The sequence below is a fragment of the Bactrocera dorsalis genome, chromosome 5 (assembly GCF_023373825.1).
Source record: "Bactrocera dorsalis isolate Fly_Bdor chromosome 5, ASM2337382v1, whole genome shotgun sequence".
In the NCBI taxonomy this organism is placed as follows: Eukaryota; Metazoa; Arthropoda; class Insecta; order Diptera; family Tephritidae; genus Bactrocera; species Bactrocera dorsalis.
The window spans coordinates 594,399-738,577 of NC_064307.1; the positions used below are offsets into that span (position 1 = coordinate 594,399).

Consider the following 144,179-nt stretch of genomic DNA (forward strand, 5'->3'; position numbering starts at 1 on the left):
AGATGATCTTTTCTTCCAATAGATTAGGTTATGTTAAATGATCGATGCTAATGGGGATTCCATTTAGACAGCTTAGAACGCCAGTCCATTGTGATGCCTAAAACTTCTATCGATCAAAAAGACCTTCATACCTTCATTAGCAGAGCGCTTTGAGTCGACCACAAATTTTTTGAGACAGCCAATGTCAGGTTCGGTTATGCCTCCTGGTTCGCCGAAGGTATAACTGCCGAGATGCTTCAGCCTCAGTCTTTCAAAGTGGGGACAATGGAGGAGAAGGTGCTTGGTTGTATCTATCTGACATAATTCCTACGACTGCGGCAGGATGCATTTTGCTAATGACAAGCAGTTAAGTAGATCTCCTACTCTTGACCAGAAGGATCTCGCAGTCGACACAGGAACACCTATAAGTTTTTATAAGAATTTTGATTAGGTAAATAATATGGCATATCTTAAGGCGTTGCGACGTGTGTCAGTTACAAAGTCTTGGATGACATGGGGAAAATATTACAATATAGTTTCAAAAATTTATGAAAACTTGTCTCTCATTAATATTTTTTTAATTCCAGACTTATTAATCTGTACTCACACATATTACGTAATTGTACGTATAAACCGAAAAGTTAATACATACGAAGACATACAAATATATTTTTGTTAAATACACTTGCGTAAGTTAGCGAATTCCAAATCTTCCTCTGAATGCATACATATGTACATATAACCCAACCATATAAGGTGCTCCAAGCCAAAGAGCGTGAAACTTCTAAAATTCAGCATTCGCAATTTCGTGCGGCTCGCTGTCGGTCGGCTGCCATTACCAGAAACCATTGACACGAAACTACAACAAAAACCGTCGTGCACATTAAGTTTTGAGATCATTGCCTAGTGGTTGAAGAGCCTACAATACGCCCTCCACCAACCTCGCACCACTAAACATGCGTGCGCCTATTGTATTTGGATTGGTGTGCGTAACAATTTTCACTTCAATATAAAATGCAATACAATATTCGATGGGTTTGCATATGCATAAGCACACATACATCCATACTAATAAAATTCTAGCTGTATTGTAGAATGCTACGCACTTTTGGCAGAAGTATTGGTAAATATATGCAACCCGCTTCATCTACGCTCCCCGCATACTTATTTGCTTTTATGCACATACATATATGTATGTGTGTGTGTGTGTGCGTTCGCATTGGGTCGCATTGGATGCATTCGACTGTCAAAGAGAAATTGGGTGCGAGCGCAAATGCGTTCGTTGAATTTTCTATTGCCGCATTTTCTGTTTCTACAACAACAACAAGCACGCACACACACACCTACTAGAAGACCCACAGAAAAGCACAAAAACTTCAAATGCACCAACCGCTCCGACAGCCGACTGCTAAAGTTCAGGACATCAGTTCAAGCCAACGGCCGAACACAATTTTCGAGTTTGCCACTCGCCCAAGTTTGGGGGGTATGCGGTGTCCGATTCGTTGCTGTAGGCGCCTTATGGGCATCGCATTGCCGGTACGGTGCCGGCCTCTTCGTAATGTTTGTTGTGCATGTGGATGGCGTATAGGTGGCGGCACTGGACATGGCGGTGCCGTTGGAGCTAAAGGAGCTCCCCTCAACTGTTCGCTGGTGGCAGTCTACGTTTCAACGATGGGGTTGTGCGGCCAGTATACCTGATTATAGGCGCACAACAACTCGCCGACTCCACCACCCTTTATTGTGGGCAACGTTTTGTGATTTATTTTTAATTGAAATTCTAGAATGCGTGCAAAATTGCATGGAAAGTGTCTGCCTAGTCGGTTCTGTAGTACACCAGCCCGGATCCCAGCCCCGGCCATCGTACGCTACAGAGGTCCTGTAGTTCGCACAACGTCGTGCATGCGCTCGCTCGCTGGACCACTCGGTTTCACGACACAAACACTTACTTACACGAACAACGGGAGTGCACTCAAAAATAGGCCTGCGAGGCTTCTGGGCTCAAATTGCGTATTCGCCGCACTGCAAAGTTGTGTGCCTATGCGTGTGTGTGTGCGTGTGTGGGTGCGAGTAGGCGCGTATTTGTTGCCTAGTACGCACTTGGAAACGTGATAAGTTCACAGCAACATTCATGCTTCTTATAGTAGTTGCTGTTCAACTTGTTAGTATTGTTGTTGTTGTTACCATTGCATATTTTCCATCTCTGTGCGTAAAGAACGATTTCCATACACCAATTTCTAAATTTCTACATATGTTTATGCGTTTTATTTGTGTGTGTTTGTGTATGCGCATGTGTGGGGCCACCGACAACGGCCGTTCCGCTGGTAGTTGCAACAACAACATTAACGAGGCAAAAGTGGAATTAATTTTGTTTTCGAAATGTTTGCTTGCAGGCGAAAATGCTGCATATTTGCAGATAATAATTAAGTACGTCAGCGAGACGAACGAATGGTGTTCGCGCAGCAGCTCAGCCACCAAAGCGGAACACCATCCTTTCACCGTCGCCCAATATTGCCTGCAAAAACCCACACACATGTACACGCACGATACATAGTTTGTAGTTGCATTAAGTTTTCGTATACAAATACAAAAACCCATTTAGCTGACGCCGAGCTGTGGCGAGGGGCCGTGTTGCAATCCTGGTTTTTGTTGCAGATTTTGCGTTTGTTAAGTTTTTGTTTTGCTGCTTTGGCAAATTTGTAGAATTTTCCAATCGCGCCGTCTTTTTAATTCGACTTTCATTTCAAATGTTTTCGAGTTTGCTCTTCGTTTATTGTTTGCACTTAAACACGTTTCGAGCACAATACTGTCCCCATCTCGGACTTCTTTCACAAAATGTTTGCAAACCCTTTATTTGGACGGTGTCAATCAGTTTATTTGTCTTATCGTAGAATCTAGCTATTTCGGAACAGACGATGTTTCAATCCCATTTCAATTATATATAGACATTTTAATTTATAGAGCTTACTCACTTGTAAATCTGGGGTTTATTAGATACTCTTGAACTAAGTCAGATGCGGTAACTGATCCGTGTGAAAAGATCTCAGGATCACAGCTATTGATGGAGTCCCTCCGAGAAAATTGGTTTAAGGGCTCAATAAAGTCATAGCGTCTGTGTTGGAGTAATCGCCAGATGGCGTTGTGCCGCTTGATTTAGAGCCTACCACGTAAAAATGTATCTCCAATAACAGAAATACGAAAGCGAAGCACAGAAAACTCAAAACCAACGAGATCAGAAAATACTTGTAGCATTCAAAAGTACCGGTCTCTGGAAGATCTTTCAAGCTCTATGGTGGCAATGCGCTGGTTAGACTTTGGCGTTCATGTGGAAGATGATACTCCTGAAAAAAGTTCCTTCGATATGGAAGCCCTGCGTGGATAGGGAATTCATTGCATTTAATATGCGAATATATAACTCAAGCATCAATAATCCAATCGAAGCAGAACTTAGCCATTGTGAATCGATCCATTTTTCTAACGTCCCCAATGTACTGCCAAATCCAAATTGTAGCCATAAACAATGTATATTACGAGTATACATACCATATATTTGTTATCATTTTTAGACCGTCGACAGCTGCGTAGAAAAGCTCTTTAGTATGTTAAATGATAAAGTTCGATTATCCTAAGAATTATATTGGAATTTTTCCATTACCAATACATACTGATACATATGGAAGATGGAGACTTCATTGACCTATTTTGTATTTCTTTATATTTGGGAAATCCAATTTTAGCAGTAATACAAATTGAATAATCAAAATCAAGTCCTTGTGTGGAAACCTTTTTTATTTAAGTCAGAAAAAAATTCGTCGCAAGACCATTTGTTCTGCGCAACAGGGGTCGAACATTTACCTGAAAATTAGAAAAATATCGTGAAAACTAAAGCAAATATATATGGATATCATATCTTCAAGCACCACTGCACTCTATCCAATCACTTGCTATTTATGTAAGTACTGAATTGACTGATTTGCTTAGACGAGATATATATATTACATTGCCCCAACACCGTTACATTCATAGATAAATGAATTCAAAGCAAAATCTGAACGAGTAGTTTATGATGAAATTGTGTAGAAAATATGGAGAAGAAGAGAAAATAAAACTTAAATTTATGGAGTAAATTGCCCATTTTATGCGCTTTGTTGTTTGTTCTTCTCGCACATTTGAACTTGCATGATTTATTGATAAAGTGATTGAAGTGGCTAAATCGAATAAATTTGTTCAGAAGAAGAAGAACAGAAGAAAAAAAGTAAATAAGCAATTAAGATGTTCCTTGTGTATAATTTTTCTTATAAAAAAATCGAAGTTATTTCTCTTTTTCTCCTTTTGCCTTGAGCAGAGAATATTTAGAATGCCGCGAGGTTCTTAACACGGAGACCCTATGAAGTGTATACATGTATAAATGGTCAGCATGAGGAGCTGAGTCGATTTAGCCATGTCCGTCTATACATACGCGAACTAGTTCCTCAATTTTTGAGTAACCCATTTGAAAAATTTACAACGCCATTTATGCGCTGAACGGGTGCGATGGAAGGCAAAGACTTATGTATACGAGTAGGTCGAACTTGGCGTCTTTAACGCCAGGATGGACAAAAAAAGTATCTTTGGCACAAGGGTCGATAAATTCAGCATTCATGATGAAATAAATGGCCAATGGCTTTAGTCTGATCGATTTTGCCAGGGACCGAAATATGGTCGTCTGTAGTACTAGATTCCAGTATTGGAAAATTCATCAAGCTACCTGGCTGCCTCCGCATCGAAATGTCACCAACCAGATCGATAATGTTGTGATAGTCGGAGAATGGAGTCATGTGTAGAAGTTCACGCAAGTGAGGAAAGTTCTCTGATTGCCATTCACTTGGGAGTGGCCAGAAACGATTCTTTTACATATGACTCAAGCAGCTCACGACTTCCGGTCTTTGACCAAGTATCCTCTGGGTAGCCTAAGAACATCCGTTTGAAGGCAAGCTAAAGTTAGAAGGCGAAACATCCCCTGCATAGGGTTGTGCGCTGGGTTTGGGACCCGCCACCTAAAAAACACCCCCAATGAAAAGGAAAAAACAGTCTCGGATGAGAGACCCCCCTTTTGATGACGACCGTGGCAAACGAAATAAGGACTATGATTTGAGGGCATGCACCAGGAATGGCCAGTCCCTTAATTGGGAAGGTGCCGCTGCCCAGCTGGTAGATGTCCTCGTAAAGATAAAGGCTGACATCACCGCCATCCAAGAAATGCGATGGACGGGACAAGGACAGAGACGAGTAAAAAAAAGTCCTTGTGGCATTTACTACAGTGGCCATATAAAGGAGCGCAAGTTTGGTGTTGGATTCGTGGTGGGCGAGAGACTCCGTCGCCGAATACTATCATTCACTCCGGAGAATGAACGTCTAGCCAAAATCCGCATCAAAGCGAGGTTCTTCAACATATCACTGATTTGCGCCAACACCCCGACGGAAGAGAAGGACGATGTGACCAAAGATGCCTTTTATGAGTGCTTGGAGCGCACTTATGAGAGATGCCCCCGCCACGATGTTAAAATCGTGCTTGGCGACTTCAACGCCAGGGTGGGCAAAAAAGGTATCTTTGGCACTACGGTCGGTAAATTCAGCCTCCACGTGGAAACATCCCCAAATGGGTTGAGGCTGATCGACTTCGCCGGGGCCCGAAATATGGTTATCTGTAGTACTAGATTCCAGCATAAGGAGATACAACAAGCTACCTGGCTATCTCCGGATCGAAAAACCACCAACCAGATCGATCATGTTGTGATAGACGGAAGACACGTCTCCAGTGTTTTAGATATGCGTGCGCTCCGAGGTCCTAACCTCGACTCGGACCACTATATTGTTGTAGCCAAAATTCGCACCCCCCTCTGTGCAGCTAAAAACGCACGCCAACAAACTCAACGAAGGTTCGACGTCGAGAAGCTGCAATCACAACAGACAGCCGAAAGAGTTTCCACTCGGCTTGCACTCCTGCTCTCTGAGAGCACTCGTCACAACTCGGTATAAGGCAACTGTGGGACGGCATTTCAAACTCCTTACGTACAGCTGCAACCGAAACCATTGGTTTTCGGAAAGTGCAAAAGAACAGCTGGTGCGACGAGGAGTGCCGTGTCGCAGCGGAGAGAAAACAGGCTGCCTACCTCGCAACGTTACGATCGACCACAACATGTGCGGGATGGGATAGATACCGAGAGTTGAAGAGGGAATCGAGACGCATTTGCAGACAGAAGAAGAAAGAGGCCGAAATGTGTGAGTACGAACAGCTTGATAAGCTGGCCGACAGGGGTAATGCTCGAAAATTCTTCGAAAAAATGCGGCGGCTTACAGAAGGTTTTAAGACCGGAGCATACTCCTGTAAAACCCCCAAAGGTGATCTAGCCACCGATGCCCAGAGCATACTTAGATTATGGAGGGAACACTTCTCCAGCCTGCTGAATGGCTGTGAACACATAACACCAGGAGAAGGCGAACCCGATTCCCCAATCGATGACGTGGAGCAGACGTTCCATTACCCGGCCATGAAGAAGTTCGAATAGCAGTTGCCCGCCTGAAGAACAACAAAGCGGCAGGGGCCGACGGATTACCGGCCGAGATATTCAAACACGGCGGCGAAGAACTGATAAGGAGCATGCATCAGCTTCTTTGCAAAATATGGTCGGATGAAAGCATGCCCAACGATTGGAATTTAAGTGTGCATAAAAAAGGAGACCCCACAATCTGCGCCAACTACCGTGGGATAAGCCTCCTCAACATCGCGTACAACGTTCTATGGAGCGTATTGTGTGAAAGATTAAAGCCCACCGTCAACAAACTGATTGGACCTTATCAGTGTGACTTTAGACTTGGAAAATCAACAACTGACCAGATATTCACCATGCGCCATCTTGGAAAGACCCGTGAAAAGAGAATCGACACTCACCACCTCTTCGTTGAGCAAAGCTGCTTTTGACACCACGAAAAGGAGCTGCCTTTATGCCGCGATGTCTGAATTTGGTATCCTCGCAACTAATGCGGCTGTGTAAACTGGCGTTGAACAAAAGTTAAAGCTCCATCAGGATCAGGACCTCTCCAAACCGATCAATACCAAACGAGGTTTCAGACAAGGCGACTCCCTATCGTGCGACTTTTTCAATCTGCTGCTGGAGAAAATTATTAGAGCTGCAGAACTGAATCGAGCAGGTACAATCTTTTATAAGAGTGTACAGCTGCTGGCGTATGCCGATGATATTATCGGTCTCAACACCCGCGCCATTAGTTCTGCTTTCTCCAGACTGAACAAGGAAGCAACGCAAATGGGTCTGGCAGTGAACGTGGGCAAGACGAAATATCTCCTTTCATCAAACAAACAGTCGTCGCACCTTGGCTCTCACGTCACTGTTGACAGTCATAACTTTGAAGTGGTAGATAACTTCGTCTATCTTGGAACCAGCGTAAACACCACCAACAATGTCAGCCTGGAAATCCAACGCAGGATTACTCTTGCCAACAGGTGCTACTTCGGACTGAGTAGGCAATTGAAAAGTAAAGTCCTCTCTCGACGAACAAAAACCAAACTCTATAAGTCGCTCATAATTCCCGTCCTGCTATATAGTGCAGAGGATTGGACGATGACAACAACCGATGAGTCGACGTTGCGAGTTTTTGAGAGAAAGGTTCTGCGAAAGATTTATGGTCTTTTGCACGGCGAATATCGCATTGGATGGAACGATGAGCTGTACGAGATATACGACAACATTGACATAATTCAGCGAATTAAAAGACAGCGCTACGCTGGCTAGGTCATGACGTCCGAATAACTGAAAACACTCCAGCTCTGAAAGCATTCGACACAGTAGTAGGAGCAAGTGGAGAAAGACCTGGCCTCGCTTGGAATATCCAAGTGGCGCCACGTAGCGAAGAGAAGAAACGACTGGCGCGCTGTTGTTGACTCGGCTATAATCGCGTAGGCGGTGTCTACGCCAGTAAAGAAGAAAGAAGAAGAATTCGGAAGACACGTCTCCAGTATTTTAGACGGCATTTCAAACTCCTTGCGTATTGGTGCAAACTAAAGCATTGGTTTTCTAAAAAGGGAAAAGAACAGCTTAAACGATGAGGAGTGCCGTGTTGCTGTACAAAGAAAACAGACTGCCTACCTCGCAACGTTACAATCGACCACAACACATGCGGGATGGGCTAGATACCGAGAGTTGAAGAGGGAAACGAAACGCATTTGCAGACCCAAAAATGATGAACCCGATAACCCAATCGAGGCCGATGAAGTAGACGTTCCATTGGCCGACTATGAAGAAGTTCGAATATCCTGAAGAACAACAAAGCAACGGAGGCGTATGACTTGCCTACCGAGGTATTCACGTATGGCGAAGAATTGATAGAGCTTGTATCAGCTTCTTTATAGAATATAGTCACACGATAGCATGACCCACGATTGGAGTTTAAGTGTGACCTGCCCAATCCACAAAAAGTGAGAGCTCATAATCAGTACCAACTGCCGTGGAATAAGTCTCCTCAACGTCGCATATTAGGTTCTATCAAGCGTACTGTGTGAAGGATTAAAGCCCACCGTCAATGAACTGATTGACCCTGTCAGTGGGGCCTTAGGCCTGATCAGCAAGTGTTTTTGACAGCACAAGAAAGTGCTGGCTTTATGTCGCTATGTCGGAGATCTGGAAAACCCTCTACGAGCCGTTTGATACCAAATAAGGTTTCAGACAAAGCGACTACCTACCTTGTGCCTTCTTCTACCCATAACCTTCATCTATAAGAGTGTACAACTGCTGGCGTGGTTGGACAAAGAAACGAAGTAAGGTGCTACTTCGTACTGAGTAAGCAATTGAGAGTCCTCGCTCGAAGACCAAATTCTACAAGTCTCTTATCATCCCCGTCCTGCTATATGATGCAGAGGCATGGACGAAGACAACACCTAACGAGTCGGCGCTACGAGTTTTCGAGAGAAAAGTTCTGTGAAAGGTTTGTGGTCCTTTGAGCATTGGCAACGGCAAATACTTCCGACGATGGAATGAGGTTTACGAGATACTTATATGAAGGATGGCCATAGTTCAGCGAATTAAGAGGCAGCGGCAGCACATTTTCGGGATCCGCCGATATCGAACCACTATAAGATATTCTTTTATTTGAAAAGGTATCTTTACGAAATTTAATAAAGATTCCTTTTCAAAGCAATGGCATAATATCAGAAAGAAATTGCTTCAAAAAAATGCTAATTATACTTGCTTATATACAGTCTTACTTCCATTCCTGATTTTTAATGAATGGTCTGAGAACAGATTACTCGAGCTTTCTCAAGAAGATTTAATATGTATAATGTTGAAACACTCTGCGCAGAGATTTTAGACCACTTCTTAGTACGGTCGGAGTCTTTTGGGAGCTTCTGGAATCGAATCCACTAAAATGAGAGTAAGGATTGAGATTGAGGCTAAGGACCAATTTTCTCTTTCCTAATTTACAAATTCATATTCCTTACTTGAAAAAGAAAATTAATAATTGTCACAAATATTATAGAAACCACAACCTTTAATATATGAATTGCAACAACATATGCTTAAAGACGTACATATTATAACATTTATGTAGATACTTTGCAGCAAAACAATTTTCTATTTTTTGCTCAACAATGTCCTCTCTGTCGCCCGCAGCTCCCGCTGTATTGCATCATTCTCGACGGACCAATCCGGCAACGAAAGGCTGCCCACGACGTGTCTTTGCATTTTTTTCGCAGCAAATCACATTTTCCGGATAAAAACAATCACACATACACATACGTGCACTTCTATATGTATATTTGTAGAATAAATACATCCTTTCAATTTTTTTCGCCACGTCAAATACATGTCCTACTCTGAAGGATACGCTGGTTCGGGTTGTTGTAAAGCTGGAAATATCGCCAAATCTCAGCACAGAATTCTAAACGGAATACAAAATATAGAAACAACAGTTTTTCTGCAACAACATCGAGACCATAAACTCGTTCAAGCTCATAGTTTTTCATTGATTTTCTTTTGATTTTTCCGCATCAAAGTATCAAATATTTTTTCCCAGCACATATCACGTATTTTGCTGCCGCCTGCCGCCGAGCCATTTTCTTGTCTCTGACGTTTGACATTTTACCGTTTTTTTTCTTGTTTGCAGTTAGAATTTTTCAATATGCCTACAAAGGAGCGTACGAAAATTAGTGCCGCTTAAGTGGTGAATAAAGATATGAGAATGAAAATTTAACTATCCACTATATCACAAAGCTGCAGCCCCCCATTAGCGCCTAAGCCGTTTTCCTCAGTATGAACATTATAGCTGGCATGCTTACCTCTCTACAAAAAAGTATCCGTCGAACGGTGAATTGATGTGTGAAATGCTTTCCTTTGACATTACATAAACTCATTCCTTCGAGCTTTTAACTAGTTATATCCATACGCGACGAACATATTTTCCTTTCGGCAGTTAGTTTTCTTTTGCGCTGGAGTTTATGGACCGTTAATTCTACGGTGTGGGCGAGCTCTTTTACTTCTCAGGTGCCACGATGGGCACCTGTATCAATCTTGTTCCTTTTTTCTACTTTAGCGCTTTTTTAACATTGCCGAACAAAATGGCTTTTATGCCATGCAATGACAGATAACGGCAACACGCTTCACTTGCTAATAGAAATACAGTACCGTAAAAGTGATTGGTAAGAGTGCGCTTTTAAGCACAAAAGCGTTATTATTTGATTTTGACGTGTAAGTAACAAGTAGTTAAAGACTTCTATCACACAACATTCGCGGCTCCAACGCCGTTTTGAGCCGATATTGAACGGCTAGATCATTTGAAGCACCATTGTTAATAGATGGTATGCTGAATTCAATCGGGGTCGTGGATCACTCCAAGAGGGATTTCGTGAAGGTCGCCCAAATTCAATTGTTGTCCCGGAAATTATGGACGCTGTCCGTAAACTGATATTGCAAAATCGTAGCATGACTTATGATGAGATTACATTACAATAGATTCAATATTGCATGAGCCCTATAAACTATGTATATAACTATAAAAAGATTATTATATAAATATTAAAAAAAAAAAAAAAAACAGATAAGGAAGGGCTAAGTTCGAGTGTAACCTAAGATTTTATATAGTTGAAACTTGCAAGAACCAAAGCCAAGGAAATACCTAATGATTAACCAGAGGATAAGAATCCAGGCAACTTTAAATATTCATACACAGACCGACATATTCAGCATAAGGTTTGTTGGAAAAACGAAAATCATTATACATATGTATTACATGAAAGTTGGGGTAGGATCGGCCCGTTTTTTCTACTAACTATTATCATGCTTCCTGGGTTTCATTAAGTACCTCACATACAATTACCAATCACATGGAGTAAAGTCAGCCCGACATTCGAAAACCCTGATATTAGTTATATATGAGGTAGGTCTAGTTTCCGCCTAATTTAACTACTATTAGGCACAAAGATACATTGTTATGAATAAAACAAGCTCTCTAATTTTTTTGGGATAACACAAATATGTATTACTGATATATGCGGTACAAAGTCACCTGAAAGTTTGAAAATCTGTCCATTAGGTATATGAGAGCTAAGGGAAGTATTGACCCGATTCAAGACATTTTGATACACAGGGTAATTATTGACGTCCATCTACGAACTCGTAAGAACCCACATACCAAGTTTCATCAACATATTTTGACACAGGTTACAGCTTACACGAACGAACTTACGAAAACAGACCACGACAATGACATCAACAATGACATCGACCTTTTGAGTCGTATGGTCCTAACTTGGTAAATTCTTTTTATTCCGTACTTAAAGAACCAACTTAGAGGTTAACGTTTTTTGACACCTGAAGAGGCAGTGTATGCTTTGAAGAGGAAGGCGATACCTATAAGACACTCGTACAAGCAACCCTCGCATATGTATAAAATATTGGGTGAAGACAAGCAAGCATATAAGGAGCAGCTGGTATATGCAGCTTGGAGCTTTTACGGCCCACATTAATGTTAGCATCTAGCAGCAAAAACAGTTTTTATTATGAGAGAGTAATCCGTATTAGGATTATAAAGATTATTTTAAGGTAAACAGTAAGTTCTCGTATCTACCCAATACTGCAGTCTTCTGAAATTGTATCGAATTAAACTCAAAATGTGCCGACAATAAGACATATACATATTTACATTTACAGATAGCCTGGCGGCTTTGTAATCACTAAAGTTTTTTAGGATCTCATCAAAAATAGTGAAAAATAGTGACATAAACTCTCATCACCACTGTGATGAGCAGGCACCCACCAAAACAAGTAATATATGTGTATACCCCTAGCCACTTGTAGATATTTAATGTATAAACATATTATAAATATAGCTGATTCTGGGAGGAATTGTTCCTTGAGTTGCTCAACAAACAGACAAACGTGGTATGGATAGAATATGGGCCGTACATGCCTATTAAAATTTAAATAAGAAATGATATAAAATCTCTAGACGGAGTCCTACAAGTCAGGTGTCTGGTTGAAAAACATGACTATTGTCGAAGCAATCAGAAGATAGATGAAGACGAAATTATAAAACATCTTCTATGCGAATGCAAAGCTTTATAAATGAAAATAATTGAAAGAAGTGGCCGAGGATTTCTTGGTAATGTCTCAGAAATAAAACTTTTCCTACTGATGAACTTCAACAGGAGCTCAGGCTGGTTCATAGAGTAGATTTTAGTCCTCGTGGTTTCACAATGGTCTCCAAAAGGCCTAGGGCCGCCGTCAGACACCCACTTTACCTATATACCTATCTCATCCCTATTGAATTTGGAAACACTCTCGCTACCACAAACTAAGTGCTTACATTTGAACCACTCGCGTAAAATATGAGACGTGCGGCCTATTGCTGAACGAACGAACGGTTTACGTAGTTGTCTCGTATGCAAAAGGTGTCGCAAACTAAAATTTAATTAGAAATGCAACCATGACAAAACTTTATTGCCAACGGTGCCAGCTACAGAAAGTACAAAATGCAATAAGAGATGCAGCTGCAACAAAATCACCGCCGGGGCGAGGGCCAACGGGGCCAATAGGAGACAGCAATGCACAGGACTTGAATTACCCTTGCCAGTCGCTTGGTTACGAACGTAAAAAGATTTTTCAAATGCAATGACGGGTGGTGATTTCTGGACATGCATGCATATTGAAGTAGGGAACCACACACGAGCACAAGAGCAATCGAGCACACACACGAGCTGACACGAGCCTACCAAAGCAATGCTGTCGATTCGTAGAAATAAAGCAAAACTTATAAATTGCATCACTACAACAACAAGACTCTAGTAATGTGTGTATGTTGTGCGTTAGTGGCAGACTGACGCTGGTGCAACGACGAAAGGTGCAGCTGCAACAAAGGAGTATACAGCTCGGACAAATGGTTGTGGGACGCCAGTTTCTCTACGCACAATGGAGAGCGATAAAATCAGGCGGAAATTTCTAGAGTGGACGTCACATACACACATGCATGTTATTCAACAACGACACCTACACCGACTTGAGCAACGTTGGTGGCCCTTACTATGAAAAACTTCGTCGGCGAACGACGACATTACCGTTGAAATGCTGATATTAGCAACTGACCGCCAAGCTGGCAGTCGCCACAGCAACAAAGGCGCTCCAGCACGTCGGCGGTCGGTGGCGACTAAGCGGAACAATGGCGCCGTCAGGACGGCCGCACAATTCATTGCGATGAGAAATGCATCTTCGAACGATTTGGCGCTGAGATGCAACGTCGAGGCCAACTACCGTTATTTAGATTTTCAACACATGCACACAAAGCCACACGCATGTTGCAGGAAAAGTAGACACGAAGAGCCGGGCAAAAATTTGATTTCCGGCCTAAAACATCGACAGCCATTCACATACTTTTATAGGTTTATATGTGCCAATGTGTGAATGTGTGTGTGTAGTAAGCACGTAAGCTCACGGTGTCCGCCTCGCCGGGTTGCTAGGCGCAGTTTTAGCTGCAAATTCGCCTCTGCTGACCATGCATTTAAGACTGCAACGAAGGACCCTCAACCACAGGCGCAGCAGCAACAATGGCGCTGACATTCGCCACGGGGCGGACGATACCACACAACAACAACAAGTCGAATGCAGTTCTCGTTGGATTTGAAATTTCTGAGAAGAACGCAAAGGTAGAAATAAGCCGGCAGAAAAAAATTATACCGTTGATGAAAGCCACGAAACGCAATTGCAGCTACAGCAAACAATTTATAGGCGAGAAAAGTGATGACAGCAACGAAATAGTAGTGTGCAGCCGAAAAGAGAGTGGCGCAACATTGCTTGCAAGTTCTAGCGAGGCGACGTTGACGAAAGGAGCCAACCAACGAGCAAAAAATTGTAGTTACATCAGTGTATTTTGCTATTGTTGTTGTTGTTGTGCGTTTTTCATTTTTGGAACACCGTGTGCACTATGAATTGCATAGCCAAAGCATTTCTCATCTGCATATAAAGGATAGACATGAACACACACACACACTGGCGACCTCATAGAATTACAGGAGTACTGTACGAAGAATAATTACTCGGTGCGGCGGTTATGCGTACTTCTACTCGTTACCTTGCTACATACATAGATATGTATATGCGTTGCTGGTGCGCCTCAAAATCAGCTTTCGTTTTATTTTCAACTTTTACAACAACAACAGCAAGTCGCAAGGAAATGGCATTCAATAAGCTGGTGTAGCCGTAAAACAATGCACGAGCGAGAATATAATGCCGGTTGTAAAGGCTGAGTGGCATTAGTCGTCTTGTTGCATGGTGGCCAGTGCCAATCTGAAACCCCCCAGCACCTCCTTCGATTGCAACGGCAAGCCAAATATTTCCGATAGTCATTGCGGCGTACAAAGCAAAGCATTTTTTGTGTTGTGTTGGTTCAAACCATACAACAATGGCAACAAATCGAAACTAAGAAACAACTTGACCACATTAATCATCTATGCAACGAGTGAAGAGGTGCATATGTGTGTGTGTGTTGCTGCGTTCGATTCTCATTATTGGGCTCAGTGCAATTGAGTAATGCAGTTTTGTTTTTCCTTTTCTCTGATACATAATAATTTGTAGGTGGAGAGTAATGCAATAAAATGCTCTTCAATCGGGTTTTTACTGTTTCAAGCAAGTTGAATAAGGGACGATCCGACGAAACTGCTCCCTGTGACAGATCTCTGCTGCCGAACACATATAATACTTTTTTCATGCCTTTGATCTTGTCTGGAATAATGATAACAATTGAAGACACAGCTCTTGGTTGGAAAATTCAGCAAAAGAAAAATGTAATTTTACCCATTATTCCATAAATTTTAGTTCGGAAAATAAAAATGTATTCAGCGCCAGCTAGAATAGGGGAGTGACAGCACGATCAAGTTTCTAATTAAGATTATATTATATGTATTTCTTATCTGTGTATGTAGATCTTCATTTAAGTACTCGATTTCAAATTAGCAAAAACCTGGCGTCAATCCTCGCTTGGCTACTATTTGCGCCGGCTCACCACAACCGTTTTCAGTTCACACTGTCGTAAGTGACTCCTTTTTGTTTATCATTAACCATCTGCTTCCGAAATAGATCGATATTCTTGAAACTCAAAAGTGATCTGCCAATTGAAATGCTCTTTATCTGTTCCCAACGTTTGTTTATTTCACATCAAAGTCACCGGAACATATTCGACGTAACCGAAATTGTCCGTGAAATGCTCTCATCGTATCAGGACCATCGTAAGACCTAACAATTCTCAGACAAGCAATCACAAAACTGTCTGAGAGGTTTTTTATGCTAAGTATTGCAACATGTTGCTACAGTGTATAATAGTTTTGTTCACCTAACGGTTTTTTCACCTAAAAATAATCGAGTTAGATATTGGGTTACATTTATATATACTATATAAATGATCAGGATGATGAGACGAATTGAAATTCGAATGACTGTCTGTCTGTACGACTTGGCAAGCGATAAATTAAGGGGTTAGGGGTAATTAGAATTTTCAAAAAATTGTTTGTTTTTATGCATTTTAGTTAAGTGTAATATCTTAAAAATATTCTCTGAAAACTTCACGTTGATCCGATAATTAGTTTTTGAGTTATTCGACAAATATCAAAGAGAGCACGCGCAGTTCAAAGCAAAAAGTCAAACTTTAAACGCGTTTTTCTTAAAACTATGTTTTTTGAACTGGTGACAACTGTAACTCGAAAACCGCTCAGTAGATTTTAATGAAATTTATACAGCTTTTAGAATACGTAATAAACTCTGTCCTGATCGCAGGACTTTTTTTTTCAAAAATTTCGATTTTTTAAGACCAATTAACTGTTGATTTTTCCCAAAAAATTTAGAAAAAAATTTCCTGAGGCCGCCATTTTATTAATTTTTGAAAAAAAAATAAAATCCTTCGATCAGGCCCAGGATTATCTATTTATAAAACTAATTTTTTTTTTCAGATTGATTTTAGATGACTCTCCGAGGAACTGCGTCAACACACACAAATATAACTTTGAAAATTAATTTTTTTTTTTGAAATTTTCGTGACTTTAAGTAAACACTTTCTATAAAAATGCCATACTACATACTACATTTGTAAAATAACATGATTTAATAGAAAAAAAATACTGAAAATTCTAATTTTTTCGTGCCTTTGAAGTGAAACTTGGTTTCTTGGCAAAAGAATGAGGACGAGTCTTAGATAGGCATAATTGGATTACCACGCTCACAGAAAAACCTCATTAAACGATAATCGTCATAATTAATCACTAAATTACCCACAGAGAATCACAGCAGCAAGAGAGACCTGTGGGCTAAAATTGTCGCAAAATTGTGCGTAGACCCAAAAATAAATCCTAAATCCTTTTACACCTAGGAACTACTCGTACTAACGACTGATCAGCAGCCAATGTCGAGTGTACAGTAAATCAGTTCTGTGCCATTATCGCTGTCATGTTATGGGAGTGATACCCACTTCTATAAACGGGGGCAATTTTTATCTGAAAAAAGACTGCAATTCGACGGAAACCGAAAATGTATGTTGTCTCCTCCCTTTGACTCCCGGCAATACACACAATATATATTAATAACAGCCGCTTTCGTCAATATAAATATAAGAATAAAATATAGTTTTATGAAGAGATTACATAATGCAGTCGTTAATTTTCAGTTACAACTCAAAGAAAGCAGTTCTTTGCTTTCTGATCTCCATTTCTCTACCAGTTACGAGCAAAACATTACCAATGTTCGTATTATGCAAGAGCCAATAAATCAAAAACAATATTTTTTACTTCCTGTTGATCAGAGTTCAGTCACTTTTAGCAAACTCTGTTGCAACTGATGAATTTCAACTGCCAAATTACGTACCTTCGGTTAGTCTGTTAACTGCTTTTTACCAATTAATTATATTTTATTATACCAACGACTTGGCGAAACTCTCATTTTTACCAACGAACTTCCGCCTCGGCCAATTATGTGCTTTTTAAAATCAGTGCAATGCATTTCGAATTCGCACCAAGCCGCCGACAACTGGCGAGTGCATGCAGCTTCCCGAGTCCAACTCCGCCTCGAGTTCGAGTGAGATGTGGCATTGCGTTCTTTTTATTATTTCGCTTATTTGATATATCGTGTTATTATGTCTTTTATGTTTTCTTTGTATATTTTTTGTGCCACTTTCACATAAGCAGGTGTGTGTGTGTGTGTATGTGACTCCAATTGCACTTTCGGCGATTTGCTTGCGATTACTTCTTGCCACTGAATACTTTGTGCGGCCGCTTTTCAACCAACTCAAACGCTGTGCTGTTGGCAATGTTGCTGCAACAATTGCTGCTTCATCAATTTGTTGCATTATGACTGTAATTACGAGAAATTTTCTTCATTTATGAGAAAATAAATCGGATTGGAATTATGGCCGCGTTCAGTTTGTATTCTTTCGTTTGAATAGAAAAACCGTAAATGCACAAGTTAGTATGCATTTCGATGTGTATGTATGTATATGTGTATATCCGTGTGTAAATGCAAGAATGCGTTGAAGCTGCTGGCACTTGAATGTGTGGCCAGTTGGTTCGTTGCAAATAAATAAGTTGCGATTTGCGAATTGCCCATAAATGCTTCAACGCAGCTCTCTCATATTCTCCGAAATGTTTATACTTATAAAATTGGTCAATTAATTAAGAACATAAAATTTTGTGTAAGAAATATAATGGTCGGTAATAATGGTGATGCCATGCAATCGGTGAAATTTAATTATCGACGCAATATGGCAACTTATATTTGGTTATTACATATCTTAGAGAAAAGAAAAGAGTGATAGAATTATATTTGTAGAAATTTTAGCGCACTTTTAGGAAGCAGCTTTTCGAATTATACCAGTGCTCCAAGTAAGCTAGCAAAAATTTTCCACATGCCTTTTTCCCACTAAGCTGCTCATTTGTCGAAACCGCAGAAACAGATCTGTCAATCTTATGTTCTTTTATGGAAAACTTTTTAATTTTACATTTCGCTACAATATCCGACCATATTGTTCAAATCGCACCACTATAACTTTTAGCTGATATTCAAAATGATCGATCAAAATTAGAATAAAAAGGGTTTATACCCTTTTATGCCATAGATATATTTAAGCTACGAAGTCAACCGGATGTTTGAAATTTTTATATAATTTTTTAAATTTTCTTACATGAAGTATATGGGGGTTAGGGAATATTCTGATCAGATTTTATACAGTTGTGATATTACGACATATCGTCACCAAAAAAAGAAGCTGTGTGAATTTCATTAAGAATCCTCACAGCTTGTGCAATATTTATATGTATATATAAGGTATAAAGTCAACTCGACCTTTGAAGGTTCGTAAATTAGGTATTTGGGGCCTATCAGAAGTATTGCTATATAGATTATTTCAACCATTTTAAGCCAGAAGCTCAAAAATATTTGTACTGGGTATATTTAAACAAGAGGGTACATTGCTGTAAGCAAAATAATCTCTTCGAATTCCAATATTAATCCTCACAGATTGACCGATATGTTCGTTAAAAAAATCAGCCAAGTGCACTCAGGTCCATATGTTTAAGGTCTGTGTCCTTGAAATATTATAGTCCGAATGCGACACTTTTTGTGCGAAAGAAACACCTAGCTTAAAGTGTAAGGAAAAGACAGAATTTTAATGTTTGTGTTTCAGCACTGGGAGACCTGCGACTTTGACAAACACCGACAATGTGACTCGTGTGCGCAATGCTTTTTAGACCGTCGACTAAGTATTCGCTTAATTGCCCAGATGTTAAATTTATCGCAATATGTCCACGAAGACAGTCCCAAAAGTGCTCACTGACGACCAGAAATTGCGGCGAGTGGAAGTGTGCCAAAAAACATTTTAACAATCGCGCATGTGTCCCCCAATTTTTGAATAACATATTTACAGGTGACAAGTCATGGATCTTTGAGTATAATCCCCAGACAAAGATGCAATATTCCGAGTTTTAAGACGACAGAAGGGATCCCAGCAGCATACATCTCGCCTCTCAAGGCTATTCTGGAGAATGCCTTCGAGACACATTCAATGCTTGGAAATCGCGCTGGCAGCGCTGCATTTAGTAGTTTAGTTTTTAAATAATTGTAACGATTGGTTCAATAAATACATTTTAATCGACTCAGTCCTTTTACTTTCGGGACAAACCTTGTATATGGGAAGTAGGCCTATGCAAGGGTGCCATAAGTTTTCAATTAATATTGTATCATTCGCTTTACAATTTAGTTGTGAATATTTCGAATATATTTTCGTAAACCCTTAGGATACTTATGCCTTTTACGGAAAATACGGAAATTTATTTGTTTTCAAACTTTGGCGAATCGTACAAAGAACTGGCATTGAAAATTCTTATATTGTTTTAGTGACATATATCCGACGCTACAACATTTAAAAAAATAATCAAAATGTAAAGAATATTCTTCTATTCGTTCTCGACATGCTAAGCTCGTCGTGCTAAGCTATTCTGGCGTCATGTTCCTTCTATAGTTAGAACTATTATAAAATCGCTTGCAAGAATCTTTTTAATACTTTTCTTAGTAGTCGAAGTTTATAGCTGATTTGAAATTTTGGAATTCATTAAGCGTGTGATATACAAATCTGTCAGTTAGTTCAGAAAAGGTTTCAAGGAATATATCGATTAACTGCATTTTTTTCTTTTTAGAATTAAAGTTATGTTTAGGAAGATTCCAGAATTTCACGACACTTTATATCAATTTGCAAATAAGATGGCGATAATATGTATTAACAGTTCACCTACACTTTGGTTTGACATTTTCCTAACTAGGCGGCCAACTGTATATAGAACCTTTACCAGCTTATTACAGCAAGCTGTGAAATGTGTCAATTTGGACAGATATAATCAAAGGCTAGGTGAGGATTTTTCATAAATCTATTTGACAAAGCCGTTGAAGCCCGTGTTCGTTGACCCGTTAAACTGCTTCTCTTAAATTCTCTTTTCTTCTGCCTCAGATCAATACATTTGTAAACATGCATGGAAAAAAGGAGTTCCCATGATCAACGGACATAGCTGCGAACTTGTATGTATGAGTGTAAACGTACATTCTGACCAAAGTTTAATTTGCCGTATTATTATGGCTTCTGCGGCTGCCATTGCTCAACATCAGAGGCAATCAATTTACTGCAATCTTTACATTTTTTGCGGCACAACGCCAATTATTCATTTTTTAGCATAATTCTTGGATAATGTATTTTTATTTCGATGATGTAAATGTGATGCACTTAGAAAGCTACCTATACTTACCACACTCCTATACTCAGTTATATATACACAACAACACCAATAAAAGAATTTCGCAAAAGCAATAAAACGGCGAAAAAATCAAGTTATGATGAGGGGTTTGCAAGACTCTCAGGGTTTTTGGCCTGAAAACATTATAATCAACGAATTGCAAGCAAAAGCCGGTGCAGAGCTTCGATAAACCACTCGGCGGCTATATGCAAAACCGATCTGTGCACACCTACATTGGTATGTGTAGGTATCTAATAAACAAATACCAAGGCAAATTTGTAAAACATATTTATAGTGGAAAAATATAAAAAGGTCGCCATACATAAGCACATTTCAAGCCAACTTATGTACTTATGTATGTAATAAGAATATACATAAGCGATCAGTGTGTACATATATCTATGTATTAAAGAATTGCTAAATAAGCAAGTGATGAAAAAGCTGCTACTGACACACGGTAGTTGCTACTGGGCGCTCCTTACCGGCGCAATTGACTGTCATACTTAAATACATACATACACACAAAGAAGCATTTGTTGTAAACTACCACTGTGATCGTTAAGATCACGAAAAACAATTCAAAATTAATGGTAATAAGCAGTTTGTTGAGTACTGCCTACGAAATTACTGCGTACAACAGAAGCCGTCTGTGCAACATGCGCGCAAAAACCCATGCACGTATTCACATATACACATGCCAGTATATAGCTAGGAATGCCTGTAGGAAAATTAAATAATAAGTAAATTTTTCTTGAATGACACCTAAAACTAAAGGAAGGGCTTCAATACAGCTTTTTGCACGGTCCAAAAGCATGTCGAACGAGTGTTTTAGCTTGTTGGCCGATATGGCCGCCAGTATGCCGGCGCAAGCCTTTTGAATGGCCTCTACGTCTGCATAACGCTTTCCTTTCATGGGCACGCTACCATATCAGGTGAATAAGGGGAGTGATTAACGGTTAAAATGTGATTTTTGGTCAAATAATCGTCCTTCGAATGTTGGTTACTGAGCAATTTTTGGTCGTTAGTCAATTTGTGCGGAACAGACCGTGCACACGCCTTTCGTAAGCCCAAATGTTCGGTCAAAATGCGATAAATCGAAATTAAGATATCTCAAATATCTAATCATAAACGGGCTTATATTGCCCTTAAGTTGGTTCATCTTGCGCCCAAAATAAAATGGACCATAGCTCATTATTGAAATACGAAGTCAATACTTTTATAATAAAAATCAGAGCAATACTTCCCTTAGCCCCACAAATATAACCTCTTGCGTAAAGTAGACGAAATCAGGGATTATTTTCTCTAGTTTAATATAATGTTTCGTATCAATTGAAAGAAAGAACTTGCCCGCCTTTATTCTTTTCAAATTGCGAGAGTATAAAAAAAGTTCGGTTGCATCCGGACTTAGACCTTCCTTGTCTTTATATAACAGTTTATATTTTTGTTTGCAAAAACTAATCTTTAAATTTAAACAAGAATTTTGTATTAATATCAATTACAAAATTACTTCACCTTCATTGTTTTAAAACTCTTTCCTACAGGGTATATTATATACACATAACGTTTTAAACACGCATCTTGCCGTGAAATACAACTTATTACGCTTTGCATTACGATCGATGAGCAGGCTGCTTAGTATTATTGTTTTTGCAGTGTGGAATCACTGGTGTGGCCCTGCATGATCGATAGCACGCAGCCATACTCAAACACACAAACACATACATACATACATGTATGTGCGTATATAATGGCACTTGGCATATGCTGCCACTTACTCATCAAACGGTAGTTGCCGGCGCATGCAGCAAGTTGTTGTCAGTTGATGACCTGATCGATCACTCTGCCATGCCACGGCGGGTCCAACAACAGACCAACAGACCATTTATGCATACATACATACAAACAAGCGCTCAACCGCGAGGAATCACTAATTTGCCAAGCTTCATCACCAGCTTTACAAGAAGCTACTGGGTTTTTGTGTTTTACCTTTTGTTTTTGTTTTTGCTCCGGCATTTTTATCCCACCTTCGTGCTGTTGCTCTGCCTCACCTTCGCAATTGAGCCGCGCTTGGAGCTTAACACACAGCCGTCCAAAGTCACATGCCCAACAATCACCGGTGTATGCTCTCTCTCTTTCCAACTTCTTCTACTCGCCGCTTGTGGTCGCGTTTCGCTGCCTTCTACTTATCTTAATGCCAAAGGGTGCCTATTTTTTGAGCTTTTGCTGCACGCCTTGCTGTTTTGTAGCTCTTTGCATGCCTCAATCGCTCAGTCACTTAGTTTTTGTGTGTGTCTTTTGCACTGGGTTTTGTTGTCCGTCTGCCTCAATCATATTTTCAGCAAATTATTATAATATATTATTATTCGTGTTGTTGCTACTACTTTTTGTTGGCGTATATCAATTATTGTTGATGATGGGTATGCTGGCTTTGTCTGTAAGTGTGTAGTATGTACATATGTATGTGTATGGGAGTATGCAAAGTTGTGCTTTGTTTTGCAAACGAAATTCGCAGAATTTTATTATCATTTCTTGACTTTTATTTTCTATGCTATATTTACTTGATCAACTTTATTTTTCCTTTTTTTCTTTCCATCCCCACCAAAAACATCATTTATGAGCTGTTCGCCAATCTTACATACGTAAAAAATTTCTATTCTATTAACTCGAAGTGCAGATGTACAAGGCTTAATATAAAGAGCATTTTATTATTACTATTTTCTTTAACTTCTTACCATCTATATAAATTAAGTATTTCTTGTGTGCGCCAACTATTTATATTTTAATAATATATTTACACAATATTTAACGTAAGTGACATTTCCTCTTATAATTGGTGCGGCTTTGTAAATGCATTCCAAATGCCTTTTTTATAGGTTAAATTGCCAATGAAAACCAAAAAAAATGTTAACTTCGGTTGCGCCAAAGCTACAAGAGCTTGATTTTGATCGGTCAGTTTGTATGACAGCTATACGTTATAGTGATTCGATCTGAAAAATTTGTTCGGAGATGCATCCATTGCCTTAGGCAATAATCCATGCCAAATATCTTGAAGATAACACGTCAAATTAAAAGGTTTTCCACATGTCAAACGAAATGTCACCAACCATTCGAAAAAACTTATACGAACCGTCAGTCAATCTGTTTTCCTTTAGATTCTTTTGAGAATTCACTTTCAAAGAATCAGGATAGTGTGTTCTTTTGAGTTATATATCGTTAGAGAGTGGCATAATAATTCTTCACAAAAGAAAAAAGTGCAAGACCATCTTACATTTGTGAGTGGAATTGTTAGTTCAAGATTGTACCTCTAGAGCTTTCAGCTTATTTGAACCACTGATATAGTTTGCTGAATTCGTTACTATCTAACTTTCGGCGGATCGAAGGCAATTAGTTAAACCGTGGAAGGTCTACTTTATCGCAAACACCAGTATTTGTGTGGCACAAAGGACCTTATCATCGCTTATGGATCAATATATGTTGGTTAATCCTTTCGGTGTGGAGCATGTCAATGCCAGATACATGACAAAATACATTTAAAATCGTGAAAGTGATAGCAAGGTTAGATCATTCTTAACTTCTGGCAATAATGTTTACAGGGTTTGTCCGGACATGCATTAAAGTGACCCCCAATTTTTGAATAACGTAATCACAGACCAACAAAAAAAATTTTGCCAAAGACCTATAAAAAGTGTACTGAAAATTTAGTTAGCCGTTGGTGTGCTGGTATTGACTCAGGATTATATTTTGCGATCGATGATAAAAGTGTTTGTTAAAATTCGTGATCATGTAGTTTGTTCTCAGTCCGGGTCAAATTTCGTCAGTTTTTAGTAAGCATACGTTTTCACAAACGTAGTTGAATAATTTCTACAAATTGTTTTAGAAATGTCAGCCGGTTCGCTATATCCTTCTAGCGTGTGCTGACGTGCAATGGACGTGCAGCGCTGCTGGCACTATTCCGGCTTGGCATGTAAACTAGTTTCTAGAGTAAATCTTGGTCAGGCGTTTGAACAGGACAGAGGTACGTAAACATTTTCCTTTTCCCAATAACTTGCATTGCACACGACACTGAAAGAGAGGATATATCTACTTTTGACATTGCTAATGGGCTCGAAGGGCTTAGTCGGGTCCGACAAGACGTCGCAGCCGCAGGGAACTTTTTTGTTTTCTTGCCTGAAAAAGCCGATGAAAGGCAAGCATTTTGAGGCAACAGAGGGGATCAGCATGCAAATCAGCTCTCAAGACTATTCCGCAGAATGCCTTCCGAGATGCCTTCAATACTTGAAAATCGCGCTGGTGGTGCATCGACGCAGAAGGAGCGTATTTTGAAAGTTTTTAAATAATTGTAACGACTGGTTCAATAATTTTTTTTAAATCGATTCAGTCCTATTACTTTCCGGACAAAACCCTATATTCTGTCGGCGAAAAAGACTAGGTTGTCGGCAAAAATCGGGAAAGGCTTAGCTATAAGTACAACCGGAAGAAGGAGGATGAGGAAAGGTTGGCTAGGGCTATGGAAAAAATGAAGGAAGGCCGAGCGTACCATGCGTCACGGCCACAATTCATATTCACGAATCAGGTAGTCGCAAACGGAATCTAGACAAGAATGACAGCCAGAAACGAAAAAGCGGTGCCGACTGAACGACCGAGGAAAAACTTCTTTGACAGGGTAGTACTTTGTGTGCTAATAACTTATGTAATAATTTACGATGCACACCACGATTTTTTTAACCAAAGTAGCTCATGAATAAATTCTATTCTACAGCATCACATAATTATTTAGAGAAACAGAATAGAAAAGTTTGATATTTAATTACTAATTATCCTAACTTAGATTTCAATACATTTTTCCAACCACCAATTATTTTCTGCAAAATCTACTCTTATAGTTATGGTTTGCAACAGGACAATACACGAGAATGCTTCATTAAGCACAGCACGGTCTAAGAAAAACAAAATAATTTTATTAATTTCTTTGTTTTCGATAAAACACATTCAATTTAGCACACAAATACTGTCGGCTTTCAATTATCAAATGCGCACGCACACATATACACGTACATCGAGTCAATTTACGCTCCTTCTGATACATTTAAAGTATTCATTTTCTATTTTATATGCCACTGCTAAGCTGCATGCAAATACAATATTATTGTGTGCAACAAAACGGTAACAGCAGAAGTAGCAGCTACCTCTAAATGCATAGAATTGAAGAAGAGCCATCATGGCAACTGTAACTACACACTATTTATAAACAACGCTGGCACTGCCATGCATATATAAATGAATACACACACACATATACATGCAAATGAGCACGAAATCGGGCAACGGTGAAGCGAGCATGAAGCGAGGCATGCACCTGATTGCACACCCAGCATATATTTTAATTAAAAATTCAATTTTAATCAATGCATTAGCAAAATGTCTCACTACCTGGTAGCTAGCACCACTACAATCACACACACATATATGTATATCCACATATATTCATATAAATCCATATCGGAGAGCAACTGTACCCACAGCAAGCAAGCACATGAATATAATGTTGTATGTGTGCGTGTATGTGTTCGTACGGTGTGTACTTATTGAATCCTTGAAGCGGCGGCAGCCAAGCGCTTGATAACTGAAATTAGAAATTGAAAAAATAAATAAATTACATACAAGTGAAATAAAATGAAATAACAGAAAAATCCAAAAGAACACTTCAACTCAAGTTTCCAATTGCTCGCCAGCGCCGTGGCCAACCAGCACGCCACCCACCAGTCACCAGCCACCAGCTCATATGCATATGCTTTCATGCAGGAGCGTTTGTGTGTGTGAAGTGGCAGCGCCTGGGTAACGGCAGCGGGAGACAAAGAAAATAGTTGGAGGAAAAAAATGATATTGGAAAATTCTATAGAACTCTGCTGCAGCGTTAGAACGCCAAGCTCAAGTTGGAGTGAGCTTAGACGAGATGGACGCGCCGCATTCGAACTGCAAGTAGAGTATCGATGCGGCCAACGCTGCGTATGAGTGCTCCAATCGAATAATCGCTCGAAGTGTGTGTGGTTGTGGAGTTTTTGAAACACATATATATATAACATAAATACATGTAACACAATGAAGCTCCCATATATACTCCTAGGTGCACGTATAACTTCTGCGTTGCAAATATTACATATATGTGTCTGTGCAAGTGTGTGTTTGCGCTATGTATCCATAAAGTGTGTGTTGCATTTTTATTATAACTGAAAAACGTTGATAACTCCGCCTATTTCTATTCCTATTCCAGCTCCCATTTTCTCTGACGTACCTACTAACCGAAGGGTGCTTCAAGGATACGACTGCGACTACGCCATAGCTGTTGTTTTGCAATTTTCATCTCACATCTGCTTGTTGTTGCTGCTTGCTGGTCTTCGTCGTCTATGCATGCGAAGTTATAGCAGCAACGTTTGCGATTCGATTCAATTTAATATGCATGCATACAATGGCACACAGCACAGCATCGCAGGGCAGAGCTTAGCCCGCACTGCGCTATCGGTAGGGGCCGCTTTGTCGTTGGAGTAATGGCGACTTTCTATGTTGTACTCGTGTGTTGCCAACATTTTTTCCAGCCGCATCGTCAATGGCCTCCATCAACTTTGCCTTTAACTTTGCCTTCGTTTGCGCCAGAAACCGTACGTGGCTCTCGTCAATACGAAAAATATTTATGCGGTTGTGTGTGCAGGTCTGTTATCGGTGCTTGTGTCTGTTTTAGGCCTGGCTGGCTGCAAAGCCGCTTGGTAGCAATCGCAGGGATTTGATATGAGCTTGTAACCCCTTTGGAAACCATCTTCTTTGTGAATAAAGATTATGTAAGTTTTAGTAACAATTTAAGGAATGTAGAAATACATGGCAAAACCGTAAACGCAATATATTGACAATTATGATATAGATAATATATCATATAATATATTTATTTATATTAACTTTTACAATTTATTCGGAAACCCCAACCATGTCTGTACGTAATTTCATATCAAAACAGAGTTTTCCACGCAAGAACTTGATTTGAATCGGTTAGTTCGTATTACAGCCATATGCTATTGACGTCCGATCTGAACAAGTTGTTCGGAGACTCATGAAGATGTGTTATCAATTGATCGATTGAATAGTTTTGATCGATCAGTTTAGGTCCGATATCAGTAATTCCGACAAGTGAGTATCTTCTGGGCGAGAAAAGGACGTGTGCGATATTTCAGTTCAATACTGCGTATATACTGGCGAACGGCCAGCATAATATACTATTATATCTAATTGACAAGAAGACTAAATGAACAATCAATTATGTATTAAGTCACAAAAAAAAAATTTCCGTTTGAAAACTCCAGACTCTCCTAACCTTTTCAGATATTTGTTTCTTACAGGGCATACGAAAATTTATGTGAATCCGCATTTATTAATGTCCTCCTAAATTTGAAATCTGCGTATCCATTTTTCAGTTGGGTTTTGGATCCTACATGTACATATATAATACTTCTATGTAAATATTTTTTGTGGTACGCATACTTACTAACACTCTCTACGAAGACATACGAGTACACATTTCAAAGAGATTTTTCGTGACTCTGTCAATTTCACGATTGATTACATAGAACTGCTTAATGTAAGTCTTTTATTCATGTCATAAATTTACGTAGAAATATCCCTCCATAGACTTTTAAGGTTGAAGACGTTGCAATGTGCATACACTGGCCCACAACTCTCTTAATAGTGCTTCATATTATGTTTGATATCTCTCTAACGAAATTAGTACGACGGTTCAATTGAAAGGCCTTATGCTTATATAGAAAACTTTTGAAGATTCATATGTTAGCTTAATAATCAACTGTCTAAAATATTCATTAGGGTGCAATTCTCAACCCTCAAGCAGCCTTCATAAGGTTTAATCAAAAATTAGTGAGGAAATAGTACTCTAGAAGAAATGACACAGCTGCTGGGACCCGCCGATAACCTATTGGTCCTCGGATCTTTGGTCCATTCCGTTCAAACTGTAGTCAGAGGAACTTTGAAGCAGTGAAATCGAATGCAAAAAAGAGAGAGTTAAGTTGAAATTGTCCTCTGAACAAATTGTACTCGAACTGGTCCAGATAGACTGTGTCGATAACAATAAACACATATTTATAGATTGGCATAACCTTTTTATGTTCAAGTTCGGTAGAAAATTTTCAATCAGGGTCGCGAATCAATGAAAATTGTGAAGATGTGTTTGGAAGAGTTCAAAATATTTGACTCTCGGGAACGGTTTCTGTTCCAGCATTTTCCGTATTTAAGTAAACTTCAAGGGTGATAAATATTCGCCCCCAAAAAGAGGGAAATTCCTTTATATCCACTTCTTCCAATAATCAATAACTGTCAAACTTCTCTTTCTGAAGGTTAGGGCTTACTAAAAATCATATGAATTTAATTCTATATGTCAGCCCCCTTTTCAAATCACCTGTTACTCGTCGTAAGTTTTCGACTCAAATCTCTTCAATAAAATATTTAAAATTATGGCAACCTCATTTTTCCAACATCAGATATCCATGATCACGTGTTGGATATAATTCGGTGATTTTGCATAAGAAATCATATTCGATCCGAAGAGTAGGTAGTTATAAGTAATCTAAACATACAGAGTTTTTAAAGGCGCTTAAGACTATTCCGCGAAAACTACACCAAAAAAGCCACGAAATTATGCTTTTATATTATATGTATATGTATCTATGGTAAATACAATTACACATTTAAATATAACATATCCGAAACAAGATCAACTTTTCCGCCAAACATCTGCTTCTATCACTACGCTCAGCGAACACAAAATCCTCACACACACATACCCATTTTAGCGGGATACACAAATATGCTTGCACATTGACGTAGACAAAAATACCTTCTTAGTATACCATAAGTGTGTCACAAAATCATAACAACCTCAAACAACCTTGAGGAATTCCCTACGACGCAACACAAGCACACACCCACAATGCAAGCAACAGTCAAACACTTGGATATTTGCCACCCGGGCGTATGAGTAACACATTCGACAGGGCAAGCAGACACGCTCACACATTCAAAGCCTTAAGTGTTCGCACTGTTCTTGCTATTTTTGTTGTGCTACTGTAGAGTGCTGAAGGTTAGTGTGAGCCCGTCTGGCCAACTGTCTGCTGCCAAGACTTGCCATTGTTGGCACATTTAACTTCATTTCCTAGCCTTAACTAAGTATGCCATTGCTGCTGAGTCAGCCATCGCCCAAACAGCTGCTTCATCTTGCCTTTGCTTTTCTTATGCTGTTGCATGTGCGCGTGTGTGTGCGAATGCTGTCTGCCTCAGCAGACGCCGAAGCTCTTGGCTTTTGCCAAATGTGGCATGAATGAATGACAGCATGAATGGAGCATGCTCGCATTGCCTAGTCAAGCCAAGCAACCGACTAACTAACGCACACATCAGTCCATAAGCAGAAGCATGTGTACATATGTATGTGCAACAAACAACTGCTGCAACAACAAGTACGGCAAACGTCTGCTAAAGCCAACGATGTTTAGGAAACCCCAGTCATAGCACTCAAGAAAATGCTACCAGCACAACTACAACTACAGCACACATATGTATGTATACGCATATATATGTAGTATGTGCGTAAATAGAGTTTACTGGCTTCGTGCTGGAGTTCATATGAGGAATTCTCCCATTTCTGGGTGACCGTAATGCTATTTCTTATGAGGGTACGAAGTGGGTAGTTTTCTGAACGAGTGTGTGTGTATGCACACACAAATTTTGCAGACGACTTATTGTGTTAACACAAATCGTAACAATAACAACAAGAACAAAAACTTAAATGTATGAAAATTGCAATAAATACCTTGCAACTGCTTGCAGCATAAGTACTTATGTTAGCAGTATTTGCACAACTCACACACACACACATGAATATTTGTCTGTATGTAAGCGCATGTGTTTGGTGCACAAAAGCCACTTGAAATTTCTCACTTTCACTTTTCATACCACGTTCCATATTTTACAAATTATCTCTGGTAATTTCTCAGCACTGAAGATGCAGCAACAACAATAAGAACAAGAATAGCAGCAGCGGCAGCAGACAGCCAACAGACAAGCTCTGTGGCCAGACAATTGTAAGTGCTATTCTTATGTGCACATGTGCCAGCTTATACACTTGTACGTTTACTCATATGTTGTAGTTGTTCTTGCTGTATGTGTAAGTGTGTGCATTCAACTTGCAATTCTCGACATTCTTCTCATATCCTTGCCCTCAAGCTGCCGAAAAAGGGCAGTGCACAGCTCACCCATGCCCACACGAAGCCTTAGACGACTTCGCCTGAGAAGTTCAATAAGTCAAGTGGAGAATTGTTTGTGTGTTAGTCATATATGTGTGTGTGTGTCAGTAATAGGAATAACTGCAGGTAGTTGGAGTGCGTTGTTTAGTCGGTTTGATGTGTTTGTGAACTTGCATCACCACAACGGTGAAGAAGTCTTGTGTGCACTGGTTATTTCTCTCGCATTCATCCATGGAAATTATTTGCTTATTTTTGTGTCCAGAAATTAAATGAAATGCATGATGTTTATCATGGGAAATCACACAGATTGTAGAAATAGTTTGTTTTTTATAGTCTTCAAAAAAGTGATGTTACAGAACCTTTTTTCTAAAATATTTATCTTAAAATAGTTATTTATAAAATTTTGTGTCTAAAAAACTTTTCTCTACCCGAAATAAAAATTTGGTTCAAACCACCTCAAGGTGGTTTTCTCCATTTCTCAGCAAACCGATGTCAATCAGTTTATTTCTTAAAGACCTTCCAAGGTGTTAATCAATCAATTACACGATCTCGGAGCCCACGATGACCGATAATGCGCTCACAAAAATTTGTTTCTATAAATTGATTGTTTCGTTGGCTTTATGGCATGTGGCGCCGTCTAGTTGGAACCAAAGGTCCACGAAAGGGTCACTAATTCCGGCTGTTTAGTATTCCCCACTGACTGTAATAATCATATTGGCTGACTGTAGCATAATGATTGGGATTCATAAAAAATAGAACAATGATTCCCTGTGCTCCATTCAATAAACAGTGAGCTTTATCGCTGAACAAATCAAAGCAAAGCTCTAACCCTTCCGGGATCGGTAAATTAAAAACAAAAAATATTTTTTTTTCAAGCTACTTTTTCAAACACGTATTAATTTTTATAAAGTCATGAAAACGAACGAACTACTGTTGTTTGGTTTAAAAAGTATAGGAAAATTTTTTTCTGAAAGAGGGTTATTAGACATCCTGGGAATAATATGTTCTGAATATAGTTTCGATATCGCTGTAATACCCTGAAAAGTATGTAACGGGTGATTTTTTTGAGGTTAGGATTTTCATGCATTAGTATTTGACAGATCACGTGGGATTTCAGACATGGTGTCAAAGAGAAAGATGCTCAGTATGCTTTGACATTTCATCATGAATAGACTTACTAACGAGCAACGCTTGCAAATCATTGAATTTTATTACCAAAATCAGTGTTCGGTTCGAAATGTGTTTCGCGCGCGTGTTTTGTTCAGCGATGAGGCTCATTTCTGGTTGAATGGCTACGTAAATAAGCAAAATTGCCGCATTTGGGGTGAAGAGCAACCAGAAGCCGTTCAAGAACTGCCCATGCATCCCGAAAAATGCACTGTTTGGTGTGGTTTGTACGCTGGTGGAATCATTGGACCGTATTTTTTCAAAGATGCTGTTGGACGCAACGTTACGGTGAATGGCGATCGCTATCGTTCGATGCTAACAAACTTTTTGTTGCCAAAAATGGAAGAACTGAACTTGGTTGACATGTGGTTTCAACAAGATGGCGCTACATGCCACACAGCTCGCGATTCTATGGCCATTTTGAGGGAAAACTTCGGACAACAATTCATCTCAAGAAATGGACCCGTAAGTTGGCCACCAAGATCATGCGATTTAACGCCTTTAGACTATTTTTTGTGGGGCTACGTCAAGTCTAAAGTCTACAGAAATAAGCCAGCAACTATTCCAGCTTTGGAAGACAACATTTCCGAAGAAATTCGGGCTATTCCGGCCGAAATGCTCGAAAAAGTTGCCCAAAATTGGACTTTCCGAATGGACCACCTAAGACGCAGCCGCGGTCAACATTTAAATGAAATTATCTTCAAAAAGTAAATGTCATGAACCAATCTAACGTTTCAAATAAAGAACCGATGAGATTTTGCAAATTTTATGCGTTTTTTTTTTAAAAAAAGTTATCAAGCTCTTAAAAAATCACCCTTTATTAAGTTTGCCAGGAAGTTTGTAGTTAGTGTAGAAAACGTTAGTGGTCAGATGACGAGCTGAGTCAAATTAGCTACTTATGTCTGCCTGTAAGTTTCGCTGTCCATCTGTCCTCTGTCTGTCTCTATATATGCGAACTAGTCGCTCAGTTTTTCAGTCCATTTGTCCGAACCGACTGTATCGAACTTCTATAGCATACAATTGCCATTCAAACTAAAAGATCGGAATCAAGACCTTGAATGGAAAACTTTTTTATTAAGGCCCAAAAGTTTATGAAGTACACCTAAAAAATTGTGGGAAAATTGCGAAATAAGTGATAATCTAGTACTATTTCTTCTCCTTCTTCGTTCTTCTTCAAGCTCTGATCAATACGGAGGTGTTATGATCAATTATCAAACAAGCAATTCAAATGTGATTCTTTCAAAGTTTTTGGTTTTCAGCGAATTTCGATCCCACACCTTGAATCGCTTATAAAATATACATACTAGGATTGTACAGATCATAATCAAAAATAAAATAAGAGAAGAATATTATAAATAATCGTATTTATTCTAAGCTTACAACATTCATCTCAATTTAAAAATTATTACACAAATCTTCCGGCTAGTGTGAAATTTACTCCGTATTTTAGGCCGGCAACACGTACTCACATATTCAGTTAAGCCCTTGGCACATGAGCTCGAGAGCTCAAGTGGTGCATGTCTTTTACGAAATCGTACATATGTGCCCACGTCACCCTTTGTGTGTATGGTTGTGTACTTCGGTGTGCTTCCAGAAATATTTGAGTCCTCCTGTCCGCCCCACTGGGTTGCATTGCTGTCACTGGCTTGTTGCTTGTCTTGCGTCTGCTATATCTTTGTGGTGTTGAGCTGTTAAGTGGCAGTAAGCAATTGTTTTCTTTCAACAATAACAACGCCAACAATAATCTCATGCCATTCTCTGTATGTATGTATGTATATATATACATAAATATATTTTAAACGAGCATGTTTTTCAAAGGAGCCGGCTGGCTATTAAAAAGCCACAATTACAATGCTTTAAACGAATTGCCCAACAAAGTTGTCAGGGCGTTGAGCATGACCTTGAAAACTATTGTAACGGCAAACCCACTCACACAAATGCATTTGTGAATGCCGAACTGCGACGATACGTCTATTTACATATTTGTGCGGTTGTGTGTATGTGTAAGCATCTCATGTCCAGTGTCTTCACATTTCTGTGGCGACTTTGCGATCCGATGTGCAGGCCAACGGTCACAGCAGCAATTATCACACAGTGCTTCGCTTAAACGGTAAAATAATGGTTAGAATACCTACATACAAGTGACCTTGTGTATATGTGAAAGCATTGATTCCCTTTATATAAGCTCCGTTTGTATGTATATCCGTCTTTCACTCATCGCATCTCACTGCACATTCTCGAGACTCGTTGCGCTCTTCTTCTTCTTAATTGGCGTAGACACCGCTTACGCGATTATAGCCGAGTTAACAACCGCGCGCCAGTCGTTTCTTCTTTTCGCTACGTGGCGCCAATTGGATATTCCAAGCGAAGCCAGGTCCTTCTCCACTTGGTCCTTCCAACGGAGTGGAGGTCTTCCTCTTCCTCTGCTTCCCCCGGCGGGTACTGCGTCGAATACTTTCAGAGCTGGAGTGTTTTCATCCATCCGGACAACATGACCTAGCCAGCGTAGCCGCTGTCTTTTAATTCGCTGAACTATGTCAATGTCGTCGTATATCTCGTACAGCTCATCGTTCCATCGAATGCGATATTCGCCGTGGCCAACGCGCAAAGGACCATAAATCTTTCGCAGAATTTTTCTCTCGAAAACTCGCAACGTCGACTCATCCGCTGTTGACATCGTCCAAGCCTCTGCACCATATAGCAGGACGGGGATTATGAGAGACTTATAGAGTTTGGTTTTTGTCTGTCGAGAGAGGACTTTGCTTCTCAATTGCCTACTCAGTCCGAAGTAGCACCTGTTGGCAAGAGTTATCCTGCGTTGGATTTCTAGGCTGACATTGTTGGTGGTGTTTACGCTGGTTCCAAGATAGACGAAATTATCTACAACTTCAAAGTTATGACTGTCAACAGTGACGTGAGTGCCAAGTCGCGAGTGCGACGACTGTTTGTTTGATGACAGGAGATATTTCGCTGCGCTCACACTAATTTATTTGCCGTTAGCAAATTTCGTAAGATTTGCCTTGATTGTTGTTCTTCTTATTATCCTTAGCATCCTCTACCAAGCTTCATGAATTCTCCACTGCCACTATCTTGACGTTTGCAATATGCCACACTCGCCCATTCATTCACTCACGCACACATTTGCATATCCGAACTCTGCTTGTCAGACGTTTGTGGCGACAAACCGATTTAACACCGGACAAGAAGTAGCGTCAAATGAAGTTTACCAAACGGAGAAACCACAATGGAGATTACTCACTCACACGTACGCACATACACACATGCAGTTAGTTTTGTCTCACAATAGACTTGAATAGAAGCAACAAATGGTTGTCCGTATAATTTAACGGGTTCTACGATATGCATAATGCCTTGCTTCGCTTTCGCTTGCTTTCGTCATTATCCGCCGCTACTTCTTTGTTGCCTTGATGCTGTTACGCAAAAGTTGGCTGCCTTCCTTGCTAGTGCTGGCTGGTTAGTGGCGAAAGTCAAGCGGTCTAGTCAACGGTCTCATTCAATTTACACTTGCCACAGCTGCACAATCTCAACTTTGTCTTCACGCAAGGCGCTTTGCCATTGTTTTCACCGCTTGTGCGTTGCATTCTCTGGCAGTTGAATGCCTGCTTGAACTACAGGGCCTCTATTATATAAATGATAAGTGGAGATGTGTATATGTGTACAGGAATTATAAAAAAATGTATTTTGCTTCCTCTGGAAAAAATATGATATCTGTATAATAAGTCATTTACGGTTTAGTATCTTTAAAGTCAGCATTAGTCTCTTCTAATAGTGAACTTTTGGCAGTGGAACCAGACCAAACTGAGAATAAAATCAAGAAAAAAGTTAAATGCGGCTACATCAAAGCTATAATACCATTCATCAATTTTTTATAGTGCAAAAGGGATATTTGTATACCTATATTTGATCTTAATTTTATATTGTCAAATTTTATGGCAGCTATATGTTATAGTGATCCGATACCAGCGGTTCCGAAAAATGAGAAACTTCTTCATACGAAGAGGACAGGTGGATAATTTCAGTTCGATATCTTGAAAACTAATGGATTAATTCGTGTATATGCATACGGAAGGACAAACGGTCATGTAAATTTCGTGATAGATTACGATGTGCCTCTTAAAAAACCGAAGTCTGGTAGGCTAATTAGCAACGCATAGACCAGTTTCACTCTTTAGCGATACTTCTGTGACTTGGCACCCAGTAGAAATTGAGTTGCTTGTTCCTGACAACAGCCTCCATTGCCATATTGCTAGACAAGAATTTTTGATTGATATGCGAAACGATGATTGATTTTTGGCTGTCTATGTGGATGCTTTTTCAAGAGTTACCTTCTTAATTTTTATAGGCTAAGACAGTGCTGATCTTTCATTCTTTATTCCAAAGTAGTTTTCTGTTCAAGACTCCTCCAAGGCGAGAACGAGATGGTGCGAACTTATCTTCCCGTTCAAATCTTTTTTTCAAAAGTGCGGATTAACACAGTTTCTTAATTTGGAAAAATTCTTTAATCTTGTACTCTCAGTATCCAGTCTATTTAACGGATTCTACTGATATTAATTGATTTCGTATAAAAACTTTTTGTACTTCCACCACAGAGAAATAAGTATGATGGAATATAAATATAATGGAATAAATTAATTTTTCATACTTCATATCTATTCGATCGTCAATATTCATTATACCAGATAAGAAGTCCCTAAATCTTCTATATCGGAAGTCTGACTCAGCGCTTTCCGAATTGCTTGAAGATCTTCTGACAGGAGAGTGTTCGTTATTCGCTGATTTTCCTCAATGCAATCAACAAGCAAACATCCTTATCAACAATATCTTTTGTCTTCAGTAAATTAATAACCAAAAAAACATATACTTCCCTCGAGCGTGTCACACCCGTCACATAATATTTGTGTATAAAAATTCTTTCACTAATTTTGGTTAGCCGCAATAAATATGTACACAATTTTCTGCTCAGCCCAAAAATAAATAAATCAGAGCAACTGAACTCTATACCTGTATATGTGTACATACTAGTGACTGATATAAATTTATATTTTCATATGTTTGTATGCAGATATTTGTGCACGAAGCTACAAAGGACTTCAACATTCTGACGGCATGCCGTGGCGTATGAGCAACCTCAGTCAATAGTAAATTGCTGGCATTAAAAGCGCTACCACAAGACAAAGTGGTAAACAAAAGCGAGATAAAAAGCGCACGAACATCAACAGCTTATCGCTGTTGGCAATTGTAACTTATTTTTCCGCCAACTTTGTCGGTTGAACAGTTGAAATGGCAGTGCTTGCCGGCAATGCCAACCATCAACGACGACAGCCCAAAGCACAAAAAAGTTATTGAATACAAGGTGACGGAGACAAGACAGAAACATAAATTGTTTGCGGCACGCCACTTCATATAAGCATATGTTTGTTTTTATGTGTGCAGCGTGTTTAATGGTAAAGCATTGTGTGACAAATTAGCTATCAAATTTGGTAAATGCCGGATTAAGCTTTAGACAAACCATAACCGTGGTTGCAAAAGATATATTGGTGTTTATTATTTCCTTTTTGGTGTAATCGGTATTTTTATTTTTTAAATGGAAGGAAATTCGCCGTGGGTTTTTGCATTACTTAACAGCAGTCGGTTACGTTAGTACTTCAAAAAATACTCGAAATAAATATTTATATCTTACTTACTACTTAAGGGTCAATATGTAGCAGCATCAATGTGTGTGAAGATATTTCAGAACTGAACGCTTGCAGATATGATCATTAATTATAAATATTTTTTGCTTGTTTAGCCCACTAATTAAATAGATCTCACGTAAGAAAGCTTGTGTGAAGGTGAGAGGCTATTCCATGTCGTTATATACTTACCTAAGTGTTTCTAGCTTGGTTTGTTAACTTTGTCTACATTAGGTTAAAGCGGAGCATTGATGACATGCAAGGAAAAAGTTCCCACAATTGTTAAGTCTTTACTGAAATTTAATGGCACACAAAGAATTTATTGTTTTACTATAGGAAATCAAAGATTTCGACGAAGAAAAAGCTTGGCGACTGTTTAAAAGTAAACAGGTATTTTGGCTTGAGAACTTTCATTTATAAAATAGGGGTTGCTTTGTTAAAATAAAGTGGAAAATAAACAGTTCTGTAATTTTAATCTCTCACTTAAATTTTAAGGTTATATTAATAAGTGGTTAATACAAACCTTTTCCATTACCGACAACATTTGTATATAATTGTTTTCCGTAAGACTAGGAACTTTTCGGAGACCATATAAACCGTTTTAACCCTTACAACTCCTCCCATTTCCTTCCTTGACCTTACTTCCGTCCTCAAATCTGATCAAACAGCTGGCAAGCACCTTATTAAAAATTCTGTATACGACTTTAAGGCTTTTTAAAGATTTTTAAAGCTTTTTAGTTGAATGCCCAAACTACTGTTAATATTTAATTTACCAAATTTTTGCGCTTCGAATCTGCAAACATGTGGCAAAAGTTTAAAAGTTTTTTGTTCAGTTTTGTATTCAAGTATCAAACCAAACGGTCCATAAGCTATATTTAGATCGCTTTAGCATTTACTGTGATATAGTTGGTATACTGCAAGCATGTCATTTTGTTGCGCCACCCAAATAAGTTGCAGCCGTTGCTTTTCACCATCGTGGTTAAGTAATATCACTTCAGGATACCAATTTCTGTTGCTTTAAATATACTAGCACACGTCAAATTTGAGCAGAAAAATTACAGAAAGTGCAAACAAATAGAGGGAGAGAGAAAGCGAGAAGAAGGGTGAAAAAGTACAACAAATGGAAGTTTCATATTTTATAATCTTAAACACTTGTATATAATGACAACTCTCTTACTGCTTTCCCAGTGTTTCTGACTAAGGTCAATTACAAATTAACTATACTCACCGCACATACGTGTTTATGTGTATGTATATGATTGGCCAAGTTGAAATAAAACACAAATAATTAATTTATTTTATATTCACGATTAACTAAAAATATTTATTCACGTCATTGCATCAGCGCATGCACGTTTTGTTGACTTATTCCTCCATATCCATCATATTACAGTAATTATTACATGGGATTACACTGTAGCATGTATGTATGATTTTATGTTTGTTGTATATAATTCTACAATACGCATTACAGCTTACTTTATGCCTATATAACTGGTAAATACAATGTAAAGTAGTTACACATATCAAATTCATTATTTATGTATATGTATGTGTGTGTATGTGTTTCTATGTGTACTTAAAGCAAACACAACAATAGCGAAGCAAAAATAAATCTTCATCAAATATTTTTAATTTTTCCATTACACATTTCCTTCTGGAATTTTTATAGTTATCGCATGTGTGGGTATGTATGTGTGTAGGGAAACACAAGCAATTTTTTCTGCAAGTTATGCATGAGTATGCAAAATGCATTTGTGTGTTTGGACTCATAACTACTGAACAGCGCTGCGCTTGCTTGCAAGATTATATCATTTCTTAATTTTATATAATTTATAGTAAATTTACTTTTTAGCTTACTTTTAGTTTATTTTTTACAGTTTATATCTTAATTTGTACATTATTTACAATTAAATAATAATTTTACCAGCAGCCAACTAAGACTTAGCAAACTTGTTTTCATTTTATTTTATTTCAAATTATTTTATTATTAAAAAAAGGCATTTGCAAAATGGAAGTCGGGTAAAATATATTTATAATTTTGTGTAATTTTTTCCGGTTTAATGCAATATTTTTAATATTTTTTTTAAATCAACTTACTTATTTTTCGTAATATTTTTAATATACTTATTTGTTTTTAACATTTTTTATTTTCTTTTCAATTATTTCACTTACTAAATTTATTTTAGTGTCAATTTTTTTTTAATATTTTTAACACATACATACACACTAAATTCTTAGCTATTAAATACATTGCTGACACTTAGACACCTATTCGTACATTTAAAAATGCTCAAGTCTATGATTTGCGAAAACTTTGTTTTATAAATACATACTTTTCCCTTACTATTACTATTTTAATTACATAATAATTTTTATAATTACACAAAATTTTTTAATGCATAATAATTTTTTTTAATTAATTATTTTTATATATTACTGCTTTATTAATACAAAACGCGCATTTGAAGGAGAAATGCGGCCAAGCGAATAAATAAATGTACAACGAGTTTATGTATACATGTGTATTACAACGAGATCCTATGCATGTAAGGAAATAAATCAAACTAAAAATTCAGAAATTAGCATTAGCTAGTCGCTAAGCTGCTACTCTCTATTACTTGCTCATTTTCTTCAAAGTCACTGGAAACTGTTTGTCTCTCTAACCGCAGTCAACATAAAACTTTTAACTACAAATCCTACATATTTTCTTAGCATACTTAGCTGCTTAGCTGCGCTACACACCAACCCGCTCGCTTACAGCTTCAGCACTAGCCTACGACTAAGCGATAACTTAAAATAAGGCTTACTTATTCGCATATAGCAACTACGATATATACTTAGACTTATCTGCAAATTTTTCATGAAATATAGACATGTATACGTGTGTTTGTATCTACGCTTGTATATGTAATTTAGTATACCTAAAACCTACGCACTAACCTATATACGTTGGGGTTAAATAGCAGTCAAAAAATTGTATTCTTAAAGAATTCCTACTTCCTCCAAATGTCCATAAATATTTATATCATATATATGTGTGTGTGTGTGTTTTAGTATGTGCATATACTATATGGCATACAACTACTAAACTATATTATTGCCTTACCCTGCCCTGGGATACTACACAACTGCCCGCTAACGCTTTCACTCTTCGGACGCTTCGACGCATCCGCGCGCTCACTCACACACAGCTCAATCTTCGTGTGGCACTTCGGCGCTCGCTTGATGCTCCAGCTTTATCTTCATAAGCGGCGATTCGCGAGTGGGCGGATAGGCGGCGCCAGCACCAGCAGCACTTTCAGCATTGCCAAAGAATTCACTGGGGAAGAAGTCTTCGAAGCGCGGACTCTTATTCACCGATTTCTGCAGCAAACCATTGGCGATTGCTTCGAAATCGATGCCAGGCGGTAGCGTTTCGGCGAAACGTTTATTGAACGCGTAATTGGTGGCGTGCTCTTTGTTCTTATAGTGTGCGTAAGCTGCCGCCGCCGAATCGGCCGCCGCAGTCGCTGTGGCCGGCATCTTTTGGGTACTGCCGCTGGACGCGCCAATGGAGCCGCGCGATTGATTGCCATATTGGCGCGCTTGCATGGCCTCCTTTAGTTCACGTTCGCGTTCTCTCTCGCGCTCACGTTCGCGCTCACGCTCTCTGGCATAACCGGCGCCGCTCTGATGCATTTGACTGGCGCGCGTTGCTGCTTGCGCTGGCATCACATTCAAACCGGGTATACCCATTAGGCCGCCGAGCGCGCTCAGATCGGGCATGTTGTCGGAGGTGCGTCGTGCGTCGGCGTGTTGTTTGGCATTCGCCGCCGATACTTGATCTTCAATTTCCGAACGTTGTAGATAGGCTGGCGATTTGTACATGTTCATTGTTTGCGAAATGGGCGATTGCTGTTGTTGTGACATAATTTGGCGGCGCAGTGTTTCGGTCATCGTGGAAAGTGGGCTGGGCGAGTCGGGCGGTGCGAGTGCGGCATTCTGTGCGGCCAACTTGGCGGCGTTATGATAACCATTGGCGGCAGCGGCTGCTACTGCTGCATTACCAGCGGCGCCGAAAGGGGAGCCCTGTGAAGTACAGAAAAAAGTAACCGAAAATCAATGATTTAGCTATTTTCTATTTTGGAATTATTTTTATAAAAATATTTACAGTTTTTTTCAAATAACTTAAAACTTACCGCTTGCATTTGTCCATTGGCGTACACATGTGCTAGATCCTCTTTAATTTCACGATAATCTCTGAATACAACCGCTTTGATAACCGAACGTATGAGCTCCTCGGGCCACATGCCGAGCAAGATGCGTTGTGGGCGTCCGCGTGCTTTCGGACGTGGATCGGTGCCGCCATCCAGGGAGGGTCCCAACATATTATGCACGCGATTTGCATATAAAACGAAAGTGGGGTAGGGTATATCATATTTGCGTGCTGCTTGCGATAGCGAGAGACCCTCTTTCAATACGCTGAATATGGCTTCGGCCATTGCCTCAGGGCGCCACGACTTTAGGGGACCGCGTTCACGAAACCGCAATTGTTGCACAAGGTTTTGCTGATTCGTATTCCAACATTTTTGCCACATCGATTGCAACTGATACTGATAGCTGTCTGCTGAGACAATGCAGTGGGAAGGAGAAGAGAAATTCGGAATTTGAAATGTCGAAAAATATGGATTTCTTGTGATAATTGCTACAGTTTGATAACTATTCAAACAGAATTACTTAAAAAAATAAACGAAAATAACTTTATGGTTTTTGTGAATAATTTAAAAGAAAAATCGTATTTAATTTTGGTTCAATTTTTATTAAAAAATATTATCAATGCTTTTAACTAACCGGTTACGGAAGATGTCGACGCTGCGCCCATCCAAGGATGTCCACTTTCAATCATTTTAGCCTGCAAAGAAATGTTAAGATATGTTTAGAATTTTTTGCTTACCAAAGATTTATAATATTGTAGATATATATTTTTTATAGAGAACTATTACAAATATGAAATATTACTTATTTGGTTAAGCATTTTCTTCTCGATTTTAGAATTTTTTGTACGGGGTTAAAAATTTATATAATAGTTTGTCAAAAAAGTCTTGCGGTATTGTTATTGAATTTTCAATTGTTCATAAAATTTGTTACAATAATGCGATTCAAGTCAGGTATGCGCCGTTTTGTTTGATGACGCGTTCCCAACGAGATGCCAACTTCAAAATGCCCCTCTCATAGAAGCTCGCTTCCCTATTGGCAAAAAACTCGGAGAGCCAATTTTCACAGGACTCTCTTGTAGCCAACTTCAGACTACCAAGCGCGTTCGCCATGGATAGAAACAGATGGTAATCACTTGGTGCGAGATCCGGACTATATGGTGGATGCAAAAGAACCTCCCATCCGAGCTCCCGGAGCTTCTGGCGCGTCACTAAAGATGTGTGTGGCCTGGCGTTGTCCTGATGGAAGACAATTCGGCCTCTGTTGATCAAAGGTGGCCTCTTCTGCAGGAGTGCTGCTTTTAAGCGGTCCAGTTGTTGGCAGTACAGGTCCGAATTGAGCATTTGGCCATAGGGGAGCAACTCATCGTGGATTATTCCCTGCCAATCCCACCAAACACACAGAAGAACCTTCCTGGCCGTCAATCCAGGCCGCTTCACCGCTTTTCGACCACGACCGTTTGCGCCTTACGTTATCGTAAGTGACCCACTTTTCATCGCCAGTCACCATACGCTTCAAAAACGGGTCGGTTTTATTGCGATTCAGAGGAGATTCGGATGCGTCGTTACGGTCAAGATGTTTTTTTGCGTCAATTCGTGGCACCCATACATCGAGCTTCTTAGTGACTCCAAGCTTCTTCAAATGGTTTATAACGGTTTGATGACTCATGCCCAGCTCTTGAGCGATGCTACAGCTGCTACTATGCCGGTATATTTCGACCAATTTAGCGATTTTATCGCAATTTGCGACGACACGCCTTCCGGAGCGCGGCGCATCTTCGACCACCTCTACACCATAAAAAAAACGTTGAAACCAATCAAACACGTGTTAGCGTGAAATGAGCTTTCCAAAAAGGTATAGCATGACCCGATGCGACGAATAAAACTAGAACTACGCGCTCTCAGCGCCAACTAGCGAAAATACCGCAAGACTTTTTTGACAACCTATTATTAAATATATATGTATGTAAATGATCTGAATAACGAGCTGAGTACATTAGTCATCACAGTCCATCTGAAAATATAAGGACTAGTCTTTCAGTTTTTGAAATATCAATCTGTAATTATGCAATCTTATTTGTTGGAATCGCCAATATCGGAGCTGCCTGACTGATCAAAATCAAGTTCTTATATGGAAAACTTTTTTTTTTTTTGGCAAGATGTCTCCACGAATTTTCACATGGATTATTGTTCAAGGCTACTGTATAATCTTCGAATAAATATATGGTGAAATTAAATTTTGAAAAATTACAAAATATGTACATCCCTCCAAAATATTGCAAAAATATTGTATGAACCGAAGGTTCATTTTCTCAGGAATCGGTAACTGAGTCGAGTGGCTGCAACATGTCAATTTCAAAATACAAAAGCAGCCAATGACCAGAACCCTTGGTCAACCGAATTGACATCCCAAGAACATTTTCTTTTAAGCTATCCTTTTAACAAAGTTTATCACTCAACCCTGCTGCTCTCGAAGTATTATAGAAGCGAGTCTGCTTAGAAGTATACGTATATTTTAAGATAAATTAACAAAATTTATCTCATTTTTCAAATTTTTAGTCATCGTTTGCTGAGTGCAAAGATACCGTATATTCAAAACAAAATTAAAATTACAATTGCTCCAAACTTTTAGATATGAAAACTGCAAAAAAAAATCAAAAATACAGCTTAAGTAAATAATAAATAAAATTTTAATGCAACTATGGTGCCACATATTAATGAAACAACAACAAAAACAGCAAAATGCTTGTAGAAATGAAACCACAACAACACTTACGCCTGCTGCCTATATTTTTTCAGGCTACCGTGGGAGCGTCATCTTGTTTTGTAAACGGCTGCCATAAAGCAAAGTAGCATGCCCCAACAAAAACACACGAGCCACATATTGACCTTTTCAAACAAAAGGACATGTGTCTACGTGTATGGCAGGCGCTGTACTCAACTAGGCGCAGCGCTCATCTCAGCTGCTCAACGGTGTTCGACCTTTGCTGCCTTCGTAGTTGTAAAGTGTAGTTTGTAGCTTGTTTAGACTCGTTCGCGCGCTTGCCATAAAAATGTTTCCGACTTCTATTTCAATTATTCATATACTTTATGGCTTTTTTACAAAGCGCCAATGGTATGCACGCACACACACGCGCGCGCTCGGCAAGTTTGGCGAGTATGTGTGTTAACATATGCGGCTTGGTGGATTTGAATATGAACAGTTGGCGCTTTGTGGCAAGCAAGGATATTCCAGGGGTTTTATACAAAACATACAAGCGTGTGTGTGTATCTGTGTGTTAGCGTGAGTACTTTTAAGCATGTTTACACGCTGTAAACGAGACGTGCTACAGCTGCTTCCACACGCCTAATTTCAAATATTTAACGCAACATTTCTCAGCCTCCTAGCGAAAAATAAAGATGCATGAAAAATGTTTGCTTATTTGCTTATGTGTGTGCTAACATTTTGCACACTTATGTAGCAATTTCGGCTTAAAAAACGCACATAATTTCTTTTCAATGAAATATGTATGGCAAGCACGTGATCATGTTTATGCTTAAATTAAACAACAACAAAAAAGCGTAAATATTTTCGCTTGTCTATATTTATGCGCTCAGGAACTCAGAGTAGGCAGCAGCGCGCAGGCGAAATTGCTAAAAAAGAACAAAAAAACAAAAACTCTGTTGAAGCATATGCAAAAAGTGAGCGCTCCTCGGTACTAAGCGCGGAATAACGGCTACAAAGTCGAAAGCGGGTTTTGAACTCGAGGCATGCATGAAAAAATGGCCGCCCCATTGGTCAGGCGCGCGAAGGCGTCACTAGCCGGCCATGCAGCGCAGTTTATTGCTTTCCTTTGCAGACATTTCGTTGCATATTTAACGTCGGCACGAAACGAACATCAATTTGTTGCCGCCACAAAAAGCAGTCAACAATGTAATAAAGTAGTAAAGCAACTAAACTATTATACCTATTTGTCTGTATGTGTATGTGTGAACATGCAACACACCAACACCGCCTCACACAGTTTTTATGCGCCACCTGCCACGCTGGAAATCCTTTTTGTATTTTTTGCGCGCCTTCCTCATTTTGCTTTGGCTTATCCTGCGAGAATAGAGATTTATTTAAAGAGGAATTAGTCGATTCCTTGCTAAGCCATTTCCGTTTCTACACTTTAGTATGCACTTTTTTGCTAAATTATAATTCTTTTCGTTTCGTTGCACCGCCTGTATGCAAATGTTGCACGTTTATTAATAAATTTCACAGCAAATAGCATTGCCTCAAATACACGACGCGAAAACACGAAACAATTGAGTCGTGAGCATAACAATGATTCTTGTTAAATTCGCTTCGGCTTTTTTATAATAAAAGCGTATAACAAACGTTCGCTCGCGGCGCTTAACTCGGCTTTCACAACACGCTTAGCATTTAGCCGAACGGAAATGCAGGCTTTTAGGCGCTAACACCGGCTGCGCAAACGGCCCGCATTTGTTGTTGCTTTTCTCCATTTAATCTTTGCTGGTTTCTTGCTTGCCAAGATGGCTGGCTTACATGGGACTTGCGGCAGCGGATGTGAATTTTAATAGCACTTAAAACTTCCGTTATTCACAGAAAATAAAGGAGCCCAACAAAATGGGCTGCAGCCGACATTCGGCTTGGCCGCTATTTTGCAATGCTAAACTGAGCGTGTAGACCAATTGTATTATGTCAGAAAAAAATATATAAGCCACCCTATCTATGTGCTTAAATCTTATACATTATTGTCTTAAGTGTCTATTTATTCATTAATTATAATACAATGTAACCGACACACGCAAATGTAATTTAAGTTTCTTGTTTGCCGTTATGTTTTCCGCAGTCGAAAAAGTTTAGCTTTGTACTTCCAAACCGCTTCGCTGCACTTTTTTCAAGAGAATGTTTGCGTAAGTGATGAAAGCTTTAAGGCTTTAAGCACTTATAGTTCTTGAGCTTTCACGAAGCTTTGCGTAACATGAATTTCCAATAATATTTTTTTGAAACCATTATTAAATGGAATTTGACTTCTGCATTGAATATAGCTTTCACACTATTTTCATTAAAATATATTTGAAGCAGCTTTTTAACATTATGAATTTTTAACAACATTTCCTTGGACACAAATAGATTTCCAAATTTCACTTTTACATATGTGTTGTATGAAGCTTTTGCCCCTTTTTTTATTAAATTATGTACGTACATCATAAAATATTTAGTCACTAATTGAGCTTGCGATTTCACAAAGCTTTGTGTAACTTTTAAATTTGAAGAAAAAGACTCATCGGATAATATTACGTTTAAAAACTTGACTTTTATACAGTATACATTATATGTTGTCGTAAATAATTGAAGATCCACTTAACTCAAATGGAATTAATTTTGTTGCCTTATTTTAGTATTAGCTATCATGCAGTGGTTTCCAAAGCTCTCAACTGAGATTTAAGCAAATTCAATAATTTAACCCTATAATAATAATAATAATAATAATAGTAACCCTTTCTTTGAATAATATTTTAATCCTTAGGAAAAGCCATTCTTCAGCGGTTTCTTCGAAAGCTCTCCGATAAGACTTGAGTAAAACTATTATATTAGCTATTTGAAAGATATGGTTAGCTGGCAGCGCTTTTGACTCATAAAAAGCTCCGGCGGTTTCTTCGAAAGCTCTCAGTAGAGCTTTCAGTAAAATTAATGCGCAATTTTGAAATTTATGATGAGCTGGTAACCCTTTTATTAAATATTTCTTGAAATTTTACAAAAAGCTATTCTTCAGTGATTGCTACGGAAGTACTCAGCTGAGCTTTAGGTAAAATTAAAACTAATTAATAAATTTCAAAATATTAAAGAATCAATTCATGATGATTTTAAGTCCAAAAACAATTACGACTTGTCTCTAAAGCTTATAGAATATCAGTTTACCTAAGCTTCCCTATTGATGGCAACCCCGAAGCTTAAGTAATGAAAGACTCATAACATACTTAAACTTCTGCATCATTATCTTTTTCACGCTACCGACTCACTACCGACTTCTTTTTTACACGCTTACATTTAAAGCATCATAAATAAATATTATATTGCCTTAATTTTGCATTCCGTTATATACACAGTATCACTTTAATTAAATAAAATTAAATTTCATTGAACTTGATCATTCATTTCCGTTATCCATAAGTGCATCAGCCGTTCGATCTGCCAAAAAGTTTCGACAGCGTACCGCGTTCCGTTGCAAATTCTTGCTTGCTACACGCCGCATACCTCTTGAGTCCCATTCGCCTTACTTAGCACACATACACACACACACTTGCATAAAAAGAATATTAATGTATGCAATCTTAATTTATTTCATTGCGAACTATCACTTCCCCTCCCAGCGCCTACATCGTCCACATGAACACCCACAGAACGGCCATGCCGCAAGACTGCAAAGTCTTGGAAACTACAAAAGTTGGGTGCGGCGACGTTTAAATTAATTATTTATTATGCGATACGGTTCTTCTTATAAAATTAATGAATGGAATGAGCTCAACAGCAAACAATATAAAATGACTCTACAATGTTGAAACAGTGAAACGGGAATGACAAAGAAATGGAGCAATGTAGAATGTATGCAAAGAGAGTATGAGAGAGAGAATGAGCTCAAGGTGCATTGATATTCGTGCTGGTAGTTCGACTGTGACCAACTACTCGTGCTTATATAGGCAAGATAACGTTGTTGCTGCGCTGAATGTACTGACGCCATTGAAGAAAATGCCGCTAAAACTATCAGGCGGACATGAAAGTCAGCTAGAATGAAAATCAGCAGAAAAAATGAGTACTATAACCATTGAGGATTGAAATGATTGTACCTACATACGTACATATACATATGTGTATTTATATACCATATATAAATGAATGAAGTATGTAGCCTAAGCGAAAGTTCAAAAACTCGGAGTGAAGGAATAGAAATATATGAAAAATTTGTTGTTTTACGTGAGCGCAAGACTGGGCAGACAGCAAGTAAGGAAAGTGAGCGATGAAGTCGGCGGCGAAAACTCAGATACTACCACAGATACCTAAATGTGGATGGGAATGAAGTTATTTTACAAAGGCACGGTGTCGAATAGGAAGAGGATACTTATTTTCTACACATAAATATGCATACATGCATACTTGTATTTATGCGCATTTCGTATGAGCGCGTACTTAGTTTTGTAATTTTTTATTGGTAACAGTGGGGCGCGCTGGACAGCTCCATGGTGTGGCTATGCTTGCGGTGGCGGAAGGCATAACACGATGTGTGGGCGGTAATAAAATATAGGAATCGAAAATGAATAATAAATAAAGTGTTATATTATATGAGAAATAAAAAACTTACGAGTAAGCCGATGCGCGCTCAAACACACGAACACCTACAAAGAATATATATACATAGGTATGCGAGTGTTTGGACACGTACTCTACATATATATGTATGCGGATATACATATGTATAAAGTGCCACTTGCAAGAAACCCTATTGAAGCCAAAGAAACCACTTCGCAAGATAAGGCATAAGGATAGGCGCCAAGCATACATACAGACATACATTCGCCACTGGATATTGGCTTATGGCAGCAGCACCGCTGGTTACTTATACGCCATGGAGTACGGGAAATGGCATTAAAATTGCATTAGTTTCGAGAAGGCACGCGTAAAATTGTGAATTTATACTTATTTTATTATATTTTATGCGCATTGATATGCACCAATACAATCACACATACTTACATATATTTGTAAATACTTTACTATTAAGGCACATTGTTGCATGTTTTACTACGGTCGCAGACGAAGCAGTGCCAGGCAAGTTATTGCCGTCTGCTCAAGAAAGAATAATCAATATATGTTATGGAAAACTGTGGCAAGCGGCAAAGTTAATTAAATAAAATACTCAGAGGAGGATAGATGAATTTATGTAGCTAGCATTGAAGCACTTGTAATTTATTATTTAAATTACCCTTATTTGTATATGTATTGGAATGATATTACGTAGTATATAAATTTTAAGCCAACAATATATGAATGTAAAAGAGTTGCTGCCGCTACGAAGCTTTGAGAACTAAATTTTGAATTAAGCGATGAAAGAAAGCAAAGATGCATATTTTTCCCTCTGACATCGATTATAAGTCTCTAGAATTAAAGTATATCGCAAATAATTTTCTATGAATTCATGTACATATTTCTGACACCAAATCAACAAAAGTCATGAAAATAAAAATACTTTATGGTTTTGACCCATTATTTTGTGAAACAAAATTGAAGTTTTCTTTTACGGTTCTAGGTTAGAGTTTGTGCTCAAATAACTTTTGACAGAGTTGATTTAGCAAAAAAAATATTATATACGATCTTTTCACAGTATGTAAAGAAAAAAATAAAAGCTATTTTTTACCTACTATAATACTATGTAGAATGAATATATTTAGAGATATTTAAAATTAAGAGACCTTTTTAAATGGGTCGTTATATAATTCAGTTTTGGTTAACTGCGCGTCCAGTGTTCAGATCAAAATACCTAAAGTTGCGGGTAGTACAACTTTTACAATAAAAGAACCATAATAAATAAACCATAAATAATTATTTTCGTAAAAAAACTAAAATATAACTAAACTTGTACCTCAGGCACTTCACGTAAACTTTAGATAAAAATATAGATAAAACAAAATTAGTTCTTCCGTCGAAAAAATAAATACTAAAAATAAACTAAAAATAGTAATATTTCAATTATTTGAACAAATTGTATCACCTTTCTTCAGAATAAGCAGAATTTAAGCAAGAGAGTATTTTATTATATTTCGAAAAGCATTCAACGCTTACCAAATTTTGCAAGGCAAAATCAAATGAACACTGTACAAGTGAGCTAAATGTCCACATTGTACTGTTATATCTGCCGGGCGTCATCTCACATATGCACACAATTGTTTATTTGTACGGACGTACCATTATTTATTTGTGCCACTGTGTTTATTGCCACAATCATATCTGATTAATACATTATATTGGGCAGAATGTTCGCCAGCGTTTTGCCGCAGCTAAGACAGCGCTGCTGCATGCCCCAAGTAAGTAATTAATTCAAAACATAAGCACACTAAGTAGCTAACAACAACAAATACACGCAACACTGCGTACTTTTGTGTGTATGTAAACACTGCGTTTGAGCGCGAATATTCGAGCAATATGCGTATATAAACATCTAAGTATTTTGACAGCGGCCACTGACAGTGTTGCAAGTGGCACATACAGTGGGTCTTCGATGGAAGTTACAATTGTTTTATTGAAAAAGCGCGTGACGAAATTTTTACGGAACTTAAGCAAATGCATATGTGTCTTTTCAATAAAGATTTTTTTGGTTAAAAGAAAAATATTCAATTTCTAGTAGATTCTTTGCTTCAAAGCTGCTTGGTTCGCTTTACATCCTTTAAATTATCAGCACACTCACTCATATACTTACACACACAAGAGTTAATCCTCTGGCCATCTCATTACGCATTGTTATTGTCATATGACAACTAATGCAAGCAATTTGAAGTCTTGTGGGGCTCCTTCGGGTTATTTGACTTTATCAGCTGTGCACACTAGCACATAATATACTTGTATATACTATATACAAAGGTACTCGTACATTCAAGTACATATATACCTAGGTACACAAGCGCATCACTGAAGCAGAGAATTTATTTAGCCAGTTTGGAAATCGTAAGAGCATAAAGTTAGTTGCAATTAGCAAATATGACGTTAAACATACATATATAGTATATATTATTTAACCCAAATTTCGTGAGATTATTTTGTCAAATAAAAAAAATGTCCATACAACAACTTAACTTTTATTGATCAGTTTATATCACAGCTACATGCTATAGTGGCGCGATATCAGCAGTTCCGACAAAGGAGAGGCTTATTGGGTACTCGTAGAATAGAGCGTCTCCAAAATATCTCGAAAATTCGGGGACTAGTTAGCATATCTATAGACGCAGATGGCAGTGCTTAAATCGACTTATCTCGTTACGTTGAGTCTTTATACAGTATATATACTTCGTCGCCGTCGTTTGCTTCTGTTTGCAACGAACTTCGTGGCAAATTTCATATACTCTGTGCGGGCTTGAAACTTATGTCAGGAGTCTAAAAAAGTAGTAAAAATTATAAAGACGGTAGCTTGCACATCATTCAAAAACAAGATGGCGTTCTTCAATAACATCTGCACATCCACAAATGCATAAATATACCAGAAAATTCACCTAATCATAGCATGCACACACAAACATGCATGCATTACTTACTACACACTTCTATATACTTGGTGATCATATTCGCGTTTCCATAATATTGATTTAGTCCGCTATGTCAGGTACTTCGCCGCTCTGTATGTGCGCGTGCATTATGTGTTTGTTTACCTTCCGCTCGAGCTCAAGTTTGTTTCATTAGTATTAATATTGTTGTATACAGGTATGTTTGTATGCAATCGCATAATGATATCAAAATGTAATTTTCCTTCCCTTGAACTCTCCGTCACGCCGCTTTGTTATGGTAGCTGTGTGGACATTGGTCTATAATATTTTGGGTAGACATTTAGCGAAATCCATTTAGGTATGCACACTCACATACACATACACCTCTGCTTTGTGATGTGTGTATTTTGGTGTATCAAAATTCGTAAGCAAATCATCGCGTTCAAAATTATCTATAACCGCCAGTTACGGGTAGCTAAAGCACTACAAATGCAAGTCAATCGTTGAAGGTTTAACATGGCGTATACGTAACACTGCTAGTTGCACAACTGGACGCAACTTTTTAGGCAAAGCAAGCATGTAACATTTCAAACAATGCCAAAGCTTAAGTTAACTTTTGCTGCTCTAATTTATAAATACATTCGAACGATATAAAAATGTCAAGTATATTTCTGAGACATGTTTCCTGTATAATATAAACTCAGCTTTTTTTGATTTAAATAGATATTTGTAAGTAAAAGATGTGTCCTACATAGTACATTAAATTCAGTGCGTACCGTTCCCGATATTTTTCCTCCACACAGGGTATATTTTGCCATACCCTGTAGAGCGCACGGGAATTTCTATAAATTTTATATTATATCAGCACGAACGCAGTCAAAGAACTCGCACCCGAAACAGAAAATTATGTTAAAAAATGGAACAATGTCAAGACTTAATCCAGATGATCACCTTCAGACAATGCCCTTGAGGCAAATGAGGCTCAACAGATGCAAAAGTTATTTTAAGCGTACCAAGTCACGTCTCACCATCCAGTTGCTGTAATGGTTTGATGGGCAGTCTAGTACTATAAAACCATTACCGTTGAAAAAAGGGAAAGGTGTACAAAAGGCTATCTAACAATTTTTTGTTTTGGCTATAGAGCGTTTTTGTTGTAGTTTATCATGTATTATATTTTTTTCAAGTTAGTTAAAGAATAATTTATTTTATTAAAAGTGACATGTGCGTAGAAAATTCTTTATTTCGAAAACTTTCTATCCAAGCTTTAACAAAAAGTTCACGTGTTCAAGCTCTCATTTACCTTTAAGTGTTTATTGATTTTGTTTTTATTCTTTATTTTTTCCATATAAAAATGTTCTGGGGAAGCAAACAGTCTAACCATACTTAAGTACAATTAGCTTAGCATACTTAAAAGTTATAGGTACAAAGCAAACAAAATTAAATAAATAAATTTAAAAAAAAATGTTCTGAAGAAACAATGTTAACTTTTAAAATATATACCATATGTTTGCTTTCGCTAAATATAAACTATGAACAAATGGTGTAGGAGTACGGCCCTAACTGCTGATCTTTCCAACTTTCCAAATATTTATTTATTAGTTCTTAGGAAATTTCAAAATAGTTCTAAGAATATTTTTTTTATATTTTTTTGTTTATAGTTTTCGCCGTGCAACAACACAAAAACTCTTTCTAGATAAATAATTCTTATGACATTCTCTAAGTACGCAAATAAAAAGTTGCCATTACCGAAATAACTCGAAAATTAGCATAACGTAAAGAAATTTGCATAAGTAAGTCACGCTAAAAGTATAAAATATCGAAAAGAACTCAACAACAATTTCCATAAGCTGTGCGCCATTCACTGCGTGCATTCTAAATTGAATGATCAAATTGATATGTGCCACATATTTGCACACTTCATTTTTTTATGGACAAATAATACATAACATATGAAAAAACCTGCGCATGCGTGGCAGCATGTGTGTCTAACTGTATGCAAATGATGTGGGAGTAATGATTTGTGCCAAAAGCAGAAAATCGAAAATAGAAAAAAGTGTCGACTCTAATTCCATCTACGTCATCGGTGTTGAAAATTGCGCTAAAGACTACCCCACGAAGACGAGTGCTAAGTGAAACGATCAGCAGGTTGTCAGATAACCAAAAGTGCCAAGCACAAGTGGCTTTGTTAATGTGATAAGTTAACGATATGTGGCTAAACGCCTTAGCACATGCTATATATCTTTATACATATGTATGTATTATATGTTTATATGTATGCATGTGTGTGTGGCATGCGAAAATACTCGCGCATAAAGAGCGAACTAGTTAATTGGAGCTGTTAAATGCGAAAACCGCGTAAGTTGGTGTTTAATTGCTTGCTATTTATTGCCTAAAATCGATCGAAAATAAACAGTTACACCGCGAGCACAGTAGTCGCAATTGGCGTATGCGTGTGTGCATGTGTATGAGTGTGTTTGCGCAAATTAACTGGCAATAAGTCGATTTGGTCGCAAAATTATGCTCTTGCTGCATATTTAGTCCAACCGCTACAATTTTTTATGGCATTTAAGAGTTATTATGTCGTAAATGCCATAAACAACATACAGGTGTGTATATGAAGTGAAGAAAATTAACTTACGAGCCGGTTCGTTAACTTTAGAGCATATACTTTTGCACGTGTTTTGGCATATTATGTCTGCGCACGAATTAGGCAACATACTTAACTATTCGTGTTTCATAATGTGACTTCAACTTATTCAAGTTATTTGCCGCTTCCCTTATATGGGAACAGCTGTTGTTTCGGGTGAGAGGAGTGCATTTATTTTATAATATCAAAAAAAATCATTAATATAGAATGAAAATGCGGCGTTGTTATAAATTTTATTTTTTAACACTTTGGAAAAAGGTTAAATTATTTTCGAAATTCATAATATATAATTTCGAAAAAAATTTAAAAGTCTTTACTTTATACAATTAAAATGACATATTTTTTGAAACCCACGATAATAAAAAAACCATAAATAATCGATTAAAAAAATTTAATTAAATTCTAATTCTCAAAAATAAATTTTCGAAATATATTTTCGAAAAACTTAATTGTTGAAGAGGTATTTTCTTGTAACCCGTAATTACCAAATATTCAAAAATAAACGATTGATATAAATCGTAGTTATAAAATCTTACTCTATGTATAATAAAGTTCAACATAAGTTTTGAATAAAGTAAAACTAATGCTGAAATTTCCAAAATAGAATTTTGAAAAACTTCATTTTTCTCAAAGTATCCGCATGAGAATGATATTTCTTCAAACTTTATTGATTTAAAATTCAAAAATAAACGATTTGAAATAAGTGAAACTTTTTTCGAAACATCAAAAATGTCGAAAAACATAATTTTGAAAAGTGTCTTGACTGAGACAGCGATATTTTTCTAAAACCGGTATTGAATAAAGATTATAAACAAGCGGTTTAAAAATTATTTTCGAAATTTCAAAAAAAATGTGAAAGTCAGCGGCATTATTTCGGCAAAAGTTCTGGACTGTGAATTTCTGGATATATGACAAAGACTTTAGTTTAATTTTTGAGGTCTAACTATAGTACTTGTCAGAGAAAAATTCTGTGAACCTTCGACGATCTAAGCATGATCAGTTTACACTTGAACTTTTATATTTTTTTGCTGTAAAATCATGTGCAGTAGACTAGGGCTATAAATCGCTAAAATCGGACCACGATCGTAACTCTATTTCGGTATATGTAATTTATTCAACTTGTAACTGTGCATTTGGCCATTAGCTACTTTACACGATTGAAATAAATACTCTAACCACAATCCGATGAATGATTCCACAATTCAGGGTACGCGTACTCAAAGCATGCTCGCGGCTTTGGGGTAACTTTTCGAATGGGCTCTGCGCCAACTGGTTTTATTATATTTCGAACGCTCGACACTAAGGCACTGCATTTAAATCGAATTTATTTATTGACATCAACAAGCCTGAAACACACACACATAAAATTGTAATAGATACAGGTATACTTGTATATACATAACGGCTGTTGCAGAAATGAGAGCACAAGAAAGGAAAATAATCGAAAAAATTTATAGATAATCATATACTAAATATTGCCGCCTTTTAATTAGTGGCTAATTGCTAGTGTTTTCTCCAGTTTTTCTTCGAACAAACCTTATTACTTATTACTTTGTTGTGTTTCGGAATTACAACTGCTGTTTAATTGCAACAAATGACAATTACGGTGTTTAAAAAATTGCAAAAACAACAAAAACAAGTCAGTGACTATAAAATGCAACAACAACAGCAGAGAGATATAATAATAACAAATGCAATTGCAATCGTAATAATATTGCAAGAAAGCACACGCACGCGCACATAGTTATGTATATTAATATATTTATATATATATATATATGTATGTTGATGTGTGTGTGCACGTGCATCGACAAGTAGTAAATTAATGTAGCTTAACATTTTTATAGTTGCATGCGATGAAAGTAATTTTTTCCATTGTTTCTACCGAGCTGGTTGTTTTTTCTGTATTTTTTTGTTTTGTTTTTGTATTTTTTTCGCAAAACACCATAATCAGCGTCTGGCAAGTGCAGCAGTGAGCAGGCCGGCCGCAAATGCTGCCAAGCGCTTGGGTGCGATGGTTCGGGCGGAAGCTAGCGGCCAATGGTTTAATCAGAAACGAAAGCAAAACAACTGCAATAACAACAACAACGAATTGGAATTGTAATGCAATAAATAATTACACTTAAGTATATGTATAGGAAATGCTCTGCACACACACACAAAGACACCTGCACGAACTGTCTATGTTATTATATTATTTCACTTGAATGCATGCAAAACGCTGCAAAATGCATAGAAACACACACATGCATGTATATATGTATGTATGTCTATGCCAAAGTTTTACTTAAACAAAATTAACTTTATAATTTTTGTGGCAATTGCAATGGCAATGGCGGTGAAAGAAGGAAAATTCATCATTGCAAGCAAACGGCAGGCGAAACACAGAAGCAGTTACAAATGCGCACACATACAAGCACATTTCTATATGTATATATAAACTCACATACAATCATATATGGCTATACTATTCTGCTGTAATTTCTCGTGTTCGCCCCTCTTTTGTTGCTTTGCCACAGCAACAACTTGAGTAAGTCATTCAAATTGTTTTTGTTTTGTTGTTGTTGTGCGAGCACTTTTTATTTAACATATCATTTACCGTAGTTTGCTAATTTTAAAATGCATATTTTTTCTTTTTCTCAATATTTCTTGTACTTCCCTGTGCAATTTGTGTTTCTGTATGTTTTGTGGCATGAAAATTAACATTTTAGCGCAATTGCATTTGCATGTTGCAAGGTGAACGGATAATAAGGACTTGTGTGCAGGCAAAATTGCTGCAAAATTTAATGAGAGTGGTGGCAGAAATAATAATTTAGCAAATGTGCTTCTTTCGCTCTTCATTGGGGCTTCTTTCATACAATTTATATCCATAATAATCTATATTTTAAACAATTATTGTCTAATATCATAATCATCATCATTTAAATCATAATAGCAAACCTATATCTAAGAATTACCCTTTATTTGCATTCTTGTTCAATTTTAAGTGGGTTTCGATCCATTGGGTGTGCTTAAATCGAACTACAACTATATCCGAAACACTTTCATGCTAGCTTTGTATACATTTTTTATATTTTATAATTAAATTTAATAAATGCTACTTTTTTGTTCGATTCGCCACTCTCCATCAGCACTTTTATGAAGGATTTTTTTTTTTATTTATATCGTTAACATATGTTCGGATTCGGTTACAAAAGACATTTTTATGAAGACCAAATTTTTTACTTTTTATTAGATATTATAATTGTGTTGAAAATTTTGATAAAAATATACTACCTTCACTTAAATTTTTATTTGTCCATAGAAATTAATCGCAAGATATTGCTTGTAACCGTTACAGCAAGAACTCATCTGTGAGCACATAATATACACAAATATATCTGCATCCTTAATCATCTTAATTAGTAATTTACTAATGGTAATTATATATTGCTAGAATCTCGGTTGATTTCACCGTTTTGACTGCTGTACATAACTGTAAATGATGGGCACAATGCGCCAATTTAGCGAATACACGAATACATACATAAATTGGGACTTAACTGCATGTATAGCGGCTATAGCAATATGTTAGAATACCAAATTAGCTGTAAAGTGCACTAGAGATAACAAAGAGAGTACCATACCACACTTGACAGATGAGATAAGGCCAATTGCAGATAAGAACCCTTGTGAGTGTTAGTAGTATTAATATATAATATATTGCACGATATAACGGCTTTCCCCACAAAATTGATAAATATTTAGTATCTAAGGCGAATTCTTACTACATGATGGACACTTTGGTGACTACTGATTCCAACCTTATTTTCTAATTCTAAGGCCCCGCGAAAAACTGCCAGTTTACTGAAAACAATCTCAGATAAATAACTCAAAAACTGAGTGAAGAGTACGCGCATGTTTAGACAAACAGGCATGCGCATATGGGTAAATCCAATTAGCTCGTCACCAGATCATTTTCTATAAAGTTATATGTGTTTTTTAGGATCTCCGATCTTTCTTGCTGGACTGTGGCAAACTTATTATATCCTGCTCAGGGTCTAAAAGTATAAAGAACCAGCGAAGAAACTATTAACTAATTTTTTCCAAAATTTATTTTTATTGGCGTATAATATCGGCAAATTCGTAATAATAAATACAATATGTATATTTGATCATATGTATATATTATTTTTAAATATCATAGTCATCAAACAAATCAAAATCATAGAATATTTCTCACACTGTTTGGCAAACTTAGATTATATTTTCCATAATTTTACGCAGTTTAGAGAACATATAACTACATATATGCGAAGCTTGTTAGCTGGAGATGCCAAAACTTTGTCTAGCGCTGCACACAAACATAACGATAATAATTTTGCAAACTTCAAATATTTCTCAGTTGCAAATTTTAGCTTGCGCTATTCTATATTTACAAATTTTAATCCACCGAGGTAACTACACTTCCGTGCCAAATGTGTTTGATGAAAAACTGGCATTCAAAGCAATTTCACTTATCAACTCAGCAACCATAAAATCCAATAACACGAGTGAGTGTGTACAAAACATAAACGAAATAAAAATTCTAAAATAAAATATGGCAGAAAGACGCAAGTGCATAGAGCTGCCTGCATTGCTTGAAAGGCGCCACTAGGCGTATACGTTACCTGCAGCGCCAGTGCATTGTCTGTGCGTGTGTGTACAAAAGTAACGAGCCTACCTGACGCGTAGCAATATTTATTTGCCCACATATTTATATACATTGCGTTGTTGCAAATAAATTTCAAATGTCCAAAACTCGCACACACACACAAACGGACACGTAGTTGTGAGTTTGCATAGGCCAGACAGGCATACACACTAATCATCAAAATGAAAATGAAAAACTTATTAAAGGACATGAGTAAAAGACCGAGCAGATAAAATGCCACAACACACACATGCGAACTTATACGAATGAGGATATTTATATGCTATGCGTTTGCATGCGTGTATATGTGTGTGTGACCGTAAAGCAAAGCAACTTAGTTAGTATCAAAACACTTACATGCCACATTTTTTCATGGCTACAAACAAACGTTCGGCTGGTGCCGTTAGCTGCGTACTTGCAACACTGCTCCGGCAGCAGCTTGTGGGGCGCGCAACAAGCTACCCGAGCTCGTACATCACCTGTGCTCCTCATGCTTCTCATATCACTACAAAACTGGCAACTTGCAACTTATGTACAATCGCAAGCCGTTGCAAGCACCCAGTTGCAGTGCATAGTTTTGCAAGTTGCAACAACGCTGTCTCTTCAGCGATTTTATGTGTATGTGTGTTCTGACAAGAGTGGTGCACAATGCGGTGGCAACAACGGCAACGCCAACAAAAACAAAAGTGTATGCACAGCAATGGTGGAGCGCCAACGTCATTGCCTCTACCTGTGTGGGTATGCTTGCATGTACCTCGGTGTATGTGTACTGATGGTGCCCCTCGAAATAATATTTAATATTTAGAGAGAAATAAATATTAAATGAATGTGTTACTTAGAAAATCTAAAGGTATGCATAGAAGCAATCGCAATGCATGCGCCCATGTCTACCTGTACACAGATACACTCACACACTCATGCAAACATGCATGGTTACAAATACAGCGCTGTGTACTGCATGGATCGGCTGTGACAGTAACACTTGTATACGAGTATGTCATGAGTTACGGTGGCAGCAACCAGCCAGTCACCCGAATGACCCAATGCTCGCTGTGTGCCATTCGTAGGACTCTACTCGACTCGACTCTATTATACTATTTCGCTGTGTTTTTCGTTTGTCGTTTCCACATACTTTTTGTAGACCACCGCGTGCTCAATTCGCCAGTTGTGAGTGGAGAGGGGTGAAGGTGCAAGGGAATGTGTAAAGTTGAAACACTGCTTTTCAAGCGGTAAACTGGTGGCAATCAATTTTTTGCATACTCTTCACTTTTGTGTTGCTTGTTGTTAGCGGTGGCATGCTACTTTCTATTACTTTTGCACTAATACAATCAAAATAAAAGCGGTGGCAGCACTAATATATTCGCACGGCTAAGCCAACAAACCAACAAACCAGCAACACAAATCGTCAGCTAAGCAGCGTTTGAGCTCATAAGTCACCACAAACCAAGAAATGTTTGGTTGTGCGTTGTTGAAACCCCGCCGGAATTTGGTGTAATACTTAAAAAGGAGTGGGAGAAATATATTATGCAAGTTTCGGGAGCATTACATATATATTTTGTTCTTTTTGTTGGAATCTAGAGTCTAGCTAAAATATGTAATGGTGTCAACAATTAATATGTGCCAAAATGTATACTTAAGACCATTGAAGTAACGGTAAATTGTAAGCACATTTCATTTCACGTAAGGTAACAGTATTTTAAGTTGTGTATATCTAATCACTGTTACAATGGGGAATATTGAATCGAACAAGCAACTGGTGTAAACAACTTCAACCGATGTGATACATATATGATTGGTTTGCTAAAACTTAGAACCGAATATACGACTGGTATAAACTGGCAAAACCGAATAGAAGTTGTCGTTGAATCGCCAAATCTTAAATTAAACATAACTGGTATAATTTAAAAAAGAGTAGCAAAAAGCAAACTTTCATATGATATTAAAATCAACCTTGCACTGATTCTAAATTAGCTATTTAAAGTAATTTTTAACAGTAGAGCAAAGCTAAAGTCTTTCGAACCATAAATCTAAGACGGCTATTTCTTACTTCAGACTACAAAACATGCTATCAACTTTCTCATGGGGTATGTAGCTAACTAACACACATAAATCTTACACAATCTTCATCACCTTGCCTCTACTGATTTCCTTTCATATTTGCAATTTATATCTATTTCGTTTATACACACACAAACACATATGCAAACACCTCTGAACATATTCAAATTGCCACCCTTTGAAGACACAGGCAAACACACACGCCTAGAAATGCACATGTACGTTATATAAAAACTCAGGTGTATGGCTTAAACCTTATAAATTATATAAGACGAGCGTAATTTCTTATTTAAAATGCCATTAAATTTTTTGAATAGAAATTTTCTCGTCTTCTTCGTTATTTTTTAAGGTGAACAGGGTATGTTAGCGGTAAAGCGAAGGTGCTGTTGTTGGTCGTTTGTAAATCAAACGGTGAGTGATGAATAGGCATGACAATCCGCATGTGTATGTGTGTGTGTGCTTATAATAAAAAATGAATATATACATATGAAACATATAACGGTAATAATATTCAGTGCATTTGCATATTGACATGTGGTTAACTTGGCTGCGAATACAATGGATTCTTACATACATGTCTGCTCGTGTCTATGGACTTGTGTGCCTGTATTGGCATTCATTTACAGTAATTTAGAGTATTTGAAGCTCTGATTATTCCGAACAAAGCAAATTCCTGCTAGAACTAAGAACTACAAGGATTGGACGGCGTGAAAGTTGTTGAAGAACGTATGAAGTTTGTAGAGTTCGAAATGTTTTTATGGCTGACCATTTATTGCTGAGTATATACATACTTACATATATTACATTAAAATGTTTATTGTTCTTGCAAAATGCAAGTAAACTTAGCTTCTTTGTTGAACATAGTTTAAGGAGCAAAATTAATTGTTTCAGAATTTTCTAATTATTTTCAATCTGTTTTTGAAATATTGCGCAATATTTTTAGATAGAGGGGTTTAAAAAAACCAAGTGGCCACCTTATATCCTTGCTTACATACCAAGAAAGTGTTCACTAAAGCTTCGTATGAAAGCTCCAGAGATCTTAGTCTACATAAAAACTGGTAAACCATTTTATACTTCTGTAAGTTAGATAACTGCAATATACGCATACATACATATGTGTTATACACTGACATATGTATGTATAAAGGAGTATTTATATTGCCTTATTCATAGGCCTTCGCGCCTAAATGTAGGTATGTGTAGAGCTCAGAACGTCGAAGCGCCTCACGAAATTGCAACGTATGGGCTCACTGAAAAGAATTCATGAAATGTGTGCCTCGATGTGTGCATATATGTGTATGTATGCATTTTGCAATCGCAGTTCAAATAAGTTAGACGACTACTACCACGAGCTTTCGCTATTCACTTGTGGATTCTAGCACAAAAAAGTCTGTGCAAACAGTAATTCATTAAATATTTTTTATTCTAAAAGTTTATGTTTATACAAAAGCAGTTAAATACATAACGGGAAACATACATATTTATGCATCTGCATATATTGCTGAAAGCATAGTATATCTCTTCTTGGCTCGTTTTCACTAGTTATTCCTTTATTTTTCATCTAGTGGACATAAATTATTCAAGAGTATGGTAAATGAATGCAACAGACGAGGGTGGGGGGACATAAAGCGATAAACAGTGTGCTTGGCAGAGGCGAAAGGTTGAGTAGATTGCAAGGGAAAGGAAAAATAACTAAGATATAAATTCAGGTGCACAGAAATAAAGAAATATTAAATTGGAAATTAAATAAATTTAATTTAATTAATAAAAAAACTAAATTCAATTAAATTAAATTTAATTATAATAAGTTAAATAAAATAAAATAAAAAATATTAAATTAATTTAACAGCACGTATGTAGCTGTCATACAAAATGATCCATCAAAATCAAAGCCTATATTTTTATTTTACAAGATATGTCCACGATAACGGCGCACACTCCAAAGATATTGTTGAGATCACTATAGCATATAGCTGCCATATAAACTGATCGAAGCAAATTTAGATAAAGATCTTTGTATACCCTCTTCTGGGTTATTTTAAATGCCGATGAAGAGTATTATAGCTTCACTGGAGCCGAAATAAATAGTATTTCCGGTTTTTTTAGGGATTTTAGTACACATATAAATTGATGAAAATAAATATTTAAATGGTGAACACTTGAGCAGCACTGAAGCGTGTCATAAAAATTAGCTATCTGAGATTTGCAAAAATTTGGGTTAGTTGTGAATCCAGCTGGCAACTGGCAAAAAACGAAAGGCTTAGCGTAAGCAAATGGCGTTAAAATAAAACACTTTATTGTGTTGAGTTCAACAGGACGATTTTTCCGTTGCTATAAAAAGTAAACTGTTGACAAGAAAGCTCTGGTCTGTTGTAATGAAGATCAATCCTTAATTAATAATAATTAGTGATTACTATATTGCTATATAAAAATTAATTATATTTTTTTCCAAATCCAACAAAGCAGTTTCGGTTTGATGTTTATCAGTTTTCACTTTCACTGCTGGTTAGGTAAAAGTACAAGTAACGTAAGCACAAGATTTCTAGGAAATAATGTATTGTCTTAGAAGCGAGCGTCACGCTTGCCGTCAAGCAAATTCCGATGCGTCAATCATACTTATTTAGACCAACTGAACATATTCGTAAAGTTCAATTTGGTGCGCATCTGACGTATTAATAGTGCTCAAATAGTTCACACTATACATATGTATGTATGTTTAAATTCACGTGTTCATAACTTTTTTTTTGTTTTTGTATAAAAGAGCAATTATTTATGCCAAATAATTGTGCGTCAATATACAGGTGTTGATTATTTAAATACTTACTTAATTAATATGACAGCACTAGGCATATACGTATGGACACATAGCGAACTTTTAAAAGACTCACCTGGAAAGAGAACAAAACAGAGAAAATAATAATTAGATAATCGTCATATCTGTGGTAATACATTATTTGTGAGTAAACACAGACATTTCATGTTAAACATAAAATAAGGTTAGGAACCTAAACATTTTTATACAAATAATGTAAAGTTGATTGGTTGGAATGGGCAGGCGGCCGCACTTAGGCCGACGTTATGACCATTGTGACCTTATGTAATGTATGAAGTCATCTAACAAATGGGACTTGGCGCTGCGATGTGCAAATATGCAGATAAATCTAATTAAAACTAAAATAAATTCTGCATATTTAAATATTTATATGTATGTATGTACATATGTATGTATGTACGCATAAAATCACTCAGTTATACATTTGTATAGTTTCGATTGGGCAGGCGAATTCACTTCCCCAAACTTGTACATACATTGTATGTTTGTGTATGTATGTATATGTAGGTATGCACAAATGTAACTGTATTATTTCTTGCCATTTCTCAAATGCCATTAAAAAGTTGTTATTTGCGTAATTTAAATAAAAAGAAATAAAGTGAACACGCTTGCGTCATTGCCACCGCTACTTCAAGGCAGGAAATTATTCATAATATCAAAAATAAACAATAATAATACAAATAATTGAATATGCCAATTTAAGAAATGGAAAAAGATTGCCTGAAAAGTACACAACAGCAGCAACAAAATCACAAATAAATTAAACATAAAACTCTGTGTATTTTCGTTTAATTTCATGTGCAAAACCTTGAGTAAAGCAACACAAAATTAATTCAGCCCACATTTAGGCAATGCAAAGGGCGCAATGAGGGAAATTTAATTATATGAATACAGTGTATTATACATACAAATACAGACATACATACGTATATATGTGTATAAGCATATGAATATGTAGATTTGTATGTTAATACGCACAATAAACTGATTACATGCAAGCTTGAATTTGTATGACGGTATTATTAGCGTTATTACAGGTAACTGCTGGTCTTGTGGGGGTAGAGTGGGTGCCGTATACATATGTATGTATGTCAATATATAGAAAAAAATGTAGGTATAAACAATATCTCATGCCTAAAATGAAAGAGTTGCAATTTATATAAACATAAATACATAGATAGAGATACATAGAGTTCCGATCTACCGTCCGAATTTTATATTTCTTTTAAGGTATCCAAAAATTATTATTATAATTTGTATACCCTAAATAGGACAAATTAAGTCTTTATTAAAGCTTATAGCTTCCAAAAGGAAACGTCGAAAGCGTGGTTCGCCTGTATTTACATTAACTGGTTAGAAAATTTGCACATGTGCTTTTCTCTTGAAAGAGCTGCTCATATGTATGTCGGAACCGCCGATATCGGACTACTATAGCATATACCCAAAGGAACTGGGCGGACAACCTCAAATCCTTGTAAAGAAAACTTTTTTATTTTACAAGACAGCTTCACAATGTTCGGCGCAGGTCACTATCCAGGCTGCCAAGGCTGCGTTCTCCGAGTATATTGTTCCGATCGAAATACTATAGCTTATAGTTGCCGTACAAACTCTCCGAAGAAAATAAAGATGAAGATCTTTTTATAATCTTTTATCTTATAAAAATGCACCTGTAAATGGCATTATAGCTTCGCTGCAGCCAATCCAAACGTTTTTTTTTTTGCTTCTCTTTTTTATTTGCCTTTTAAATATTCTCAATAATTTGAAGTCAAAATAAACTACTCCAGCAGCATACCTTCATAGTTAGCAAGCAAACAAAATCTCACGAAAATAATATTGACCAAAAGAAAAATTAAAACTAAAATGTATTAATAACTAAGTATTTAAAGTAAATAAATTATTTACATTTACAAATAAAAGTTTAAACGCAATTAACATGCGTACGTATGTATGTATGTATTCGCACCTGTCGTTTGGCGCTGCTGGTGGCAGAGAAAATGGTGTGAAGGATTTCAATAAACACACACGACTACAGAAAATAATTCTTCAAAGCTGGCAAAATAATTATTATTAAAATTAATTTAAAAATATTTTTAATAAATAAAAAACCTTTCAATTTTTTATTATGTTTAAAGGTCAAAACAATATTTTTTATTGATAGTATTAAAAATTTAAATATTCCAAGGACAAAAATTTTGAATACGCCACATATACCCAAGGAAATTTTTTTTTTTTTAATTTTTTAATTTTTTTTTTGAAATATTTAAAATTAAAAACAAATTTTGAAAGCTGTTTATTAATTTATTCATACCATTTTTTTATTTCTTAAGCACACATATGACCTTCTAATAAAAAATAAATTTCAATAAACGAGACAAATAGTTAAAAAAAATTAACTGTCGACACGTGTTTTGGTGAAATTAAATAAATTTCATTGAATTAAATTTTATTTTTATTTATTATTTGAAAATAATATTTTTGAACACTCGAGAGCAATATATATCGTCACCTGAAATGCAAAATAACGTAACAACATTTTCGGAAATTTACAGTGGCATGAATGAAACACGAAATAAAATGGAGCATGAGTGAAAAAAATTTTAATATTGGTTACAACTGGTTTATATCTGAGTGCAGAACCTGAAAATGTTGAACTTATGTAATATTATGTATGTAATTCGAAGTAGTGAAGCGTAATCAATAAGACACTCAATTTTGAATTTTTTGATGATACGTTATTTTGCATTTCAGGTGACGATATGTACATACAAATATTCATATATGTTTACGTATATTTACTTTTTAAATTATTTAATTGCCATTTCAATACTTTTTAAGCATTTAAATAAACAAAATTCCGAGTTTTTAATTCAAAAATAAACAATTATGCGCACACGTACATATATTCCCGCGTGTGTGTGGGTTTGTGCGATTTACATACACACATGTGTACCGGCTGGGCAACCCACTGAACAAAAACAACTTCAAAGCTAAATCTTAAATAAATAAATAAATATAATGAAGTGCAAAAAAGCGAGACGCGTGTGCAGACGAAAAGTTAATGAAATTGTTAACACAAAAAAAGTAAAACCAACAACAACAACAACCAAAACACATGAGCACACATTTGCCACCTTAGCGCGGCTGTGCTGCCATTTAATTTAAACATTTTTATAGCGTAATTTTTGTTTTTATTTTTTTTCATTTCAATAGCACTAGTCTGTTAAATGGAGCAATATTTGCTGGCTAAATGTAGTATTATGTGCGGCCAGCGTGCTGAATTGTCAACATATGACATGAAAATTAAAAGAAAAAATTAAAATATAAACTTATCTCAGCTAGACTACAGAACTCTTCTGAAACTGTTGTTACATCTTAAAAGGGAGTTGTTATTGTTGCAATTTATTTCAAATTAAAAAATATTACAGCTTTTCCTATATATAATTTGCATTCATTTCGTATTCAGTTTAACTAACTTTGTCATTATAAGTAAGACAAAAATCTCTTACACCACCTTTTGGTTTGGTGGGATGACTCAATTCGTTGCTTTATTTTCAACACAAAGTCATTATACTTTCATCATTCTCTCTCCCTCTCTCTTAGCATGTGTGGGCATAATTGTATTTATTTTAATTTTTTTTGCTAAACGAAATATTGACCGAAAAACACCGCATAACGACCCTTCAAAGCCAAATTGGCAGCAATGACTAAAACAGTTTAAACGCAAATCAGCAACAACAAAGGCACAGCGAATTAAAATCGTAAATCCCTGAAATGCGTTAATTTATTAATATAACGGTACTTTTAGATTACAAAATTCAACAGCATTTTTGGCATGTGATTCATTTGCGTACGTGCGCATGCGCTGGGCATAACCAGAATTGGTAAAAAAAACTTGTAAAAAACCACCAATTCTCCCCAACGCACTCATAATTTCACGCGCTCGCCTCCTCCGAACTTATGAATTTAAAATTTATTTCTGTTGTTAATTGCATGCCGATTATAAATTGCATTGACTTTTTATTTGGCTCTCATTGCACAAAACAAGGAAAAATTGAAACCGTTTCCGAGAAGTAACGAAGATACCGTTTTAACATTCGAAACTTTGTCACTTTCAATTTGATACAACTTTTATTCAAGAATTTTATAGTATACACATGTACACTTACATATGTATACTGTCATACACATATACATATGTACATATTTGCAATCATGCCTTTACTTTTGTGTGGTTCATTCTGCTCTCCAAAAGTTTTTTTTTTCGGTTTCGCTAAACTGCCAAGAATTCCCCAACATCGCTGAAAATCCATCTTATGCCTACTTTCCTTCTTCCTACATTGCTTTGATCTACCTCTCATAATTGCTCGTTTGATCATTCAACATTTGTATTTTACTTCCTCATCTGACGTCACAAGTCGCGACAAAATCGTTTTTGTTTTCTCTTCTTACCGCTATATTTTTATTTCAATTTTGAAATTCTTTTCAATGTGTGATTCACTCATACATACATAGGTATGTATGTATTTAAATTTTTCAATTTTAAGTTAAATAAATCAAATAAAACTTTCAATTCCAGCAGGGAGATTGCGGAAGCTGCCTGTAAATACAAAAACATCCCAAACGACCATACTTAAGACAAGAGTAACCAAATTCAGATCTACATCGAAGAAGTAATAACATAAGTTTCATCATACTCCTCCAAGTAAGATTATCTGCAGTTGAAACCACAAAAAGTAAGAGTCCACTAGTCGCTACCATAGTACATAAGAATGAAATTAAAAAAAAATCCAAAAAAATTTTAAATCCCTATCACAAATAATTCTTGAGTTACAGTCTTCTAAAGTGTCGCTCAGTTCAATAAGCTCCCTTAGGTTTATTTCAATTTTTCAAAACTACACAATTTACTTAAGTGAATACAACTAAATATTTTTCCTACCAAAAGTCATTGCATACAAGCTTTAAATAGAGTTGATCTGAAATTATGTCATGTCAAGACCTTTAATGTTATACTATTGAAATTCACTAAGATGTCGCAGTTATTCAGTTATTTTTCTTATTCATCCTTATCCTTCCCTTACAACTCATATTCGTACACATCCTGAACTTTGCTCAGCTCAAAATCAACTTTCCCCTTACCATTTCATAACCGTACAAACTCAAACAAGCTCTGTAGCTACAAACGACAGCTGCGAGCGCACACGGCACTAACACATTGGTAGATTTTAATGTCTTGTCTTATTAATTAATTTATGCAAACACGTTTTACTTTTATTATGTCAAATTTGTGTGTTTGTCTTCTTATGAAATTTATTCTGCATTATTTATTTTCATTTTTTGTTTTCAATTTTTTTTTTTTCGTCGTTTTGTTTTTGTGAACATACATATTTAGCGGCATGTGCGTGTGCCATTTTGTTATTGCTTTATCATTCACTGGCTGTCTCGCTAGCATAAATTATACAAACGATTCCAATATATAATAAAAATTGATTAGTTTATGCTGAAAAAGCTGTTAGCGAATTTCATCACTTCGCAGCATACAAAGTGAGATTAGGGCAACTCGAGAAGGGCTTACGAGAAATTGTAGATAGCACATCCGCTGTTAATTATTATTATTATTTCTCTAAATTTTTTTATTTATCATTTCTAACATTTTTTTCTATTTTTAATTCTTTTCCTTTTTAATCCTTTCTCGCTTTTTTGGCATTTTCTTTTTGTAAATCAAAACATTTATCAAATCCATCTGTTTGGCAAACACAGCGACTTTGCAAAACGAATAAAACGTTTAAAATTTTTATTCAAATTAATTTGTATCAATATTATTTTGAAGTCATAAGATACAACAAACGCCAACAAATTTTAAGTGAAACTGCAACAAACACGAGCGACCAGTTTATTTGCCTTTTTATATGTATATGTATATGTATATGTAGCATGTATTTATTTGTTGTTGTTGTGTTTTCTGAATTTTCGTTCAAAGTTTATCTTCGCATTTGGTTGCTGCCAAAGACATTACCCGAAAGTTTTGGCTTATATTATTGCCTAGTCATTATAGCTTAGTTATATTTTATTCATAAGTTGGACTCCACAACTACACATATGTATGTACATACCCACATACGTATTAGTTTGAGATTTTCGCGTGTCACTATTAAAATAAAAAACATAAAATCTAAAAAATTATGTTTGTCCACATTGCTTTGCACGCTGGTTTTTCTTTAATTTGGCTTTATGGTCATAGCCTACTTTTTGATTGTTTATTAGGTTTTTCTCTGCTACGGTGATTTTATTTGCAATTATATGTTTATCTTTGTACGTGTGTGGGGATAGCTAGCAATGCGCATGTGCGCCGATTTTCTTCTAAAATATTATTTATTCTACATTTTCGTCATTAAATCTAATATTTCGGCTGTAATCTACTTTCGTAAAAATCGTTAATTTTGAAGTACTAAATAATTCGATTTTGGTAAAAAATCTTCGTTTTTTTCAAAAAACAGTTGTATTTGTTAATCTCTAGGTGATGCAAAAAGTGACAATCTACAATTTTGATTGAAATCATCAAATTTCATTAAAAAATAATCGATTTGAATAAAGCCGATTTTAACAATTATCGCTTGGTTTTTTCAAATTCTTAATGTCGAATAATACCTAACGAAAATTAATTTCAAGTGCAAGTTTATAATTCACCACCTTATTCCAAAATAATTACTTTTAATCATAAATATTTTCAAAATAATTAAGAATAAATAAATATTTAAAATTATCATTATTAAATCATTTAACCGAATATTAAAAATTAACACCATTTTGATATTTTTTAGCTCAACACCAAATAATTTTCATCTACTTAAAAATAAGGTTAACAACTCGTTACTCATTTTACTCGAGTTAATTTTTTGTCATTTTTTATTATTATGTTTTGCTCGGCTTTTACAAACATCACCTGACACGAAATTCCCATCAAGTGAAAATACTATAAATGACATATCATTATTATAGCGACACTATTTCATATATAACGCATGCATGTATGTATATACATATGTTCATATATGATTATGTGGGTATGTGTATGAGAAAATGGCATATTTTGTTTTATGATTGACAAAGTTAAAAATCGTGGCACGTTCCGCTCAACGCGCTACATGCCGAGCACACGCAAGCAAATGTAAAAGTAAATATCTGTACATGCGCATGTGTGTATGTGCATTACTAAGTCACAACAATAATTATAATTGTGCATAACATTTCACCTAAATCTAATAAAAGTTGTGTTTTTCGAAAACAATTTACAAAACAATAACAACAGCGTATGAATAACGGTAGTACAATGCGCCTTAAGTTATGTGAGCACGAATATTTATGGTGAATGGAGGCCAAAAGTATTTTTGTACACACTTAACGAATTAATGCCCTTTAAGTGAATAGATTTTGGGACATGAGATATTGAGAAGATTTGAAATATTGACAAATAAATCAGTTATTGGTAGTTCACACCACTTGGAAGCATATACATAAGTACATTCAAATCTCAAATGAGCATAGCAAAAGGTGGGACCAATCTAAGATCATTTTTTTTATCGGAACAAGTACCGCGCGCAGTTAAAATGAAACAGTCCAAGTCAAATTTGATCGCATGAAGCATACCATCTGTATGTATGTATTATATATGTATAAATGAATATCAAGAGGGGTGTCAAAGAATAAATTATTTGTATATACATACATATATATATGGTAATATCAATATCTAGCGAAATATCTAAAGTGATATCAAACCAGCTTAGCTCCCAAAGAAATCATGGGAAAAAATTAAAATAAATTTTAAATTCAAAAAAAAGAGTTTCAAACAAAATATGGTAATAAAAAATAAATAAATAAATAATCGACCGCACGTGTAAAAATTTGAGTAATAAAATTTAATTTAATTTAAATATCAAATAGCAACAAAAACAAACAAGGTAAAGCACAAAACGAGAATACGCGGAATGAATGTCTGTATAAAAGTTATTAATGCCAACAAAAAAACGTCTTTGTTAATCAATTGTGCATACGTGTGTGAGTGTGTTTGGCAAAGGCAAAAGACCGAACGAAGAAACACGAGCCGTAGGAGATACACAGACACAGAGACAAATAGGCGCTAAAATTAATAGCCAAAATTGTTATTGGCCGATTCGAGGTGGCATGTGTGCGAAAATGTTGTCAAACAACTGCAAAAGTGTGTAACAGTAGCAATATGTATTTTGGCATAGGTTGGCGATAGGAAATGAAACGATTATGTTTTAGAGGTTTTAGTTTTTTTTTCGTTTTGGTATTTTTTGGTTTTAGATTATTGTAGTTTTCGTTTGTTTTGTCATACTTTATCTTTTTTCACTTTTTGTAGGAATTTGCATTTTCGCAAATATATTTATTTATGAATTATATTTACAGTCCACACCATAATGCTGACATCCGTAATGACTCTACTAAATATTTCATAAAACTTGATAACAGATTTCATTATCATCGATTGACACTGCCCAAACATCTTTTGAAAAAATGTATGTATAATGCGAGCAAGTATCTATCACGCTTGATTACCGAATACTATAACTATTTGATAAAGAAATTGTGAAGAATTCACGCATTCTGAGAATTAGAACCTCGCAGGTTTTGAACTTTGCTGAGCTTATCGTTGAGTTGTACCTTCATAAGCTCTCACACATCTTTGCTGTAAATCTCCTACTACTAGGGCAAACAACATTATCGATTTTGATCAAAAGAAAAGCTTTTGATACTAATCATCCAAAAATTAAAAACTGGGGAAACGAATCATTGATTTTTATAAAAAAAAACAATCGCGTTTGTGTTACAACAAATAAAATATATGGTTTCGGTTTCAAACTATTATACAATTATACGAATAGTTCAGATTAAACCACCTTATGGTAGAATCTTTGCATGCATAGCTTTCTTACTCTTCTTGGAAAAATACATGGTGTATCCAATTGATGTCAAATTGGGTCATAAAGCAATGTTATCGATATCAATCGGTATTAACTATGGCGAAATCTTAGACCCAAAATAGTATTTTTCAAAGTTCGATTTTTTTTCCAATCAAATTATAACAGTTTGCTACAATAATTATAATTTTTTGACAGAACGCTGCGTTGTAATTTATTCTATTTGAAAAAAATTCTAAAAATGATATAGTTAGCCATTGGGCCTGATGTAAAAGTAATAACTTGTGTCAGTTACAAAATTTTGATATGAAAATATTCATTGAAAATTTGAAATTTTAGCTATTTAAATATCAAATTGAAACTAGAGAGCGGCAAACTTTTTAGAAACCAAAAAATTATATTTTCGACACATACTTATCAAACATATATCATACATATATGTATGTATGTGTATCTATGTAGAATAATTGATTCACTACAATACAAAAGGGCAATTATATAAACTTTTCTTCAAAGTTTTTCGAAAGTCATGTATTTTACTTAAAATTCCTTCAAGCGTGAAATTGAACGGCTAGTATTAATTAAAACTATGACTTTGCTAACAGTTTATTAATGCTGCCTTGAAACTGTTATTATCATTTTTTTAAACGTCTTCAATATATACGATTTTTAAAAGCTGCAAATTAATGCAATGCAAGAAAAAATAAATATTTTTTAATTATAAGCAAATATCAACTCAGTTATGGGTATTTATGTATGCATACACAGTTTATATACAAACACATACATATGTACATATATAATATAAGGTGTGCATACCTATGCATACATAGATACATACATACTTGTACATATTTTTATTTAATGTGGTGCGTGTCTAAATAGTCACACCGAGAAGAATAATGCACGGAAACGCAACAATTTCAAAAACAAATGAAATGTAATGCAATCAAAAGAATAAGTACATGTATGTGTGTATGTAAAATGCATTAAACGTAGTGAAAACGCATAGTCAGCATGACAAAACGCCTAGGGGGCAATAAAAATGAAACAGAAGAAATTAAAAAAATACAATTTATAATTAAAATTGTAATACACACACGCATATATTGAACAAATACATAGAAAACACACGCCTACCAGTAGCAACAACATCAACAACCAACCAACACTTAAGTAAATTGAAAAAATAAAAAAAAATAAATTAAAATAAAAAATGTACAAGAAATAGCAAGTAATATAATAACAACAACGCAAGGCATTAATTAAAAAAACTCAAACAAAAAAATTTCAAAATAAAAGTATTACAATGCAAGAAAAACCAAAAGTCATAAAAGCCACAAAAAAAATAAAAGTTGTGTTGAAAAAAAGCGAAAAAAAGACACAAACTTCAATTCGCTCAAAATAACAAAGGTAGCAAAGAAAGAAATAATAAATAATTGCCCTGAATAAATTTTGTTATTATAATTTTTATGCATTTCACAAACGGCACAATTGTGCCACACATTATTGCATGCAGCGCCAGTCCATATGTTGTTCTACATACTTGTGCGTGCGCACACACTGCCTCTATGGGAACCCGTAGGAAAAGCTGTGGTTTGCAAATGTTCAACACATGGCTAACGGCCTTTTCGAAATTTTGAATATTTTTATTTTAATTTTGAAAATATCTTTAACAAAGAGTCACTTACTCCAGGCAATTCAAGCGTGGTCGTGCCTCCTGACTAACAGATTACAATAACACTGAGGAGGAGCAAACATCTTTAACAAACACTGAAGGGATTGTGTTCACCTGTACACAGACAAACACGTTTTTTATATATTTTTAAAAGACATTTTATATAATAAATATATATAAATAATGTGTATTTACAAAATTTAACGCATTTTAATAATCGCTGATTAATTTTGAAACATTATAAGATTCCTTTGATTCCGTAGCCGATCTCCAGGCGGATTTTCGAAGGTTTGCCGGCAGAGAACACTGCTTAAAATTGTCTGAAATTCAAAAACCAAAAAAGAATGCGGGTCTTGAACAAAGAACTCATAGCATCACTGGAAGGCCTCTTGCAAAATGCTAACATTTTTCCTACTGGGTCGATAAGTGCATCATTAAAACGAAATGTGTGTGGAGTCTCATTCATCAGTCGATTTGATCGCTCGGCTCGTTCGTCTGTTGCGGCAGTCGGGGGTCGGTCAGGTCGTCCATATAATTCGACGGGGTATATCATTAAATATTTTTCTTATAAATTGCTAGGAGAAAATTGTAGCATTACTACATATGCAACTACTATATTTACCTACATATGTACACAGAAATGTTTAGTCATTTTGTTTTTTTTTTTTTCGTTTTCTTTTATATGCGTATGTAATTAAAGAATAAAATTTATTTAATGAAAAGGCAGAACATTTTTTTACATTTAATTATAATGGAGGCGTTAATGTTTAAAGTGCATTTGTAGACAAGCATTTGCCGACAATAAACGCGAAGCATATACACACTTACATACAATTATACATGGGTACATACATATGTACATAAATACGTGTAGTAATATGTTTTTAATTGAAAAAACTATAGAAAATTACGGCGACGTCAGTGCAAATGTAATAAATAGGTCAAACAATAATCGTTGAAAGGGCGTGGCAGTTCGGTAGTTTGCGTGCCACATACATACATACATACATACATATGCTTCGTTGGGGCCTGTAACACTTTGTAAGGAATAATTCTGGTATTTACTTCTCCGGCTCATTGCATACAATTAATTTGATTATCATATGTGTTTTAAATTTAGCGGGAATTTTATGGATATGAAATACTTGCCACATCATTTGACAAATTGTATGATAGGAGGAATGCTAAAAATAATGGCGCCTTCATTTACACTTATAATAAATTTAGTTTAAAAATATGCATTATTAATTTTGTTTTAGCAAAAGGAGTTGATGGCGAGTAGTTATTGTAGTTTACTCAATGAGTTAGTGTTACATTATGGCACTTTGGGTAAAGTTCTAACACAATAAATAGCTAAGCTTGCCTAAAATTGGAGATCAAGTTAAGAATTAAAGTATTTCTGAAATTTGCAACAGTATTTCTCAATACTTCATACGCCGAATAGCCACTATCTAATAAAACAAGTAATTCATGTCAAATTTCATGAAAAGATCTTGCCACATTAAAGGATTTTCCATTCAAGGATTTCATGTTGATCGGTCAGTTTGTATGGCAGCTATAGGCTATAGTGGTCAGTGAGAGGTGGATTTGATATACCTGAAACAAATTTGATTTCCTTCTGACACCGGCAGTATTCTTTCGCGAGCCGCGCTTTGACAATCAGTAAAGACCAGAGGGGGAGATCGGCGATCTGCAACAATGTTTTGCAGATTTTTCTTCTCCAACATTTCATTACAATCTGGTCTGCGGGTTTTTCTTTTACTCTGAACATTTTACAGAAACTTTTGCAACATATTAAAAATCTGAAGACATTTTGGGTGTATCGCGGTAATCACGACAATAAACTTTAAACAACAGACCGACTTTGCCAAAGAAATAATGAAAATTGGTATAACAGACGAAAATGTATCGTCTTATCTCATCTGCAATCGATAAAAACCGGAAATCCAAGGACAGATTTTTCGCTTCCAATAAGTTCACAGCCGCTGTATATTTTCCGATTTCACTTGTCAAACTGCCATGCGCTAAAATGACGTCAACAAAACAGCGGATAGTTCGAATTTCTCCAGAAGAGCCAGATATCATGCAATTTTAAGGAAAATTGCATATTTTTAACTGATTATAAGAGAGTAAAACGTAAATAACAGTCTATTGGACCAAAATGTTGACAATTAAAATCAGAAGACCTTTTATTCTTATAAGAATTGCAACCGTCAGAGTAGTAGTCACATTAACTTTAAATAATAAACTTGAAAATACGGGAAATAAATATTCGTTAGCCCCAAAATTTAGAGCGACCTTAAAAAATATTAATCACTCACAGGCATTAAGAAATAAACAAATAGTTGTCAGGGAAAACCTTAAAAACTAAATCTTTCATAAACTACCCGCTAAGCCAAACTTATTTACGACAAGGAACACATAAAGGAAAGTAAATAAATAAATTTAATTATTTTAAAGATTATATACGTTTTCCAGGTAAGAAACCGCTTAATCGCCTTAACTGCTTTAATATGCCTGAGTATGTTTGTACATATGTATGTGTCTCATGGTTGTAGAACAGTTCCTTTATTCCTTTACAGCTTGAGTTCTACAATTAGGATGCAAGCGTTAAAGCGTATTTCTTCACCTAAGTTACACACACACACACACTGATCGTTCAAGCTACATTTTGTATTTCCAGTTATTTATTTCCCATTTATAGCACTATAAAATTTCGTATTTATAACCAATATCCACACATCCACACATGCATACATTCAATTATATATGGCAACTCTACAAAAGTAATAAAATAATGACAGACAAAATACAAAGGAAAAGGCAGGGAATATTAAAAATTTATGGGACTGCAGCATTCGAAGATGAAGAAGAAGAAGCAGAGGAACAATAAGAATAAAATTAAAAATTACATACATACACTTGAGTATTAAGAATAATATATGTATATACATACATACATATATAGAGGCATATAGGTGCGAGGAGTTTTACGAAATTATAAGACGGCAGCGAAGAGACACGGACGAACATAAAGACGCAAATGCATTGAGCTACAAAGAGGATACATTGTGCTCGCTGCTTGCATTCGTCATTGTTGTAAATTACTACTTTTTTCGTAATTTTTGTTGTAATAAAGTAATAAATATTTATAAACGTGCAGTTACTTCACACACACACACACACACCAACACCACTACTAACACCGCTGCAGAGGCGCACAGGCAAACGTCAAAATATGACGTTGCAAGAGAGTGAGTGCGAGTCAGTGTGTATGTACATATGTGCATGTGTGTGTTTGCGTCTTTGTTGTTGCTTTTGTATCGGTAAGATGAACGTGCTGGCAGATGCATTTGCATCCAGCCCATAAATACGACGGCGAGGCAAGCATGCGCGCAACAACAATAATATTGACTGACAATAACAACAAAAACAACAACTGCCGACTGCAATAAAAGTGCATTTCTTCAAACTGAACGAGTAATATCTTATGATGCTACTTTGTTATTATGCGGCTTATATTGTATGTACGTATGTTTGTGTGTGTGTGTGGGCAATGTAGCATCTGATGCTGCTGCTTGCCTTTTTTGTAGTAGTTGTAATTTTAATGCATTTCAACAGATGTGTTAAAATTCGTAAAGTAATCAAAAAATATCGTAAGAAATGCAAGAAGCAATAAAGCAAACACTCACACATACACACATACACACATACATACATTGTATGTACGTGCAGTGCAATTGCGGGGGGTAAGGATGTGTGGGCAACAAAGAAATAAGGAAAAGTGTCAGAGGGGATAAGGCAGAGCACAACGTTTACACGCATACACACAAACACATAAGCAAGCAGTTGTGTGTGCAAATCAAGCTGAATGGCTGAAACAGGAAGCAACACACCGCAGCAGCGGCTAATAACGCGACCAGCGTCTTCAGGAGTAGCGTTACAACAAGGTCTGCACCAGCTCCACAGCGGCGGCAGCGGAATGGCAGTGCCAGCGAATGCAGATGATGAAATACCGCTTGAAACCACATGCATTTCTGCTTACATACATACATACATACACACTTAAAGGCAATCGAGTAATTATAACAACAACACAAGAACAGCAGCTGAGTAAGTTGTTGTTTACACAAAATGAACACAACAACAAAGGCATCAATCGAGTGCTGCAGTGAAAGAACTGCGACTTCAAACGCTGAAGAATGAGTTGCACCAAACACAAACAAAATAAGCAACAAATCAAACAAACACACACACACAAAGCCGCTGATGCGCGCTTACATGTATACAGATACATATTATTTATTAGTATTTCTATATTGGGATGCTGAGAAAAGTCATTTACAGTGGAAATGACACGAATGTGTTTTACCCCTTGCCTTAAATTATATTTACAAATGTGACTAACGCAGCGATCATACATACATACATACATATGTATATGTAAATGTCGGCCGTGGAAGGAAACAACAAACTGCCAAATGTTGGTAAAGAATATGTTTATGCAAACATACATATGTATATATGCATACTTATTTATGTAAGTATGTAAAAATATGACTGTTCATGTATGTATGTACTACGAAGTACATATGTATGTATAAGGATCTGCTACAATATACATACATACATATGTATATATTTAGCCTAGAAATTAATAACTAATAAATTAACAATGCTCATAAAACAGTACTAAAATACAAAAAAAAAGTATTTTCAATAAAAAATAATTTGCGTATTAAAAAAATGTTTGGGGCAAAAAGTTTAGTTTGAAAAATTTTGGCATTATTTTTAGTATATAAAATTATTTTTACCATACAGACATTAAATTTATTGTAATTTATAATAGTTTGTTGGTTAATTAGTTATTTTTAATTGCATGTTGCTTAAGTATATCATTTTGTTATTTTTATAATTTTACATTTTTATTATTTTTTGTTTAAATTGTAGAAGGCTCAATTATTTGCAATATATTATATTTTCAGTAAAAAACAAATGGTAATAAATATTTTTAAATTATAAAATACGATTTAAATAAAAGTATTATATTTTGTCTCATAAAACAAATTTTATTGATTTTTTATTTTTATAATTTTAATATATAGTTGTATATTTGTATAATTTTTTGCATCGAAATTTAATTAATTTATTGTAAATAAGAGTCATTATGAATTATTTTTTTTTATAAAAAAATCACAAACATTTTTTTCTGAAAATAAATTGTTAGTTTTGCCTTGCCATTTCCTTACTTTTAAAATCTGATCTTTATATTCGCTTTTGTATAATAATAAATAATTATTGTTAAAAAAAAGTTAATATTTCATTTTTAGCTTCTTTACGGCTTTGCTCTAAAATTAAAGTTATTTACAAATGTAGAAACACATATGTATACATTCATACATACATTCACACTAACCAATAATTAAAATATAATTCTATAAAAATTCACCAAATTCATTCCGAATGCTTTATTACATATTTTCAGAATAGCTGCAAATATATTTATTTTGAACTTCACCGCTCATTATTTAAATATAATTCATAATTATATGATTAAGTTACATACATACATGCACATTTGTATGTATTTATAAGCAACAGTATACGGATTATATAAAGCATTTGAAATACAAAGCAACATAGCCACGCTTGGCTCCACAACTAAGCTAATTCGAATATTTATTAGAACATTTTCAAACTGCAAAACATACACACACACACACACACATAGGCGCACACAGACGCTAACAGAAGTATCAGAGCTTTCCTTTAAATCACTTTAATAACACCCATAATTACAGCGCCCAAAACTAGCACACAATATACAAGAGCCAAAACATTTCGCATACATACATATGTATGTATGTATGTGTTTATGTATGTATGTAGTAAGCGCGCAGAAAGTTCAAAGACCTGCGCGAACGTGTAACACATATTTTCAGAAGCGAAATTAGTTTAAGAAAAAAAAACAATACATAAATAATCCGAATCGTGTAGACATTGTACTCGCATTTTTGTGGCAAGCGAAATCTGCAACGAAACTTATTTAGACTCGTGCAAATGGAAAATATGTATTTATATTCTAATAAAGAGGCGCACACAAGGATGCAATCGAAACAATATTCATACGACGAAAACAATTATGGGCACCCTTTTGCCCCTTCTTTGTAATTTTGATTTTATTGCATTTAATATACCCTGTAGGAAAATTTTGGCAATAAATTTGGTGTGTATATGTTATATTATATGAACTGAGTAATGTGTTGGTTGCTGTAAAGAAAACAATGTTTAAATGTGTAGAACTCAAAATTTTAGATCCATTAGCCCTACTAAGTATGGTTAAGCATAAAACTTAGCAATCTACCATAGCAGCTGTGGTGACATTTTGTCATGATTCTAGTTGAAGACTCCTGAACTTTTCGTGCTAGAAACCAGCAACAACATCAAAGTAAATCACGGCACCTTGAAATCAATTACTGAAACTACCCATTTCTCCAAAATATGATATACAACAAAGGGATCTTGAGAAACGATCCGGCAGGAAGTCACTTACACTTATTACTGCTTACTGTCAAAGCTTCATTATTGAGTTCACTAAGATCAAAATCTAATCTAATCGATCAAAAACAAATCTTTTTGTTAAAAACTTTTTTATTTGCCAAGACACCTTCACGAACTTTGGACAGAATACTTTCCAAGTCAACACTGCAATCAGAAAACATACGTACATATGTATATTATTCAGATTGGACCCCAATATAGCACATAGCTGCCATACAAAATCAAGCTACATAGGTTAATTCGTCTTAAAGGTTGTTTATAATCACTCCTTCGTTGTCAAGCTCTTCAGACCGCGTCTTCACTGGGAGTATCATTTAAAGCAGAACAAACTTTCAGTTATATACTGGTTGTTGTTTTTTAGTCTCCTTAAAGATTCGTAACTACTTGTATGCCAAAAGCAAATTATTATGAACCGAAGTAAAATGATCAAAAAAAGAAAACCTTTTTAGATGATGATGACTAGGATGTACAGTAATATGTAACAGCTGACTTAAGTATTAAAATATCTTAGGAAATATTGGAATTTGAAAAAATATATATAAATAGGAAAATATAACCATGATTAATGTAATGATTCGATTTCAAAATTGTATATCGACAAATATTCCGTTATCAGTTATAGAAGTTTCACGAAGAAGTCCCAAATTAAACTGGCACGCTGTGAACACGGCTTACGACACACAAATTAATATCCAAATTACCAGTTCCGAAAGCCATTTGAGATCACAATTCAGACCCAACGGATTTGTATGGTGTATGGGAAAATAATTTACACACACACACACAGGTACAAACAAATAAATTTACGTCGAATAACGCGCAAATTTCAACTCTTGGTGTTGCATGATTCATAACGACAATTGTGAATTGTGAAATTATTGCGAAAACATTAACAACAACAAGCACACGTACGGCTGAATGTGAATAAATAAAAAATAATATATTTGAATTAAAAATAAATACTATTAATTATGAGCGCACAGCGATGGGGAAAAATATGAATAAAATCAAATTATATATTATTTGTGCTACAATAAATTACGAGCGTCGCTAACAAATGGCGCGACACAGCCAAAGCACAACGGCGTCTTGCGCGTCATGTTGCGTCTAGGCGAGACTGTTGTTGTGTTGTTGTTGGTAGCTATGACGCAGCTCGTGAGTGAATTGCAAGGAAAGATGTTTAGACGATTGTTCGACGGATTTGTGGAATTGACGTGATGGCAGCGGGGACAGCGGCGGAAATTGCAACACTGCACGCCATCATCAATGAGATGATTAATAAGAAAATATCTACACATGGTTACACATATGAATAATATTTACTTTTTCATTTGTATGTACATACATATGTGTTGGTGTGTGTATTTGCCCTCCGCAGCGATGCTATCTTTTTAATTGTGCATATTAAGAGTTTTCAAAGAAACAAAAACAAATACGAACCAGCGCTGTCGCTCTAATAGTTTCTGGGCCCACTGCAGCCCTGTGCGGTACAGTGCATGTTGCGGCACAAACAACAACTCACCGGCGCAATGACAGTCCGCATTAAAAGTATAAATGTAATAAAAATAATGAAGCGAAATGCGAACGGCTGCGCAGCGTAGGCCATGCGCTTGTGTGTGCTTCGGTTTAACCCAGCAAGCTAAAATTGGCGTGCGATGCAGACCAAGCTGTTCGATTCGCCAATTCTCTGCGCGCTATTTTCTATACGCCACTACACTGTTAAAAAATGTGCATATAAAAACAACAAAAAAGTTAGAAATTCTAATTCGTACCAGAGAGCCCAGGAATTTCTCATTAAGTGTCATAATCGAATCATTCCAAGTACTTGTTCTCAGATTAAAAAAAAGGGGGCTTAAATAACAAAGTCCAAGTAAAGCCAAAACACAGCTTGAATACATTCCCATTGGACCAAATATGAAAAAAGGATTTATATTTTAAAGCTGTGTTATGTAAAACCTATAGATTTCTGCATTTTTCGTCTTAAAGCACGAAATATATATCACAGGCTTGAGGAACAGTTCATCTAGCTACCTTTTTCATACTTTTTTTTATAAAATATAATGTTGCTCTACTTTTCGCTACAGCCCCTTTGAAGCGACTTAAACCATTTGGTTCGTTGGGTTATTCCCATTAACGCCATTAACGCATGCGTATGCGCACCAAGGTATATAAGGGAATTTGAAAACAAAACTCGCCAGCGGAAAAAACAACAATAACACAGCAATAAAACAAGCATGGTACGCATCTGAGTTATAAATTAATTTATTTCCAGTACTTATATTTATTTAGTTTATATTTTTAAATTTTATTATTTCGTTCCACAAGCCTTACAGCTTACCGCTCAACAGAGTCAAGAAACACACACCGCCACTCACGTGCATACATGCATACAAACATAGTTTTTTTGTACGCATTATTTGGTTTGTTATTATAATGAGAAAACAGGCTGCTGATTGTTCCTGGAAAATTCCAACCACACAGAGTTGCTTTTTGTGCGCGTAGACTTCAATGAAAACTCAAGCGATGGGGGCGGAACTAAAGATAATACATTATGCGTGCAATTAAATTAATGTACACACATGCACGTACATACATACATGACCACATGAGTATATTTTAATATCAAAATTAAACGAGTGGTGGCAGCCCAACGGATCGCAAGGGCACACAACCGACCAGGAGCGGCACGGACTGACTGAGCGACAAACTGACAGATATACGGACAAATGGCGATCAGCCACATGTGGCGATTTAAGAATACAACAACCACAGCAACAGCAACAAAAGAGTTATATTATAATTATTCCTTCTTTGTTTCATTGAGAGCAATGCCACAGCAAGCTTGTCTTAAAAGCTTTATTGTTTTTTTTTCGTTTTTAGTTGTTTGTTGTTTGTGCCCGTTCAGTTTTATATTAATAATTTAAATCATGATTTTCTTTGTTATAACTGCTTAAATGAAAATATTTTCGTACAAGCAAATTGTAGTATGTTTTCGCCTTTCAATACACATGTCTTCTTAATGTTTATAACGTTTAATGATTTCATGTGTCCGTCTGTATGTGCACGTAGACGCATCTGTGTGTGTATTTCATATATTTAATTTTATTAATTTCTTTTTTTGCTTTTCATTATGGCCACTACAAGGTTGCGTTTTTATTGTTATGAAGTTAATTAATTAATGTTCGCCAGCAGCTGAACAACGTGTTGATCTATACAATGCTTTTATTAAAATATGAAAAATTAATTATTATATGAGAACGCATATGTATCTATATATGTATGTACATACATACATACATATGTTCATACATATACGAGCAAGCGTAGGTAATGATATTGTAGATACACGGCGTAATGACAATGAAATCGAAAATGCTGTGACCCAAAACAAATTGTTTGCGCCAGTAATACACTCTCACTTTATACACCTGTGTATAGTACACATACATATATTTTTGTTTCTAGTATGAATGTGTATGTGTGATAAATATCTCAGCGAGATCTCAAAGTGATTGGCGCAATTTGGATTAATGCAATCGATATTCGTCAATTTGCGATATAAAAAATATGTGAAAACAAGTTTATCTTAGCATAATTAGTTCAGACTGTAGACATACACCGTACGTGCACGTAAGTATGTCGATACAATTTAAAAAGGTCAGAGGTTATGAGGGCTAATAATGAAATTCTCACGGAATATGCGGCCTAAAATGGCTTAGGATAGCTGCAGAAAGTTTAAAATAGGTTAATAGATAATAGGTAGTTAGGCCAGTCTAGGATTTTCAATAAAATACTCGTATATTTTTTTGCTTAAAATAGTATTTAGGCGACTAAAAACTTGATTCAATTGTTAGAACAACACAGAACATATGTTTCATGTTTCGAAACTACACTTTTCAAACGGCTCCTTGCTCACTTCCAAATGTATCCATTTGAAATTTCAATAGTGTAGAATATTCTTTTCCCGTCCAAGCTATCATGAAAAAGGTGATTCCAAAGATTGGTCAATAGAGGCCATTTTGTATAAATATGTAATATAATTAAATGTGTGTACTCAAAGACATATTTTTAATAAATCTAAAAAGGCTTCTAAAATAAGTTTAATTTATCATCTCATACCTTGAATCAGGACCATAACGTTCAACTCCGGTGAATTTAACTCCTCAGTAATGTATTAAAACTTCACATGAGTTAAACGGTCAAAAATGACGGCTTTAGAGTATTCAAAATAGAAAAAAGAAAGTATCACAAAATCCAACCAGCAGTCAATATTACAACTTTACTCACTGAGAATTTAGTTCCTCCAGGAAGAAGGCAGAATCCTTTATAACAAAATATAACCGCTCAAAAATTCAAAAGTTTACTTTAATGCCAATATAATATTTGTCAATAAGACAGAAGAACAAAATTATCAGTACCTTTTTTACAACTTATCATTGCAATTATAATAGAAAAGGTCTTTTGAAGAATTTTAATGACATGAATAAAATGATAAATATTTTATTTACAAAATTAATACTCAAGTATTCTTAGAAGTAAAGAAGAAAGCGTGACGTGGCTCATATCGGTCGAATTTATAGACCATTTGTATTTTAATAATTTGCGAATCCACGTCAACGCTAATAAGAGCTAATACTTTTTTATGACTCAGGAGTTAAATTTATTCAATATTTTTGATATTATCATTCCAATGGCACATTGTTTTTGCATTAATTATTTTTCATATAATTACATCTTTAAAGGAAAAGCAGTGTTATAACTTTAACGCCCGAATTTTATCAGCTATTTCGAGTCAAACTTCGGGGTTTCGCGTGTAACTCATTATTAGGCGATTTATTTGATACAACTTTCAATGCAGTTGCGGGTTAAAAATACAAAATTACACCTTGACAGTTAATTTACTGCTAAATACATACATTTAAATGCTCTTAATTAATATTGATTTGTCTCCTTAGTGACTTTTTTGAATCAAATCATTAAATAATGTACGCAGGTGCCTTGGCCCCAATGTACTGCATAATTTATTTACAACGTTGATGTACTATAAATGCACTGCCATATAATTAAATGCACTAAATTAGTTTAAATTTCTCAAATAAGCTTTCGGTTAATTAAGCAGCCTTTACTTGAATCGCGAGACATTAAGTAGTTTTGCAAATAACCTAGCCAATACACAAGTTGCAAGCAATATCTAATGCAATTAGATTTGCTTCAATACAAAACAGTTGACGTCATATTAACCCAGTCAGAAGAAAATATTATTCTGTTACACCCTCTACAAATAAAAAGGCTTTCATACAAGGCTTTTATTTTGATTGTCAGTTTGTCTGACAGACATAAGCTATAGTAATCTGATCTGAAAAATTTGTTCGGAAATTTTACCAATTGACTGAACAATAGTCTACTTGTATGTCAATTCTGGTGAACATATCTTGTCAAATAAATCAGTTTCCAAACAGGAACTTGATTTTAAACGGTCAGATCATTTTCTTGGAGAGAAAAGACGTCTGCAAAAATTCAGATAGATATCTCGCAAATAAAATCGACTATTCTGGGTGTTACAAACTTCGAATATAATATACCTTGTTCAGGGTATAAACAAATTATTCTGATGTAATAATAAAAGGTTGTGTGATAAGACTGAATCTTACAGCTGCTATTTCTAATACTCAAGTCAGACAAAACATTTCAGATTGATCGTTGCATGAGTTGGTGTTTCAGCCTTATCTACAGACTAATGCATATTTCAGAACAACCAATGATTAAGTCAATTACGTAAAATCAACTAAATTTAGGAGAGTTGTCTGAAATGGCTATTTGGTTAAAAGAGCTTTAACTTGTGGAAATGTGCATATGCCTTCATCAATTATGTCTGATAAGATCAAATGATCAATCGCTTAAGAGCTACTACTTAAAACCCCCATCAAAATAACAGTTTTTTCTTTAAATTTTCTTCTTTTTCCAATGGCATTTTATTTTAATGCTTTAAGCTTGCTAGACTAAGAAATAAATATAGTTCAGACACATACATACTTGTACATGCATATGTATATATTATTTCCTTGACTTGCTCTCTTTGCGGACAGAAGACGGTAAGAAAGACATAATTAATGAGCGAAGTGAAAAAATAAATAATAAAACTAAATTAAAGTTCGCAAAAACAAAAAAACCATAAAGACGCAGAGCAAACAGCATCAAGAGCAGGCCTTCACTCAGTCGCCCGTTGTTGTGGTCTTTATTTTAAATGTGGCTAACGACGCCAGTGTTCGTAATGCAAACTTGCAACGCTTGCAACAGCGTCAGCGACATTAATGAATGAAGCCAAATGTGTAAATAATTTATTAAACAACAACCAAAGACAACTGTAACAGCAACAACCATCAACTAAAGACACGTTAGGAAAAATGTCCATGTATGTAATTGAAAAATTGAGAAAATAACTTCAGACTTGTTAAACATTACAAATAATATAAATAATTAATAAAAAGTTGCTAATTTTGCTTGCACAACTGGCCGCCATAATTACAACACTAATAACAAAATTACAACAATAACAGCAAAGCGTGTTTACTTTATGGCGACAATATGCGTTTTGCCAGATAAACGACTATTTGCGAAATTTATTTGAGAAGTGGCTAGGAAATCGCATACAAAATTATATTTTCAATTTGCTAATTACAAATGAAGTGAGCAAATATTTTGTCTCAATCGCCATTAAAAGGTGGTAATTAATATGGAGCGGCCTCATAATACCGCTGCAATTAGTTGTATTCAACGCGAAAAATATTGCAAATAATTGTTAATGATCTGTAAAGTTGTTTAATATTTGAACAAATTGTCGCTATAAATTTAGACTTTACACCGAAAGGGCTGTGAATCCAGCAAATAACAAGGGATTGTCAAGTAAATGTGTTTTGAAAAAAGTTATCTTTGCATTTTAGCATAGCTAAAACAACTAGTCCTAGAATAACCAGTTCAGTACTAGTTAATTAAAAACTAGTTGGTAACTACTTATTTGTCAGCAGTTTGTGTAGCAAAAATTTTAACGAAAAACCATAGCAAAATTATTTTGAAAACTCTCAACTCAACTGCCTCCAGTACAGTAACGACCAAGCACTTGTAACCGGCAGACTTCTCTATTGGGAGCGCACCTGTTTGTGTCCATATTTTGTACATACCCGGTGCGATGTACCATACATTTACAAATTTACATGCCCGCGTGATAAGTGCAACTCGTTTGTACGCATGTTTTTGGTTGCAGCTACATGCTCCGACACAAACTTACGCGTGTCAAAATAAATACGCACAACATTTGCAAATAACTAACAACAACAACAGCGTCAACAGTGCGCAAAACAAATGATAGCGGCATGTAAATATTTGAAGAAAATACAAATTACTATAAATACATAATGTTTGCGCGACTTAGAATTAATGTTATGCGAAAAAGTACAACAACAATTATACACGAAGTACAACAACAACGAAGTGAAGAAGTTGACTTAGTGTGTCTTGCAGAAATGCGGTCGCAATCATTTGCATAGGTGCATAGTTGCCCAGTCCCACAGGAAATTTCAAGCCACTAATTAAAGGGTGTGAAATGCATGGCATGTGGCTAACTGTTGTTGCAATGTTGGGACTTTGATCCTTTATTTTTTCAACATTATTATAAATGGTTATTTAATATTGAATATTAAAAATATATTTTATTATTTAAACCTCTTTACTTAGACATATTTTTAGCTAGAGTTGCCACCTATCAAAAATTTTAAATTTAAGAAGTTTGCTCGAAACATCTAAGGAAGTTGCTGGAAGAGTATTGTAAATGACTTTAATTAAAATCTGTCGCAAAACGTAAAATTTTTCATTATTATTAAAACTTAGTAAAATATAAATTTATAGTCATCGGTAACCTAGAAAAATCAATTTGGTCGAAACATACAAAAAGTCATCTGTGAATGCCTCTGAAATTTCACTATTTATTCAAAATATGAAATGGAGTTGATATCTAAGAAAAAACTTCAAAGGTTTGCTCGAATCACAAGAAAACTCTTGTATTATATCAGTTTTGGTAACAAATTAAAGAAAGAAATTTTATAGAAGAGCTGTCACCTGCCGGGAACCAAAACTTTTGGAAATATCTTAATAAATGTATCTAAAAATGTGAGTAGCGTTTTATGTTAACCGATTTTCCTGCAGGTAATGTTGTAAGCTCCACAAGCATTAAAAACGCTTGGAGGTTTGTGTGCAATTGTGGTACGAGGAAATACAGGTCTCGAACTGGACTATGCTCTATGTTGATGGTGTTTTTCGTTTCTTCTGCACTGCAAACTACAACAAAAGCAAAAACCAAGAACCCACCAGCGCGTCTCGTGAAAATTCTGTACTTTCTGCGCTGCTAACACACTCAACAAACAGACAAATAGTGTTAAGCTAACTTACTAACTAACTAACGGTATGCGACAGCAAATTTGCTAACAAAAACAATAGCAAAATAGCAAATAATAAAAGCAACACTATTAGTATTGTAAAAATGTTAATAAATCGAATGAGAGAGGCGCGGCGGCAAAGAATTTCGAAGCTTTCGAGTGGCTAAAGCGAACATTTCGATTTTTATTTTACTATTTATATTTGTTGTTACTGCTGCAGTAGTTGTTGCTTTTGTTAAAATATTTTCTCCATATACGCCATCCACTGCTATTTGTTGTAGAATTTTTCTATTACACCAAATATTTGCCTAGACAATTAATATTAAGCGGTAAGCATGGAATTTACAATGCTTCTTCGGCAAATACTCAATGCCGATGCCGCTGCCGCTGCCACTCTAACTGTAAAGTAGGTAAATAGCTGCAACAAATTAGTAGTCAAACAGAGGTATCGGAAAGCGAGTAAGTGCAATAAACGCCGATGGAAATTGCTTATTGAAGATTTAGGCCACAACTAATTTCAGCTTTTAGTTGAGGCGGAGTGGCAAGTATGCGCCTACGCTGAAGTGTGGCAAGCATTTTGCGCGTTAAGTGTGAAAATTTAGCCACTCACGCAATTAAGTTGCCCCACAAGGAATTATATACACGCACACATGCACAGTTATGTTTACTTTATGGCAAATGCGCCTAGAAGTATACTAAAAAATATTCTACTCCTTGCTTTCGCACTGATACGTGTGTTTGTAGACTAAATATTTGCAGTTTAACCACGTCTTTCAAACACTCTGCCACCGAACAGGATGTGCTTCAACACAGCGCCAAAGTAGGAAGCGTTTGGCCATCAAAGCACACTTTGCTGGCATAATTGCAGGCGCAAGAGCCTTAGTTTTCGCACAGCACTACACACTTGCCACTCACTCATGCATAGCTGTAAATATGTAGTGGTGTAGTGGTGTGGCAAACAAGTGTTGCCACTAAATCGAAACATTTTCCACCAAATTGCTCGCACATAAAACGTAAATTGTTTGTGCAAAATGCAGGCGGCGTCGACGCCGTTAACAGCAATTGCGCGGAAAACCAGCAGAAATGTTGCTGCAGCAAAGGCATTACTTAAATGTTGCAAGGAGTTGCGTTGCACAACCAAAAGGACATAAGCGCGCACAAGCGGATATGTATTTGCAGTTACATGTACAAGTTGTTGTAGTTGTAAGCACTTGAAAGCGCTGCGGCAAAGCAAAAAACACTGCAGCCGGACTTGTGCGCACAGCAACACCGCAGTACATGCAACACTTGCACGCCTCGGCGATTTTGAAAAGCTGTGCGGCACAATGCAGCCGCCGAGAGACAGAAAGAAAGTGAGTGAGTGGCGAACGTTCAATGCTGTGCACCTGGCTACTGTCCGTTGCGAGTTGCTCCTTGTTGCAACATTCACGCCTGCAACACCAGCTTTACCTACATCGAAGCTGCATTCACTTTGGCTGCTGGTGCGTGAGGACAGTGGAAAGTGTGCTGCTAACAAAACACAGCAGACAACACGAGTACACATGTATAGACGTGTGCTTGTGGCAATCTCTTACCACTATTTGCCACTAGCAGTTTCCTCAATCATAGCCAGCATTACTGTTGCTGTTAGCATTGCTTTTACTAACAGCACATAAATTACACGCGGAAACGGACGCTCAATGTGCCGCCAAGTGGACGCGCAATTTCTTTGCTAACTGCCTCTTAGCCGCGTGCCACCACCTGCCTTTCATTGTACATTTTCAGTTCTTTCTTACCTGCAACATTTCGTCAGCGCTTTTCTTTATGCGCTTACAGCAAAAGGGGCGGCAGATTTAAATGCCTTTTTAGTGTTCGTTTGTATTTAAATGTGCGTTTACAGCAACACGTGCAACAGGCGCACAGCAAATGTGACAGGTTCTACAACTTGCAGTGGCATAAGCAAAATATTGCGGTGTTGCAACAACAATGTTTTGTAGAAAATTTGTTGTGGAACTCTTGCCAGAGATATTTGTAGAACGTGGATTTTTTTGTTTTTGCAAATGAGTTTAGTTTTTTTTTGTGAGCACCAGTGTACTTTTCGGTGCAGGCCACCTTTTTGTGCACTTTTATAAGGTCTGCTGGTTCTAGAAAATATAATTTGATGTGTGAAAGCAACATTACAATTAGCCGCGCATTGCTCGACAACCAATATTGATCACATACTCGAGATTATTGACCATTGTCCGATTTAACACTAAACAATGAGCTCAGTTCGTGAAAAAATCTTTAACTCGTGAAACTAGGTACAGAATTACTTAGAGACGCTGTCAAACCCAAAACCATAAACACGAGTTTGTAGAAAAGTAGAAAAGTTTGTAGTTTGTCTTCGCACAGAAGCTCAAAATCATAAACTCGAGTTCGAACTCGCTCTGAAACCCGAAATTATGCACTCGAGTTTATTGAGCAATTTAATGTCGAGTAAGCAAACTCTCCCAAGCTCAACGCAAGTTCTTTTCTCAGCAAGAAGCCTATCATTTGATGGCATCGTCGATATCCGCACTATAGCGGAACGATCAGAATCAAGTGTTTGTATGGAAAACTCTTTCATTTGCATATAGCTGCCATTCAAAGTAACCGACCAAAATAAATATAAAGATCCTTTTATATCCTTTTTTGCTATAAGAAATTTGCCTCAAACGGGTGTTATAATTATAGAACAGCCGAAGTTAACGTTTTCTACTACTATCGTAATATTTTAAGTTTAAGTCTATGAGTTTTCGAGGAAGAGAGCTATGACCGGCATTTAATATTACTTATTATATTGAAATTAAGACGATAGTAATAGATTAACACAAATTTAAAATATATTTACTTAAACATTTCTAAAACAGCTCATAGTGCCACTTTTAGTCTTCGTCATTATTTTACAAAATTTTTCTAAACAAACAAGTTACAAAACACCACTTTTCTCATTAAGCGATGGAAATTTATTATGAAAATAATTTGTTTTTCCTAAATAATTATTTATTTAACAAAATTACTATGATACTTATAATTATTTATAATTAAGAGACGATATCGCCTTACTAATCCCAACTAACTAACTACATGCATGCCTATCATATAACTGCTTGCCTCTTGCCTTAAGCCATTTACAGCCGTGTCATGTACTAATTACTAAGCAATAAGTTGTAAAGTTTTATTACTTGAATTATATCGCGCATTTATCAAATTATAAAATATATTCGTGTGTTAAACACGCACATGCACACATGTTGACGGTATATGGCGATGAGTTGAGGAATTGCTTGTTTATTTGAATTTTAATATTTTCCGTCTTACTAAATATCTGCGCTTAGTTAAGCTCTGAACGCAATTTATTTATTTAGTAATCTATAATATGTTATTAAACGCGGTTTTTATATGGCATACCTTGACAATCTTATCTGGCATTAAATTATTATTATTATGGCTTGTTGTTACTGGCGTTTAGGCGCTATCATAGCTGCTAACAACAAGGTAATACGCTTTCGAAAATACAATCTAACAATTTGAGTTTAAGTAATATTTAGTTTATATGGGTTTTTTATTATTTTATTTTCTTAAATACAACATTAAAATATACTGCAAATATATCTATGAATGTGTGTGTGTGCGTGTGTGTATAGCGTGTACGTATAATATATTATATGGCAACGATTTAATATTGCCGTGTGATTAAAGTGATAAGCATTTTTATTATACGGCGATTGTAATTTAATAAAATTAGTTACTATGTATGCGCATATATGTATGTACATATGTATATGCTAAATGTGTGCTTGTATGTGTGTGTCTGTGCGTGCTTCATATTTTAGGGCGTCCGACGTACTGGTCGTAATGTCTTTTATACATTTTAAGTGGAAACAAATATTAATTTTATTGATCGCATACATTCTATAAATATGCAAACACACACACACACATGCACATATATATACATGCATGCATAATCATGTCTATGTCGGTTTATAGCATTCGAGTCAAGGTTATTGCTATTTGAGCGAAGCTAAAAATTGGTAATATTTAATAAAGTAATAAACTAATTGAGTGATTATAAATTTTATTTGACACTATTTGCATTATAAACTCGCTTACACACTAGTCTATGCATACATACACACAAACAAAAATACTAAAATACAATTTACTAATAATAACTGTATCGCAGAAATGTGGAATCACACTGCGAGTATTCGTAAGCGCGTATGGTGCAAAGGTCGCTCGATATTTTTTACACAATTTTTGATTTGGCGATTGGTTAATAAGCTTGTAGACACTTGTAGCCACGTGCTTTCATTTAACTGCTATATGTACATTTCCAACCAATACTATTTTTATAATTATGTCAGCACCGACTTGTTATTGCACCATTTTAAATAATTTAAACATTATAATAGAACATAACTTTCATATTTTATAAAGAAAGGCGAAAAATACGTTATCAACAGGATCATAAAAATTCTTGTGTACTCTCCATTTAGTATTATTGTGATCAGCATCACATGATTTTATATTGTAAGAGATCGATCGTCTCAGTGTGAATTTTTCGAAAAAACGATTTTTTTTGTTGCATTATCGGATAGATATGTGCACTATAATAAACGTGCTCTAAAAAAAAAATCGAAATTCATAATATGACGGTCGCTACAGCGTTTATTGTAGAAAGAGAACAGGGTAGGGAACAGAGCAAGACAATCTTTAAACGCTTTTTTCTCAGAATTCAAAACGGTTTCCACTCCCAAAGAAAGAGTTTTGAAGATATCTAGTTCCTATTTGGAGAGAGCATTTTTAACTTCATTCTCTATCTAGCTTTTGAGAAGACGCTCGGCATCATTAAAACTAAATTGAGTTTAAATGTCACCAAAATGCGAGTTAAAAACCTTTCAAAGGGGACTTGGAGAGTTCTGATTTTGTACAGTAAAAGGGCACAAGGATGTTCAATGCATCTTCTATTAAATATACAAGGTTTGCAAAGTAAAACTCTCTTTCAGGGACGAGAATATTATAATATAAACGAGGTTGATGTTAATCAGTTCTGCAGGCAAGTCCTCAATATGATCTCCACAAAGTCAAATGGTTGGATAACTATCTACAGAGTTAATGAAAAATGACAACTAGTAAATAATTGCCCACTGAATGCTCTGCTGCTCACTTTGGTATTGAGTATGGCCACTGAAAACAGTATATTCTTCAAAATATACATATGTCGTCGACCGCAAAGTAATTCCCCTTGACACCTATACATTTGCGCCAACGGAACAGTTGTTTAAGTCAATTTCCGAAATAGCCTTCAATGCACGTAGCGATTCACGTTTAATACCTTCAATTGACTCAAAACGGATTCTTCGGAATAGCCAAAAGTCATATGAAGCTCAATCAAGAGAATTCGATGGCTGCGGCACTATATTGGTTGAAAATCTCGAGAAAATCTACGAATAATCAATGCAGTATGCGAGGGTGCATTATCGTCGTGCAAAAACAAAGAGTTATCGGCGCATAATTCGTAGTATCGTTTCGATTGATTTTGTGTAAGCATAAATCCCCGGTAATAATACATTTCTTGATATCCTGGCAATCGGAAAGCATTGTTTTACAAACGTTAAAGCGACGGTGTTTTTCGAAAAATTAAGAGATTTTGGATCCAATCGTTCACTTTTCTTAGGCACAAATGATTTTTCAAAGTGGTTTTCACTGAGCCTTCCGATATTCCAACGATGCCAGTATGATCTCTGATCTGGCAATCGTCGATTCTCAAGGAGCAATTCCTTGATTTTATGGACGTGTTGATCATCAGTTCATGATGATGACCGTCCTGAACGTAGTTCAGTGGACCTGTGAAAAATACCTAAATTTTTAACCAGAAAAGTTTATTTTGGAATGACTAAATGCTTCAACACTGCAGCGAATTGGAGAAAAAAAATTGTTCACCATTCCATTGAAAACTGTTTTTAGGTTCATAAGGTGTCCCAAAGCAAAAAATAATAATTTTTCGAAAATCGTAGTCTGGCCCATAAGCTAAAATTGTTGGAAACTTCGAAATAAAAATTTGTTGTCAACTTTAAAAACACTTTAACGGAAATTCTCTGAAATTATTAGGCAACCAACATAAAAAAGGTTGTGAATACCCTTAACTCAATTAAAAAATGTGAAATGTAATGACTCATTCAGCAATTAAATATCAGAAAATATACCTGGAAATAATAATAAAGTATGTACATATGTATGTCGCTTGGTATCTGCACGCAGATACACACATACTAATGCGTAACAATAACAATAATAATAATATAATCAATATGCACCTGTATTTATGTATGTGTGTACCTAAGCACTCATGATATATATTTATAAAGTCAATGTGTACATATGTACCTGCGCAAATAATTATAATTTTTTGACACCATAATGTTATATGCTGCTTTGACATTTCCGTCTTACAATCAAACACAAGTCGAACGCAGACAATCGAGCGGACAAGTCAGCGGAAAGTGACTGAAAGGCAGGAAAAATATGGCCTGCAGCGAAATTTGTAACTGATGTCGCGTAGACGGATACAAATATATGTTTGTTTACAAATGCACGTATGTGCGCTTGTGTGTATGCAAGGCAGATAGGCGATAAAGATACGATTTCGTGCAGACACACGCGCACACATGTTGGTTGTTGGAAGAGTCAGCGCTAATGCAAATAAAATGCATGCAGAATGACGTATGTATGTATGTATGTAAAAATATTTCTTACTTTACATGTGTGTGTGTGTGTGTGTATGTAATTTGTGACTAACTGCCTTGAGGGCAGGCAAAAAGAAAACAAAACAGAAAAAACTACTTAATTATAACACATTATTTTATTGTCGATTGTTATTTCTATAATTGAGCAAAATATTACTGTCGATGTTAGTGTATACATACTTACATATTTATATGTATGTATGTGTGTGTGTGCACTTCTATCCGCTAAGACACTCGGTAATTATATACATACATACAATTATTTATTATATTTGTGTTTAATGGGCAGCACTGCCGACAGACAGTGTGAGTCTTGCTTGTGTGCGCAGTGGGAGGAATGTAATGCACACAACAAAAAAAAGCAAAAACAACTACAGCAACGAGCGCAAATGAAACAACATTGAAGGGAAATTGTGCTACATTAATTTTGTTACTTTTGCGCTCAATTCTTTGCAAGTCACTTTTCTAGCAGCAGCGGCTGGAGGACCGGAGGAGCCAAGCAAACAAAATTACAACAACAAATATACATAATAATAATGACAGCGCAGATCGGCGATGGATAGCGCTGAATCAAGATACGTACAAATGTACATATGTATATATGCGAGCGAGAGCGCTCAGATAACCTGAGATATTCATTCATTGGACTTATTTAGAAGTCTCTGCACATATATGTATGTATGTATATACTTATATCAGGGTGGGTCAAAAAACGAATATTTTTTGCTTGGTGCTCTGAAAAATAGGTTCCTAGGCACTTCTACGAAAATTTCTCGGAGTATGAGCTTTTACTTGCAACGTGAAGGTCCACCGCCTTACAGTTTTCTATTTCTTTCTTATTATCAGATAAAAAAAAGTATATCGCTGCTAACTAGGTGAAAAAATATCTTATTGTGAGAAATTGAAAGCTGTACAAAATGATCTCTTACTATTTCTTCATAAACCGAACCGTTTAAAAGATATTAAACCCGAAAGTTTGATTATTTTAAGGCAAAATCTTATATGTATATCGGAAAACTTATAGATTTTGTAGGAAATTTACTGCACTATAACAATGGTCGGTATACTTTTTCGATTAAATTGGGCGTTTACGAGATATTCATCACCAAACATTAATGCATATCATATGTACATATGCACAAGTATACATACATATGTATATTTACATATATATTAAAATTATAGTTGACGGGAGAGATTTTCGCAAAGGTGTTTAAAAACGCTTTCACAGAGTACCAAGCGAAAAAAATTTTTTTTTTGACCCACCCTAATATATGTACATATGTATATGTGCATATTTTTATATATAAATATATTTCTTAATTTCAGTACACATTCATAATTAAATATATTTTTATTTTTTATGTACATACCTACATACGCATGCATACATATTTACATCACACTGTGCATTCGCAATTATAGCCACAGTACTAAGTAAAAAAACTTACAACAATAATAGTCGTAATAATAATAATAATAATAACAATGTAAATACAATTGTGGAATCGTACGACTGTTGCCGCTTTGACCGCTTACTCGCCGCCACCACCCCCGCGCCGCTCACTTTATTCCCGCCGTTCTCGAAATAAATAATTTTGTACATTTTATTTTTATCTTATTATACATTGTATGTATATGTAGATATAGAGTCCCGTATGTGTTTTTTATGTTTGCGCTTCGTTGCCTCGCCGCTGCCAGAAGGGCAAATACCTATAATTTTCCTGCAACAATTACGCGCGGCGGCGAGTAAAAACAAAAAACAGAAACTGAGCAAATACAACTGGCATGGCCCAGCAAATAATGTTCCGACGACAACAACAATAACAACTCGCTTTATTGGCGACAAAAAGTACGAATGCAATAATTGTGTGTACAGATGTACACAAAGAGAGTGTGCAGTTCTCGATGCATTAGGGAGGTGCGCGATTTTTGATCCCTTCTAATTTTTGGATGACTTTTTGCTTTTCTTTCCACATTTTTAGATTTTTTCAAGCGGCAAGAAAGCTGTGAAAAGACATTTTATTTTGAAAGTTCCAACCTCTCTGATGAAAGCACCGTATCAGAAAAACGAAGAGCACACCATGTCCAATTATTTTTATTTTCGGTGTTTTGAGAAATATTGGGGGCATTTTTTCAAAAACTTCAAGATCAATTTTCGATAAACCTTTTTTTGCGATTTTATTTATGGGAATTTTTTTAGACTAGATTGATTGATTCTTCGATTGCCGCTCAGCGTGCATGTCGAAAACTTTTCTGAAACATTCAATGTTGGATGGGTGAAACAGATTTTGTACAAAACGAAACGAACTGAATTCGATATACTGGTATAAATCATTTAGACTGGTATAATAAATATAGACGTTATGCCACTTTAATAAGGTAACCACAGATATTATGCACATTAAATCATCTGAGTAAATTTGTTGTTGCTTTTAAACGAAAATTATTTGATAAGCGAGCTGGCGACATACATAAGTGGCGGATCGAAAGAGACTAGCGCACTAAAAATACGAATTACTAAACACACGGTACATTTACATTAGAATGGTATGAGAAATCCATATATGGACCCTAATGGATATCCTTGAAGCTCCACAAAATGATTCAATATCCATCAGCTCGTCTTAACTTATGTCAAATGTAACAATTTACTTATAGTATTATATAAACAAAGATTAAAATTCGGTGGAATTTTCGAAATGATGAGCAGTAAAATCTTTTCTTTGTTATACAGCCCCCGAACATTGATCTGATCACTACTAAAAGAGTACTCAACCGCATTCTTGAGTCGAGACTTAAACAGTGTCCCACTCTAATGCGAAAAATCTACTTACGTTTATCCACATTATTGTGCGTTTGTGAGTATGTCTCAGTATAAATGAAATAAAAACAATAACAATAATACGTTCGCATTTAAAAAATATGATTGCAACAAAGCAAACAAGTAAAACAACAAAATATAAATTGTATAAAATAAATAACAAGGTAGGTAGGTACACAGCGGCATTACAAGAAAGCAAACACACACACACATAGACACGCAGAGCCAAGCGAACAGCGCAGCCATAGGACAAACAAGCAAATAAATAAATATTTCGAAGCAATTGAGGCAGCCATCCAACCGACCAACCAACCAGCCAGCCAGCCCGCCAGCGAGAAATTACACCAAACGCAGCCAAGAAAGACACGCGGCACAGCCGACGAAGGCGAAGGCGAAGTTATGCAGCGGTGCAAGTCGGTCTATAAATGTGTGTGTGCGCGTGGAGGGACTGTGCGACGGTGGCAACGCTGCTCTCCAAATAACATGGAATAAAATAAAATTTATATGAATCAATAACAGATGAAAGAAAAATTGACAAACACACACACACATTCATATATAAATACACTCATGTGCATAAGTAAAGTGGCATGAGGCAAATTGCGAACCGCCGTGCAACGCCACAGAAGTAGCAACGCAGAAAAATATACGCGCTGCCACAAGATTTGCCGTAGATAGGCCCCAATATACGCACACACATACCTACATATGTACATATGGATGCATGCTCAATTATTGATATATTTGAATCGGCAGCAAGAAGTACTCGTACTCGAGTAATCATAATAATTTTAAAGTCGGCGGCGGCAAACGCAAAAACACGATGTTTGCTCATTTGCTACATGGGGCAATTGTTGCCGCATTTTGGGGCAGGTTGTGGATAAGCGCGTGAATTGTGTAGCAGAGCGCGTGTCTGGTGCGAGGTAGTTGGGGGATAAGAACTCGAAAAGTTGGTCCATAAAGAGAGTCAGTTGCTCATACATTTACATGAACGTGGAAAATAATAATGGAATAAATTTTTAAAACGCGTCACAGCATCGTTTTCAAATAAAGAATGTAACCCAATAAATAATGAGACCCGAGTCTCAGCTAAATCTGATCTCAATAGGCGCTCAACTCACGAACAATATTCTCAACGAAAGAACCAGCAAACCAATTCTTCAAAAATGTCTATCAAATTATTGCTAAATTTTAAGCCTAGTCCAAATAAATCCATTATTCTTCCATTAGACGGCTTCCGTAACCCGTAGCTCATGCTGTATTATTATAAAGATAGGAAACTAATTGTGGAAAATATAGTTAAAATGATGGAAATCATAGGGATCGACCGTTATCTAAACACTGTTTTGATTTCAATAAGGCTGTATATAAAGGGAAGCTGGATGGTGCTACACGAATCTGTTCATAAAACTGGAATGAAATGCCATCTGCGAATCGCTGCTGAAGAGGCAGAGAGCTTCTATGAGAGAGGCAATATGAACTTACCTTCAAAATGCCAAAATTTATCGAACAAAATCTGATAATCTGATGACTTATAAAATATTAGCTGAAAAGACAATTTTTGGTCATGGAATTATTATATTTTAAGGCAACCGCAATTTATCAAAAGAGATGTTCTGAACCAAACTATTTTTTTTCGTTAGAGAAAAAAACAATCTTCATTTAGAGCAAATTTAGAATGGGCGGGGAACTTGTTACAGAAATAAAAACTACCGACAAACACTAAGAACCACTAAATTTTAAGAAAACAACAATAAATTTCAAGCAAATCTGCAATCAATCAATTTTCTATCAAACTGCGGACTACTTCGGTCAATAAATTATGATTTTACCTTTTCATCAACGCACCGAAAGCTGCACAGCACAAAACCGTAATTACCCAAAACGCAAACGATGTGTGCCGACGAAATTGAATGATAAATGCATAGCAACAAACAAAAACAAAATAACACATTTTCTTCAAAGGTAAATGAAAATAAAATAAATAGCAAAGCAAAGAGCGGAAAAGTCAAAGAACTCACCACAAAGGCAACGCTGACTGACCGTCTAACTGACAGACGGACAGACGCGCTGCGTGCTTTAATGTCGGTTTGTCAGCTGACTTGTCTTATTATCAGACAGACCTATCAGCACCGAAAAGCAACAAGCCAACCAAACCATGTCTGTCAAGCCAACCAGCTAATGGAAGTCAAGCAGTGGATGACGATGACGGCGACGGCGACCCGCCGAACAGGCCAAGCAAAAATGTAAACAAAGCGCGAAGTCACAACAATGCCAGCGTGCACAGATGAAAATGCTGGGCAGCCACAAACGCGAACTGGTGTACTGCCCGAGAATAAAGAACCAAACAAAGAAGCCAACAACAAAGGCGAAGAAACAGCTTCCCAAAAGCAATAACACATTGGCTGTTTGTACATTTGTATATATGTATGTATGCGTGAGTGTGCCGTTGTGCTTCCATGTTTGCCGCTGTTTTCACTCGTACGAACGCGCGCCGTAGATGAGCAACGAAAAGACGCTGCGACAGCGACCGTTGGCAAGGTGACGTCACCACAGCTTTGGCACGGCATTTAGCTTTTATTTTTTGTGTTAATGTTTTTGTAATGTTTTTTGTTTTTAACTCGCTTCACTGCTACTTGTGGGGTTGCGCGCTTGCTGCCAATGCGTTAACGCTGCCCGCTTAACAGCTGCTAATGCTTCTAGTCGTAACCTTTAACGTTGTCGTCGTTGTTGTTGCTACAATTGTAAACACACGCGCGCACATACCCACATGTAAAGCTGTGTGCGCCTGACGTTATTGTAGCTCACATTTTTCGTTTTTGTGAATGAAAACGAATGAATGAAGCGGCTGTGGCGTGGCGTGGCGCGGCGTATCTGGACGCGTCGTGAAGTAGCGCGCGCTGCCACCAAATTTACTACGCGCTGCAAGTGTGAACTCTTCAGTAGCAGCAAAGCAGTCAAAATTTGTACTAGCACACACACACACGTGAATACGTGAACACATTCTTGTGCGAATAAATGTTCGTTCGTCGCGTGTCGGCGCTTGCCATCAATTTGTAGTGAATGAACGAGCGAGCGTCTCACAAGCATTACCGTTGTTGTTGTACGGAGTCTTGAATGTGTAGTATTGGAAAAACCATAGTAGATTGCACTAATCAACAGGCGCGCAGAAGTCGTAGCAAGCGCACGCGCACTTGTGTGTGTGTGTGCTCGCATGACTAACACAATTGACTAAGAAGCGTTGTTGGCGGAAGTTTGTGGACGAAAAGCACAGCGCTTGTGCTGTCGCCTGGTATGGTGCTGCTAAGCAAGCGTGAGCGTTTATGGTGTTTTTGTGCGCCAAAATTTGCTACCAGCTGCAAGTGGCTGCCACCGACCTACAAGTCAAGCTCAAGTGGCAGCAACGTGTTCCTACTAAAAGGCAAAGAGAGCGTGAAAGAGCGTAAGCCGTTATGTGAGAAATTTGCGAGCGAAATTGGAGAAAATTAGCAGGCGCTGATGAAGGACGACACAAACTCGGCGCGTGCACTTCCACTATTGCTTCCAACAAGTTAACCAAACTTATATGTAAGTAATTCGTGCAGAAACATAGCAACTTTATTACAAACACATGTATATTTGTGTTTTTGGAACAAACAGCTGCCACCCGCCAACTCCCGAACTTGGTTTGCTGGTGATTTGACTTCGTGATCCTTCAACGTCTTGCTACAAATTCAAGCATAAAAGTTTGGACGCATACTTACTAACATACATACATATGTATTTATGTAGCACAAGCACCAAAAGATTTTATAAATACATAAATATATATGCACATACAAATGCACATCTGTCTGTGTGTGTGTTTATATGCATTCGTAATTTTTGTGTTCATTGCTCTTGCTGCATTTGCGACCACATTACCACCCTATTAAGTCGGAAAGTTCATTCTTTGCATTATAAGAATTTCTTTGTCTTGACATTAATTCTAAGAAAAACTAAGCACAGTGTACCGGTACTTACAAAAATCGACTTAAAATATTAAATTGCAATAAATTTGAAAAATATAAAAAGTTATTATTTTAATAATATCTTTTAGTGGGTATCAATTGAAACTCTAACGGTGAAGACAAAGTTTTGCTTAAAATTATTTATTACTCTTACATATTTGCTCATATCTCCGAAACTATTTTCCGGATCAACTTCAAATTTTCGAAGAATGTTCCCAAATATGTACATATATACATACATATATATTCAATATACAGAAAAATCGAATTTTTTAACTCGCTTCAGAATAAACCTCACAAGTAAAAGTGAAGATGGTTTTACTATAAAACAGCCAAGATTTACATAATGAAGTTGAAAATTTTCACAAAAAAAGTGTAGTAATAAACTCTCTTATGAAATGAATAATGAACTATTTTGAGGAGTCAAGATTTCTCTCCAAAAGCAAACTTTACTCTCACTTTTCCACTCAAGACTCCAACATCCTCGCATTATTAGAAACTTCCGAAATATTTTGGCCGATTTTGCCAACTTACATGCCGAGTAAGACCACAGTGCAAGCGAGTGAAGACATTATCCAGGCACACAGACAACTAGCTGAATTCTTAACGCCAAACGGTGCGTCGAACTCGGTTCGCCACCCATTTTATGGCCATATACCATACTGTTTGCAAGTCCATGCAACGCCGCAGACGCTTGCTTATACATAATGCTTGCGCACATTTTTATTGTCTACATTTCTAATTTATTTTCAATAAATTAACAAAGAAATGCCAAAAGTAAGCGCCAATACTGACAGATGCTTAGCAATTGCTGGGAGTATGTGGTCAATTTCCAATTGGATAAAGAAATAAACCTAATGAATGTAATTAAATTCTAAAGTCAATAGACGTTTACTTTGAAAACTGAGTTACAATAATTATTTTTTTATATTCTTCAAACATTTGCAATTCGAAATTTCTGTTTATGGTGTGGAAAGGGACTTTGCCTAGTGTAGTAGTGACGCTAAGTAATAGCAGTCGCTTTCTGAAGAGAGTCTTCAATATTTACCGCTATAGTATCTCTCAACGAGCTATTATCTTTCGAAGTTTGTAACTTCCCGAAGGAAACGTTCTGAAAACTTTCACACCTCATTTCCTATCCAAGAAGCTGCTCATTTCTCAGAACCATCGATAGCGGACTACTATAGCACAAAGCTACCAAAATCTAGTCAAGATATTTGTATGCTATAAGAACTTGGCAAGCGTATCAGAGCTTCAATGCAGCAAAACTTAACGGTTTTTTTACTCCTCGACACGAGTACGCACTCCCTTGAGACGGTCTGAAATCAAAAAGAGAGTGGGCACAAATCGCCGCAGGGTAGCGCTCATCTGTGTGTACTCACACATACATATCTGCACAAATACACTCGTTTAAGTTGTAATGAAAAGTTTCAATAATTAATTATAGTGTTTTTAATTTCCTGCCGCGCCATTATGTGCAAGAAAAGATTGCAAAGCGAAGAAGCAATGGGCGCTCACTCAAATGCAGGCTACTGCCACCCCTTTACGTTCCTTTTATTTTATTTTTATTACACATTTCGTTTAATAATGAGCTTTGAGCGCGGCAGTTCGCACAATACGCACTTTATTCGTCCTTTAGTTAAAAGAAATTATTTGCGCACATACACACGTGAAAGACGCGTGTACACATACATATGTATGTATAGTAAGTAAATAAATATGTAAATACAGGCATCGCAATATTAATCCGCAGTATGCGCCCTATTTTTGACCTCCTTTCGCTTGAACCTCGCGCATTGCAGGTGTCGTCCCGCCTTAGCCATCCGGCTGTACCGTTAGGCCGCGCTTACTTCAACGCATAAATGCATTTTTATTAAATATTACGGCATTGGCGCATATTTATTGTAAGTGCATAACAAAGTAGGCGCATTCAAATGACAAACAATTTATTATTCGCCGTTTACGCATACAAAGTACGAACAAATAAAATGTAAAAATATTTGCAAATTTACTTAAATTGTTCAGGTAATGATTTTTCAATTATAAACATACTTACATACATGCAAGACTTACAAAATTACATAAATACATATATATGCATGTATTTATTTCATTTTCCAAGCGCCCAGTTCCATTGCGAGTTTTTGTTGCTGTTGCGGTTTTTTCGCAAATTAGTTAGTAATTTAGTGTATTGTTATTTTTTTTTTTTTGTTTTCTTTTTGCTTAGTTGCAATTGTTTATGTACTTAGTTATTCGCCATTTATTTATGTAAATGTGAAATTGAAAATTTGCATAGCACACAATGTAGCGCAAGCACACACACGGCCGGAGACCGAGACGGAGACTTACGCGTGCCTGCGACCGCGGCCAAACACTCAAGTTTGCCTAACGCAAACACACGCACATACATACATATATGTGCATGTGTAAATTTGCAAGTTTGTAGGGACCTATTCACCTGCGCGCCGAGGCCTAGCTGCAGCTTGGTTAAGTTAAGCGCAACTTGAGTGCAGCCTAGTGGCCCACATGTCCGTGACAGACGTGCGCCAGCACTCCACCCCCGCTGCCGGCGCGCCTCCCTTCAAGACACTTATTAAGCAAACGGTATTTGTTCAGCACACGCACACACACACGCACAGGAGGCTAGTGTGTGTTAGGCGCACACAAAGTCACAAGCCAAACAAACAGTCAGTCAGTTAGTCGTAACGTCACAGTCAGCTAGTTAGTGGCGCAGTCAGTCGCTCAGTTAGCTGATTTTCTAATCAGCCTAGAAATTCAGCCGCTTGACTTGAAATACTTTTTCATTTTATGTTAATGACAAAATTGCATAATGAATTTAATGTAAGTGCGTACACACACACACGCATGCAGGCAAATACATGTGTACTCGCCTAAATAATAATCATAGCAACAATGTGTGCGTGTGTTCGTTTAAATGTCTTCAAAGTCGAATAATGCCTTGCAAACGGAGTAAATATTGACAGAAGAACGCATGATTTCTATTTATTTAGCAATTTATTTGATTTTTACTTTGTTTTATGCAAATTAAATTGCTCATTTATGATTTAAGCTTGATTATACTTAAATGTGCATTTTAGCTCACTAATTGCGTTATCTACGGTTTGATAATGTGCCTTAATTGACGGTAAACTCAGTCGTAATAAATATTGTCTGTAAGAATTCGGTTAAGCTCTTCTGAAAGGTTCAATTCCATGCGGTTCCCGATCGAACTGTTACCGTTACGACAACGGTCGTAGACAGTGAGATCGCACGAGCAGAATTATCATCCAAACTTTAATACTTCAGTAGCATAAAGAACTTGCAGAGTGACGAATCGAATATGCAACTGGTATAAATTCAATGCATGTGCGAACTAGAAGAACCAGTCTTAATAGTATAAGAAAAAAATCCAACTAATGGTACGGATACCATCTTCTTAAAACAATTAATGCAATAATACTGCATTTTTTCTACAAAGCTCTACTTATAAAAAGATTCAAATTCCTATTGCTTAGATGTATCTGAGAGATCCCCTTTCCTAAAGGCCTGCAGTCTTCATATTTTGAGGAAAGCTTTAAATACACCATAGATATAAAGCGATAATATAAATGGATGATGAAGGCACAGAAAAAGTTATTCTTAGGGCACAGTGGAACAAAAAAAAACCGTGAGAGAAGGCAACATTGAAAGTCATTCTGTACTCAGCCTAAACACTATGACAAAATCGACTGAATACTGATAGATATATTCAGACTGACAAAAATAACAAATAGTTTTATGCTTCAAACAATGGAAGCCATATTTCAGAGTAATAAAAATTAGTCCATCAAAATACAACCTCTTAAGCTATCCAATTTTTTATAAAATTGTATAAACACTTACCCTTTCTTCCTCACGAATCATCTCAGCGATTTCTGGTTTGATCTCCAGCTCATCATGATGTCCCACCGCGGATGAAATATTTGCAGCCCCAGCGGCTCCTGTGCCAGCGGCGCCTGCGCCAGCACCAGCAGCCAGAGAAGCGCCTAAGGCTGAAGCCATAGCCGCGTGTGAGTGCGCCGCTGCATGCAACTGATGTTGAGCGGCCAACTGTTGGGCCGCAGCTGCGGCATGATGATGATGATGGTGCGGGTGATGCGGATGATGTGGATTTACGCCCAACGCAGCTGCTGCGGCGGCGGCGGCAACGGGATTGGAATGTACATTCAAGGGCATGCCGCTTGCAGTAGCTGCTGCTGCTGCGGCTGCGGCTGCGGCTGGCGAAGACATTGCACCTTTGAGACTGCTGGCCGACGGCATAGATGGTGGACGATATGAGTGACCGGTGGCAAGTGATGTTGGTGTGTCTGGTGCAGTCGGTGTTGAGCTGCAAAGCGTTGGTGTTGATGAGCTAGCAGCGGTTGGTGCTGAAGTTGTTGCAATGGCGGACTGTGAGTTGCTTTGATTGGCATTTGCTGCGGCGTTGTTAGTAGGGTTGGGGTTTGGCGAAGCGAAAGGATTGCGTACAATGGTGGATGTGGTCACGGCAACGACTGGTTGTTGTGGAGTAGCACTGACATCAGCGCCACTTGTTTCGTCAGTGGTAGCGTTGGTTGTTTGCGTATTGGGTTCCGCTGACTCGCTTGTTGACTGCATTGAAGCATTGGCACCGAAACGTGACATATTGCCATCGGTGAATAGACCATCTCGCGAACGTTTGCGCTGACGCTGTGCAGCCAAATTTAAATCAAGTGCGGCAGTATGTGGAAAAACCTTGCCCATTGTAGGATCCAGCATACGTGCACGTTTTGGCTTTTGGCACCCATCTTCGGCACTTTCTGTATCATCATCGCTTTCAGCTTCCTCCTCGTCATCGAAAATGGTCATGCGCTGTTCGGGCATCATAGGATGTGGTGCGGCCATACCATGACCACTTCCGGCGCTCACTTCCGCCAAACCGCGTATCTTCAACATTTCGGCGACTTTCAGCAAAGGATTTATCTGCTCTTGACTGACATTGATCTCACCCTTATACATGAACTCCATTATGGCTTTCAGCTCTTCCCATCTCACATCGCGCATTATAATTATGGGATGCTGGCAAGGATTATCGTAGAAGAGCGCTTGGAAGTATGGCGAGCAAGCGGATAGCACCATCTTGTGCGCCTTGATGGACTGACCTTCGCAAGCGAGCGTTACATCCACAAAGGACTCATTCTGCAGCAGCTCATCGAAGACATTTGTCAAATTGGTTTGGTAGTTGTTCCAGCGCAAGCAGAACTGTTGTTGCTGTGAGTTTGTTGCCACCGCAGCGGCTGCGGCCAATTGCTTCTTCGACTTCAAGCCGAGCGGCGAAATGGACTTACGTGCAGCTAACGGTGTTGACTGCTTCGTCAACTTCGATATGCGCATTGGCATATGCATCGCTCCGTCCAGACCGCGCCGCTGCTCGAATCCAAACAGCGCAGCATTCATGCGCGTCAATATCTCTGCTGATGCTGAGTCCAAGCTGCGTCTGTGATGATCGGGCGATGTGGGCAGGGAACGCGACTTGGGTAGCTGCACGTCGACGTGCAAGTCGGGATCATCATCAAGTGCCGAACTCAAGCCAACCACTTCGCTGGTAGTGAATGGGCGTGGTGGTGGCGTTATATCACCACTCACCACTGCGCTCACAGTCTTGGCTGTTGCAATAGTATTTGTTTCACTGGTTTTGTCAACCGACATGCTATTCGCCGTTTCAGCAGCCGGCTGCTGCTCCATAGCGTCTGCTTGTGTTGATGTGTGCTGCTCGAGTTGCTGCGCGGCGTGTGCAGTGTTGGCCGGTGTTTGTTCCGGCACGTCGTTATAGGCGTTGGTTGTTGTTGTGATTTTAGCTTCGACTATATTGCTGCCAATCTGAAATGGTGAGGCTGCGGCGCATGCGCGTGTGTTTGCTTCGTTCTCACTGATCTCGGAAAGTGGCGATTGATAGCCGGCAATTAAGCGGTCGGCCGTTTCGGTGTGTTTTTGTGTGTAGTCAATAATGTCTTTTGTCATATCCATTTTACCTTCGGTTTTTGTTTTGCTTATAGCTTTTGTGATATATATCAGTATTGAGTTTATTATAATAAAGTTTTTAAGCACTTGTTTTCAAGTGTAGCACATTTTTCAAATAGTTTATCGATTTTTCTGTTGTCACTTGCTTCAGAAATGATTTTTTTATACTTCTAAATTGTTTCTGTTGAAATAAAGACTGATATCAGTTTTAAACTACACTATCGGTTATATATATAAATATATATATGCATATACTTAGATTGCCAATTGTATATGTTCGTCAGATTCTTTCCCAAAGCATCCCAAAACCTTAAAGTTCGAGAAAAACATATTTAAGAATCCATCAAGCATATTGGTGATGGTTTAAAATGCAGTCGCCAGCTTTTCTTTGATTTTTTTCTTTCTGTTTCTGTTTTCGTTTTCCGTTTGTTAAGCATTGATCTTTTACCTTGAATATCATGTAAACGCCTAATTTAATCGAAAAACTATACGAGACAATTTTTGTGGAGCAGTAAATTCCTACACAACTATGAGCTTTCCGATGTATCATGATTTTTTCAGTTATAAAATTCATAAGGAAAACTTTGGCCTTAAAAGAATGAAACTTCAACCGTTTATATTTTTAAATGGTTAGTTATTGAAATCCCTACAAAACCTTTGAAACTAAATATTTTTTTCAAATATTTAGAGGCGAGATATGGATTTTTCTATTTGATAATAAAAAAATTGAGGGACTTTCCTTTACAATTAACAGCTCATACTTGGAGAAACTTTCTTAGAGGTTTCTAAAAAACTATTTTTCAGAGTGCCAAGTGAAAAGATCGGGTTTACCCACCCTAATAATTTTATATGCTGTATCCTTTGGTTTATCGTAGGTTCGAAGTTAATAATTATTCAAAATTGATTCTGAATCGATTTCTTTTGAGCCTTTGGAGAATGAAAATTATATTGGTCAAATTTAATTTTTAAAATATTTTTAATAAACAATTTACACTTTTTCTAGACATAAATTGTAAATAGTCTATCGTTCCCAGTAAGTTTTTCTATATATCAGGTTTACAACTTTGCTTCCACCGTTTTTTTTGTAAACTTAAGGCTTTTCTTGGGATTAAAAAAGAAAAGCAAAATTTCTCGCAAATGTCGAGAATTCGGCTCAAAAATTTTGCTTTTCTTTACAAAATTTACAGAGATCTGTTTGCATTCCAAACTTATTCTCAACTGAAACATATCAAAATAAAGTTGAAAAAATTTTTGATTTGAAAATGTATTCAAAATGACGTTTTTTACTGTTTATTTTTCTAATTCCTTTTTATAATTAGTTACGAGAAAAATAAATATTAAATATATACAGAAATTAAGCGTAAATATCTATTTCGATAAAAAAAATATATATCAAAACATCTGCAAAATCTGAAAATACGCTTTTAATTTTCGAAAACTAAGTCATTGTATTTTTAAAGATATAAAAAAGCGAAAAGTATATTAATTTTCACACTTTGAAAGAATGACCGTAATTTGCTCTCAAAAATGGCCAAAATAGTTTTCGAATTTAAAAAATATATGTATATATAAAAATTTTAATTTTTGGATCTCTGTATAGATTCTGAATTTTCGTTGACTACTTTGTGATAGTATATTCTTTGCTTAAGAAAAGGAACTCTTTTTTTTAATTGTTTAACATTTTCTTTGATTTCGTTTTTTGGTGTTTTATGACATTTAATTTTTTTTCTACGAAATTCAAAAACAATATAAAAGCTACTGCACTATTTTTTTTATATATTTTTTTTTAATTTTCATCAATTTTTTTTAAATCTAATTAACATTTATAAGAAGAAAAAAAGTAAATCGGGTAAATGTTTGAATTAAAATATAATTTGTTAAATAACACTTTTTTATTTTTAAAATATACATATGTATGCATGTATATCATTTCTAAAAGTTGTATTTCAATAAATTAATAATAAAAAATCATATCCTAAATATGTACATTCGACCCTAAAATTTCATTAAAAATGTGCACCCAGAAATTCAATTTTTTTTATTTTACTTTTTTTGTAACAAATAATACTGAAAACATCCTTCGCTCCAAGAAAAAATCATGAAAAGTTAACCCTCAAACATTGTTCGGCAGCTTCTGAGGCGCATAAAACTTTCCCAAACACTCCAGGCAACGTTAACAACAACAACAATTAAGACACGAAAAGCAAAAAACAAAAAACTATAAAAATCATTTATTGAACAGCTACAAAAACAGCAGCAACAAATAACCAATAGCTAGTTGTGCTTTCCGAGAAGGTGTGAACTGTCTGCCAGCTGCGACCGCAAAGGCAAAAGTTGCCGCAAAACAAAAAATCGCCTCGAAACACACAAAACCAATACAATTCATATATGTAACTGTGTATTGAGCTGCTTCTGCTTCTGCTGCGACAGCTCCGCCACCTTCTCACCCAAGCGCGAGGCAATTTATCTCGAGCACAAGCGTACAAGCAGCGCCACGCATTATGTTGCTGAGGCTGCTGCTGCTGCGGCTACTGCCGTGCCGTTTGGCTATTTTGGTGGTGTTTTTGTTGCAGCTGTTTTGCTTCGTTATTTATTAATTTTATTTTAATGTTATTTATATTAATTATGTATGTAGCTTAATGTATAAATATAGGCACACACACATACAATTATTTGTACATTCGTGCGTACAATTCGTGGCATTAATTGAGTGAGCGGGAAAGGGTGGCCGCAGCATAATGTAGCGCACAACACTCGTATTTAAAACATATGTAAGAATGTATGTGCTACATGCCGCCGCACATAACTATTTGATATAAATGTATAGTATATATTTTTATAACTTCGCACACACACACGTGTGAGCACAAGAATAATGTATGTAGAAGAACATTGGCACAAATAAATAATTGTGGAGACATAAAAATAAATTGCTGTTGTTGTTACTGCTGTTGGTTGCTGGGACCACCAAGGAGTGCCGCGGCATAGCCTCGCGTTCGCGGTACGGTGTGGTGTGTTGTCGCGGTTGTTGCCAGCATTACGCTCGTGTATGTCAATAATTTCTTTCATGTATTTATTTATTTTATTTATTTAATTTATTAATGCTGCTGCCACAGTCACTGCTGCCGTTTGAAGCAATTCCGCTATGCTATGGCGCAGCCACTTTCCTGCTTTATATTATTTTTATTACTTTATTGCTTTTGTTGCTGCGCTTCTTATTTGTACTGTCAGTTTTTTATTTTTTTTTTTTTGTTGTTTCGAGTCCTTTACAAGCGCCTTCCTATACACTGTATGTTTGTATATGGTTATACAATTATTAATGTGAGTATTTTTGTAGTTATGTGTGTGCATCGGTTTGGCTCCAAATACATTGTGCTTATAGCATTTAAATATATGTATATAAATATAATAAATTGCACCAAAGTTTTGGCAGTTCGTTCGTTTATCTTCTCCTTTGTTAGGCAACCAATTACTGTGGGCACGCACAGTGTGGCAAAAGCAAAAACTTTCTATAAAAAATGGAACTTTTATACGAAAAAAATACGATTAACATTTTATGTTTAACAAAATAACGTTTCTGTTCTGTTGATATGAAACGAAACAAATTATTATTTATTCATGTGAACATTTTATATACATTTTTGTCTGAACTTTTATACCTTTTTTCTGTATAGTATTGTATTATACAATATTGAAATTTTAACTTTTGATAAAAAAATTTTACTACTAAAATTTTAAATTGAATAAAAATATTTTTATCCAATAAATTTTCATAACAAAGCGATTGCTTTCCAAAATTTTTAATATTTTTTTAAACCTGTTTGTTACTCGATTTGCTTACTTCTTGTTCATGAATCAAGGTTTTTCTCTAATTTCTAATTCTAATTTTCATTTTGCAAATTTTCTTTGAAAACTTTCATTTTTTTTTCAAAACATTTCAATTTTTCTTCATAAAATTTCAGATTTTCTTCAAACACCTACAAATTCTCTTCAAAAAACTCAACTCCGCCCAACTTTCAAACATATCTCAAGAAAGCCTCCCAAAACATGAATGTTCATCTCTCTAAATAATCACTAGATCTGCTTGCTAGCTATTTCTAACTTTCGCACGAAAACGTATAATTGTCGACAACACTTCTTTCCTAAGCATTTCCTAAAACCTGTTTATTGTCCTGGTGTACTTCATTGTCTTTTCACACAACTTTTATCATTGTGCTCTCTATGTGCATCCTTTCCACTTGTCCCTCTATTACACTGTCGCATGCCCAATCCTCGCCGTTAATACTAATTAATGTTGCCCCACTCTCACGGCATTACAACGGACCGCGTCGGAAATCCGACTTACTCATCTTAGCTGCTACGCCACACTCCTTTTTCCTTAGCGTCTTTTCAGCCAAAAACGAAGACGATTCTATTATATTTATATTTATACTTTATAAGACAGCGTATTTAATGCGACCCCATGCACTTGCCGCCCGGTTGGGCTCAAGCCCTTTGTATACATATGTATTTCCACAGTGTCGCTGCTGAGTGGCTCCTTTGGGTGGCTCGCTGACTGGCTGGCTGCAAGTTTGCAAAGATCGGCGACTTTCGCAGTCTGCGAAGAAAACAAAAGCACACACGCACCGACAAAGCTGCGCACAGCTCCGACAACTATATACCATAACCGTTATAATAATGATGCGAGCGTATGAAAGTAAGGACATCCGGCTGTCCTTAGCATCAAGGCTGTTATGCTGTGTGTCTGAGGCTGAGTCTGAATCTCTGAGGCAGTAGCAACCTGGGCGCGCGCGTGAGTGTGTTTGTTGTTTGGTGGGTGGCTGGTCGAGGAGCTGGTTTTGGTTTGTAAGGCGCGTAAACACGCTTATAATATGCAACAACAACGGCATGCACGGTAGCAGCAAAAGCGATGAAAAACAATGTGCACAACAATAAAAACAAAAGGAACCTGCGGAACGACAATGGCAACGGCAGCAACGGCAACAGTAACAACAATAACAACAATTATTGTACAAGTAGTACATAAAGGAGCCTGGGTGGCTGGCGGAAGCAGGCGAACAACAACGTTGGCAAACTGAAGTGTAATAAATTAATAAATTACAAATTTGTTGCGCTGCAACGCTGGAAACTTTTTCACTGTTCACTGCTGTTCACAGCTTTTTACTGCTGCGCTGGCTTTTTCTGCGCGCATTAATTTAAGTTTTATTTATACGGTTTTGTTACAGCTCTATATATAGCTGTATATATTTTTGTTTCATACATACATATTTTATGTTTTGTTCTGAAAATCGATTTTCGCCGTTTGCGTTGCGTATAAATAATCACTTTTTCACCGATTTCTTATAAAACTTTTTCTTTCACGCCAACAAAATAATTATGCAGACTTGTCATTCACTTGTAGTTCACTTTTTTTTTTGCAAGAAACTCATTTATTATAAATTCACAAGTTGCTTCACAGTTTGTAATTTTCACAAAAATATTTTGTTTATACAAATTTTGTTTTGTTTTTTGTTTTAATTATTTTTTTTTAGAAATTTTAATGCGCGCTTCACGGTTGCTAATGCTGCGGCTGTCGGCATACATCACATCGCAACGCATCGAAAATAAACAGATCGCATCCAACATTTGCTTTACTCATTCACAAAATGTGTGCGCGCGGTCGCTTTGGCCGTTCAATCAAAACAGTTGCTGTTCATCATCACAAAGCAAATCACTTCTTCACACACTCTCGTCGGCGTTAATTCTATTCAATTTCAATCAGACGAACGACACGACACAACAGTTGAATGCGAACTGAACTCGCGTACGTGAATTAAACTCAATGTTTGCGGTTGAACGTGGATACACTGCAGCTTGCAGCGTCGCCAGCAGCGCTGCCCACTCCCGTTACACTCACACTGCGAGAAGGCCGCCTGCTTCCCAATTGGGTTCGTGTGAGTGGCTCGCAGCCGCTTCAGCTCAGCTGTTGTATCGTGTGCTGGTATGCGTGAGCGCCGGAAAGCCACTTCTTTGCATGTGTGCGCTCACGCTCTCTCTCTCCGTACGCAATGCACCGCCACCGCCTTGTTCAGCTGCGTTTGTGGGCTGCTTTTGTTGTTGTTACTGAGGATACCTCTGCTACAACTGCTGCGTGCCGCTTTGGGGGTGTGTGTCTGCATCTTGTGGCGCTGACGGCGAATTCGCTGCATTCGCTCTCTGTTTCATTTCCTCATGATTCCGTATGTTGGCAAAGCACCCCTGCTACTTTTGCGTCAGCTTTGAGATTTTCCGAAAGATGTGTGCTTTTGCTTGGCTTAGGTTTTTTGGTTGCAGAGAATTGCCCAACTATTTAAGAGCGGATAATAATTGTTGAGCATTAGCAAGAGAACATTAGAAATGATTTTGCACCGATGACCATTTTTATTTTCAGTTTTGGAACACTTTGATTTGAATTTATGTATTTAACAAGTATTAGTTGGCATATTTCTTCTTAAGACAATTTGCGAAATTAAAAATTTTCCAACCGCCTAATTTTCAAAAATTATCTTTTGAAAGCAAAATCAAGAAATATATAGAAAGCAGATCAAAACCCTTCATGTGATGTTTTTTTGGTAGTAAATATGTAGCTTACTAAATTAGATATAAAAACTACAATTTACAAAATGTTTTATAAATAGTTTGAGTATTTAGAAAACAGCATTAGTAGTTAGTTACAATATGCTTTTTCTTCCTAATTTTAAGTTATTTCCAATCCATCAAGATAGAAACAAAACAGAGCTGAAGAGATCCCAAACTTTTGTGTTAAAAATTATATTAAAATAAATTTTTTTTCCGCAAAAAGTTATTATAAAAAATTTTAAAAGTACCATATATACAAATGTATGTATATATGTATATGCGTATGTAGGTTAAAAGTTAGTTACAAAAATCAAGATCATTAACGCAAGATATTTAGCCTTCTGCACTAAACGTTCTTATGTATGGCCTGCAAAATCGTATTTGAAACAAAGTGTGAGATTTAGTTTGAAAAAAATCTCTGCATATTAAAAATTATAAATATACTGAATAAAATGTCTACTGACTTTTTCGTCTATTCAGTTTCTTGTAAATTCTTCATTAGTTCATAAAGGGTTTCTAATCGAATTTCCAGCGTTTACTCAGCAGAAAAGTATGTTAATACCACCGACTAGGATATATTAAGTTTGCCACGATGTTTGTAACAACCAAAAAGAAACATGGAGGTTCTGTGGAATGTGCACATACTGCGTGCAAATGATCAGAGTCACGAGCTGAGTCGATTAAGCCATGTCCGTCTATATAAACGCGAACTTGTCTCTCAGTGTTTGAGATGAGATATCGATCTGAAACTTTGCACACGTCATTTTTTCCGCGCATTTATCGGAACTCCCAATATCGGAACACTATATAATATAGCTATCGCAAAAATGACCGATCAAAATCATGGGAAGGACTTGTACTTTTTTGAAATATTTATACGTAATAATTATAATGAAAACTTTGGACATTAATATATGATAACATATATTTGTATAACTAAGATATTTAGATTCTTATAATATAACTAAAGTATTTAGATTGCAGATGTTTTTTTTTTATTTCTTTTGTTTTTAACCATACTTCTAAAACCATATAAATTATAATATTCATTAATCTCGTTTTAGTAAAAAAATAGTTCGGACGAGGAGGTGAAACTACAAGATTCCGGTCATATATTCGCTCAAATTATTCAGTTGATGAATACTAATAATTCTGCAAAATGATATCTCAGCAGATCGATTTAAGTTTATCGACGGTATCCATCGATAAAATATATTTCGTAGTGTGGAAATAGAACAAATTTGTCGACGTCGACGAAATAAATTGGCGGTTTCGGAGTCAACACTGGTAACTATACTGCAGAACTTATAAATTTTTTTTATTTTGAAGTAAACCACGGAACATGCTCGTCTTTCAAAACTATTACTTTCTTGGTCCTTGGTTCTGTTAATCAACAAGTTTATAATTAAACTGAATTTAGTTGCTTGTCTTACATTTTTTTATTAAAAATTATTATACAAACTACCAAATTCAATAAAGTTCTTCTTCTAAAACTACTTAAATGCAGATATTTTAATCGTTGGTCAAGTTTTCTAACAAATTCGTATATACATATATATTTGCCTCACACATTTTCTAACTAGATATAAGTATTATTATTATCAAAATTTCATATGGAAAAAATTTCTTTTCTACAAACAGCAACTTTCCTTGAACATTTCCTCAGATGGAAAAAATCATTTTATGATTTCAATTAGTCAGAGAGTCCACATAATATTCGCGTGATGTGTTGGCCACCCAATGGCGTACATCTGTATGCATGCAGCAAATGCACACACACACATGTATGTATGTTTGCATATGACTACAAGCTACTATCTAATATTGAACATGAGTAAGCTGCTTTATACTTTCATTAATAGGCAAAAACACACATACATATATATATACTTCTATGTGTGTACATATGTATGCATTTATATGCTTACATAATTGCAGATATGTGCATAGAAGCGTGTATGAATGTCTCATAAGTCAAAATTCATTTGTATGCAAATTCTACATTGTTGTAGGCTCCACTAGCTGCACCTTTCCCATACAACGAAGCAATTACAACACGACTAACTGCATGCAAAAAGTAGTTTTTATTCATCTTTATCTATGTATGTATATGTATTATATACATACATATGTACGTACATAGATAGCGTACATATAAAAACCAGTCAACGGGTGCAACAGCGCCCAGTTTTGCAATGGTAGTTTTGGTAGAGCCGTTTGCGTCCAGCCACCTTGAAGACATTTCTGCAGCTGCAAGAAAGAAAGAGAAGAGCAACTGCGACGAGTGCCACTGTAACGAAAAAAGTCTTTCACTTCCACTTCGTCGGCAATGGCTATGCGGTATCGACGACTACAACGACGGCAACTACGACGACGACGACGATAGTTTGGCCCATCGCTTGCAAAAAACTTGCACAATTGTTCTTGTTGCCGATGTGTTGCCTTCTGCTTAGCCATCCAAGTCGTTCAATGTGGACACAGAGTTGGAGAATTGCTTGTGAAAAAGAACAACAACGCTAAGCCACGCCTCCCACAGTGTGCTTGTAGTTGTTGCTGCATATAGCCGGGAATGAGTGTACTTTTTACGTGCGCTCGGCCAACACGGCACCTACCAAAGCCGACCTGCTACTGTCGCATTGCCAAGCGTACAAGAAAGCCCTCCGCCCCACGCAACACAAACAGTAACCGTGTTTGGTATGGTGTAGCCTCGTGCTCTCACACATATCGTTGTTGTTGTTGTTGGGTACGTGCTATACAATTGCTTCGCTCATTTGTTCATCGGGCACAGTCGCTCTCGCTCGTTGGCTCTTCTTAACTGCGGCGTTTTTGTTGTGCTGGGGCAATGTTGGAGCTGTGAAAAAAGAGCAAAAATCATGTTTGCATATTAACAATATGCTGAAAAAACCGTTTCCAAAAGCAGCAACAACCACAAGTGACAACAACAATTTCACTGAGCATTCCCGCAAATGGAGAGAGTGAGCAACAACAAAGCAATGGGCTGACGTCACACGGTAGGCGGCGCTAAAAATGAATTTCCCGTGTTTGGTAAACGAATGTACGAATCGCACAGTCGGTGGGGAGTGGGAGCAGCCGTCGGATAGGGGAAAAGTGGTAGGCGCTGGACACGAAGTCGTTATAACGCAGCGATGTGTGTGTGTGTGACGAGTGTTGTTGTTGTTTAAACTGGTGGTGCTCGTGGTGCAGGGCATATAGGTGGTCATAATGCTCGAATCTGTGTTTGTTGTTTTTATTGTTGTTGTTAGTTTTATTGCTATTGTCGTTGTTGTCACCAATGCCACGTGCTCGCTAGTGGTCAATCAGCAACAACCACAACAACACATGCTGTTAATAGAATACAACAAAAACGTTACGGCAGTACAACAACAGCAACAACAGTATTGCATTAGCCAATGCCATGCACTATTGCATATTTATATAATTGTTGTTGCTAGTTTTTTGCACACACAATAGTTGTTGGCATTGCGTAAATTTTCATATTTAAATTCGCGTATATGCTTGATGTTGTTGTCGTTGTTATTTCCTGTTCGAATGTTGCAGCCCACTCACCGTTGATTGGCGACAAAATCCGCCCCTAAAGCGAATTTATAATTTCAATAAATTCTATATTTTATTACACAACAACTGCACCAGCAACAACAACTATAATTTGCACAGATTGATTGCGCGTGAGTTAGCATTGGGTGACTGATTTGTCCGGCTTGTTTACAACAACAAAAGTGCAATTTATCGCAATTAGTCAAGAAAAAGTAGGTGTGCTCTCCATTTACTCATTTGTGCTGATGACTATTTCTAAGAAATCTATAAATTACATGTATATATATATATTTATATATGTATATATTTATAATCATTTATTGTATAAGCAATTTTAACGCAAATGACAACTCAGAATAAAATGCCGACGCTTTGAGCGCAGCAAATCCTTGAATTTATTCATTAATGATGACTCAATCAATTAAATAAATTGTTTAAACCATATTTTCTAGAAAGTGTTCGGAAACTAAAATTATTTAACCAAAATTTAAGTAATTAAGTGATCCCACCCCTCCATTGACCTCGATTTCTCTGTTGCTTAGATCAATCAAAAGAGCATCATCAATTGTTTTATTAAACTTATTATTGTTATTATTTTTACTTCATTTTACTTCCAATAATTTGGAATAACAGCAATTCCATTGATATCTTAAGAGAAGGACCTTGCCGGGAGAATATGAAGAATAGAAGAAATAGACAAGAAAAACGTTGACTTCGACTGATGCGAAACTATATTAGTCTTCACAAATGCATTTTTATAGCAACTATATGTAGAACTAAATCTGAAAATGTATCCGGCCAAGGGTTTGCATCCAACGGAAAACTTTGACCTTAAAGGCAACTTAATAATTCAATCAGAAAAAATATATATTTTATGAAAATTTTGCTGTTGTTGTTGCGGTAGAGTTCTGCCGAGTTGAAAAACAAACCCGGGTCCGTTCCGGTTACGTAGACACGGCTGTCGTAGGAACGTTTTGATCGGTCACTTTGTATCCTAGCTCTCTGCTATAGTGGTCTGATAAAGTAAAAGATCAGAGGTTGCGTTACTTTGGACCATAATCTGTGCCAAACTTTAAGAAGATATCTTGTCAAACAAAAAAAGTTTTCCATACAGAGGCTTGATTTTGATCGATCACTATATATAACAGATATATATATCCTATAGGGGTCCAATATCGACAGTTACGACAAATGAGATTTATGCAAAATTTCAGATCGATATCCGATAAACTGCGGGACTAGTCCCGACATGTTTGATCATTTATATATATGTATAAGAAGAGAATCCTTGTGTTTTACGTGAATACCTACTGTCGACAGCATACCTCATTGTGCTTTCTATTGTTAGAAGCACGTAGATCAATACAATACGTTGATCAGCGCCCCAAGGCATAAACGCATTTTGCGCTTATACCTTAGTTCCAATTGGTTCGGGTGGATAGGGACACCCTTAGCCACCTTGGTCGGGTTCGAGGCCCATCGAAAACCTTTGCCATAGTATGGGTCCGGCACCCGGCCGCAGTGCGACTCCACATTGGACAAACTGTCCTACCTGCATTTAGGTTTAAACCACAGCCACCACGAATCTCCACAAAAGGCCAAACCCAATGAGCAGATTGGAGTTACCTCCAAGGGCTAACTGCTCCCTGTGGTACCAGGTTATAGTCTTTGGTCTGACTTTGTAGCTTTTGCTACTACCAGTTGAGTCCCCATAAACTCAATTACTGGTTGCATTTGTCGCTGTTGCAAATGCTACTTTATATTATGTGTTATATATGAAGCTAAGAATTTGACTTCCAGCTGACTTAGACCATACTGACAGATTAAACAAGATCTTTATTGTCAGACACAGTGCACGTGGCTTTTAGTCGCCTCTTATGACAGGTATGCCTTGCCGCGGGTATATTCGGTTTCCCCTCGAACCCAGAGGGGTCCCCCCCACCCGCAGGGGAAAGAAGAAGATTTGCATCATTGAGTCTCTGACGTTTCATTTTGGGTGTAACGAAGGGCGTTTTAAGGTTATGTGGAGTATCGTAAGAGCAGGAAACTCGCAAGAACATAGTTAAAACATCCGATTGAGGTAAAATTCTGCGTAGGAAGAAACCTAAGTGTCATTTCTTATTAAAGGGTACTGCTTCGATTTATGATAAAGTATTGCGTTCTTGGCAAGAAATAAAAGCGGCACAAACTCCAGTAGTCATGGAGAAGACGGGGTGCGAGGCCCAAACAGCACTGGAAATCGACTCCGTCCCTTCGAACGTGGTGAGTGGATCGTCGATTTAAGGATCTGTCTTTAATCTCGGGCAGCTATATAGGACGGTACCGGTATTGAAGGTGGTGCTCGTGGTAAGGAGTCTGGAGTGTAAAAATTCTTCAGATTAATCTCTCTATCTCGACCTCGGCCAATCTCTTGCTTAGCCTAACAGGAGACAGCTTTCAGCTTCGAAGTCGTCTACATGCTACATGCCTCAAAACGACGACGTGAAACTACCTCCACTTTAAGCCAAAGAAGGAGTCCTAGATCTCACCCTTGTCGCAATAGAACTGACACGAAAAACTATCACAGAATCCACTATATAGTTAAGTTTGTATCTTATTTTCAAGAATCTTAAGTAGCTTATATGTAAAACATTTTAAAATCTATATTTTTAAAAATAGAAACCTAAGAATCTAACAAATTACCTCTTATTGCAATGCATTTATTAATATGTTTGCACACTCGTTAACATTTGATTTAATCAGAGGGCTTAGACTGGGAGTTGAGGGAGTGGGGCCGAGAATGTTCCGACTAGCACACAATTTTAAATCTTCCATTTTAACAATAAAGGTTATCTCTGTTTTAAAGTTTAATAGTAGTCGCAATAACTATATTTCACCATTTGATCGCTCGAGGATGTTCTCATAATTTTTTCAACTGCCATGAAATCTTTAAGAAGCTATAAATTTTGTTTGCGAATATGTACATCGAACCTTGAAATTTGCATTCTTCAATTTCTTTAAACAAAACACTAAGAGACATCCATGTTGTTGCAATAAAAAGTACGAAAAAAGTGAAAAGGAAAAATCTAACATTCAAATAGGAAATGAAAACTGTTTCCGACTCAAAGAGTTAGCGAAAAAAAATAGAAAATGTCAATAAGAAGTAGTAGTGAGATGGAATGAGTCAGGAAAGAAAAATGGCTGCCCAAGATGCGTTAGTTGATGGATGAAAGCAATGACTTCAAAGTGGAATTATTGAGAGATGAATCAGTGTGTACAGCGTGGACAAATTGAGGTGCTCGACAGAAAATCGATTAAAAAGAAATCCAGCCAGCAGCAACAACCGCAGCGACATCCGCTTCAAAGTGAACCTCCACGGAATGGGTTGTGTAGAAACAAAAAAAACTAACAGCGACGAATAAGAAAATTGGAAGAGTACAGGAAGTGGACACTTCCACTAACGTAAAGCAATTGTAAAGCTTTTTGATGGTCATCAGTACACTGAGCTGGTTATATGACGTAGATGTCCAAAGCAATAGGCACTTTGCACACACTTGAAATCTTTCATTTAAAGACAATATCGGAGGAAAAGTAAGAAAACCTCTTAAAAAAGAATATCCCCGAACCCAGTTGAACAAACTTCCACTACAATTCCATCTATGTATATTGTTATTACTGCAAAATAATAAAGTTTTATACAAATTTTTATCAAATAACGTATCTAACCTCACCTTTCTTATCAAAAAAAGTTGTAACAACTGTGCACCATTTTAAGGATTTGAAAGATTGATTAAATCTTTTCGGAAATTAAGGAGGTGTTCTAGTCTCGAAATTAAAAAAGTCGGAGTTTTTCTAAATGGTAAAGTTTAAACTTTCATTTTTTACTTCAAACTCTCGGAATATTAAGAAAAAAACAGATAAATAATTATATGGATAATTTATAAAACTTTCCCCCTTATATTTTGAAAACTTCCTTTGCCGATATTTTTATCAAGATAGAGATCTTTTTTTCCACGTTTGTACAATAAAAAAGGTCCCTCAGGAGGATTTTATAGCTTCAATGATTTTGAAAAACGGCAGTATTCTGACTCAGTGAACGCTTCCAAGATTCATATCTAAAATAATCGTAATTTGTTCAGAATTTTAAATCCAACTTTTTTTCTAAATTACGTTTTCAATATAACTAAAAGTATGTACATATCTGTTTTTCGATTAGCACATTAGAATATAGATTTCTTGCTGAGAAAAAAGTCATTCGCATAAAAGCAAAAAGGCTAAGGGGTCCAAATGCATGCAAAAACAAGGCGAAGAAAAATATGTCAGCATTTCCGTTCAAAGCACGTTCGATGTATCTTTTCGGTGTTTGCATACACACACATACGCATATGCATATGTAAAACTAACGCAAATAAGCTTTCGCAGTAAAATTATACGAATTTCTCGTAAAAAATAGCAGCATTAAAAAATTGTCGCCACTCGCATTTACTCGCAGAACACCAACGATAAACCACTGGCTGAAACAAAGAAAAATAAGAGCCTACAAAATTACGACATTGCCAAGAGAAATGAACGCAACCAAGGCTAAACTTGTTAGTTTACAACGAGCGCGAGTAAAGCGCAGGCAAACTACTACTGACTGGTCCACTACCGCTACGATTCAAATTAAAAGTTGAGAGAGAGAGAGAGAGAGAAAAAAGCAGCATTGTTATCTTAGTGTAGTGTAAAGAAATATCTCAATGGTCAAAATGCAGTTGAGTTTCTTATTAAAACCTTAACACAAACTTTATTCAAGTTAATTTCTTTAAGATCCAATACTCACTAAAATTTTAATCAAATGTACCCCAGAGAAGGGTTTAAAAACGCACTTGCAACATCAGAACGAATTGCGGATGATGTGCTTTTACTGGATCGCACATCACTTTCGTCAGAAATTTTGATCTAAATTTTGATAGTTCGGAAGATTCATGTGTCCGTTATGAAATCGGTTAGCTGGCAGTCTCTCTTCATACTCCGTTTTAATACTGCACTCAATTTTTATCATCGAATATGCGAGAACATTAATTCATTGAACTTCGATTTGAGGACTTGAGTTCATGGTTTTCTCTTTTATTTCACACCGTCCGATACACAAGATCTCTGCTCTCAATTGCAAGTGAGTTAGCACGGGTTCTAAAACCGTTCTATTTCATGTATACGTAAAAAGTGTTCTTCCTAATTACGATTATATCCAGGGATAATGGGATGCCCAACTTATTCCAGTGTGAGAGCGCCTCAAATTAAGCGTTTTTATAACATTTTCCATTACGGTATATTGTATATTGGACTTTTAATAGTATATGGCGAAACTACCTAATTCCTTTTTTATGATTTTATGGTATATTAAAACAACTGACTTTCGATCTTTCAATACTTAATAAGGCGAATTAAGCCTATTAGTTCTCAATTAATAAATGTTTTTAATAATTTGTAAAAGAAAATTAATTCTATTATGCATTAAATTACAAAACGTTTCATGAAATATAATTAAATTTCACATTTTATTTGATTTTCATTGTTTTAAATTTCTATTAGCGATTTTGAACGACGGCAACAAATTCCTCCGTTCACATATATTTTTGGTATAATTTCAATCTGGCCGTTCCAGTCATTCCAGTTGCAAAACTCAAACCTACCCAATCCAGTCAACTGTCAAAGTGCGGTAGGTGAGCGGCTCTCACATTTCCAGTGACAGGAGAGTTGGGGATCTCTTTATCTCTGATTATAACTTTGGGGACGATGTACAGAGGGATTGCAGTTTCCATTTATGGAATGACCTAACATTCTTTCCAAAGATCAGAGAAGAAAGTTAAGTGACGAATTTGGTGTCCATCTGCTTCACTCTTTGTGTTTCGATTTCGACAGTTCCATTTATCACAATATAATAAATTCAATTCAACTTTTCGGACCTTACGGTCCGACCAATGTGCTTTGTATACTATTGGCTAATTGTCAAAAAATATAATCTGGGGAAAAAATAAAATACGATAAGCGAATTAGAGGGACTCATTCAAATAGAAAACTAGTCACTAAACGCGAATACTTTCAAAACTAGTCGATTGTACTGTCAGTTCTGTTCGAACACTTACGGGCATTTGCATTCATGTAGAGCTGTAAAAAGCCTTTCTTCGTCCCCCCACATTTCAACCATGCGAGCGATAGGCATAGAGAGAGATCACAGCGCGCAAAAACGCTGTACTTGGTGGCAGTTGCTAGGGACATGCGAGGCTATCTCAACGCACATACCATCCCTTACGACCCACACACCCACAACGCATGGGCGCAATGCTCAAGTCAGCTCCAAAAGGCCTAGGCGCTGTGCAGTACAGAAAAACATAGGGTATGATAAGGAGTGAAATTTTCGAGATTGTTCTCGGACTTGCCACACTGCCGTGTTTTTTAGATGTATGCGCCAAGCTATAGCGCCAGCTTTGCTCATCCCGCTATTCCGCCGCACAAGCAGAAGCCCAGGCATCAGCGTCGCCATCGTCGTCGTCATCACAATCATCAACGACACTCGATATTCTGGCGGATGCTGCGTCTATGAACTGCGCCACACACGGACACCGAATGCGCGTTTGTTGTTTCTGGCAAGTAAGAAGATATGGTTGCGGCAACTGCGGCGTGTGGAGCCGGTCTGCGGATATAACGGTATGCAAAATCGAAAATTTTCCAAACAAACATTAGATTTTCTTCCGCCATAGTTTTATTTCTATTTCGCCTCTGCCGCTCGCCATGGCCAAAAGCTTAGGTGTGCACACATGCATGCATACATATGTACATACATATGTACATATATATACATATATGTATGTGCATATGTGTGTACACACGTAGTTATTGTATGTACTTCCATTACGCTTGTTGTTGTTGCTGTAGTTTTTTGCAACGCACCCTGCATTGCATTGGCCATGCTTGACTTCCGGCGCACCAGCGTCCGCCTCTTCCTTCTCACAGCTTCTTCCTTTATTGCGTTATACGCGAGCCTACTTCAACTTGGACGCACACTTTCACAAAGGATTCTAATGATTTCTCTGCGCGCTAATGTTTACTTGTCCGGCCACTCTGGCTCGGCCATCTTCCCTTCTACGAGCTTACGTCGGCTTTGGACTCTCCGTATATGCGTGGTCCTTGTTTAGAAATCACTAGTAACGGTACAGCAAAAACCCACTTGCACACGCATGGCGATGTGCGTTTCAAGCTCAATATGCGATTTTATTTTAAGTTTTGTTGTTGTTGTTGCTTCGTTTTTATTGGCGGGCCCTGTAAATCGCCGCCGTTGAGGAATAAGCGGAAGAAACATGGCCACCTCGGCTCAGGAACAGGAAATGCGATTCTGCAAAGGATTGCAAAGCATTGCGCACACATTTGCACTGTCCGCTTTTCATTAGCTTCGCCAGTCGACGAATTCGTTTGTTGGTTATTCGACGTTTGCTTGTGGCAATAACGCAAATAAATTCAATCGAGCTCCAAGTTTGCACACTGCAATCTAAAGCCGTTTTGTTTATGCGCCTCCACAAGTTTCGTTGCGTTCAAAGAATGCGTTGAGATGTTAAAGGGTGCACCTGCACAGGGTAATTTGGAAAAATATTCTTCTTTGTGTATTGAAAAACTGCGATTTCGAAATTTTCTAGAATTCTACGAATTATTTTCGGAAATTTAACTCAGGTACAAACATTTTTCAAACTCATTGATATTTTTGTGTGTTAAAAAACTTTCAACTGTCTGCACTCAAAATAAGACCACGATTTAGTATGAACACAGGGGAGTAGAATTTTTTCTTCGAAATAGCCTCTACCTTATCCCATATCTGAGAGAATTAAAACATTCAACGTAAAAAGTAATCAAGGCCAAAAAAGGCTAGGTTTAGGTTAGGTTATAGTAAGATATTAGGAGGTTCCATCGGTTTTATCTAATGAAACTAACAATGCACCGCTCTAGTAATTTTTTCAAGATGTTTTAAATGTTATATGTACTCGTACCCCTGCCCTGCGCAATAAATAAAAGTTCTGCAATGTTTAAATAAGTCTTCTTCTTTCTTCTTTACTGGCGTAGACACCGCTTACGCGATTATAGCCGAGTCAACAACAGCGCGCCAATCGTTTCTTCTTTTCGCTACGTGGCGCCAATTGGATATTCCAAGCGAAGCCAGGTCCTTCTCCACTTGGTCCTTCCAACGGAGTGGAGGTCTTCCTCTTCCTCTGCTTCCCGCGGCGGGTACTGCGTCGAATACTTTCAGAGCTGGAGTGTTTTCATCCATCCGGACAACATGACCTAGCCAGCGTAGCCGCTGTCTTTTAATTCGCTGAACTATGTCGATGTCGTCGTATATCTCGTACAGCTCATCGTTCCATCGAATGCGGTATTCGCCGTGGCCAACGCGCAAAGGACCATAAATCTTTCGCAGAATTTTTCTCTCGAAAACTCGCAACGTCGACTCATCGGTTGTTGTCATCGTCCAAGCCTCTGCACCATATAGTAGGACGGGAATTATGAGCGACTTATAGAGTTTGGTTTTTGTTCGTCGAGAGAGGACTTTACTTTTCAATTGCCTACTCAGTCCGAAGTAGCACCTGTTGGCAAGAGTAATCCTGCGTTGGATTATTAAATAAGTAGCCTTCACAAAACCGATAAAGTAACAGAATGTACCGTCGAATTGAATGAGTGTATAACTTCCGGAGATTCATAGCTTGAAATCCCGACAAACTGGCGATTATCTCTTCTTAGTAAACAGTATAAAACCTCCAAGTTAGGCTTTCTTCCAAACTTGAAAACTAAACAATTTGTTCGAAGATTATGGCATTTATATATAAGGATGTCTAGCCAGATAAAGTATTTTCCTTATAAGGACTTGATTTTGATCATTTAGTTTGTATACCAGCTTTATTCTATAGTGATCCAATATCGGCGGTTCCGGCTTCTATCTCAAAAACTGGGGGAATAGTCCACGAATATACAGACGGATATTGACTAAACTTGATGTTTCCTTCTAGATGTTTCAAACTTTGTATAAAACTAAATAACCCTGTTCAGGAAATAAATATATACATATTCCACAGCTTTGAAAGTTGTCATATGCAAGGTTCTAATCCATAATTAGTGTTAATCATATGACATAGTAAGCCAATGAAGTCCCTAAATCTTTTGAGAAAAAGATATTTACCTTTACCACACCCTGTATCGGATTACGCGAAAACTATTAATTTAAGAAGCTCGAAATCATCCAACTGAATCGTGAAAGCAATGGACGGACAATGGAATAGCAGGGATATATTGAAGGTGGAAAACGCTGAATCCTTTTGAAAGCTGCTCATGTGCAGCAAAAATAGAACAACAGAACTCACGCACCACGCAAAATCAGCAAGTGAACAATAAAACAATCAAAAAGCAGCGGCAACAACAAGGAAAGAACGCCATAAATTACCATTTTAGGCTGCAAAGCGCCGTAAAGAAAATACGAATTACACACACATCCATACACACATCAAAAGCCAATGCAAATGCATTCGATGTACAACAATAGGCAACTGCGGGAATTACAACAACAGTGATTAGAATGTGAAGGGATGTAGAGATAGTGGTGGCTAGGTGGGTGGCAAGTTCCAATCAGGTAAGGCAGTGCAAAACTAAAGGAATAGCTGAAAGAGTCTAACATCTTTGTAACGTGAATGTTTGCGATTATTTGACAAATGAATTCAATTGGAAGGAATTAAATTACGACCATTGGACCATTCTCATGCATTACTATTGAAGATGTGACATTACATATCACTTGAACTAGCCCCTCTCAATTCATAAGGTTCAGGATCCGTGAACAACCATCCTCACCTTCAGACCTCAAACGAATTGCTTATATTAGACCTTGAATACTTTGTTCATTACAGAGCTAATTTCAGCTGGCTTTATATTTAGAAGCTTTTAGTAGTTTATACAAAAAAAAAATATTAAATAAATATTTCTTATTTGAATAATTACTTAATACCAAAATAATATTGCTCCACAAAGAATTGGCGAACGTTGTGATACTAAAAAATATGTACTGCTTTCTTCCTTTCATTCCAAATGGAAGCCAGTGACCAAAAAATTGAAAGGTGTGAAATTCTTCTCTAAAATTAGACTGTAACAATGAGAGTATAAGGATAAGATTTCACATCATCGTCTCTATTCACATCTTTCATGATAGAATTTGGTTTTTGAAAATATCATCGTTACTACAATGCGCTAGTCGTTCTTCCTTTTCTTCTTATTCTGTGTTGAATTTCGAGGCTGACTTTGTTTCTGGTGTTATTACTGGTTCCAAGATAAACGAAGTTGTCCACGACTTCGATGTTATGACTGCTAACAGTGATGTGGGAGCCAAGATGACTGTTTGCTTAAAGACATGCGATATTTCGTCTTGCCCACGTTCACTACTAGAGCTATTTGCTTCGGTTCCTTATCCAGTCTAGAGAAAGCAGAACTAATGGCGCTGTTTTTGAGGCCAATAAAAAGCTTGTTGAGGCCAATAATACCTCTTATGGAGATGTATGTACACTCTTATAGAGGACAGGAGGGAGGTCCTCCTCTATTCACATCTGCAGCTCGAATTATTTTCTCCAGGAGTATATTGAAGAAATCGCATTGACTAAAACCTAGTTTATTAGCTTTATGGAGATACCAAATTCAGTAATAGCGGTATTGAGGCAGCTCCTTTTCGTTCTATCAAAGCAGCTTTGAGATCGACGAAAAGGAGGTGTGTGTCGATTATCTTTTCACGTCAGCTCCATCGTCACCGATTAGAGAATCGGGTTCACCATCTCCTCATGTTCTGCTTTCATTGCTTTCAGTCTATGAAATTTTCTGTTAGTCGCCGCATCTTTTCGTAGAATTTTCGAGCAATGCTCCTGTCGGCCAGCTTGTTAAGCTCTTCATATTCACATATTTTGGCCTCTCTCTTTTTTTTCAGATACGTCTCGTTTACCTCTTCAACTCTCGGTGTCTATCCCATCCCGCACGTGTTGTTATGGATTGTAACGTTGCGAGATAGGCAGCATGTTTGCTCTCAGAGAGCAATTTAGTGGTCCAAATCAATTCTCCTAGAATGTATGAATGTAACCACATCTAAAACACCGGCGACGTGTCGTCCGTCTGTCACAACATGACCGATCTGGTTGGTGGTTTTTCGATCCGGAAACACACAAGTATCTTGATGTTTATTCCTGTGCTGGAATCTACTAATACAGATAACCATGTTTCGGACTCCGGCGAAATCGATTAGCCTCAACCCATTTGGGGATATTTCATCATGGAGGCTGAAATTACCGCCCGTTGCGCCAAAGATGCCGTCCTTGCCCAAGTCGCTAAACACGACTTTTAACATCAAAGCGAGGTCAGCTCTCATAGTGCGTTCCAACCGCTCATAGAAAACATCTTTGGCCACATCGCCCATCTCTTCCGTCGGGGCGTGAACGCAAATTAGCGACATGTTGTAGAACTTCGCTCTATAGTAAATGCCACAAGGGCCTACTCGTCTCAGTCCTTGTCTTTTGCATCGCATCAGCAAGTTTCCAATTAACCAACCAAGTCGATAAAGAAAAAGATACACTGGACGATGTAGTAGATAGTTTCCTCCAAACTTAAAGCATCTGAAAAAATTATTTATTTTCTTCTGAACTAGAATCCGTGATTTACAAAATACATCACAATTCTAGATAAGAGTTTAGACCAAAGTGTAAAAGTTATTCATCACGAAAAATTTGCTCACTCGAGTCGTAGCTCCACCTCTCTTAGGGGATTACGTGGTCTTCGTCAAGCAAAAATCGGCCTATTTTCGATATACATATGTATGTATGTACATATAAATTTTTTTCATATAAAAATTAAATATTTTTTTCAAACTTTTTATTATTCCAAAAACATGTTTTACAAAGAGTTTCTGAAATTTTGAAAAGAAAATATTTGAAACAAGTAAGGTAAAGCTTAGTTCGGGTGCAAACGAAGAAATCAAAGGCAGGGAAATACGTTAAGGTGTAAAATTTTAACCAGAAGATCGGAATTCAAACAATTTTATATACACATATACTATATATACATAACTCATATATTGACCGCCATATTCGGCTTAAGGTGTGTTGGAAAAATGGAAATTAGTATACCATAATATGTAGTATTTAAGAGTAGTATCGACCCGATTTTATGTATTTTTGCTAACTCTACATACCATTAACATGGTTGTTGTAGCCTTAAACGCTTAGGAGATATGTACATCAAACTTATCAGTGGCGAAGCCACACCCACTTTCTCAAATATTTTCCCCCACTGTACAAAATTACAGTTTTATAGTATGTCTTTATTCAGTGGAGTGCCAGTGGTCCGATTAATCCCATTTACATTTTTTTATTAAGGAACCTGCGTACGGACAGACAGACAGTCACCCGGATTTCAAATTTTTTCGTCAGCCTGATCATTTATATATACATAACCCTATATCTATCTCGATTAGTTTTAGGTGATACGTGTAACCGTTAGGTGAACAAAACTATAACACTCTGTAGTAACAGGTTGGAAGAGTATAAAAAGTCATCTCAGCATTAATAGCAGAACCCCTTTTAATTAAAACCATAGACTAGGTATTGGACGAAGGAAAAACAAAAACACATAAAAATTGTAATTACCAGACATTTTTACAAAAAAAAATGCAAATTTTTGTGAAAACTTTTTGACGCTTTTGTTTTTTCAATAGTTATAACTGAACAAATATATAAATTAAATTTTGAGATCGGTTAAGTAGTTTGGCAATCGACTTTGAAAAAGCCGTTTCGCGAAAAAAAACAATTAAAGTTTTAAGAACGCAATGCAATAGAACGCTGAACTCGAGAGCGCAACTTTTTAAGCCTTTATCTCGAAAACTATTACTCTGATCAACTTGAGAATTTAAGACAACATTCCAGAGATGTTATAAAATTAAATAAAACAATAAAAAATATCCTTTTTTGAAGGCGTGAAACCCAAGGAGCCCCTCAACGTGCTTGAACATCTTCGTACCGTGGACATTAGAAAGATACGAGTAGCAGAGAATCTCAACATCTCTTATAGATTGACTCGACACCTTTTGATTAATGTTTTGAGTATGAAGCGTGTCAATGTTTACCAGAAGACCTGCATCTTTGCAAAAAATTGATCGATCTAACTTTTTTTTAGTTATTTCGACTACTGCTTTGTAGTCTGACCTCCGCTTGATAATCCTCGAAACCACTCAACTATTATCACCACACTAAGCTATGGGCGCTCAAGCGCAGGACAAAACCTAATCCAACAATTAAAATCTCTAATCTGCTAATTGCGACATGTTTTAATTGTTTCTACCGCACTATATTTGCACTTATTTTTGCACTTTTTCTTTGTTTTTTCGCAGCACCAACACATGCATATGTCTGTGGCAATCCTTAATACTCGTATGCTTAAGCGGAGTATTTGTGTATGGTCTCCTCATTTGGTGCTACGCAGCACACACACAGACAAATAATGCTCATATAACCATTTATATCTATGTATATGTGTATATAGGAGACTCATCGGTATTCTTTTTTCTCACTCGCGTGAAAATGAAGAAAGCTCTTCAACTAAACTTAACTCAACTTGACCTCGCTTTATTCACTGAATGGATAAAGAGAGCACCAGCATTACCCACTTTATAAAATCACTAAAGATGAGCACATGCAATGGATAATGCTGAACGTCATTGAAGGCGACAAAAAGCCACCCAAAGTGGACGCCGGGTGTCAGAGTCTTCTACCGGCTAGTTCATAAATATACATATCTGCATATGTATGTATGTATTAGTGAGTAGTGAACGTGTTGCAACAGCGTTCCATAGACATCTAACTGCTATAGTGCCAACCCTTTGTTCGCCATAATTTTTTGCTTGCGGTAAAGAAGTCGCTTATGATAAAAGTGGGAAAAAAGCAAATGCTGAAGTTCTCATGTATGTGCTTATGCATTTGCGGTTAAATTCTGTCTGCCAAATCAGTTGGTAGCAGACAACAAATGCACTCATTTGCTGCTTGACCTTGACTAGCGCACTAAATACAAAATAAAACGGAGAAAGAAACCAAAATGAAGTTGGAGATGGTTTTTGCGTATTCTTAAAGTCGGTCATTAGATGGGAAGTTAAGTTTTGAAATTGAAAGTAGATGTAGTTACTTAGCAAAGGTGCAAGCGCGAGAGAATTAGGAGAAACGATAAGTTTAAATGAGCAAGCGATATTTGCGATTTGAAAATAATTTTAGAAATTTTAGAAATCTCAGAGAAATCAAGCACTGTAAATAATAAAATAATGTACACAAATAAATAAAATGACTAGAGATGTTAGAGCTCTATAGTGACAGTGTTAGAGCACTATATTGTCAGAAAAAATTTTTATTTTTGATTTTGAAGATTTTGCCTTTAGACATGAGGTTTTCAAAATGAAAGAATACGCATATATTTTACTTTCAAGACCAAGAACTTAGCTTTATTATAAAAATATGTGACAATATGTTTTAAAAATCATTTTGAGCAAGTAACCATTGCGGCTGGCTCAAATAAATTATAGTCCAGAGTCCTAAATTTTGACCACTTTGTGCACCAATTAGGGCCGTATATCAACAATAACGCGCCGAATATATTATTTTCCAAATCGTCCATCGTCTTGAGCTTTTCTTAATCTAGTGGTGCTTAAAACCACGGTCTTCGAGGACATGCCACATATCCCAGACGAGAAACAATACAATCTGCAAAAGTTTCCTTAAATAAATTGATTGTTTCGTTGGCTATTTGGCATATAGCGCCATCTTTTTGGAATGAAAGGTTGTCCAACCTCCCATTCAAGCATGAAAAAGTCATTAATCATGGCTCTAGAGCGTTCCACATTGAGTATAACTTTATGGCCCTCTTCATTTTTAAAGGAATCTGCACCAATAATCCCCTCTGAGCACACCAAACACCTTCATTTTGGTGATGGAACGGCCTCTCAACAATGGCTTTTGTACTATTATCATCATTTTGACAATTTTGTTTATTAATATACCCCTTCAACCATAAGTGAGCTTTATTAATGAACAAAACTTTCTTGTGAAAGTCGAGAACGGTCGTTATCTCGATTTGCATCCACTCACCGAATGTGCGACCAGCTTTTTATTATTTATTTATTTTTATTTTGGTAACAAATTTGCTCGATTTGCGAACGGTGTTCCGGAGTAAATCTGTTCATTATGAAATGGCCAACCAAACTCAATATATATCAAGGGACAGCTGTCAAAAGAGACCAACTCCGAAAAAGGACTGCCTCATTAAAAACCACATTCTAAGGAAACAGCTAACGTGACAATGTGAGAATGAACAAAATCGGACCCACACTTAGTGCGTTTAATACCAAATTCTGTACCAAAAATGAGATCGGGTCATACGTTTTCAAGACCCGAGATAGCGAGTATGTAGACCTCAGTGCCTATATCCGACTATATACCAAAAATACTGATGATTATTGAAATTCAGATAAAGGGTATCCGTTTCGAGGTTTCCTACTTTTTTAAAGAAAGAACACAATTCAATTTCTTTTGTAGATTATCTCTTTCATATTTTGTCCGCGGCTACGACTCAGTTAGTCCATTCGTTGAGTCCAATTTTCGATGACTCATTCGAGTTCGTTTCGACTGGTAACTGGCGATTGACAGGCCTGATGTTTTGCTCCAGGGCCCGAATCAACTTTGGGGTATCCACATGAAAAATTCTTACGGTGTGATATTACACGATCTAAGTGGCCAATCGACCAGCCCGAAACGTAAAATTATCTGCTCACCGAAGTGTTCTCTCAATGAATTCATTGATTGATGCGACGTGTGGGAAGTAGCGCCTTGTTGAAACCAAATGTCCGCGAGATCACGAGCTGCGAGTTAAATTCTCACCGGTCACTAGCGTAGCTGCAGTAACTTCACAAAACTTTTATCAAATATTAATATACATTGATTCTGATAAAAGGTAATTCGATTCCCATAATAATTTATCAAACGTATTTTATGGCTTTAGACTGGCCTAACCTTTTAAATGAATGCTGCTGCAATATTCAACCAGCTTAAAAAATAGAGAATGAGCTCAAACGTCTGCCTACAAATTAGCACCAACATTAACAATTTCGAAATAATCATTTTCCACTTTTTATAACTATAAAGTACTGAACATAAATGAAGTCTTCACATTACATGCCTTCAGCGCCGTCTACCCTTTCCAACGCCACCACTCAAACTACCACTTGATCTACGGACCCCACATTTGTTAAAGGCTAATCCTCGTTGTTTTCACAACTTAAACCAGAAATCAGCTCATCTTACGCTGTTAAGCTGTTAAGTTAAAATATTTTTACTATGCTTTCATGTTATTCTACTGGTTTCCATGCACAACACATCAACATCAAATGCCAGAATATGCCGCATGCCGCACGGCCGGTTTACCAAAGCAAGCGCACGCCAACCCGACCGCCACACCGCCTCACCAAAAAAAGGCAAAATTGTTGCACGAAAAAAGGCAACGGTACTGTAGCGGCACGCCAGCAGTAAATATTTTTGTTCATATCCTTGCTCTGCTGCTTTGTGGCTGTGTTTGTACGGGTATGCATGTGGCCGCACAGCTCGTGCTGTCCGCAAATGCGCCCTTTTGCCGCGCGCCCGCTTGTTGCATGGTTTTCCTGCTACTTACTGCTTTGTTGTTTGACATGCTGAATCCTTAGAATAAATTCCTTTTTATATATACAATACTATATAAAATATAAATCTAAAGGATGTGCGCCACGTCCTTTTCATGCATGGCTGCGTCACCGAGACATCAGGACTTCACATTATGTGTGAGCGAGTGTGGGAATGGTTGGCTCTGAGAGGCAGGCAGCAAAGCGTGTGCCAACCGTGGCACGCTCTGTTTGGGATGTTTATGCGAGCTTTTTCAACGTGCGAATCGGTGTGTGTGTGTTGAATCTGTGTCGACACTTGTTCTTTTGAATGCGAGGCGCTAGCGCCAAGCGTCTGCTTAAGTGGCTTTGCTATTCAGCGGCAGCACGTGAGTTAAACACGCGTCCTTATCGTCGCACATTTGTTTGCTTGTGCTTGTATATTTGTACGCGTGTATGTGTGTGTGCAGTAAATGTGCCGTAAAGGATGCCAATTTTCCGGTCACTTAACCGACAAACCGAGAATGTTGCCACAGAATGTCATTTTTAAACGCCAGTTTGACCGTAAGGTTCACAAGTAAAGCGCGTCGAGCCATAGCAAGCGCCAACAGTTGGCGTTGACAATGGTCAATTTGCGAACGACCGTTTCTCAGTTGTTCGTGGGCACATACATACATACATATGTATGTTATATTTATTTTTAACTGTGGATGTTTAATAACTGAAAGAGGAGGAATAATTTTTTTTCCGATGGTAAGAGCAATTCTAGAATTTTTAGGAAAAGCTATTTATTTAAAATAATATATTAAAAAGGTTTATAAAGTGAAAATATCCCGTGATCATGTATTTGAATCTTCTTCGTTTCTGGCGTAAACAACAGTCATTTCTTCTTTTCACTACGTGGCGCCAATTGGATATTCCAAGCGAAGCCACGTCCTTCTCCACCTGATCTTTCCAACGGAGTGCAGGTCTTCTTCTTCCTCTGCTTCCCCCTGCAGGTACTGCGTCGAATATATTCCGAACTGGAGTGTTTTCGTCCATTCGGACGACATGACCTAGCCAGCGTAGCCGCTGTTTTACAATGCGCTGAACTATGGCGATGTCGTCGTATATCTCGTACATCGAATGCCATATTCGCTGTGGCCTAACGCACAAAGAACCATAAAACTTTCGCAGAACCTTTCTCTCGAAAACTCGTAACGTCGACTTATCAGATCTTGAGTCCAATTATATCAATATCATCGGCGTACGCCAGCAACTATACACTCTTATAGAACCTGCTGTACCTATTCGATTAAGTTCCGCAGCTCGAATTATTTTCTCCAGCAGCAGATTGAAGAAGTCGATCAATAGGGAGTCGCCTTGTTTGAAATCTCGTTTGATATCGAACGGCTTGGAGAGATCCTTCCCGACCCTTACGGAACTTTTGGTATTGCTCAACGTCAGCTTACACAGCCGTACCAAATTCAGACATCACGGCATAAAAGCTGCTCTTTTTTCGTGCCGTCAAAAGCAGCTTTGAAATCGAAAAAGTTGTTCGGCTGTCTGTTGTGATTGCAGCTTCTCGACGTCGAAAATTCCTTGTGTTTGTTGACATGCCTTTCGATCCGGAGACAGCCAGGTAGCTTGATGTATTTTCTTATGCTGGAATCTATTATAACAGATAACCAGTCGAGTAGAAGTCGATCAGCCTCAAATTAATTGGAGATGTTTCGTCGTAGAGGTTGAATTTACAAAGCCAAAGGTACCTTCTTTGCCCACCCTGGCATTACGGCCGCTAATCACGATTTTGACATCGTGGCGGGGGCAGCTCTCATAGAAGGCATCTTTGGTCACATCGTCCTTCTCTTCCGTCGGGCGTGGGCGCAAATCAACTATATATTCAAAAACTTCGCTTTGATCCGATATGTGGCTAGACGTTCATCCACCGGAATGAATGACAGTACTCGGCGACGGAGTCTCTCTCCGACCACGAATCCCACACCGAATTTGCGCTCTGTTATATGGCCACTGTAGTAAATGCCACAAAGACCTACTTGCCTCAGTCCTCCCCCTGCGGGTAGGGAGGACCCCCTTGGTGCAGGGGGGGAACCGAATATACCCGCGGTAAGGCATGCCTGTCGTAAGCGGCGACTAAGATCCTGGCCGCCAGTCCAGATTTGTGTGGAAACTCAACTGGTAGTAACTTCGGTTACAAGGTCTTACCAGAGACTTTAACCTGGTACCACGGGGAGCAGTATGCCAGCATGCTGTGGTTAAAACCCAAGTGGAGTTGCATTGCAACCTGGCGCCGTGCACATAGTACGGAAGAGGTTTTAGATGGGCCTCGAACCCTACCAAGGTGGTTAGTGTGTCCATGCCACACTGCCGATTGGTACTGAAAATCGTTACCCAATTTTCAGGGCACTAATCGACGCATTGTATTGATCCGTTGTGCTTCTGAGCACCGTGGATTTAGGCCTTCGCAGGTAGGATCCCACGTAAAACACTCTCGACTGTTGTTGCCTCAGTCCGTATCCGGTCCATCGCATTTCTTGGACGGCGGTGATGTCAGCGTTCACTTTATCGAGGACAGCTGCGTAGCGGCACCTTCATTCCAGGATCGTTTCTGACCACTCCCAAGTGAATGGCAATCAAAGAACTTACCTTACTTGCGTGAACTTCTACACATGACTCCATCCTCCTTTGAATACTCTTTGTAAATATTAGCTAGATGAGGACTTCATTTGAATTAGATCACATTTTAAAACGAATCGTTTCAGGATCGTTTATAAATACATACATACATTAATAGTAGTACATGGTCTTTTTATATTTTTGATGGAATAAGAATAAATTTATAGGCTTCCGTCTATAAATATGGATTATTGTATGTAAAGCCTATATATTTATCCAAAATCAAAAATCACAAATTTATGTAAGATTTCTAAATTATAATCAATTAACGAATCACCACCACAGGGAAGCGCGATGAAGGCAAATCACTCTGGACCTATCATAATAAATAAAAAGAATATTTTGAATGACTTAGATCAGAAAACACCAAACTGCGGCTAGAGCAATCTCTATCAAATCGGAAAACTTGGCTCGCTTTTGAACCCCTTCTCGAGATATAGAGCTTCATTGCCAGCTGCTGTTTAGAATTATCTAAAATTCTTTACCAAACTATGAAATACTCGTATAAACGGTCTGCCCGTGTAGTTAGAGTTGGTTGCCTTACTATAGGTATGCTTATTTTCTGCACATTCGCATGTTGGCTGCAACAGTTAAAGGAAGCGATTAGGTATTAGCTTTAAAGGAAAAGTGTTAATGTGGCTGTCTGTAATTTTTGAGTGAAATTTGTTGAATTATTCTGTTGTTACCTTGAAATCATTTCCTTCAAATAATTTCTGTCAGTTTCAGACTTTCTTTTAAGAATTTTTAAACCTATTGTAATCGGCTCCCAAAAGTCAATGAGGAAAATTTCCCCGAAAGGGCTTGATCGATCAACTAGAAATTTTCGCACGACCTTCTTAGACATATTTTCCAGGTAAAGATCTAAGCAAACATTTTATCATAAATCATCTTCTGTATATATTTATTGTAATAATAAACTTATTTGAGTTCCGCCAGACATTCTTTTTTAGAGGTCCTTCTGGGAACCATGGAATAAAGGAAATCCAAAAGTTTTAAAAATGATTTGCCGATTATTAAAGTACATTAAGTTATCTAAATTTGTATTAATTTAAAAAAAAAAGCTCTTCAAACAATTACCTAATGACCTACCCTAAATAGTTGCAAATACATGGAAGTTGATAAAACATACAAAAAGAAAACACTCATTTTAAATACTGTTACGGATAATTGCTGTAATAATAATCACTTCCGTTTTTGGCCAAAAAACAACTCTTAACTAAACATTTGCATAAGCAAGGGTCGGACTGCCGAGCAGCTTCACAACTGTGATCCTTTGTATATGTATATGTATTACTATATCTGTAATGAGAACAATATGCTGTTGGGTTAAGCTAGAAGGATACACGGCGGACATCCTGGCGCTGGATTGTAAAAATGTTCGCCTGCGGCGAAAGACAATGACAAGCTGATGTGTGAAATTGTTTTAATTTCATTATGTTGCGGCAAGGATTCTTGGCATTTTTGGAAAAACACAGTGATTTAAAATTAATTGAGGACTGAGAGTCAGCATGCAAGTTTTGGATTGGAATCAGCTTCCGCAATCTGTTATAATATAACATAAAAATCAGCTGTGTTTAAGTTCATTATCAGAACATTTCATTTTGATTAATTACACAGTACAACAGCTAATCTGGGGGGTGAGAAATTCCAATTCATGGTGATGGTACTAGGTCAGTATAGTAAAACCCTCAAAGGGTTTGGCGATCGTATGTGTCAGTTTTTTTGTCTGACCTTTTAAATTTTTTTCTTATCTTGATGTTTTTTCGCTTAGTTGTAACATTTTGGCAAAAACGTAGTTTAACATAACTCGCGAACCACTTGTCCGATTTTGATGAAACAAATTTAGAAAAATTAAAATTTAAAATTTAGAAAAAAAAAAATTATGAAAATAAATAAAAATAAATAAATAAAATAAAAATAAAAAATTATAAAAATGTTTACTTTATTTTTTTAGTAGTTTATGGCCAGAAATCTGGAGTTATTGAAAAATTTATAAAAAAAAGGCGATAAATGGCAATTTTTTGAATAAAAACAAATAGAAATTGTAATTCTTAAATTAATGTTAAACTACGTTTTTGCCAAAATGTTACAACTAAGCGAAAAAATATCAAGATAAGGAAAAAATTTAAAAATTCATAAAAAAAACTGACACATACGAACGCCAAACCCTTTGAGGGTTTTACTATGCTGACCTAGTACCATCATCCTGACTTGGAATTTCTCACCCCCCAGACAATAATCCCAAAAATGTTCCACAGTGTTACTCAATAGACACAAATCCCTTATAAACATGAGCGATCTATGGTCTATGTAGTATATCAAAAATTCAGCCTCGCCCCGTAAATTATTTTTTTTCTCAGAAATCATTTACCGTGTTCTATGTACATTTTTCTGAAGATATCTTGACAAATAAAAAAGTTTTCCATACAAAAAATTGATTTTGATCGGTTAGAGTAAATGAAAAATATATATTATGGTGGCCCCATACCGGCGACAAGCAGATTCTTAAGGAGAAAAAGATGTGCGCAAAATATCAGTTAAGTATCTCACAAAATTAGGAACTAGTTGGTCGGACGGACCTGGCTAAATCGAATCATCTTGCCACGCTGATCATTTATATTAAACATATTATATGTATTGGTGTCCGACTAGGTTTTGCAAACTTCTACTTAATTTACCCTGTTCCGGGTATGGCAGAAACGATAGCAAGTTCCTCAGAAAATATGCCAAGTAACAAAAAACTGCTACACTTAAATCGTTTGCGACATCTAAAATAATTACAAAAACGCATTGTGAGCTATCACTTTACGGGAATACATTTCAATTTGCTAAAAAGTATATTAATGGCTTTCCCCACTTCAAGTAATTTTCCAACGCCCCGTCTACACCATTTCTGCATACGATTCATTACCATAGGCCGGCAGGCAGCTGTGATTATTACGAGCTTTACAAGTCTTCCTACGGAAAAATAGCTGCCTTTCCATAAAAAAGGCTTTACATGTGCCTCATGCTCGAGAAAACAACTGAAAAATCAAGAAAACCCAACAAGAAGTTTTTTATTATAAAAAGCAGCCTACACTCAATGTAGGGATATACTTTATACTTGCAGGGAGACTTGAGAATGGCAAAGGTGTCAGTGTATCCAGTTGCATATCGAAAAAGTAAAACTATTTGATACTCACACACATGTGAGTTTATGTATGGATGTGCCATCTTTCATGATAGCGGAGGAGCTTGCAGCAGAAATGCAGGGGTGAGTAGGGTTTATATGGAGGCTACAGAAACCTAGATGACCATCATCAGTATGTGTAAGTATGTATGCATGTGTGTATGTGTGTCCGGAAGCGCGGAAAATGTGCGAAACTAGATAATTTCATTGCTACTCTTAGTTGGAAGTGGCAGCTACAATCCTACATACTGTATCTTTAAGTCTTATATACGCGCCAAAGCAATACTAACACACCTCTAAGTTTGTTTGTTTTAGGCTTAACACATTCCCATTCATTCACTCGCTCACCAGTGTGCCATATATATGGTAGTATGCTTTCACTCACACTCACTTTTCCCCACTCTATATACAAGTTCCTCGAGTACCTGATGGAAGGACGCAAAAATGCGCAAAGAAGAAGAAGAAGCCAACGCTGCGAAATGATTGATTTATACGAAAGAAACGAAATATACGCGTAGTCGAATGGCCGAAAAAAATCGAATATATACTTTTAGTCGTCTGTGTGTGTGTGAATAGAAGAACATTGAAGAAAGAGTAGGAAGCTGCCGACCAAAGCATACGCATTTGCACACAACAACAACATGGACGTCATAAAAGTCGTACGTAGTTGAATCTTGACAACAATAACAACAATTAATCCCGGCAACACACCTCAGCTGCTCGGCAATTGTTGGCGCCTTGCCTTTGCCTTCGCCTGTCTATGGGCCAGTGCCAGAGCTTTCGATGAGGTGGTGTAGACTGAATATTCTTGAACCGAATTCATGCCTTTTGATGCTTTTTGCTCGCATGCGATTTTCTGTGGCAGCTCCTACCGCTCAATAATCGTTAGGCACACCCATTTTATGAACACAGACAAACAAACGCACAAGTTTTGCTGAAACTTAACACATACAGAGAGAAAAGCGCACATGAACAGTTACATACTTAACATTTTATACGCACTTTATTTATTTACGCACACACCCACATACGCACAGCGTACATGCACTTGCCACATCAGTTGCAGTTGCACACACATACAAATGTACGTACGTAAATATTTGGCTTACAGGCTGCACTTTAGTTTTAGGCAAATCTAGACATGTAGTTTTAGTATTTGACATACACACAGGCACACAAACGCACACACGTATTCAGTGGAGAAAAGTCGCACACACTTGCGCCTGCAAAGATACAAGACGTTAGATAGGCTGTGCAGTTAAGGGCGGAGCTTTTCATTTTCCTTTTTCATAGTTGTTATTGTTGCTGATAGCATGTAGCAATTCATGGCAGTTGCCGCCTTACACGTGCTACTCGCCAGGTTTCTATGGTATATGCTATGCCTAGGCTGATTTTTTTCCTCGAATATGGCAGTGGTTGCCTCTGTTTATGCATAAATTGATGGGTAACATTTTTTTCAGCGAAACTTTTCAATAATTAATTAAATTCAAAAAAGGGTTTGACATGTTATGCGCTGCCAGAAGAATTACTGAATTTTTCTATCATTTTATCTGTCGTATAGATATCGTTTCGTAGTGGCAGGTTTTATAGAACCTGTAGAAAAATATATTCTTAGAATTTTTATTTTTAAAGCTGAAGAAAAAGTGTGCTCTCTAGTTAAGGAATGTATTCCCTATAATATTGTATTATCAAAATGTTCTAAATAAACGCACAACAACCTTATCTTAGA

The 144,179-nt window shown here is 36.7% G+C and overlaps 1 protein-coding gene across 6 annotated transcripts; it reads right to left on the minus strand.

Moving 5' to 3' along the window:
- Positions 1–39,218: 39,218 nt before the first annotated feature.
- Positions 39,219–116,279, minus strand: LOC105232772 (protein bric-a-brac 2). 6 transcript variants are annotated; one of them, XM_011214595.3, is made up of 5 exons: positions 115,028–116,272; positions 107,628–109,944; positions 42,765–42,825; positions 42,113–42,540; positions 39,219–42,002 (listed from the first exon to the last, which is right to left on the minus strand). In XM_011214595.3, exons 2-5 carry the CDS (start codon positions 109,767–109,769, stop codon positions 41,127–41,129), a joined length of 3,507 nt encoding a protein of 1,168 aa, XP_011212897.2. In that variant the 5' UTR covers positions 109,770–109,944; positions 115,028–116,272; the 3' UTR covers positions 39,219–41,126. The 6 variants fall into 6 exon arrangements, with proteins under 6 accessions (XP_011212897.2, XP_019848169.2, XP_049315277.1 ...); XM_019992610.2 differs by having other exon boundaries at positions 107,628–109,959; XM_049459320.1 differs by having other exon boundaries at positions 42,113–42,537; positions 114,865–116,272.
- Between the last annotated feature and the right edge of the window lie 27,900 nt (positions 116,280–144,179).

Bases quoted from the DNA above. Each gene is read 5' to 3' on its own strand.
- LOC105232772 (XM_011214595.3), bottom strand. From the start codon at position 109,769: ATGGATATGACAAAAGACATTATTGACTACACACAAAAACACACCGAA. The intron at 42,826-107,627 runs GTAAGTGTTTAT...ATTTCTTTGCAG, and splicing joins TGATTCGTGAGGAAGAAAGG to GCTAAAATGATTGAAAGTGG. The intron at 42,541-42,764 runs GTTAGTTAAAAG...GCATTGTCTCAG, and splicing joins GTCGACATCTTCCGTAACCG to CAGACAGCTATCAGTATCAG.